The sequence below is a fragment of the Heptranchias perlo genome, chromosome 34 (assembly GCF_035084215.1).
Source record: "Heptranchias perlo isolate sHepPer1 chromosome 34, sHepPer1.hap1, whole genome shotgun sequence".
NCBI classification, from domain to species: Eukaryota; Metazoa; Chordata; class Chondrichthyes; order Hexanchiformes; family Hexanchidae; genus Heptranchias; species Heptranchias perlo.
The window spans coordinates 4,865,475-4,987,370 of NC_090358.1; the positions used below are offsets into that span (position 1 = coordinate 4,865,475).

Below are 121,896 nucleotides of genomic sequence, written 5' to 3' on the forward strand. Positions count from 1 at the left end.
ATAAACTAAAGGGCACAATTCTAAAAAGGGTAAAGGAACAGAGAGATCTGGGGGTTTATGTACACAAATCGTTGAAGGTGGCAGGGCAGGTTGAGAAATAGGTTAAAAAAGCATATGGGCTTTATTAATAGAGGCATAAAGTACAAAAGTAAGGAAGTCATGATGAGCCTTTATAAAATACTGATTCGGCCACAGCTGGAGTATTGTGTCCAGTTCTGGTTACCCCACTTTAGGAAAGAAGTGAAGGCCTTTGAGAGGGTGCAGAAAAGATTTATTAGAATGATTCCAGGGATGAGGGACGTTAGTTACATGGATTGATAGGAGAAGCTGGGGTTGTTCTCCTTGGAACAGAGAAGGTTGCGAGGGGATTTGATAGAGGTATTCAAAATCACGAAGGGTCCAGACAGAGTAGATAGAGAGAAACTGTTCCCGTTGGCAGGAGGGTCGAGAACCAGAGGACATAGATTTAAGGTGATTGTCAAAAGAACCAAAGGTGACATGAGGAAAAGCTTTTTTACACAGTGAGTGGTTAGGATCTGGAATGCACTGCCCGAGGGGGTGGTGGAGGCAGATTCAATCATGGCTTTCGAATGGGAACTGGATAAGTACTTGAAAGGAAAAAATTTGCAGGGCTACGGGGATAGGGCGGGGGAGTGGGACTAGCTGGGTTGCTCTTGCATCGAGCCGGCATGGACTCGATGGGCCGAATGGCCTCCTTCCGTGCTGTAACCTTTCTATGATGGTTCCTCCCCGATCTTATACCGAAGTTACGGCAGTAGATTGGAAGAACCCTTGCGTAAATTCCAGGTCTCTCTCCTCCTCTCTCTCTCTCTCCCTCCCTCTCTCTCTCTCTGTTTGTTTTCTCTCTCTTTATCCCAGTTGTTGCAAGCCTTCTCCATAATATTATTGTAAAACTGTAGGAAATCAAGAAAGGAACAACAGAGGTCAGGAGATTGTTTGCCACACAGATGATCCAGAAAGTATTAATTGCATCACTGCACCACTTCCACAAGCAATGGGCCTCCATTATAAAACCAGGAAAAAATAGTGAGCCCTATCCTGCCCTTTGTGAGACAAACAACATTACTCTTACACGCGATACGATTTTAAATTTACACAATGTTTCCTGTCAGCAGTCTAACTTTTCTGATCTGTTTATATTTCTTTATTATTGTTTTCACCCCACTTTGTCCCTCTCCTGAGGGTGCTGATCATAGAGGGCATCACAGGCCAGGCTAATCCTGTCCTCGTCTGACATAAACTCTCCGGTGGGGTCCACGGGATAGCGGATCTGAATCGGGACTCTGCTGGGTTTTTTTGTCCCCCTCCGTAGACCAGGGGCACTAAGAAGGCATTTGTACCTCTCCAGGGTCAGATGAGTTGGAATCGGCTAACCCAGTGATTGAACCTTGGGATCTCGCTCGTCTGTATGACTCAATTTCATACCAAGCGGAACAGTCCAATTCAAACTGAGCCCTCCAGGGAGCCCAGAAGACCATTTTATTTGTTTCCAGTGGTAGAGAATAGACAAACACCCAATCAGAAACCTTGCAACGTCAACAACTTGCATTTAACATGGCAAAACGTCCCAAGGCGCTTCAAAGGAGCAATTATCAAACAAAATTTGACATTGGGCGACATAGAGATATTAGGCCAGGTGGGCAAAGGCTTGGTCAAAGAGGTAGGTTTTTAGGAGCGTCTTAAAGGCGGAGAGAGAGGTAGAGAGGCGGAGAGGTTCAGGGAGGGAATTCCAGAGCTTAGGGCCGAGGCAGCTGAAGGCACGGCCGCCAATGGTGGAGCGATGAAAATCGGGGACGCGGAAGAGACCAGAATTGGAGGAGCGCAGAGATCTCGGAGGGTTGTGGGGCTGGAGGAGGTTACAGAGATAGGGAGGGGCGAGGGCCATGGAGGGATTTGAAAACAAGGATGAGAATTTTAAAATCAAGGCGTTGCTGGACCGGAAGCCAATGTAGGTCAGCGAGCACAGGGGGTGAGGGGTCAACGGGGCTCGATGCGAGTTAGGATACAGGGGCAGCAGGTCGCTAACTGTGACCTTAGCCCTACAAGATCCCCGGATATTTCGGGATGAGTGTTTAAAATTATATATCGCTCCACTCGAGCCTGTTTTGTCATCTTTTGGAAAACGCCCACCCAGCTGAAAGTTAAAAAATCTGCAAAGAATGACTTTTGGTTTAAACTGGGTCAAAGAGTGAGAATAAACAGACTTGAAACATGATTCAGGCTTGTTTAGAACATAGCGCTCCGCTGAATTCTTTTTAGTACAAGGACAGGAAATATGTAGCTGTTGGGCCAATTCACTGGCGTCTGTGTTTTTTGGTGGAAGGAGAGAGCATTCGAGGGAATTTACACTCGCAGAGAGGTTTCTTATGTTGGTTTAAAGCGCGCTTTTGTGTCTGTTCATTTTTTATGTGCTTCAATTTTTCACATAACATAGTCTTTCAGTTTCCAAAGGAATCCCATAGCAGGGTAGAAACGCATAATTTGTGACAGAATTGCCTTTGTAGTTGGAACGTGTTGCTAGCAGGGTCCAGTTAAAGACATTTAGAGAGCAGGGGCTTACACATGTAACTCTCCCAGTGAGTCGTTCGCTACAGCTAACCCCAGTTCTGTGCTGAGTTGGTTCCTTTCATCAGGGGACATGATAAAAGATGCTACAATGTGCTTCATTGCCCCTTTTCCAAACCTTCAGAGCCACAGAATTCAAACAGGACAAACCAGCGAATAGCAAGTAAAAGCAAAAGTAGTGCTTGAGAGAAAGAAAGGAATTTATATCGTGCCTCTCACGACATCCCAAAGCGCTTTACAGCCAATGAAGTATTTTTGAAGTGTAGTCACTGTTATAATGTATGAAACATGGCAGCCAATATGCGCACAGCAAGATCCCACAAACAGCATTGTGATAATGACCAGATAATCTGTATTTAGTTGTGTTGACTGAGGGATAAACGTTGGCCAGGACACCTCTGCTCTTCTTCAAAATAGTGCCATGGGACCTTTTATGTCCACCTGAGAGGGCAGACGGGGCCTCAGCATAACGTCTCACGTGAAAGACGGCACCTCCGACAGTGCAGCTCCCCCTGAGTACTGCACTGGAGTGTCAGCCTAGATTTTGTGCTCAAGTCTCTGGAGTGGGATTGGACCCTCGACCTTCTGACTCAGAGGTGCGAGTGCTACTGACTGAGTCACGCCCGTAGACCACAGTTTGGAGACCCCTAGATAGACTATTGAGAATCAGATTGTGATTTTTTTTGGGGGGGGGGTCATCTTAATTCTAACCCAAGGTTGGATTCTGTCATTGCTCAAGTCCAGTCGAAATTCATATTCAAATATGTGTCAACCAGAATCAGACACAAGCACTCTCACCTTTGTGGCAGAAGGTTGTGAGTTGGAGTTCCATACAAGATCATAATCTCGGCTGACACTCCAGTGCTGTACTGAGGGAGTATTGCATTGTCTGAGGTGCTGTCTTTTTGGATGAGACGTTAAAGTGAGATCCTGTCAGAGAAGAAGAACAAGGAGTTCTCCCTGGTGTCCTGTTCAACATTCCATCCCTCAACTAACATTACCAAAACAGATTAACCGGTCAATGACCTCATTGTTAATTATGGGCTCTAACTGTGTGCAAAATGGCTGCATTTTTTGGCTGCATGGCAATAGTCACTGTATTTGAAATTAGTTCACTGCATGTGAAGCACTTTGAGATGTTTCTGAGAGATGTGAGAAAACACTATATAAATTCACATCTTCCTTTTTATACGTTCAGCATCATTTTCAGAACTTTAGAGATGGTCCCTTAGCTTGTTTTCCGCTTGCTCTTGAAGAGCTTGTTTTTGTTCGATGGTCTCCATCTACTGTTGACTTTTCTCCGGCAAAAAAAAAAGCACTTGTTCCTGCAAATATTCCCCACGGACGTATTGTCCTCTAAAAACATCATGAAATTGCCCATGCAAATGAAATTGAGGTTGCTAATGGCAACTGCCAAGCCTTTGATTTAAAACTTCGGTAAAAGCTCAATGTGTTTGTGTGAATCGAACTCCAAATTAATTTCTGTGTTTGCAAACTTTTGCAGACGGTACATGATATCGGACTGTGACTTCACCCGTGTTTTAAATAATTCTGCCCTAACCATTGTGTCAAAAGGTTTACATTTTACAACAGTGACCGCACTTCGAAATTACTTCATAGGCTGTAAAGCACTCTGGGGTGTCCTGAGGTTGTGAAAGGCGCTATATAAATGCAAGTCTTTCTTTCTTTAGGTATTGCCCTTTAGGTTTAAATAGTACAGAATTTCTTGTTGTGCGTAATATGCTGAGGTGAAGAATGATGCATGAGAAAAATATAATCCTATAAAACTATACTTTCAAGCTTGTTAACAGTTTTGTGATGGGCATGGTGAAAAAAAAGCTATTGAAAAAACCATTGGGCAGGTCTAGTGACATCGCACTGAGAATTCCCTCGGGGCTTCCCCTGCTCCGCCGCTGTAGTTCCGGTGCAAGTTTGGCGGGAGCCCCGTTTAGGCGAGTAAGCGGGGTTTGTGCTGAAGTTACAGCTGCGGAACGGGAGAAGCCCCGAGGAAATTCCCGCCGATGATGTCCTGCCCAACATTCCTTCCTGAAACAAAACTATCAGAAACGGAGTAACTGATCATTCATCTTATTGCTGTTTGTGGGATCTTGCTGTGTGCAAAATGGCCGTCACATTTGCTTACATAAAAGTTGCTGGACTTCAAAGTCATTCATTGTATGTGAAGCACTTTAAGATGTTTCTGAGAGATGTGTTAAGATGTTTGTAAGCATGTGTCTTTCTTTTTGTGACAGCAGATGTTACTTGCTGAACAAGGGCTCAAATTTCAAAGTTTAACTTGCATTTATATAGCACCTTTAACCTAGTAAAACATCCCAAAGCGCTTCACAGGAGCGATTAACAAACAAAATTTGATATCGAGCCACTTAAGGTGATATTAGGACAGGTGACCGAAAGCTTGGTCAAAGAGGTCGGTTTTAAGGAGCATCTTAAAGGAGGAGAGAGAGAGGTGGAGGGGTTTCGGGAGGGAATTCCAGAGCTTAGGGCCTAGGCAGCTGAAGGCACGGCCGCCAATGGTGGAGCGAAGGATATTGGGGATGCTCAAGAGGCCAGAATTGGAGGAGTGCAGAGATCTTGGAGGCTTGTGGGGCTGGAGGAGGTTACAGAGATAGGGAGGGGCGAGGCCATGGTGGAATTTGAAAACAAGGATGAGAATTATAAAATCGAGGCGTTGCCAGACCGGGAGCCAATGTAAGTCAGCGAGCACAAGAGTGATGGGTGAATGGGCAGCAGAGTTTTGGATGAGGTCAAGTTTACAGACGGTGCAAGGTGGGAGGCCGGCCAGGAGAACATTGGAATTGTTGAATCTAGAGGTAACAAAGGCATGGATGAGGGTTTCAGCAGCAGATGAGCTGAGGCAGGGGCAGAGACGGGCAACGTTACAGAGGTGGAAGTAGGCGGTCTTGGTGATGGATTGGATATGGGGTCGAAAGCTCAGCTCAAGGTCAACAAGGACACCAAATATGAATGATGTTAAAATAAGCCTAGTGCTCTCCTCCATTGTCTCAGTGGGCAAATGCTCTGCCAAAGGGTTAGCACCATGTCACACAGAGCGGGCAGGTCTCAGGTTCGATTTCTGGTCTTTGCTGAATTAGCTGACCTCAGCAAAAGGGGCAATCATAATTATCATCATCATCCCTAGGCTAATGAAGGGAAAGTTTCACCAGGGTTCCTGCTCCTGATCGCTGTCCAGCAACTTCTACTGGAATGTGCTTGTATATGGGTACCTGGCGAGGAGAGGGTTGGGCTCAGTAAGTGATGGACTTCATGGTTGAACTGCCTGCCCGCGCTCGCTGTCTCGGTTCACCTGTTAAAAATGGCCACTTGGGTGAGGTACTGTAGGTCAGGTGGCTGCCTCGGAAGTGTACCCCAGCAAGAGTCAGCACCTTCTGGAGAGGATGGGAGAAAATTTGAAGTATATAAAAAAGAATCAGTGTTTTTAATAACGTGATCTTACATAGAATTTCATAGAATGTACAGCAGAAACAGGCCATTCGGCCCAACTGGTCTATGCCGGTGTTTATGCTCCACACAAGCCTCCTCCCACCTCTCTTCATCTAACCCTATCAGCATACCCTTCAAATCCTTTCTCCCGCATGTGTTTATCTAGCTTCCCCTTAAAGCCATCTATGCTATTCGCCTCAACTATTCCTTGTGGTAGCACATTCTAACCACTCTCTGGGTAAAGAAGGTTTTCCTGAATTCCCTCTTGGATTTATTAGTAACTATCTTATATTTATGGCTCCTAGTTTTGGTCTCCCCCGCAAGTGGAAATATCTTCTCTACGTCTACCCCATCGAACCCTTTAAAGGGACCTCTGTGAGTAATGTAGCCTCGGTGCTGCCTTTTCAGTAGCAGAGCTTATTGGTGAAGTGTATGACATCAATGCGTCCCTGGCAGCATTGGCCTGGGTGCGGCTGTATGAGAAACAGCTGGAGTGGCAGTTCCAGTCCCACTTGGCTCCATATCTCCCCAACCCCACATCATGAGCCTCTTTCATAATCAGCTCCAGACGCTCCTGCCATTGAGTTTCCGTGCTCTCTTTTTTTTATTTTCACAATCCAGTGTACGTAACACTCTCGTCGACCTCCCCACAGCCTGTGATCAATGGCCCCATTACACCAAAACCGATGTTTGCATCAACTGGAATGTTGACTCAATAAATTGTCCTGAGTCAGTTGGGAATAAAACCGTACACAAAACATACCATGGGATGAACTCGCTTCTGCAAAGACACTTAAACAATTTTGAATCAAGGCAGTATTAAATTCATCTCACAATACGTTAGTTTAGTATGTCTGCTGAGTTTGCACATTCATCCATGGTTTAATGACACACAGCCCTGTATAGCTAGCCCAAATTCACCTCTATCTTGGCAATGAGAGGAGCGTGAATTAATGTGGGTTTAAGACACATATAGGTCTTGGTCCCTTCACCCAGATTTCTCAATAAAAATTCCTTCTTTTTCTCTGGCATTAGCGGACTGCAATCCATTGATTTACAAATTATTTTTTGTGGCGGCTGATGGAAATATTGACACACTCTTGGAGTAGGGTTGCCAACCTACCAGGATTGTTCGGGAGTCTCCAGGAATTGAAGATTAATCTCCTGGACACTGCTGCGGTCAAAACCCCGAGAGAAAAATCATAGGGGCAATAAAATAAATGTTTTTTTTTCATTTTCTTTGGAAGTTTTCATTTATTAGTTGTAAAAATATTGATGCTGGGGGAAAAGGGCTGTTTGACTAACGGTCAAGATGGATCCAACTGGGGAACAAAGAGTCTGCTCGCTTTCCAATTGGCCATGGGAAGGCAGCACGCCCGGAGGATGGACCAATGGCAGGAGCGTGGAGGTGGGAAGGTTCGAGGTGGGAGGTAATGTGATGAAACCTCCAGGAATATATCCATCCAAAGTTGGCAACCCTATCCTGGGGATCCCTGTCCTAATTTCCAAAACACAATGTTAGCTACCAAAAGGAGAGTGCTGTCACCATTGCAGGCTACAGAAATAATATCCGGGTAAGTCAACATACGCAGAGAAATACAGAAACCGAGTGACCTCACAGAAACTTTGGGATCCCTTTGCAAACTCCCTAGGCTCCAGGGACAAAGTTTGAAAGCCTATACCAGCATCAGTAAAACGATTATCTGGTCATCAATTTCATTGCTGTTTGCAAATTAGTTCCACGTTTCCTACATTACAACAGTGACTTCACCTCAAAAGTACTTCATTGGCTGTGAAGCACTTTGGGACGTCCCATGGATGTGAAAGGTGCTATATAAATGCAAGTTGTTTCTTTCTCCTTTCTTTCTCTTTTCAGATGCTGACAGCCCTACATTTCCAGCATTTCCTGTTTTTATTTGACCTGCATCTGTTTTCTGTGTGTTTCATTCACAAAATGCCATACAGCTGTGTAGTTTGTCGATTGCCAAACAACGTAAACAGCAGTACAGTGTGAGCCTCACTGGACATAACATTCTAAGAACAAGGTCTTCCACCCAGGCTCTGTTTTATACGATGACATCAACACATGATCCAGCCGAACATTCCCAAACTGCGGATTCCTTTCAAGATTCAACATGAAAGAAAGACAGACTTGCATTTATATAGCACCTTTCGCGACCTCAGGACGTTCCAAAGTGCTTTACAGCCAATGAAGTACTTTTAAGTTATAGTCACTGTTGGAAAGGCGGCAGCCAATTTGCGCACAGCAAGATCCCACAATCAGTAATGTGATGCCAACCATATAATCTGTTTTAATTATGTTGATTGAGGGATAACTATTGGCCAGGACACCAGGGAGAACTCCTCTGTTCTTCTTTGAAATTGTGCCATGGGATCTTTTACATCCACCCGAGAGGGCAGAGGGGGCCTTGGTTTAACGTCTCATCCGAAAGACGGCCATTCTCCATGGGCGAGTCTACGGGAGGCCAAGTCATTAAATATATTCAAGAAGGAGATATATGTATTTCTTAATGCTAAAGGGATCAAGGGATATGGGGAAAAAGCGGGAACAGGGTACTGAGTTAGACGATCAGCCATGATCATTTTGAATGGCGGACCAGGCCCGAAGGGCCGAATGGCCTACTCTTGCTCCTATTTTCTATGATTCTATACACAATGAGTGTTAACAGGCTGCCAGAGCATGGGGGGCACCATTGCCAAGTCTGATCCCATCCTCATCTGAAATTCACACACGGTGGGAGGGTGGAGGGGGGTTGGGTCATTTCGACTTTAGGCAACTTTTGACTTCAATAGAAATGAAAATGGGGAGAGATGTGTAACGGGCGGCTGATCCGATATCGCCTGTTACACGCTATCACCCAAATTCAAAACTACCCTCTCGCTCTTTCCAGCAAGGGGTTAACTGGATAGTGACAAAGGGTGGGAACTCTGGCAGATTTTTCCCTTCCCTAGTTCAAGGAAGATTAAGATTAAGTTTAGCTAACTCAGCGCAGACCTGGAAGCAATCTTGTCACCTTCTATCCAGCAGTGCCGAGCTACACACTGCCTTTACCAACTTAACCAACCTTTAATGCGATTTTTGGCCAGACATTTAGCTCAAACCTATAGGGTAATAGCTGGTGAAAGGGTTAAGGTTCTCATATGCTTTTAATGAGGGCAAATTCAGCTCTTTGCAACCATCTGATTGTCATTAAGTTCAGTGGCACAGACATGTCATTAGAACCTAAACCCAGTAAACATTCCTTCCAGTAATACACAGCCTAACTTTCACCAAGAAAGATATTATATTTTAAAGGAGGAAGCACAGTACGTTACTCTTAAAGAGATGACGATTTTCCACCATTTTGGATAAATAGCCCTACTTTGAGTAGATGCTAAGGAAGGGGGTCTCCAGCACTTTTCAATTGCCACTCGTTTAGTTTGGATGATGGGAGAGGGGATTGAGAGCACCGTCTTCTCAAGTTTGCTGGAACCAGCTTCTTTATCACAACAGCAGAATGGTAGATCAGCATCTCCGAGGGGCTGGGACCCCTCTGCTGCAATAAGGGGGCTACTTTTTGGGAACATAAACACCAGTGCCCTGTCGCAGCAATCCTGCATTCCAAACAAACTGAGCGTCAATGAATACGCGCTTTATACAAAGCTTGATATAGTGCACAAACTAATTTATTTTGAAACCTGCTGTTTTATATTCACAGTAATAGGATAGTGTGGAGCAGCTAGGAGAACATTTACACCCCTCGTGACTCGAGCAGCTAGTAAGTAATGAGGTGTTCAACTGACCTATTTAGACAACCAATTAGCAGATTAGCATTTGCAAAGCAGCCATTAATCAGATGGGTGCCTGCTCTGCACAGCCACAATCTGAGATAAAATGTATAATTGGCCACAGCGTCCTTGAGCTCGGGAGGTGAAACATTGGTCAATGTTCTGACTGTTGATCAATAACCAGTGACTCCTGCTGGAAGTGTATGTGGGTGGGTGGGTGAGTGGGGTGTGTGGGTGGGAACGTATGTGGGAGTGTGTGTGGGTGGGTGGGTGTGTGTATGGGTGGGTGGGTATGGATGTGTGTGTGTGTGTGTGTGTGTGTGGTGTATGGGTGTGTGTGTGTGGATGTGTGAGTGCGTGGGTGGGTGTGTGTGTGAGTGTGTGTGTGAGTATGGGTGGGTGGGTGTGAGTGGGTGGGTGTGTGTGTGAGTGGGAGTGTGTGTATGGGTGGGTGTGGGAGTGTGTGTGTGTGAGTGGGAGTGTGTGTGAGAGGGTGGGTGTGAGTGTGAGTGTGAGTGGGAGTGTGTGTGAGTGGGAGTGTGTGTGAGAGGGTGGGTGTGGGAGTGTGTGTGTGAGTGGGTGTGAGTGGGTGTGAGTGGGTGTGAGTGTGTGTGAGTGTGTGTGTGTGTGAGTGGGTGTGAGTGTGAGTGTGAGTGGGAGTGTGTGTGAGAGGGTGGGTGTGGGAGTGTGTGTGTGAGTGTGTGTGAGTGGGTGTGTGTGAGTGTGTGTGTGTGTGAGTGGGTGTGAGTGGGTGTGAGTGTGTGTGAGTGGGTGTGTGGGTGGGTGGGTGTGTGGGTGGGTGGGTGTGTGTGTGAGTGTGTGTGTGTGTGAGTGGGTGTGTGTGTGAGTGGGTGTGTGTATGGGTGGGAGTGTGTGTGAGCAGGAGTGTGTGTGCGCGGGTGTCTGTGTGTATGGGTGGGTGGGTGGGTGGGAACATATGTGGGAGTGTGTGTGAGTGTGAGTGTGTGTGAGTGGGAGTGTGTGTGAGTGGGAGTGTGTGTGAGTGGGAGTGTGTGTGAGTGGGAGTGTGTGTGTGTGGGAGTGTGTGTGAGTGGGAGTGTGTGTGAGTGGGAGTGTGTGTGAGTGGGAGTGTGTGTGAGTGGGAGTGTGTGTGTGTATGGGTGGGTGGGTGGGCGGGGAGGAGATAGTCAGTTGAGGACAGGCCAGCCTCGCCCGTGATGCCATTCTATGGTCGAGTTGTCTGCCCACACTCACTTTCAAAGCTGATAGATGAAGGAAGGTCACTTGGAAGTGCCAGGGTGGGGGGTGAAAGTGTCAGTGGGACTATACTCCATCGAGGAGTCATCAACTTCAAAAAGGGAAGGAGAAAACTGATGAAGACTGCAAGAAAGGGGGGAAAAAACCCACAAAGCTACGCCTACCAAGACATAACAACTATCATTATCACCACAGGTAGCTTCATATAAACACATACCTGCACTAAACAGGATTGTCAGATTGCCAGAGTGTGCTCCACATGTCCACTTGAAATTGTTGTGTGTCTCAGATCTCAATTGGACTAGGAAACAATGACAACAACACTTGCATTTATAGAATGCCTTTAATGTAGTAAAACATCCCTTTCACATCAGCATTATCAGACAAAATTTGACATATAAGGAGATATTAGGATAGGTGACTGAAAGCTTGATCAAAGAGGTAGATTTTAAGGGGCATCTTAAAGGAGGAGAGAGAGGTGAGGCGGAGAGATTTAGGGAAGGAATTCCAGAGCTTAGGGCCTAGGCAGCTGAAGGCACGGCCACCAATAGTGCAGCGAAGAAAATCAGGGATGCGCAAGAGGCAAGAATTGGAGGAGTGCAGAGATCTTGGAGGGATGTAGGGCTGGAGGAGGTTACACAAATAAGGAGGGGCTTTAATGCAGGCAGCCATTTGAATAGGCGTTGGAAGTCATATTCTTAGCTTGCACTGGGTTCTCCACCAGGTGCATGCAAGGTTGCCAACTCTGGTTGGACATATTCCTGGAGGTTTCATCACATGACCTTCCTCCTCCAACTGTCTTGCTTGGTCACACAGCCTTTTTTACCCATCTCCAATATTGTCATAACTAACGAATGAAAGCGCTCAAAGAAAATGAAAAAAAACACACATTGCTCCTATGTTTTTTCTCCCGGGTTGCTCGCAGCAGTTTCCTTCGAGATTAATCTTTAATTCCTGGAGACTCCAGGACAGTCCTAGAGGGTTGGCAACCCTACTAGCGTGTAGTTGGAAAATTGCCTCCAGTGTTTTTCCTCAGGCCATGTTTAGTTGTTGCAGAGGGTCTCTTATTATAAAATCTGTTCATGTGTTTATTGGGGGGGGGGGGGTGGGTATGGAAGAGGAAGCATGGAGTCACACGTTAGGCTCATGGAGGGTGCTGAATCTCACTGGGGTAAACTCCCAAATTAGGATAAATGGATTGAGTCAACTTCAAAGGGAAGACCAAGGAAACTGGGGCTCTTTATCCTTGAATAGGAGGGGACCTTGTGGGCATCCTCCCCATCACAAAAAAAACCCTACTTCCATCTCTGTAGCATCACCCGTTTCCACACCTATCTCAGCCCATCTGCTGCTGAAACCATCAACCATGCCTTTGTCACCTACAGACTCGACTATTCCAACGCTCTCCTGGCCCGGCTCTCATTTTCCACCCTCCATAAACTTCAACTCAAACAAAACACTGGTGCCCGTATCCTATCACACACAAAGTCCCACTCACTCATCACCCCTGTCCTCACATTGGCTCCCGGCCTTCCAAAGCATATAATTTAAAATTTTCATCCACATGTTTAAGTTCTGTCATGGCCTCGATCCCCCCTATCTCTGAAACCTCCTCCAGCCCTACAACCCCCTTTTACAAACTCTGCATTGCTCCAATTCTGACCTCTTGTGCGTCCCCCTCTTCTCTTCACTCCACCATTGGCAGCCGTGCCTTCAGCTGCCTAGGCCCCATGCTCTGGAATCCCCTCCCTAAACCCCTCAACCTCTCCATCTCTCTCTCCTCCTTAAGACCTTCCTTAAAACCCACCTCTTTGACCATGTTTTTGTTCACCCCTGCTATTATCTCCTTCTTTGACTCATAGAATCATACAGCACAGAAGGCTATTCAGACCATCCTGTCTGTGCTGGCTCTTTGAAAGAGCTATCCAATTAGTCCCACTCCCCTGCTCTTTCCCCATAGCCCTGCAAATTTCTCCTTTTCAAATATTTATCCAATTCCCTTTTGAAAGTTACGATTGAATCTGCTTCCACCACCCTTTCAGGCAGCGCATTCCAGATCATAACAACTCGCTGCATGAAAAAAATTCTCTTCGTTTCCCCTGGATTTTTTGCCAATCATCTTAAATCTGTATCCTCTGGTTACCCACCCACCTGCCAGTGGAAACAGTTTAGGAACATAGGAACATAGGAACAGGAGTAGGCCATTCGGCCCCTCAAGCCGGCTCCGCCATTTGATAAGATCATGGCTGATCTGTGATCTAACTCCATATACCTGCCTTTGGCCCATATCCCTTAATACCTTAATACCTCCATGCTTCTTCTTCCACAAAAAGCTATCTATCTCAGATTTAAATTTATAAATTGAGCTAGTATCAATTGCGGAAGAGAGTTCCAAACTTCTACCACCCTTTGTGTGTAGAAATGTTTTCTAATCTCACTCCTGAAAGGTCTGGCTCTAATTTTTAGACTGTGCCCCCTACTCCTAGAATCCCCAACCAGCATAAATAGTTTCTCTCTATCCACCCTATCCGTTCCACTTAATATCTGATAAACTTTGATCAGATCACCCCTTAACTTTCTAAACTCTAGAGAATACAACCCCAATTTGGTAATCTCTCCTCATAACTTAACCCTTGAAGTCCGAGTATCATTCTAGTAAACCTACGCTGCACTCCCTCCAAGGCCAATGTTTTCTTCCGAAGGCGCGGTGCCCAGAACTGCTCACAGTACTCCAGGTGCGGTCTAACCAGGGTTTTGTATAGCTGCAGCATAACTTCTGCCCCCTTGTACTCTAGTCCTCTAGATATAAAGCCAGTTTCTCCCTATCTACCCTATCAAAACCCCTCATCATTTTAAACGCCTCTGTTAAATTGCCCCTTAACCGTCTCTGCTCTAAGCAGAACAATCCCAGCTACTCCAGTCTCTCCGCATAACTGGCCCATCGTCCATTTTTCTGCTTACACCTCTAAAGCACGTTAGGATGTTTTTCTATGTTAAAGGTGCTATATAAATTTAACTTGTTGGACTTTCAATCTGAATGTGTCTTAACTTGCCACTGACAAATAAGTTATGGCATCCAGTATGAAGTTATCAATACATTTCTTGGAGTCTTCAGCAACATTAGAAAATTGCTTAACGTTTTTTGGCCTTTCGATGGCCTTCTGTTGCAGGCAATAATATTTTGATGCCAAAAAAAGAAGCATATTTGAATTTGATGTACTTCTCCACTTATACAAATAATTCTGTTTCTCTGCTATCTGCCGTGTATTTGTTGCTATTTTGATTCCTTCACTGCCAGTTCCTTCTAGAAAGAAAGGATTTGACTTTAGATAACATCTTATCCTGTCTCTCAGAAACATCCCAAAGAGTTTGACATGCAGCAATTGGCACTGTGCGGTTCCGAGTGTTCTGTGGGTGGGTGTAGGACATGCATCGAATCTACTGCCTTGTTTGTTTGTTAGACTAACAAGTTTAAACAATTCCAACGAATATAATATTGGATATCAGACCTTACCTTCAGTGGTAAGCTGAGATCAGTGGGTTGAAAATTCAATGTTAATGGTTTGGAAATACACATAACCACAAGCACCACTTGTATTTCTATAGCTCATATCAAACAACACCTTAAAGTGCTTAATAAGGAAGAAAAGGCTCAAAACCGAGCAGAAAGGGAGGAAAGTTTAGGGGCTAAAGGGGGGGACAGTGTGAGACTGAAGGCTCAGTCAGACATTTACGAAAAGAAAGAAAGACTTGCATTTATATAGCGCCATTCACAACCTCAGAACGTTCCAAAGTGCTTTACAGCCAATGAAGTACTTTTGCAGTGTTGTTATGTAGGAAACGCGACAGCCAATTTGCGCACAGCAAGGTCCCACGAACAGCAATGTGATAATGACCAGATAATCAGTTTCAATGGTGTTGGTTGAGGGATAAATATTGGCCAGGACACTGGAGATGGCGGAGGGGGTCTTGGTTTAATGAGACAGTGCTGCGCTCCCTCAGTACTGCCCTGGGAGTGTCGACCTAGATTTTGTGCTCAAGTCTCTGGAGTGGGTGGCGTTGGTGAGATTAATTTTTTTGAGGGAGAGAATTCAAAAGTGCATTGATTGAATGATTGGTCTCGGTTGGTGCAAGGGAGCCTCTGGGGAATGAGCAGTAATCCGGTGTCAGAGGGGTGGAGGATGTAAACAGGGACATGCAGACGCGCGTAGTTAATGCCACAAAATGGCTACAGTGGCCCTGGTGCCTAACACAACAAATATCTACCCTTTGATTCTTTGACTTTCTTCCCAACACATGCTTCCCTGGCCTCTACATATGTTATAGATTCTCAAGCCAATTTGACTGGATCTGGAGATCGTCTACAGTCATAGTTTGTGAAGAATTCATTTAACACATCTGCCATTTCCTGACTCTCCCGTACTACGAAGATCGGAGTTATCCCTCAAAGAGCCTATGGGGGCTTTAAGACAATACTTACTTCATTGGATGGTGGAAGGTATCTGGCTCCCTCTTGCTCCGACATGCAGTCACCATTCCACTGCCCTCTTACCTCTTCTAACTTTCTTCTCTGTCATCCTCAATTGACTTCTTGTACGATATCCAACCTTCCCTGCTGCTTGCCCCATGTGCAGTGGGAACTCTGTTATCTGTACTTTCGGTTATCTCCATTAGTTCTTATGGCAGTTGATTTATTTTTGCATAAGCCAGTTAAATATTATTGAGTGTTTTTAATGTGTGTTTTTCTTCACAGACTCTGGGTTCTTGACGCAGCAGGATAAGTAGTTATCTGGGTGTCCAGTACCTGTAGAATTTACTGTGCGTGCAGCTCTGATAATTAGCTTCAATTCTTGAAGGCCAATGAGAGTTAGGGCACTGGGTCGGGGGGACCAGCAGGAGTCAGGCGTCAGACCCAGGAGATCAGTGGTACTCAGGGAATCAGATGTGGGAGACCAGCGGAAGTCAGGGCATTACGTCTGGGATACCAGCAACACTCAGGGCTGTTGCCCCAGTTGCATCCCGAGTGGCACAGGTGCCCACCATTGCCATGACAACAAGGAGACCTCCCCCGACCCCATGAACCTTGATATGATCAGCAGCAAAGATTCCAGGAAGCACATCTTGGCACTGGGATGCCCAACCCTACAAATTTCTGGCCCCACTGTGCCAGGGCAAGCACTGGGGTATCTCCGTTATCTGCTCATTTCCAGTCATCCCCTCCATTTTAAAATATTTTTGACAGACCTACAGGATGTTTCTGATTTCCTTATTCAGCCTCCATATTCTTTGTTTTTCTCCGACTTTCCTTCAACCTTCCTGAAGTACATTTTTTTTTAACGTTTTTTTTTTGTGATTTTGCCTTCCACTGAATCTGTCCTGAAGCTCCTCTCGTGTCTCCAGAACTGACCCTCTTAAGTTGTGCATCTGCGCGTTGTTGGTTCTGAGCTCAGTTGCGATGTTGAATCTAACTATTCAACTGTCATTGAAGAGTTCACCCATCATCCAGCTGAAGCGCCTTGCTGCAATGTAAATCAGGCAATGTCAGTGGGTTAGGTGACACGGACACCATCTTCGGTTTCTCCTGGGAGACATAAGCCTCGATTTTAACTCGAGATGCATTCGGGGCGGGCTAGGTGCAGGGTAGTGGGTCGGTGGGGGGGATATCCCCAAGGACTCCTGAGCACGAGGCCCACGCCATTTTAACTCACGGGCCACATTTTCATTTCTCTGCACTGTCTCGACCCAGGCGAACGGTCCCCGGCAAGGTAAGTGAGAAGGGAGGTGCCCGGGCTGATCACAGCCAGGGAAGTGGGGGAGGGAAAGCCAGGGGGGAGAGTAACGTTCCACAGTCAGAAACGTCAAGTCGCAGCAGCAACTTGGAATCAAGGGGCACGATGTCGAATTGCTTTAAAGTTGAAACTGTGCATGTACAATCTTGGGGGGGAGTTGTGGGGGGTGGTGCTTGGTGGGATGCGCATTTGCTGCAGCATTGGTCTGTATTGCGCCCTGCGGAGTCGCTGGGGTGGATTTAGGACAGCGGCAGATTAAACACATCGGAGACTAACCACGCAACACAAACCCAGTGCTGTGTTAAGAAGTGGTCACTGATTTCGTCTATGAAATTGTCTAAACTTTCTCCCCTCCCTTCCAGTTGCCCCTGCTCTATCCATTTGATGTCTGGGATAGTCAAACCCCTGTGATTATCACATCTGGGGTGTGTCAGTTGATATGTGATATATATTCCACCATAAGGTGTAGGAAAAGGATACAGTCTCCATAATTAGTAGGTGGGAATGGAATTTAAATATCGGTCCCATTGCTTAGAGGCAAATGTTACCTAACATGCTGGTGTTTTCCTTCATGGGAATAATGATGGAAGGAGGTGCAATTATGGCATCAACTTCTGACATTTAGCTCTCAGGCAATGATCTAAGCATTGCAAAATAAGGAAGAAAAGTCACAAGTGTCGTCTTAAGCAGACTGTCTTTCAATTTCTGGCTCCGTTGAAAATGCAACTTCTTTTATTAATCAAATTGCTTCGAGTCGGGGTTTAGTCTAATTGAGGAACAATTAACTCGAAATAGCCAGTGTCTGCGGATCTCAGTGTTCTGTCTCCCTTGCACTAAATTAAGATTCCAGGGCTGTCCCAGTGTCTCGCTGGGTGAGGGCTCCACCCAGAGCAGCACTTACTCACAGCGAACAGAAGACTTCTGCTTTGATTGCCGGTCTGTACTGAACGAACTCATCTCAGACTGAGTTAGTAATTAGAGCCCTGCAATTGGTGTCGGCACATCTGGAGTAGGGTTGCCAACCCTCAAGGAATGCCCTGGAGTCCCCAGGAATTGAAGAATAATCTCCTGGACACTGCGAGCAAAAACCTGGGAGAAATTTGATCGGGGTGTTAAAAAAAAGATTTTTGTCCCCGTTTTTTTAAAAACACTTTTGTTTATTAGATATAAAAATATTGGAGATGGAGGGGGGAAAAAGGCTGTTTGACCAGGGTGGGGGGTGCAGGGGTTGGAGATGGGAGGTCATGTGTTGAAAGCTCCAGGAGCACGCCCAGCCAGAGTTGGCAACCCTACTCTGGACTAGGATAGAGGAGGAAAAAACTCAGCTCCTGATTGTTACCTGGTGGCCCCTGTTGGAAAAGACGCACGTGGACATCGGGTGAGAAAAGAGTGGGGCTCGGCTGTGAAGCCCTCCGCAGTGGAATGGCCTGCTCACGCGCAAAGAAAGAATGGTCACTTGAGCAAGGTGCCGTAGGACGGCCTGTGAAACTGTGTCCAAGCAGCATTAGCGTTTCACGAGAAGGGGAGGGAAACGTGGAATGAAAGGACATTAATTAAATGAATGAATTAATGTTTTGAAGAGGGCCTCGAGTTAGGCAGATGCTTTTGGGCGCTGTTGCTAATGTCTTGTTGAGGAATATGACATTGAGAGGACAGTAAGTCAGACTTTGAACTTTATTCTTAGCTCCACTCTGTCTGCCCGCTGGAGACCTCGGCTGGCTGTTCAGATCCAAAGTCAATGATGTTACCAAAGTGCAGCCACCCTGAATAAGCAGACAGCTGGAGACAAAGAGGATGAAATGCGGGGAAGAAGGGTAAAAATAGGAGCGTCAGATGGAGAATGGAGAGAAAGAGGATTGAAGGGATTACCAGAAATACAAGAGGAAGGGAGGGATGCACGTTTATAGCAGGGAGTGCCTGGAGCCAGCTCGGTGCGAATGCAATAAATGCAGATGAAATTCATCAGGTTTTCTTACCCTGAGATTTTCTGCCCTTCTCTCTCAGTGGTGCTGACTCAAACCTTGGGTTCACTTCCACCCAACCCAGCAGCCCTCGAGTATCTTGTCAATGTGTCAGCTGTGGCTCGCGCTCTCACCTCTAGGTTAGACAGTTGTGGGTTTAAGTCCCACTCCAGGGACTTGACCACGTAATCTAGGCTAACATTTCGGTGCCAGTACTGAGGGAGTGCTGCGCTGTCTTTTTCGGATGAGACATTAAGCTGAGGCCCTCTGAGGTGGATGTAAAAGATCCCACAGCAATATTTCGAAGAAGAGCAGGGGAGTTCTCCCTGGTGTCCTGGCCAGTATTTATCCCTCAACTAAAAACAGATTGTCTGGTCATTGTCACATTGCTGTTTGTGGGATCTTGCTATGCGCAAATTGGCTACTGTGTTTCCTACATTATAACAGTGACTACACTTCAAAAAAGTACTTCATTGGCTGTAAAGCGCTTTGGAACGTGCTGAGGTTGTGAAAGGCGCTATATAAATGCAAGTTCTTTGTTTTATCAGAAATAAACCAGATTCTGTTGTGCAGGTCTGTACACCTCCCAGCCTTCCAAGGTTAAGAGGATCAGGCAGAGTTCATGAATGTGTTGCTGCTTGGGGGGGGGGGGGGGGGGGGGAGGAAGCTTTTGCCGCCGGGAGCACATATCGGTAAATTTAGGCGCACTCCCCATGGACAATGGATGGAAAATCGTGTGAACGAGCCAGCAGTGTCCCAGGGTGCAGTTCCAGTGGAACGCACAGTGACAAATCCGCCTTTATGTGTCAATAAAAAAAAAGAAATGGACGCCATGAATAATGAGAAATGATGCTTTGGACTCTGGACACTTGGCACCACAGGAAACTTGGATACACACTCGTGGGTCCCCCACAGAGTTCTTGGTGTCAGTTGTGTTGACTCTGAGAGGCACAGAGTAAAGGAAAAAGACTTCTCCTCAGTAAAGGCAAACGAGAATGTGAATTATCTCCGGGGCCTCGCCCATCTAAGTCCTAGGAGGTGGGTCAAAGCAGCACTGGCCGAGGTGAATGGAAGCAGTACGGAGGAGAGCAAAGAGGGACGAGCTATATTGAACAAAGTGGCAAGTTAGAGCTCTTATATCTCAAGAAGAGATGCTTCAGAGGGAGCCCATAGAGGTACATGATACATAACAGGATAAAGGAAATAAACAAGGCTGCAGGACAAGAAGACACAGCATTGTGATGGGCAAACTTAGTACAGATGCCAGGAACTCTACCTTTACACAGAGGTTGATAAACTGGTTGGCAGGATGGGTGATTGAGACCAGGACACTGGACTTATTTAATACACAGCTAGATACTGTAACGGGAAGAAAGTGGGGTTCATATTCTGGAAGAATGAGTTCAAATGAGCCAAACCTATCCCCGGATCATGAACTCTATTAGCTGATAAATGCCAATTGTATTGGGGGGAGAAGGGAAGGAGAGAACATTTAAAAACAAAAATAATGAAAGAACACGTAGAGCAAGAAAGGGCCATCTAATCCATCAGGCCCACTCCTTACATTGATCTGTGTACAAATTGCAGAATCATGGACTCTTCCCAGTTCATTTAATCTCCTCAGGCAAGTAAGTAACCACAGGTAGAACCTATGAGGTGTTAGGGATTATGTAGTACAATATGAAGTGGGTGACTGTGGTTAGTTAGTTGTTGTAGATGTCAAATCAAGGGCTTTATGTCACACAGAAAACGATGTGAGTAAAAAGGGGTAGAATGTAGGCAACTGCTTTCAGTGTCTGGACAATTACACAAGCTCCCTGTATCTCAGAGAGGACTGAAAATACTGGTTCGAATTTCAAATTACGTTTTGATTGTATATGGCCTCGTGGGGAAGAAAATAACCCAACTAATATTATCTCTCGTGAGTGTTAGCTCCAAGTGCTTGAAGCTGGGTCAGAGCAGCATTGACTGAGGTCAACCAGACCCTGTGATCAGAGTCAGAGCTGGCAACTTGTGCACGGCCCAACCTTGGATTTCCAGTGAACCCTGGCAACGTGAGAATGATCGCCCATGACCGTCCAATCACTCCAGTCCATGTGCTTCTACTGGGAGGTGGCAACTGCACACAAGGTGCTGACCACAAGGAACAAAGAGGGACAGTCATTCTAGAGGAACAGTAGCATGGGGTCTAACCCGCCCTCTTAGCTATGAATGGTGTGTGGCACAGGGAAAGCCCGAGCAAAGATAAAGGGGAGGGGGGATTCCTTAAAAGTCGAGAAAACTTGCTGTAAAAAAATATCCTTATCAATTCCATTCAATTATATGGAATTCCAATGGGCTACAGCATTCCCCATTCACTTCAGTTGTGTGGAATTCTTCATCCTGGGGACATAGCATTTAAATAATCATGATGTAGGAATAAAATGTTCCCCAATTATTCATGATTTTGTTGCTTGGCAACGCTGATTATTTCCAACCCAACACAGCCCACATTTGATTCCCTGTCTCTGAAACTGGTAAAGGCCGGGACAGACAGTAAAAGAACAAACTTGAGTCACATGGTTCAGACTTCATAATGACCCTGACCTTTTTTAATTTTTATTCCATATGGATGAGGAGAAGTCACAAACAATTAAAACACACTCATGGTTGGGACATTGTGTAGATGACATCATGGCACCAGTCTAGATTACCTTTACTTGTACTTGTGTTCTAACTTTTATTTTTGGTGAATTTTCGACACAACAACAACAACAACAACTCACATTTATATAGCACCTTTGACATAGTAAAACGACCCAAGGTGCTTCACAGGAATGTAATCAAACAAAATTTGACACCGAGCCATACAAGGAGACAGGTGACCAAAAGCTTGGTCAAAGAGGTAGGTTTTAAGGAGGGTCTTCAAGGAGGAGAGAGAGGTAGAGAGGTGGAGGAGATTTAGGGAGGGAATTCCAGAGCTTTGGGCCGAGGCAGCCGAAGGCACGGCCGCCAATGATGGAGTGATGAAAATCGGGGATGCGCAAGAGGCCAGAATTGGAGGAGCGCAGAGATCTCGGAGGGTTGCAGGGCTGGGGGAGGTTACAGAGATAGGGAGGGGTGAGGCCACGGAGAGATTTGAAAACAAGGATGAGAATTTTAAAATTGAGGCGTTGCCGGACCGGGAGCCAATGTAGGTCAGTGAGCCCAGGGGGTGATGGGTGAAGGGGACCTGGTGCGAGTTAGGATACGGGCAGCAGAGCTTTGGATGAGCTCAAGATTACGGAGTGTGCAAGGTGGGAGGCCAGCATTGGAATAGTTGATTCTAGAGGTAACAAAGACAACAAGACAAGTGATGCAGAATTGAACACTCACCTGTTCTTTTACACATAGCGTGAGTACCATTAATTTGTTTCAGTAGGTTGAATGCTGACACTCCAGTGCAGTACTGAGGGAGTTCTGTTTTGTCGAAAGTGCTGGCCTTTAGATGAGATATTAAACTGTAGTCCCATCTTTTTTTTTATTCGTTCACGGGATGTGGGCGTCGCTGGCGAGGCCAGCATTTATTGCCCATCCCTAATTGCCCTCGAGAAGGTGGTGGTGAGTCGCCTTCTTGAACCGCTGCAGTCCGTGTGGTGACGGTTCTCCCACAGTGCTGTTAGGAAGGGAGTTCCAGGATTTTGACCCAGCGACAATGAAGGAACGGCGATATATTTCCAAGTCGGGATGGTAAATATCCCCATTTAGATAGATATCAAGGATTCTGTAGCACTATTTGAAGAAGAGCAGAGAGTTTTCTTGGTGTCCTGGCTACTAATTCTTCCCTTAATCAACACCATCAAAAATACTGATTAGTTGGTCATTCACCTTGATTCTGTTTGTGAGATCTTGCTGTGCGTGAAATGGCTGCTGCATTTGCTGACGTAATAAGAGTCATTACCCTTTACTGTGTGTGAAGTGTTTTGAGCTGATTCTGAGAGATGCAATAAGACACTGCAAAATGTAAGTCTATCTTATACTTCCAAAATTCCTCTCTGAACAAATACCCATGAAAAGAAAAACCCAGGTTAAGCTCAAGTGTTGCCAATTTAAGGGAGAGAGAAAGAAATCTGAACGTGCCACAGGCTAGAGAGAAGAGTTGAGAAAGTAACTGTGGCTTAATTCACCATCCCAACAGGAGGAAATGAAAGCCGTGTAAGGGAAGCTCTCCCACCGCCCCCCCCTCCCCCCCATAGAGAAGCAGATGGCTTCCTAGGCCCAACCTTTACTTCCTAGGCAGCTCGGTGCCAGTCATTATGTTGACTTCCTCATTAACCACTTTGACTGGGAATCTTCTCACGTTGGCCTTTAAATTACCTATGTGGACATTACTGAGCACATTGATCTCCTCAATACCACTGCCCCAAAGGGATAGTCATTGTACAAATGTAGCATTTGAAATCTTATTTTTGAATATTACAACTTGAGTTTTCTCCAAACACAGTTTACTCACAGTTTGTTCAAAGCAAAAGACAGCTACCATAAATAAACCTGCGTCTGCTATGAATTGAAATCTGAAACTTTGTGTATAACGTGAACTGGATAGCATGCCACAGGACTAACAATGAACCTTTCACCCTGGTATAACGCCCCAGAAATTATGTGGGCTGCCCACAACATTCTCCTCTTAACTTCGAAAGGCAGCAAATATCACGCTGTCAGCATTCATTGTTCTGGCTAAAACTAATAGTGGAGTTTATGTCCTAATGAGATAATTACAGGGAAGCGCACAGCACACAGCAAGTAACTAAAGAAAGAAATAACTTGTATTCATATTGCGCCTTTCATGACCACATGACGTCCCAAAGCACTTTATAGTCATTGAAGTACTTTTGAAGTGTAGTCACTGCTGTCTCCACCCCTGCCTCAGCTCGCCTACTGCTGAAACCCTCATCCATGCCTTTGTTAACTCCAGGCTTGACTATTCCAATGTTCTCCTCCACCTTCCACCAGATGTAAACTTCAGCTCATCCAAAATTCTGCTGCCCATATCCTAACTCGCACCAAGTCCCATTCACCCATCACCCCTGTGCTCACTGACCTACATCAGCTCCTAGTCCCGCAATGCCTTGGTTTTAAAATTCTCATCCTCATCCTCCATGGCCTCACCCCTCCCTATCTCTGAAACTTCCTCCGGCCCTCCAAGATCTCTGCGTTCCTCCAATTCCGGCCTCTTGCGCATCCCCGATTTTCATCGCTCCACCATTGGTGGCCGTGCCTTCAGCTGTCTTGGCCCTAAGCTCTGGAATTCCCTCCGTAAATCTCTCCACCTCTCCGCCTCTCTCTCCTCCTTTTAGACCCTCCTTAAAACCTACCTCTTTGACCAAGCTTTTGGTCACCTGTCCTAATATCTCCTTCCATGGCTCGGTGTCAATTTTTGTCTGATTACTCCTCTGTGAAGTGCCTTGGGACATTTACTTTGTTAAATGTGCTTTATAAAGATACTATTCTTACACACGGTTTGACATACATCATTTTTGTATGCGGTAATGTTTAATGCTGTATTCTGAATCATTTGGGAAGGAATGATTAATCGCCTTGCTGTAACATGTTAGGATGATGGTAATGCTGATATTATAGAATACATTTGATCAGGGAGTTGTTTGGTCCACATTCCTCGTTCAACCACCACCCGAAACAAAACAGGTGCACTGCTCGTTCATTTTGTTGCTGTTTGTGGGATCTTGCTGTGTGCATTATGGCTGTTGCATCTTCCTACATAACAACAGGCAACATACTTGAAAGTAACTTGTTCTACATAAAGAGCTCGGAGACATCTCTGAGGGATGTGATAAGGCGCGATATGGACGCAGTTTTTTTATTGCGAATGTTACAGCTTTCAGAAATATTTGGAAAAAGTTTGGAGATGGCCAGAGTAGGGGCAAAGCCCCTGCATATCTCCCGGGATAGTGTGACCTTTCTATATCTCTTTAAAAATGTCTGGAGGAGGAAAATACATCCTTACGAGGAAGAGTGAGGCGAGGCTGATGAGCAAGCAAAGAATATGTAGCGAGCAAGGAGCTATTGAAGGGGAGTCTGGATTTTTCAGAATCCAGAGATAATGGTATCAGTTTTCAAGACACCAGCAATTTTGAACAGTTTTGGACAAAATGGGATAATATGAAAAATCACATTGCTGTTTGTGGGATCTTGCTGTGCGTAAATTGGCTGCTGTGTTTCTCACACTACAACAGTGACTACACTTCAAAAGTACTTAAATGGCTGCAAAGCGCTTTGAGACCATCCTGAGATCGTGAAAGGCATTATATAAATACAAGTCTTTCTTTCTTTCTATATACCTGACCTGGGAGTGCTTGTTGCTGGAAAAGAGAAGATTTCTATTCCCCTTGATGTGCACTAAAACGTTTTAAGAAAGAATCATTTTAAGAAAAAAATATTGTGTTTTTGAGCTGGACAATCTCAGCCATGCTAAAGACGATGGTTCTCCTCCCAGCTTTTTCTTCCCCCTCTGTGGCCAAATTGTGTGTGGGAAAGGAGGAAGGAAGAGACAGTGACTTGTCCATGTCTGTGAGAAGGAATTTGTGTGTAATTTATGTGGGAAAGGGTAATACAGAGTTGCTAGCCGGCCCTGTAAAGAGAAAAATGATATGAGTCTAAAGACATCATAGAGTTAAGATAAAAACAGAGAGATGGAAGAGTAGGTTGTGGTGGAGAGATATTAGAATAGGCTGAAAAGAGAAAGACGAGGGCAAAGAAATAAAGAAAGAATTAGATGCTCAGTTGGAGAAACAGTTGATGCCAAGTTGGTATTTGAGCAGTCTGCAGATTGTAGGCGAAAGGGAAAACTGAGGGAGGTATAAGAGTTCGACAGTTTTAAGATACTGCGTAAGAATACTGGGGAGAGGGATAAACCTGGCAACTACAGGCCAGTCAGCCTAACATCGGGAGTGAGGAAACTTTTAGAGACAATAATGCAGGACAAAATTAATTGTCACTTGGAAAAATATGGGTTAATAAATGAAAGCCAGCGTGGATTTGTTAAAGGCAAATCGTGTTTAACGAATTTGATTGAGTTCTTTGATGAAGTAACGGAAAAGGTTGATGAGGGTAGTGCGGTTGATGTGTATATGGACTTTCAAAAGGTGTTTGATAAAGTACCACATAATAGACCTGTTAGCAAAATTGAAGCCCATGGAATTAAAAGGGCAGTGGCTGCGTGGATACGTAATTGGCTAAGGGACAGAAAGCAGAGAGTAGTGGTGAACGATTGTTTTTCAGACTGGAGGGAAGTATACATTGGTGTCCCCTAGGGGTCGGTGTTGGGACCTATATTAATGACCTGGACTTGAGTATACAGGGCATAATTTCAAAGTTTGCAGAAGACACGAAACTCAGAAATGTAGTAAACAGTGAGGAGGATAGTAACAGACTTCAGGAGGACATGGACAGAATGGTGAAATGGGCAGATACACAGCAGATGAAATTTAACCCAGAGAAGTGTGAAGTGATTCATTTTGGTAGGAAGAATGGGGAGAGGCAATATAAACTAATGGTACAATTTTAAGGGGGGCGGGGGAACAGAGAGACTTTGAAGGTGGCAGGACAAGTTGAGAAGGCTGTTAAAAAGGCATACGGGATCCCTGGCTTTATAAATAGAGGTATAGAGTACAAAAGCAAGGAAGTTATGCTAAACCTTTATAAAACACTGGTTAGGTCCCAGCTGGAGTACTGTGGCCAATTATGGGCACCACACTTTAGGAAGGATGTCAAGTCCTTAGGGAGGGTGCAGAGGAGATTTACGAGAATGATACCAGGGATGAAAGACCTCAGTTAAGTGAAGAGACTGGAGAAACTGGGGTTGTTCTCCTTAGAGCAGAGAAGATTAAGGGGAGATTTGATAGAGGTGTTCAAAATCAGGAAGGGTTTCATGATAAGGAGAAACTGTTTCCAGTGGCAGAAGGGTCGGTAACCAGAGGACACAGATTTAAGGTAATTGGCAAAAGAACTAGAGGGGGAGATGAGGAGAAATTGTTTTACGCAGCGAGCTGTTATGATCTGGAATGCGCTGCCTGAGGGGGCGGTGGCAGCAGATTCAATAGTAACTTTCAAAAGGGAACTGGATAAATACTTAAAGGGGAAAAATTCGCAGGGCTATGGGGAAAGAGCAGGGGAGTGGAACTAATTGGATAGCTCTTTCAAAGAGCCGGCACAGGCACGATGGGCCGAATGGCCTCCTTCTGTGCTGTATCATTCCATGATTCTATGATTCTATGAATGAGGTAGAGCAGGAGGCAACGTGGTGAAGATTGCAACACAGTGAGGCTTAAGTGAGCAGGATAATGTAAGAAAACAAATTTGGAGCTTAGAAGGAACAAGGAAGAGAGATTCAGAGAAGCATTAACCTCAGTGGTGTCGATAAAATGAGAAAGCTTGTGATGAAGAAAGAGAAAACGAGTTTGGTTGGAGGCCAGAAGGGAGGATTACCTATCAGATGAGAAACTTATTCTTATATCCTGCCCAGAGTCTTCAGAGCATGTCTGTGTGACATGTGTTCATTGAATGCATTGAAGATTAGATCCTTGGTATATTTCTGGAAAATGTGCAAAGATTTTACCACAGAACTTAAATAGCTGAAACGGCAATATCCTATCTGGTTGACTTCAGCGAGCTGCTTTTCCAGTTCACAGAGCAACTTAATTACAGCTTCCCTTCTATTTTCTCTTCTTTCTCACTAAATCCTATTTGGGTATTTTGCCAATGATAATGTTTGAAGATGGCACAAATAACACTAATCTCTGGTTTCTTGACATCCCACGTGGAATTACTGTGTTTAAGCTTTTCACAAAAATTAAAAGTTACATTTCCCAAGAGTATGCAAGTACATCATATTTATAGGATAATGCAAAGCATGTTAAATAACATGCTACAATGACAAAGTGTGTCATCCATGGAGACAGTTTAGTTGGTGCAGACACAGTTTGGGAATTACTAGGAATGTCTCGCATTGAAATGTTCATTATATCTTCCCCAATCGCTTGGGTGGGTCATGTGGTAAAGAAGGAAAGAACTTGCATTTATATAGCGCCTTTCACAACCTCAGGACATTTCAAAGTGCTTTACAGCCAATGAAGTACTTTTTTAAAGCATAGTCACTGTTGTAATGTAGGAAACGGGGCCGCCAATTTGCACACAGCAAGATCCCACAAACAGCAATGAGATAATGACCAGGTAATCTGTTTAGGTGATGTTGGTTGAGGGAGAAATATTTTGAAATAGTATCATTGGATCTTTTACATCCACCTGAGAGGGCAGATGGGGCCTTGGTTTAATGTCTCATCTGACAGACGGTACCTCTGTCAGTGCAGCTCTGCACTGGGAACGTCAGCCTAGATTATGTGCTCATGTCTATGGAGTGGGGCTCTTCTGACTCATAGGCAAGATTACTACCCACTGAGCCACGGCTAACATGTGCAACATGCCTTGCAGTTCAGGAGGGCCCTAGTTTCTATCTCCAGTCTGTGTGGGTCAAGAGTTCTACAGTTGGTCTCAGTTCTCCTGGTGAAATTCATGTTAAAAAATCCCCAAGTGCTACAGCAAATAAGCAGATTCCTTGGTCCCCATTCCCACTGCCCCCCTTTCCCTCCCCACAGCATCCAGAAAACTAAGCTTATGCATGGCCGTCAAGCAGTTAACGCTGAATTTTAAAAACATCTTCAATCTTCTACAAACCCAGTATCCGTTGGATAAAAGTCAATGTATCCTGTAATAATATAGCTTAGGTCATGTTCCTGGTTCTCACGTGCCATTTGGAGAAATTCCAAGTATCAATATTTGAAATTCAAGGGATTTTAAGAGCCATGAGATCTTGCTGGGAGTCCTGGTGTGGGAATTCCAGATACTAACAAACTCGCTCAGATTTTACTAGCTGGACTGGATAACCCAGGGTTACTCTGGGACCTTTAGGTGTGATATTAAGACTATTATCAGCAAATATATATCTGGAAATTTAAACCAGGTTGTGCTGTGGAGCCCGTATACATCTGTGCGTAAACTAAACGGACAGTTTAATATGCAGATACACTGAAGCAGTTTGAAGGAGTCTTCACAGGTTTAGCCAATAAAAAAATCCAACGCTTAACCTCCAGGAGTTATTTTATCCCGCTTATTTAGGATTTGAAATTTAACCGTTTGCTTCATTGCAACAATCAGCTTGGCTGAATTGGTAACATCCCGGCTGCTGAATCCGAAGGATGTCGCTTCGAACATTGTATCAGGAGCGTTAGCACTTAATCTCAGCCGTGGCTCGGTGAGTAGCACGCTTGCCTCTTACTCAGATAGTCTTGGGTTCATAATCCCACTCCATGTTACTTAAGCACATAATCTCCTGATACACCAGTGTAGTACTGAGGGAGTTCTGCACTGTTGGTAGGTGCCATCTTTCAGATGAGAGGACTTTAAACTGAGGCCCCTGTCAGCAAGATCCCATGGCACTATTTTGAAGAAGAGCAAGGGAGTTTTCCCTGGTGTCCTGGGCCAATATTTAGCCCACAACCAACATCACTACTACAGATTGGTCATTATCACATTGCTGTTTGTGGGATCTTGCTGTGCGCAAATTAGCTGCCACGTTTCTTACATTACAACAGTGACTACACTTCAAAAGTACTTCATTGGCTGTAAAGTACTTTAGGACGTCTATGAAGTCATGAGAGGCGCTATATAAATGCAAGTTCTTTCTTTCTTAAGCTGGCACACCAATACTATACCAAGAGAGTGCTATCTTTTCAGAGGTGCTATCCTTTGGATGAGATGTTAACCAGAAGCTCTGTCTGCCCCTTTCAGTGGCTCATTTGAACGAGAGCAGAGGGTTCTCCTGGTATCCTGACCAACACTCCTTCCTTAACCAATATCACCAAAAGAAGATTAACTGTTCATTCTTTTCATTGATTTTTGTGGGTTGCTATCTATGGGATCTTGCTGTGTGCAAAATGGCTGCTGTGTTTCCTATATAACAACAGTCACTGCATTTCAAAGTAATTGGTTGCATGTGAAGCTCCAAGAGATGTAATCAAGCATATAAATGCAAGTCTTTCTTTCAAGTAAACTGAGATTATTGATTCGTCGAGCTTGCGTATGTATGAAATTGCTGATTTGTTTGTTTAAGATGCAGGATCCCTTTTCTATAACGCACGTTCTTGTTAGTTTCACAGATATAAAATAACACAGCTTAATTTTTTGAACTAGTTCATCAAAATATTGATAGGTTAGCTATTTAGTCTCTATATTGTTCATTGGTTAATCGGTAGGTCGGTTATTTGGTTTGAACATGTATTGATCTTTTCTGGTCTTAACGTGGTTAGTTAAACTATCTGGTTAGTAGATTTGTTTGTTGCTTAGTTATAATTTGTTGGTTGCTAGGTAAGTTAAATGGTTGATTGGTTACTAGGTTAATTCACTGGTTTGTTAGTTGTTAGGTTGGTTGGCTGTTTGTTTAGAAGGTTAACTGATTGAGTTGGCTGGTTGTTAGGTTGCTTCGTTGGTTGCTAGGTAAATTAGATGATTGGCTGGCTGGTTAGTTAATTGGTTACTAAGTAGATTACCTAATCCAATTGCTGATTAGTCAGTTATTAGGCTAGTTGATTGCTAGATGGGTTGGTTGGTTAAGTACTAGGTGGGTTAATTGGTTGTTTGGTTGGTTACTAGATTATTTGGGTGGTTAGTTGCCTGATAGGTTAGTTGATTTCTGGATAGTTTGGTTGGTGGATAATTACTAGGTAGGTTAGTTCATTGCTTAGTAAGTTGATTCGTTAATAAGTTGACTCTATTCCCTTGATATTACTAAGACATGGTGAGCCGAGCGTACTTCAAAATGACATTTGTTGAAAGGCGCTATAGAAATGCAAGTCTCTCTTTCTTTCTGACTCAGCGGCACTAATGTTACTTGTCTGTTGCTCTCATTCCATGACATTCACCTCACAATATAAACCAGGCAGATATCACAGTACCCAGGAGCATGGGCGTTGCAGAACTTCGTGAAGGGATTCTGTAATATAAGAATGAACAAACACATTTAAATAGTGCTTTTCACCACCTCAGGACATCCCAAAATGCTTCACAGCCAATGACGTACTTTTTAAAATGTCGCCACTGTTGCTATGTAGAGAAACACAGCAAGGTCCCACAAACAGCAACAAGATTAATGACCAATTAATAATAGTTCTGTTGGTTAAGGAATAAATATTGGCCACAACACCATCAAAACTCCCCTGCTCTTCTTCAAATAGTGCCATGGGATCTTTTATGTCCACCTGAGTGGGTGGATAGGGTCTCGGTTTAATGTCTCATCTGAAAGACAGCACAAGGAATAGTGCAACACTCCTTCAGTACTCCATTGAAGTATTAGCCTAGGTTATGTGTTCTGAAGTGGGGCTTAAACCCATAACTTTCCACCATTGGAGGTAAGAGTGCTACCACTGAGCCAAACCTGACACATCATTTCAGAGATGACACTTTCTATATTGGGAAAACGCCACTGCGCAATAGTCCATATATGAAATTATAAATGAATATTTTAAATGAACGGACGCATCAGCTAAACCTTAGATTACTAATAGATTCTGAAGTTTTTGTAGTAAGGATTATGAGTTGTTAATGGCTGACTGATCAAACGGACTACAAAAACAGAAGGATACAAAACTCATTCAGATTATAAAGTTGCAGCTGAAGACCCTTTTACAATAGAGGAGAGTAGCTAAGGGCTCACGTACGGTTCTCCTTCCTCCGCTGCACTCCTTAAGCTGCTCTTATACTGTGCTGGTCCTAACGTCACCAGTTCCCAATAAGGGAGTCTCTCACAGTCGGTGACAACATCAAAGATAAGCTTACCAGATCCGCTAAGGTCAGTAGGGGGAAAGGCCATCTTAGTGGGGCGTCCAGCTCCCGGCCTTAGTGAATCTGGCATGTTTAATTTTCATGTTACCACTGGCTGTAAGAGCCAGAGTCAGATAGCCAGTGACACTCGCATCATATTAAAGCAGCTTTAATGCAAATGGCCCAACTTCAGGGAACCTCGAAACTGCAAGTCTGCGAACACGCCCTCCGATTCAGGCCTCCTGTTTCAGTAATGTAAACAACCGCGAGCCAATGAGCACTCTGGGGTCTCTGGGTTACACAAAGAAGCTCAGCACATCCAGCGAGACCAGCTCCTGATGCTAAGCATAACAGCGGAGACTAATGTATGGGGGTCACTCCCCTGGAACAAGACTTCTTAAACTGATATCAAAGAACCAGAACAGGTATCTTGGTTCATAAATGGAACAGCTTGCTCTGGTCAGAAACGTATTGCCATTGCAAAGATTTAGAGTGGAGACTGGGTGAGGAAATGGGTGTGAACCCTGGTCTTTCACCTTAGGGACCTGGATATCGACGCAGTTACCCGTAAACTTGAGCTCATCCAAAACTCTGCTGCCTGTATCCTCACTCGTATCAAGTCTTGTTCACTCATCACCCCATACGCTCGCTGACCTACATTGGCTCCCAGTCTGGAAACGCCTCAATTTTAAAATTCTCATCCTTGTGTTCGAATCCCTCCATGACCTCGCCCCTCCCTAGCACTGTAACCTCCTCCAGCCCTACAACCCTCCGAGATCTCTGCGTTCCTCGAATTCTGGCCTCCTGCGCAGCCCCGATTTTAATCGCTCCACCGTTGGCGGCCGTGCCTTCAGCTGCCTCGGCCCTAAGCTCTGTAATTCCCTCCATAAACCTTTCAGTCTCTCTCTTCTCCTCTAAAATGCTCCATAAAACCTAGCTCTTTCCTGTCCTACTGTCTCCTTATGTGGCTTATATCAAATTTTGTCTGCTAATGCTCCTGTGAAGCTACTTGGGACGTTTTTACTACGTTAATGGTGCTATATAAATGCAAGTTGTTGTTGTTGTCGTTGTTGGAGACTCATTGGACACAAGTCCAGAGGAAACATGAGGAAACATTTTTTTATGCAGCAAGTTGTAATGATCTGGAATGCACTGCCTGACAGGGTGATGGCAGCAGATTCAATAGTGGCTTTCACAAAAGGGAATTGGATAAATACTTGAAGGGAAAATTTTACAGGGCTATGGGTAAAGAGCAGGGGAGTGGGACTAGTTTTTCCAAAGAGCCGGCACAGGCACAATGGGACGAATGGCCTCCTCCTGTGCTGTACCTACTATGATAAGTCTCTGTGTTGTGTTGTGTTGTTCTCAAAACCAAAACTGACCTGGAACTTCTCGATGGAAGAACATAGAGATTTAAAACAAAACAGGAATGCTGGAAATCCGGAATAAAAACAGTAAATGTTGCAAATACACAGCAGGCCTGAAAACGACAGGTTAACATTTTGAGTGTAGACATTCATCACATATCAAACTCTCTTTTCTGTGTATTTCCAGCATTTTCTGTCGATGAAGACCGTGCCCCTTTAACAGTTCTGCATCGGTTCACAGCAATGCTCCTCTGTTAAATTTCATGAGTGCAGTACCAGATCAGGGAACCAATGGGTGCACTGGGAGGCAGAGCAGGTCCCGCCCAGGACTTAGGAGGCGGGGCCTATTAACTCTGAACCAATCATTGAATAGGTAGGCGGGACAAGAAAAGTTACATTCTGGTAGCCAATTAACACAAGTAAGGGGCGGGACCTTGCAAAGCCCCACCTCCCAAGCCTGTGGAATCTTTAACCCCCTAAATACCAAATTACTTCAAATATTTCAACAAAACATGACAGAGTGGTGGTGGTTATGCTAACAAATAGATTAAGTACAGCAGCATTTAACTTGTCTCCAGTAAAATTATTAAATTCTCTTTTCTACAACCATCTTAAATCTGTATTATTTCTTTCAGCCACCCAAAGTGTTAATTACAGCCCAGTCTCGTACATGAAGTTATTGTCCACCGAGGGAGTGCTGCATTATTCATTGCCCTTCAAAACCTGTCTGCCCGTTCCAGTGTTCAGGTGAGCGTTACAATCCCATGGATTCAAAGAATAGGAGAGAGTTCGCCCAATGTCCTGGAAACATTCCTCTCTCGAACAATAACACCAAAAAAAAGAACAGATCAATTGGTCATTGCTGTTCGTGCAATGTTACTGACACAGAGCAGTGCTTGCCTATATAATAACTGTCACTGCGTTCCAAAAGTAATTCATTGTATGAAGTGCTTTGATGTGATAAGACATTATATGAATGCAGCTGCTATTGTTAAGTTTGAATCACAAGAACAACATTAGGTATTGACCTGTTTGAAGTCAAATTTTGAAAGAGCAGTGTCTCTACTGGCTGGAAAATAATGCAGCCAATTCTGTATGATGTGGAATAAAAACAGAAAAGGCTGAAGAAGTCAGGCAGCATCTGTGGAGAAAGAAACAGAGTTAACATTTCGGGTCGAAGAGGGTCTGCCTCCTGAATGGATGGTGATACTTGGGCAGGAAAACAAAGGAAAAGAAGTGAGTTAAGCCTTCAAACTTTAAAAAGAAAAAGGCCTGAGTTTGAATATAATGCATTAGTTGGAAATAAAGTAACATTAAGGAGAGAATGGGAAGTAACAACAATAGTGCCGTAAGCATAGCAAATACCATAAGAGGCTTCACAGAGGAAAAGCAAACACCAATCAGTGGTAGAGAGTGAGGAGAGGTGACTGAAAATATGATCGAAGACAAGGTCATGAAGAGCTTTTAAAGGGCAGCAGGTGCATGGGGACACCATCACCTCCAGGTTCCCCTCCAAGTCACACACCATCCCGACTTGGACATATATCGCCGTTCCTTCATTGTCACTGGGTCAAAATCCTGGAACTCCCTACCCAACAGCACTGTGCGAGTACCTTCATCACACGGACTGCAGCGGTTCAAGAAGGCGGCTCACCACTGCCTTCTGAAGGGGCAACTAGGGATGGGCAATAAATGCCAGCCTTGCCAGCATCGCCCACATCCCCAAGAATGAATTTTTTGAAAAGGCAGGGAGAGAAGTAACAAGACAGAAGGATTTAGGGAGGGCGTTCCAGAGAATATGGCCAAGAAAACTGAAGGCTCCATCACTGATGCTGGAGTAGGCGGATGAAGGATGTATCGGGAGGGGGTCAGAGGGAGATGACTGAGGGGAGAATGAAGGGAAAAGATTGAGAGAAAAGTCAGAAATTAATTATTTAGAACTTTTAAATTATATTTATTGATGCTTATTATATACTGTGGAGTTAATATTACAATTATAAATTACTGCTGATATCTGAATCACTTTAATCCTGTAAATTAGGGCTAGTTTACTGTTGTGTGCAAGCTGAAAATAAACTATTTGGCTCAAGGAGGCTGAAGTTCCTTGGAGCTGTCAAGGAACATAGGCACAGGAGGCCATTCAGCCCCTCGTGTCTGTTCCGCCGTTCAATTAGATCATGGCTGATCTGTATCTTAACTCCATCTTCCCATCTTGATTCTGTAACCCTTAATACCTTTTCCCAGCAAAAATCCATCAATTTCAGTTTTGACATTTTCAATTGACCCTCAGCCTCGACAGCTATTTGGGGGAGAGAGTTCCAGATTTCCACTCCCCTTTGTGTGAAGAAGTGCTTCCTGACATCACCCCTGAACGGCCTGGCTCTAATTTTAAGGTTATGCCCCCTTGTTCTGGACTCTCCCACCGGAGGAAATCGTTTCTCTCTATCTACCCCATCAAATCCTTTAATCATCTTAAACACCTCGATTAGATCACCCCTTAATCATCTATACTCAGGGGAATACAAGCCTGGTCTATGCAACCTATCCTCATAATTTAACTCTTTAAGCCCCGGTATTGGGCAGTGCAATGACTAATGTTACCTTCTTAAGATACAAATTTCCCATTATAATTTTCTTTTTGTTTTATCTTGAACTTTTCTTATGGTTTTTTATGATCCATGTTTATTAATTATACAGATATTTCTAGTTAGTGATCAATTATACCACTCTTTGATAGCGCAGGCAAACGATATTACATTGAAAAAAGAGGCTATTGTGAGAAAAATATACTGCCATCACATCTTCTGAACCAGTCCACAATTCACACATCCATTTAGTTTCCATTTAAAACAAAAGTATGTGTCTAACTTTTAGCTTTTTAATTATTTACCAGATGTGTGGGAACTGGGTGGTGCAGTGGGTTAGACACTGGCCTTTCACCTTTGGCACCTGGGTTCCAATCTAACCCAATTGATGGGATTAAAGTCTCCTCTGTCTGCTGTTTGTAAGGGCTCTATGTAAAATGAGTTCAGGCAGATTCAACTCACCCCAGCTCCTAGTGGGAAAGAAACTGCTGCTAGTTTAGCACTAGTATGTAATATAGTGGTAATCTCACTCAAAGAAACCATAGGGTGACTGGTGTGGGAAATGGAAAAATGTCACACTGGTGCAGTAGGGTTTGCTCTTCTGAGTTTGGGATTGAGGCAGAGGGAACTTTATTCTGCATCTATCCAATGCTGTACTGACCTAGGAGTGCTTTATGTTGACGCTGGATACCTGAAATGGAAAGTGTTTCATTCCCCAACACTGACATCCCTCATCTTGAGCAGAAAACCAACTTTCATTTATACAGCACCTTTAAAGTAGTAAATACCCCAAGGTGCTTCACAGAGGAAAAACAGACCATATGCAGCAGTGGAAGAGTGAGAGCAAGATATCTGAAAACACAGTCAGAGATATGTTATGAGGAAGTTCTTAAATGATGAGAGAGAATTAGTAAGTCAGATGGATTTAGGAAGGACGCTCCAGAGAGTAGAGGGGAGGCAGAATTGGAGGACCAAAGGGCACAGCACCGTTGGAACATAAGGCTTGAAGGAGGTTGCAGTGGTCGGGTGTGGCAAGGCCTTGGAAGGATTTGTAGATGAGGATTTTGAATGTAAAGCACTGTGAAATGGGGTATCAGTGGAGGTTGCCGAGGACGGGGTGGTTGGGAGAGTGACACTTAGTGAGGGAACAAATGTGGGTGACGAGGTTTTAAATGAGTTTGGAGTTTGTGTGGAGTGAAGCTCAGAAGCCCAGCAAGGAGGACATTAGAGGAGTCAAGTCTGGAATAAGTAAAATGTGGAGAATGGTTTCAGCTGCAGTGGGAGTGAGGTAAAGTTAGAGCCAGGCAACGTGGAAGTGGAACTGGCTTTTGGTGATGGATGAGATATGGGACACTGAAGTTGTGTGTCTTTGGGCTTGAATATGTGCAATTTGAGCAAGATCCGATTCATCTATGACTCAATGTTGGAGAAGCAATCTGACAATGCAGTGTGGCCATGGAATCAAGGGTGGTGGCAGAGAGGTAGAGTTGGGCATCACCAGCAAACGTGGAAGCTGATCCCGTGCCTATGATTAATATAGCTGATGGGCAACATGTAAACGAGGAAAAGGAAATTGTCAACTGTGACTGGAGAAGCCATTGCTTGAAATACACTGGCTGCATTAGGAAGAGAGGGAATGGAGTTAAGTGAGAGTAGTCCTGGAGAGGTGCACCACAGTCTGCATATGAGGGGGGGCTAAATTCAAAACTAATCTGCGGAAACAATATATCAGTGAGCAAGTGGTCAATCTATGGAACAGGCTCCCGAGGGAGAAGCAGATAGTATTGATTCATTCAAATGCAAATTAGATACATTTGTTTCAGAAAATAACATTTTGGGATACAGCGTATGAGTAATTTGAGACATTACGTGTGGTGAGTGTAACAGGCTTGGGAACAACAGGTGACTTTGGACCTATGGTTGCCAAAGCTCTCCACCACTGGGGGATTTCCTTGCCTCATGTCTGGGTCTGTTGGAGACTCATTGATAGAGATTGATTGCTATGGTTAGTCAACAACTCCATTATCACATCATGTGACTACCAGGATGGTAGAAGGTGAACTAAATGGACCTTGGTCTTTTCTCGTCTAGTAATTCCTACGTTCCTATGTTCCATAGAGCAGTGCAAGACAATAGAGTTGTTGATTGCATCGAACGTCACAGAGAGGTTGAGGACGTGAAAGGATAACATACCACAGTGGTATTCGCAACGGATGTAGTCGGTAACTTTGATCATGGTGAGCTTGGTGCTGTAGGCAGGACGGAAACTGGACTAATGGGAATAAAATAGGAAATGGTGGGAGACATGAACAGAGCGGGATGGCTACAATGAATTCACGGATCTTAGAGAGGAAGGGAACATTGAATATGGGGCAGTAGCTGGAGACAAAAGGCTTTTTGAGCGGAGGGTGATGATAGCAGTTTTGAAGAGGAGGGGGGCAGTGATTGTGCAAAGGGAATGATTAACAATATCGGGGAGCATTGGTGCATGAAATGGGAACTAATTGGTCAGATGTTGGGATGGGAGGAGAACAAGGAAGCAGGAAGTTGGTCTTGTGGAGGAGATGGGCCTGTTGAGAGCTCATAAGTTAAAAATGAGACATGGACCTGGGGGAAATTCTTTACACCCTACCCATGGTTATCAGGTCAGCCCACTCGTAGGATATAAAATTGGAGGAAAATGTATCCACTAACCATTGGCACTTTGTTACTTTAAAGCTTTACCATCCAATTCCTTGCTTTATTTCATTGTTGCAACTTTAATTCCTTTCTGATTCTCCTCCGTTAAGACACTTCTCAAAACCTACCTCTTCCAAGCTTTAAGTCTCCTGTCCTAAAGTCTCCTTCTGTGGGTCGTTGGCAATTTTTTTATCTGATTATGCTCCCGTGAAGCCCTGTGGGACGTTTTACTACATTAGAGGCGCTATATAAATGCAAATTGTTGTTGTTGCTGATGATTACTCTTCCACCTCGTCCTGTTACAATGTAATTAACTGCTTTATTAGAAAGGGATTTAAATTGTTGATTTTAATGCAAACAAAAGGGGGATGTGGTATATTTGCCTGAAATGTAGTACTGTGTCAATGTCACAATTACTTGGAATGAGTAAAACCAACCAGTTATTAAAGTGGATTTTGTCAGGAAATTACTTTGTTATTTTTTTAAAGGCTCCCCCTGTGGCTCACTTGATAAATGCACTGCCTATTATAGAACTGAGACATACAGGTGAGGAATTCCCCAGGTTTGCTTCCCTGGAAATGCTGCAATTAGCATCATCACCTCTGGAGTGGGAGGGGGAGGTAGGGTTGCCAACTCTGGTTGGATGTATTCCTGGAGGTTTCATCAAATGATCGCTCGTCTCCAACTGCCCAGCCCCTACGGTCCCGCCATTGGTCGCCCAACACATCCATCCTCGAGACACTCCGCCGTCCCATACCAAGTGTAAATCGGACTCTTTGTTACTCGATTGGATGATAATTGACTATCAAACTGCCAATTTTCCCATCTCCGATATTTTTACAATTAATAAATGAACGTGCTCCAACAAAATGAAAACAACATAGGATTTTTTTTAATGGCCCTATAATTTTTGGGGGCTGCTCACAGCAGAATCTTGGAAATTAATCCTTAATTCCGGGAGACTCCAGGCCAATACAGGAGAGTTGGAGATCCTAATACCTGGGGGGGGGGGGTAGCTGAAATCAGCCAACATTCCTCATCTCTAATCAGTAACCCCCACCCCCATGGGAAAGTTTGTGCATGTAGATATCAGATGAGAGCGGGAAGCTAGGTTGGGCTATCTCCCCACTCTCACAGACTGTTTCTATCATTGCCCGACACTCACTATCCAGCTCCCCACATTGCATTGGTTTTTTTTTTACCCTCTCCTTCAGCGCTCGCCAGCCCACGATTTTCCTCCCATTAAACTGCATGGGCGGGACCAGCGCTGGAGCAGAGAGCCCCGGCTGGAGACTGGGCACTTGAGGGCAGTCAGTACGTTGGTGAAACTGTAACCAGTCAGCAAAAATCTGCAGGGAGGGGGAGGTTGAACTGAAGCTATATTTAATATGCAGATTTCAGCTTTTTGATTTTGTTTTTTGCGTATTCATTTCTGCAGCACAAGGACAAAAAAAAATGTGTCGATTTTAAAACACCATTAAGAATGAATACAATAAAAAACCCTCTGGTCCTCCAAGAGTTAAGAAACTCGAAACCTTGTTTGCGCAACAATCAGTGCAGATCAGAGCCGCGCCAAAATGTCTAGACTACCACATGATCGTAGACAGCCAATGGTTAAGAGGTGCCCTCGGAGGCCCAGAGTGTTGTAAAGAGAGAGGAGAGATAGTGTGTGAGAGCGGTAGAGGCAGAGCGCAGAAAACCCACACAGTGCAGTTTAACTGTTCATGCAGGACACACCGATCGGACCCACTGAGCGTTCTGTCCAACTCACTTCTGCCTGTGTGTGTGGCGTGTGTGTGTAATTTTTGTTGTTTTGTTTTTTTTTTACAAAAAAAGCTTGGAATTATTTTTTTATATATGTATAAAGCCCAGGGCACGTTGCATTGGTGAAGTCTACAGTGTGTTTTTGCTGAGAAGAGGCGAAATTACCCAAGATCTGGCTTGCAGTTATTTTATTTGGATCTATTACAGAGGGGGGGTGTGTGTGTGGGGGGGGAAGAGGGCATTTCATTCAATGTGAAGACGTCGGCTTTTAAAAGGAAGAAAACCCCAAGAAAAGTCAAGAGGTGTTTTGTTATTTTTTAGGGGGGCGGGTGGGAGGGTGTGTGTGTGTGTGTGTGTGTTGGGGAAGTTGGAGGGGGTATTACTGACCCCCACTTGCACAGAGCGAAACCCTGTTCCTTTTAATATTTTTTTTTGTAATCTCTCTCTGCTCGTTGCTTTTGTGGATGTGACTCGCTTGTTGCAAATTGCTCTTTTTTTTTTGCATTGGTTACTGGTGCATTCTCTCCCCCCTCCCTCTCCCTCCCCTCCTGCTGCACAGTATCCTTTCTCAGCCGAATGTTGCAGATTTGTGTGCACTGTAGCTGTGATCTGATCCCGGAGCTGACCGGCTGTGCTGATGCACGGCTCTCCCCCCGGCTTGATGCGGTGTGATCTCCCTTTTTAATCCCTTCCCCTTCTTTCCCCCCCCCCCCCTCCCCTCCCCTCTCCTCTCCTCCTTCTCCTCCTCCTCCCCCCCCCCCAGAAAAAAAAAGACGAGGGGAAAAAAAAAACAAGATTGCATTATAAAGCTGCAGATTTATATCTTGCCCTCCCCCCGAGTATCGTGTTTATAACCGTCGCATGTTCAGGTCCAAACGCTCAGGCCTTGTACGGCGACTTTGGCGAAGCCGGGTAACGGGAGGAAATGGGCAGGAGGCGGACGATTGGAGCGACCCGGCCGGATCGTTAAACGAGCTCAAGTCGGTAACGCACTCGTTGCTCAAGAGGCTGAAGGAGAAACCTTTGGAACTGCTGGCCCAGGCGGTGGAGAGCAGAGGGGGGCTGCACACCGCCTGCGTCTCCATGGCCAAGAACGAGCTGAGGGTCGGCAAGCAGACACTGGCCCCTCAGGTTTTATTCTGCAGACTGTTCAGATGGCCTGATCTCAAGCATCTCTTTGAACTCAAGCGGCTCTACTCCTGCGAGGGATTCGCCAGGAACGCGGACAATGCCAGCGTTTGCTGCAACCCCTATCATTTCAGCAGGCTTTGTGGACCAGGTGAGATCTCTTTTCCCCCCCCCCCCTCCTCACAGACACCCACCCACCCATTACACACATGTACTGTTTTAATAGTAAAACCTCTTGAGGTGTGCACCACCGCTCTGCTATCTGAGAAGTTGCAGAGTTCCATTCGAGCTTGTTCTCTTTTTTTTTGAGGGGGAGGGAGGAGATTGCGGTGGTAACCTGGGTGCCTCGCTTGCACGGGGGGGATTTTTTTAAAGATTTACATTTGTTTTTCTTTCAGCCAGCGTCGCACTTTAAATTAACCAGACATTTACTTGGAGTTACAAGTAAAAGATTTCATCTGTACCCCGTTGATCTCACACAGGAACACGCTCTGCAAGTACTGTGAATGAAATTGTATTTATTTCAGCGGGTGCACATGGACCTGGCCCTAGCTAGCCCCAGGTGTCACATTTTGAAAACTATTCTGAATTTAAGATTATTATATATGGCCAAATAAGTTTAGACCAAAAAAAATGAACTTTAACTTTGTGAAATCCAGGAAAACTCTTATTATATCATAAATTCAATCTCGGGAACATGCGATTCTATGATTTGCTAGTGTCACTTTGTGAAGCCTAACTTCACAATGTACATGAGTTTGGAAACGTGTGCGTGTGATTATAAGTAGATTCGATTTCAATCATATAAATAGCAGAAATAAATGGAAATTCCTGTCGTTTAAAAGCCCCATGAGAGTTGCATATTTCAGTCATTCATATAAAGTAGATGTGCATTTCAAGTCATTTGTAAGTTGGATGTCTGTTTCAGTCATTCACAAGGTACCTCCTGTTTCAACAACTGCAGCACAGACAGGTAATGGCAGGGCTTTTAGAACAGGTGAAACTTGACGTCCTTAGCCTAGATCACAGTTTTTTTGGGCGAGGAATGAAAGACACTATACACACGCGGGACAAAATCCAAAATCTAATCACTCTTAGTGATTAAGTGAAACGAGGGTGGTGGTCCCAATAACCTTTGTGATTTTTTTTTGTTTGAGCAAGCGACACTGGTACAACTCGAGATCTGAAACCATGAAACTGTCAACATCATGTCTTAATAAATAAATGTAAAAAAAAATGTCCCAACAGACTGGATCTGGTGGGCTACCTAATTTAATGTGTGTCAACACCACGAAAGGACGAGGCGTTCGGTTTGTAGTAGTTTGACGTGGCTTGGTTAGTGGTCACCAGAGGTTTTGGTTAATATCGAGTTTTAAACCTTTTTTTATGTAACGTTTGTTAAATATATCAAAAGCCAATTTTGTTCTAGTTGCGGTTACTTCTATTGGCCTTTGTATCTAATTACTTGGATGAAACTTAATCTCAGTAGAAAATGATGGGTTTAGATTTGCCAAAAATCGAGTTTAGAATTTAATTCACTGGTCGTTTTATTGTTTAGGTAAACGTTTTACAGAGGGAATTCTGGATTTCCCTCCCTTTTGTAATCATCGGTTCATTTGCACACACCACACACACATCAATAATTGGGATTAACACTCAGGTGCTGTCAGTGAATTTGCAAATCTCGAGGACACATGCGAAGGGTCTGAGAAATTGATTCACACGTACTAGCTAACCTGAGTATTGCTCTTTTAAAACTGCACCTTCACTTAATCGCCAGCGGTGAGACTCCAAACTTGACAGAAACCCGTGCTTTTTTTTTTGGGGGGGGGGGGGGTGGGGGCTGAAGAGAGAGAACACCCATTCATGCATTAATAAATAACATAAGCGTCACTCATATTGCTACAGAGCAACTTAAACTTTGGAAGACTTGTTGACTTGGGTAGGAATATAATAATGCATACTGGGGCAGCTCAAATACACTTAGTGGGAATTATTCATTCATTTTTAAAAAATGAATGCTGTATTAATAAACGTTGTTGGAGGCCTGATAAAAAGGGGCCACTGTCTCTTTAAAAAAAAAACCCAGCCTTGTCTCAAGTCCTGTTGCATTTTGCAAATAGTTGAGGATCACTGATGCGTGACGTGATAAGGTTTTTTTTGATGCCACTGATGCAGACTGTGTGGCTTTAGCCTGGATTGTGTTTTGTTTGTTAAAACTAATGTTTAAAATGTTGCCACTTTATAGCTGCATTCCCCCCATCTCCTCCCCAAGTGTTTTTTTGGATAGAAAGCGGCTTTAATTTGACCATTTGGACCGCAGCTGCCTGCATGTTTGAAATGTTTCACCAGAGATATACTGAAACGTCTTGTTGATTTCCTTCAGTCTCGGAAGAGTTGGCGAGTTAATTTCACCCCCTCGCGCCCTTTTCTAATTTCCATCGTGCAGCAGCGAGAAACTCTCTCCTTTTATCAGCAACTCCGGGCTGTTGCAATACGGCAGCAATCTCTCGGTTTTTTTTTCTTAACAAAAAATTAAAAAGTCCTCTTAATTCTACTGGACCAGAACCCAGCGAATGTGATTTAAATCTAAAGTTTTTTTTCTCTCTTCCCTCTCCCCTCTGGTGGGTGGGGGCAGAGGTCTGGCATTATCCCTTTGAAATGAGATCGATTTCAACTCGTGTTTTTTTCCTCCTTTTTCCTAAGAAGTTCCAAAGCTATTTAGGTGAAGGAGTGGCAATAATATGCAGTTTGCATATGCCTGGCGCCAGCCTGGCTCCCCGTTCATCTGACGACTGAATATCCAGGCAATTACTGCAAGCTCATTCTCCCTACACTTAAACCTTTACCAAGACAGAGAAAGGATTTTTTTTCTCTCTCTCTCTTTCCTTCTCCACTTTTTCTTTCTGTTAACTCCCATGTCCTCATTTTCAGATTCTCCGCCACCTCCTTACTCCAGGTTCTCTCCAAATGATGAGGAAAAGCCACTGGGTGAGTTTTTTTTTCTTTAAAAAAAATATAGCTATAAAATTACAACTTTTTAAAAAGTTGCTATTAGTTTGGGGGGAAAGTGCCTAGTTTAACAATAAACACACACACCACAGCAGTAATGTGCCAGTAATTCAGTGAAAGCTCCTTTTTGTGCTAGACACAAAGTATTCTCTGACTAAACATTTTTAAGTGTCTTATTTAAAGTTAGGAATTTGTCATTACATGTTACCACAGGGCACCTGGCATCTGTGGAACTGTACCCCCCGGCAAGAGCCAGTGCCTTCGGGGTGGGGAAAACAGTTCCAAAGAATTTTTTTTTTGGAACTAACTGTGTTAAAACAAGCGTTTTGTTGTTGCAGCAATAAACTGGCTTGGAAGAATTTTAATTGTAATTAAATACAGCAACTGCACATTGCCCAGTTCAGCTGGGCATTACCCCACCGAAAGGAAACCTGTAGCTTTGAGGAGAGCTTGTGAATTCTGCTGATATTTTACATGGTGGCATGCCAAGCACTGTGAAGCTTCAGTGAGTCGGGCTGTGGTTGGGAGTGTGTGGTGCTGGGGTTGCAAAGGATCAGTCAGCAAGCTGTAGTTTGGCCTGGGTTAAACCCATCCACTGTTTCATAATGTAATCATTACACAATTTATATGGCATTTTAAAAACTCAATTGTGCAAAAACTTTTGATTAAAATTTACTAAAAAAATAACTGCACTTGGAGGAGAGCAATGTGCTGAGTGTGGGTCATGATGTGGAGTGTGGGGGCATTTCCCCCCCAATATATTCTGCATCCAATCAGATTGCATTGAGGAAGACCAAGAATTTGCTTGTTGAGAGCTGGATCTCTCTGCCAGTGTAGCTTTTGATAGCCTGAATAATGGGAGTTTTGTGGATTTTCCTGCAGTTCCTCATTTTTAACTTCTCTCTAAAACTTGCAAACCTTACTTGTGGGCTTGTGCCAAACGTGTACGTATAGTACACGTTTGGCACAACGCCTCGCTTCCCTGTGTAACCGTAGCATGCTTGAGGAATAGAGTGATGTGGGGGAGTTCTGGTTTCCATTGTAGTAGAGCTGCCCTATAGAATGGTGTGTGGGATTCACCCTGTACAGTGATCTCGATAATTCAGTTCCCAATTCCCATTACCTTAAAATCTAATATGTTCTTTTCTACCATCCATCAGAATGCACAGTGTCCTACACTGAAACGGAAGCCACCAATTCCCCAAACATCACACCTGGAGACTTCTCAGGTAAGCTTGTTGAATTTCTTTCAAATGCCAATGTGTTGTGGAGAGAGTGAGATTGTTAAACTGGGTGCGTATTGAGAGGCCCGCATTGTTTCGGAATAACAGGCACAACAGTAATCATGGTGGACTTTAGATATTTCCAACTTTTTTAAGTGCTTATTGATAATAAAGTGTTCTGAAAATATTCAAGGAGATTTCATATGACGGCAGGTACATTATGGGATGATGTGCTGTGAACTGCCTCGTGTTATCCTGTGCTGATGTTACGTGGAATCACTTTGGATCGTTTTGAAATTGTGTTGTTGTGTACTTGGTGCGTTTCCCACTTGGTCTTTTTGTTTTAAAAGCTGGCATTATCAGGGCTGCTTGTAAATTTTGTGGAATGGCAAGTCTGGCCATGCATCGATCCAACATGTTGGAGGTGCTGCCATAGCTCAGGTTTCCTGTGACAGCAGCTGGCATTTTTTTTTCTGGATAAAGTTTGACTTTTTGAGGGGAGAGGGGGTGACAGAGAGAGAGAGAGAAAAAGCATGTGATGCCCTCTGGGGGAAAAATGACAGTGGAAATGGCGGGCAGAGTGGCTGACTTGCTGTAAAGAAGTCTCAATTTTGTCAAGTTGCTACTAAGGGAACGAAAGTCTTTCTTGGAATATAATTCAAGTAAGGAAGGGGATTCTTCCTGTCACAAGTCCTGTGCGAGGACAGAGAAGGTTTCTGTTTTACGTTCACCACCCTTTCACTAAAATAATCGCTGGAGGAGGGGGTCGAATCAGATGCGTTTATGCTGTGACCCTCTCTCTAATCTCCCAGAAGGCTATGGGAGAGACCAAATCTGACCACACGCCCCCAGACTGCAATAGCAGGCGGGAGAGGTCGGCATAAATGGTCTCTCCAGGACCAGCGGTTTCGGAGGGACAAGGTATGACAATGATCAGATGGATAGGAGGAAGTTCACTCCTTGAGTGAATAAATTAGGTGTCAAATATGAATAGAAAATCATATTAAAATCGTCATTAGTGAGATGGCAAGTGCTAACTGTGATATTTAGTTACGCTGAATTTGCTAATAATATTTAGAAATAATATTTTTTTTGTGGGGGAGGGCGGGAGGGGCTATGAAGTATTTCTTTATAAATGTAATTACCTGGTCCCCATTGGTTGAGTTGGTAAAAGGTGGTGTGGCATTGAATCATAAAGACTAAGGTCCCAGGTTCAATCCCCAGTCTGTGCTGAGTTTGCTGATCAGAGCGAGAGGAGCAGTGCCCCTGGGCTAAGTTTGGCGGGATTAAAAATACAACCAGGGCTCCTGCCCCCGATCGCTGTTTAGTGACTGCTGCTGGAAAGTGTGTGCGCACGTGGCTGGGTGTCGGGTCAGCGCTGCGCTTGGCTGTGATGCTACTCCGTGCTTGAATAGCCTCCTGATAAGCTCCGTACCTGAAGAACGGCCACTTGGCGGAGCTACTAAAAGACGACCAATGCCATCGGACCCGTATGAGTTGGCACCGTGAGAAAGGTTGGCACGGTTACCTGTGGTGCTACAGGGTAGCGTAAATGTAGTCGGGTTGAATGGGTGCTTCGCTTAGTTTCACCATTACAACAACTTTAATTTAGGTAGCACCTTTAACGTAGTAAAACGTCCCTAGGCTCTTCACAGGAGCGTAATTTGACACTGAGCTATTGGGACAGGTGACCAAAAGCTTGCCCAAAGAGGTAACTTTTAAGTAGGGTCTTAAAGGAGGTGAGAGAGGCCGAGTGGTGGAAAGGTTTAGGGAGGGAATTCCAGCGCTTGGGGGCATAGGCAGCTGAAAGCACAGCCACCAGTGGCGGGGCGAAGGAAATTGTAGATGCCCAGGGAGGTCTTGCCATGGTAATGGCGCTGCCATCCCTGGTTGTGTGTTTGTAGACCAGAGTCAGCTCTGTGAGAAACATCCATCTTGCTAGGTTGTATTTTCCTATTTTTGGCACTCGATATGTGGTTAATCTGGAGACTTTGGCTCCTTGATAAATGAACTGTGCATCTTAACTGTGGTTGACGAATTCTTTATAATGCCTTGAAATGTAAATGAGGGGATTATCGGGAGTTCTTGCAAAGCCCAGCAGAGGTGCGAGGCTCTCTGTTACGACAGGAATGTGTGGAGAGGAAAACGACATTTAAAATTCACTCTGCACAACTGTATGAAGACATCCTCCTCCCAGCCCCTATCGAAGCCAGTCACTCTCAGGATGTGTGCCTCCAGCCTGGCACAGGGGGCTGTGAGTGATCCGGAAAGATGGCACTCTTTTTCCCATATAAATTAATTATTAATAGCTGGCTATGTGCCAGACAATCTTGCTTCAGCAAAATAGCACCACATTTGCAAAACATTTCCCCACTTAACTACTCGTGCTGCGGTATAGGAGCAAGTGGACTGCAATACTTTGACCAGATGTCCACACTCAACACATGGGCCTGGAACAGGCAGCGTTGGCAGGCAATTTGACTATGAGAGCTTCACTGCCAAATCCAATCCTGTCCTCATTCAGGCAGGGAGTAATCAGGAGCGGTAACTCTGGCTGATTTCCCTCCTTCCCTCTCCCTGCTTTCTACTTCAGAACCCTGAGGCCAATCCTAAAACCCTAACTACTGGCCTTACTGAGATCAACCGGGGATCATATCTGGCACCCTAACCTTGTGTTAAATGGAATGGTGCCGTTATTCCTGAGCCCAGTCAGTGGGGGGCGGGGGTTTGTGTTTACTATATTGACACTAAACAGAACATTCTGATCGGCTCCTCCCCCATAGATCATTGGGAACTGCATCACCTGGCATGGTACTGAGCCACACGAACAGGAGGCTTCCAGGCTCTGTACCGACATAGACGTTGGCTGCTGCAGTTGTCCTCGGCACCCCTGGGCTTGGAGGAAGGAAGTGGTTCCAATTTCAAGTGGTGTCACCTCCAGCCCCACAACCTTCCGAGATCTCCGCGCTCCTCCAATTCTGCCTCCTGTCTGTCCCTGACTTCCTTCGCCCCACCATTGGCCTTCAGCTGCCTAGGCCCCAAGCTCTGGAATTCCCCCCCTAAACCTCTCCGCCTCTCTACCTCTCTCTCCTCCTTTTAAGACGCTCCTTAAAACCTACCCCTTTTGACCAAGCTTTTGGTCACCTGTCCTAATATCTCCTTATGTGGCTCGGTGTCAAGTTTTGTCTGCTAATCGCTCCAGTGAAAGACCTTGGGATGTTTTTACGATGATAAAAGCACTATACAGATGCCAGTTGTTGTTGCTGGAAAGTGTGCGCGCGCATCTGGTGAAGCCGGGAACAGGGTTCTGTTGTGATACCTTATGTGGGCAAATACCCTGCCCACACTCTGTGTCTAGATTCGCACGTGGGCGAGAGGGTCGTTGAGGCCCTTCGAACCCTACCCCAACCTGGGTCAACACCCTCGGGAGAGGAGGTGGAGGTGGAGGGAGGGGGGAAATCGACATTTTGTGAAAGACTGATCAGAAGCTAAGATTCCCAAACCCAAAGAGCATTTTTATTTCATTAACTATATACAGATGTAACCACGCTTTTTAAAAAAAAAATAGTAAAGGACCATGGCAGTGAATTTCAATATTGGGTTAGGAGTCAGCCAATTCAACAAATACTAATAAAATATCTGTTTGGCTAACACTTTCCTTGATCTTTTAGCCAAGTTTAGTAATGAATGTTTGCAGAGAGAGAGAGAGAGAGCGCGCGACGCACAGAAAGAAAGTTAAAATGCTGTCAGTGCTGGTTGTAACTTTAATCACTTTCTATTTGCAATTATATTACAGCTGAACAGCATTTAATTTGTTTTCTTTTGGTCCTTTGAGCTCAAGTCAAGTTTTTTCTGTTTTTAGTCTGTCCAGGTCATGAAGAATTTATTACATTTTTCAGTCCGGGAAATAGTATGTGACTGTTATATGTTATGATCTTAAAGGAGAAAATTGGTGAGGTTTTCCGTAATGGAAATGAGTTTAACTAGAACAATATAAAGATAAAATGGAGTACGGTCTCCATGAAATTGGATACTTTGTCTCCCAACTGTGCAAGTTCAGATACTGAGACACCTAATAGCAGACTGTCGCACTGGGTGATTAATGCACTCTCAATGGACAAACTTCTAGTTAAGAGGCTGGGGAGTTTTTTTCAGTTTTCAAACTGACCCATACTGTGCATTAACCCGGGGGGCTCATATTAACCCTTTGTGTGAGGCTGGTAATAGCTTGTGCACTCTTGTAAAACACAAGCTGGAGCGATGAGTAATAAAGGCGCCCCCCCTCTTTTTCTCCCCTCTGCTCTCAAGACTTGAGCTGATTAGTGTGTTTCTTTGCCTTTTCTGAAGCGCACTAAATTAGCAGAGGCGAGGTTATCTCCTGACATCTGCGTACATGCAGACTTTTTGTTTTAGGACCATTGTTAATTTGGAATCCTCTGGTTCTTCAAGTAGTTGGGATTGTGTGTGGGGGGGTGATGTTTGCGAGCTATAGTCAAGATTTTAGAAACAGAGTTTTTTTTATATCACTCGAGTATGAGAGGGGAATAAAACTCTCGCTGTTGGGTTTGTTTCTGCAACGTCCAAAAACAAAGAGAACTTTTTACAATATTGAACTTCCACAGAAAGGAAAGTCTAGAGTGGGTATCTCTTGATCCAAGTATTTCTCCATTAAATATAGAAATATATTGATATTTGTTCACATGTTTCACTGTTTTTAAAAGAAACCCAGCCAAGTTTCTTGCCCCCCCCCTCACCGTGGAGACTCTCCCATCCCAGCTGCCCTCATTGCCGGGTCGCTCAGTGATGTCGCCTGAGACCTGACACAGCATCGATTGCAGTGGGGCAGGGAGGAGCAAGAGACTGTGGTTCGTTTGGAAACTGCAATTTCGGAGATGCCTGAAACTCAGTAAGTTTCTCTCATTCCCCTCCCCTGATGCAATTGTACATCAGCCAGAGTTAGCATGAGTGCTGGCATCTCCTGGTACCTCACCCTAGTGGCCACTCTTGCAAGTTTGGACAGTGAGTGTTACATAGGATCTACAGCACATACAAAGGCCATTCAGTCCAACTGGTCTGTGCCAGTGTTGATATTCCACCCAAGTCTCCTCAAACTCTAATTACCTCTTCCCCCCCCCCTCCCCTGGATCCCTCCATTCCCTTTCCTCTCTTAAGCATCAAACCTTCACTTAAATACATCAATGCTTCAGCCACTCTATATGGCAGTGAGTTCCATATACTCACCACTCTCTGGCTGTTAGTGACTATCTTATATTTATGCCTCCTTGTTCTGGACTCAACCACAAGTGGAAACAGTTTCTCCAGATCCACCCTACCAAACTCCCACCTCATTTTAAAGACCTGTCAGGTTTCTTCTCCGTCTTCTCTTTCCCGGTAAGGAGCTCAGCCTTTGCTGGTAATTTAAATGGGCTTTCGCTGCCTTTGGGCCGGCTGAGGGCGGGAGGTTCACAATTTGCCACGGGATGTGTGACTGTCCAGCTGAAGAACTGAACGGCTTTCTGGGTCGTGGGTAACAGAAGAAAGACTTTTTTCCCTCCTGGTGCAATCCCTCATCGTTTTCTTCACTGCTTTCTTCTTGCACCCGATCTGTATCCTGTTCGCAGCCCTCCCCCGCCCTTCTCACAGCTCCTTCTAAGTCCAAATAGATGCATTTATAGATTTCTATTTTTTTCCCCCTAAGAGTTTATTTCCTCAATTTAAAGGTTACGTTCGTGTTTCTGGTAAGTGATAGAATTGGGACAAGTTTAGGACCATTTCTACTCGCCAAATGACCAGCGAATTGCGTCCAAATCCCTCCTCAATCTTCCCCCCCGCCCCCCCCCCCCCCCTTTCTTGAAGGTTCTGACTCCACTTGGAGGTACTATTCAAGCAGAACGTCCCAAATGCACTCCGTTCTTGGCCTGTATAGTTCAGCCCTGCCCGCCTTATTCACGTGGCCATTCTCCATGCGTGAGGCTTGATGGTCAAGTGTCATTCAGCTATTCAACCACTGCAGGTATCACAGCTGAGTTTGATCCTGACTGGGCAATGGAACAGTGCAGTGGAGTTGAGGTACAGATCAGCCATGATCTAACTGAATGGCTGAGCGGGCTCGAGGGGCTGAATGGCCTCCTCCTGTACCTGTGTTCCCTACACCCAGGTGCACTTTCTAGCAGGAGTCATTGAATAGTGAACCCTGGCTATATCACCAAGTCTACAGCACAGAAATAGGCTATTTGGCCCAATGCTGGTGTTTATGCTCCACACCAGCCTCCTCCCTCCCTACTTCATTTAACCCCATCAGTATATCCTTCTATTCCTTTCTCCCTCTTGTGTTTATCCAGCTTCCTCTTTAATGCATCCATGTTATTCGCCTCAACTACTCCTTGTGGTAGCGAGTTCCACATTCTAACCACTCTTTGGGTAAAGAAGTTTCTGCTGAATTCCCTATTGGATTTATTAGTGACTATCTTATATATTTATATATATATATATATATGACCTCTAGTTTTAGACTCCCCCACAAGTGGAAACACCTTCTCTACATCTACGCTATCAAACCCATTCATTATCTTAAAGACCTCTATCAGGTCACCCCTTAGCATTCTCATTTCCAGAGAAAAGAGTCCCAACCTGTTCAACTTTTCCTGATAAGTATATCCTCTCAGTTCTGGTATCATCCTTGTGAATCTTTTTTGCACCTTCCCAAATGCCTCTATATCCTTTTTATAATATGGGGACCAGAACTATGCACAGTCCTCCAAGTGTGGTCTAACCAAGGTTCTGTACAAGTTTAAGATAACTTCTCTGGTTGATTTTTATTCTTCTTTGCTATCCATGGGATGCTGGGGCCAGCCTTTATCTTACAAGTTTCACAATCTAACCAGGAAAATCCCAAATCATTTGTGTGGACTCCTGATGCTGTCCGTTGCCCGATCTGAAGCTACGTGGTTGGGAGGTTTACGTATAACATCAGGAATCAGAAATGGCACCGATTAATTTGGGATCGTCCCAGAAGACCTGAGGTACACGAATGTACTACCACCCAGGCAGAGATCAATGGCAGAGATCAATTGCCCCAGCCTGAAAGCTCCCTTCTGTACTGTTCAATCTCACACACATTTACCAACTGAGCCCCCAGGGGGCCCAAACATGTGACTTCGAAAACCTTTTCCCAGCACAGACTGCTGTGGCTGAATGACCTCGTCACCCTTGACATTTAGAATCTGATTAGGGATAGGGCAGGCTGGGCCTTGGGGTTAGGCTTTTCATTGGGCAAGGCCTCAATACGATTAAACACAATGACATTAACTTAATTTTGAAAGATATTTTTGCTGTATTTTTTTTCTCCCAAAAGTAATTATTACTTTTTTAATAATTGTTTACAATTTCAGGCAAAAACTGTTGCAAATTCGTTTTTTTTCTGAAACCAAAATTAACGTCCAATTGCAGAAGCATTAGAGGGAGCAGTAAAGGTATGTCCCGTGGAGTCTGTGCATATGAAGAGGCTTTTTCACCTCTTGTCTATTGTAGGTGTTTTGTGTTTTGTGTTGTGCACCCCATAAACAGAAAACAACACTGGCTTACACCTCCCTGTACCTTTACATCTCCCCGTCACCCCATCCCCATGCACTTATACTGCAGCCCCATCCTCATATACCTCACCCTGTCCCCTTGTACCACTGCACTATCCCCATACTCTATCTCTTGTCCCCTTAAACCATGCCTTATACCACTGCCCTCTCACCACGCTCTGCCTCTCACCCCCTTATACCACTGCTTTATCACCACAATGCCCTCACCTCCTTAGACCACAGCCCTATCACCGCTCTGCCCCTTGCCGCTTATTCCTCTGCCCTATCACCACACTCAACCCCTCACCCCTTATACCACTGCCCTGTCACCACACTCAGTCTCTTGCCCCTTATACCACTGTCCTGACACCATTCTGCCCCTTGCCCTCTTATACCACTGCCCTATCACCTCACTCAACCCCTCACCCCTTATGCCACCTTCCATCCCCTTCTCCACGGTGTCGTTCCCTAAGGCCTTGTGCTGGTTGACGACCGAGTCGCACTGGTAAGAGGCCAGCCCATGGCCTGTTTGTCTCTCTCCTTCCCCGCTTGTATCTCTGCGTACCTCTCCCAGTCCTTGCCCGTTTATCTCCGTGCGAGGGCGTAATCTCTTTAGCTGTGTTTTTTAAAGTGATTTTCTCTCTCTCTCTCTCTCTCTCTCTCTCTCTCATGCACAATTGGGATTGATAAGATCAGGACTGAGCACGCAGTGCAGACTGGGAACTTGGGCGCATGAGTTATTGTGTGATATTATCAGCACAGAGGCTTTTTGACTTTCTGCCCATGGCATGCTTCAAAGGAGAAGCTTGAGTTCCTGCAATGATTTATGCTAACCACTAGAGCTAATCCATCATAGTAACCTCCATGAGACGCACAAGTAAACTGGAGCCAGTTAGGATAATGGTTATTGAATTCATTCATGAAAACCATTTTTACGAAGATTAGATCTCAACATGGATTTTTTTTTTTTCGAACTCCAGTTCATGAAGTGGAATGTTGCAAGCCTTTCTTTTTAATCAATAGATTCCATAACTTGTCCTCAAACTAAAATGCTTTCCATGGAGTGAACAGCTCATCCCCCACTCCCGGTGGTGAATGTACTTACACACTGAAGAGCGAGCATGTGGAAACGATTAGGTGCCAATACTATATTAGTACATTGTTACTTTGGTCAACTCTACTTTTCCAAGATCTGCTAAAAATAAACTAATCCTTACTCTAGAATCTTTTTTTCCCTTCCCTCCCCACCCCCAATTTTCTCTCCTTCTGGTGAAGGCACTGACTCTTCCTGGACTGCACTTACACACTCAGCACCTCTGGGATCTCCCCCAAGTTCTTCATGTGTCAGCTTAGCATTCTCATCCTTGTTTTCAAATCACTCCATGGCCTCGCCCCTCCCTTTCTCTGTGACCTCCTCCAGCCCTCCTCGATCTCTGCGCTCCTCCATTTCTTGCCTCTTGTGCACCCCCGATTTTAATCGCTCCTCCATAGGCGGCCTGCCTAGGCCCTAAGCTCTTGAATTCCCTCCCTAAACCTCTCCGCCTCTCTCTCTCCTCCTTTTAAGATGCTCCTTAAAACCTACCTCTTTAACCAAGCTTTTGGTCACCTGTCCTAATATCTCCTTTTGTGGTTCGGTGTCAAATTTTGTTTAATAATCGCTCCTGTGAAGCGCCTTGGGACGTTTTACTACGTTAAAGGCGCTATATAAATGCAAGTTGTTGTTGTATCAGTAGGATATTAGACCACAGTGGGCATCGACACTCCTGTTTTCACCCGACGCAGTCACACACTTCCACTGTGGGGGGGGTCAATGGATTGCCATTAGGAGCCAAGACATTTCTTTTGGCACATTAGCCCAGGGACACACATCAACTGTAGTTCCCTGAATGCCAGCCACGTTCCGAGATTGGCTAGCTCAGCACCAGCCGGGGATAAACCAGGCACCTTCTGCTCTGTGGCTCTGTTACAGCTACCTGTACCAAGATATTTTTCCCAGTCAATGGCTTTCTTACCTTGTCCTCAAATAAAAGGGTAGTGATTAAAATCGGGGATGCGCAAGAGGCCAGAATTGGAGGAGCGCAGAGGTCTTGGAGAGTTCTGGACTAGGTGTGTAAATGGATGGGTTCTGGTGCGATGTCACACTTACACATCTGCAGAGCACGAGTCACAACTGGGTTATTTAACGTAGAAAAATGCGAGGTGATGCGTTTTGGTAGGAAAAATGAGGAGAGCCAATATAAACTAAAGGGCACAATTCTAAAAAGGGTAAAGGAACAGAGAGATCTGGGGGTTTATGTACACAAATCGTTGAAGGTGGCAGGGCAGGTTGAGAAATGGGTTAAAAAAGCATATGGGCTTTATTAATAGAGGCATAAAGTACAAAAGTAAGGAAGTCATGATGAGCCTTTATAAAATACTGATTCGGCCACAGCTGGAGTATTGTGTCCAGTTCTGGTTACCCCACTTTAGGAAAGAAGTGAAGGCCTTTGAGAGGGTGCAGAAAAGATTTATTAGAATGATTCCAGGGATGAGGGACGTTAGTTACATGGATTGATAGGAGAAGCTGGGGTTGTTCTCCTTGGAACAGAGAAGGTTGCGAGGAGATTTGATAGAGGTATTCAAAATCACGAAGGGTCCAGACAGAGTAGATAGAGAGAAACTGTTCCCATTGGCGGGAGGGTCAAGAACCAGAGGGCATAGATTTAAGGTGATTGTCAAAAGAACCAAAGGTGACATGAGGAAAAACTTTTTTACACAGTGAGTGGTTAGGATCTGGAATGCACTGCCCGAGGGGGTGGTGGAGGCAGATTCAATCATGGCTTTCGAAAGGGAACTGGATAAGTACTTGAAAGGAAAAAATTTGCAGGGCTACGGGGATAGGGCGGGGGAGTGGGACTAGCTGGATTGCTCTTGCATAGAGCCGGCGCGGACTCGATGGGCCAAATGGCCTCCTTCCGTGCTGTCACCTTTCTACGGTGACTCATGCTGTAGACGGCCATCTTAGCAGTTGAAGCATTTAATTTTAAAAAGGACAGCTTCCTGATTCATCTGAGAGGTGGAGGGTGTTCGATGGACAAGGGCTTGACTTCGGCGAGGGGTGAGAAATGAACAACTGTATTGAAAGATGGGGAGCGGGGACAATGTTTGAGTCTCCTGCTCCAACTCATCCTTGGCCAGGATCCCTCAACTGTGGAACTCCTCACGTCCCTCAGTCTTGGCTTTCTCCTACAATAGTATAGGCTTTTGAAACCTGATCTATCAGTCACTAATTCGTGATTTGCCTCCTCTTCCCTCCTACTCTTTTCAGTCTTCATAGTGGCCTTCACTGTGGGTCTTGGCTCTTCACCCAGGTTCTCAACCATGATCTACTTGAATGGCGGAACAAGCTCGAGGGGCTGAATGGCCTTCTCCCATTCTTATATTCCTTCCTAAAACTGTGAGGAAAAATCAGCACACTCCATGTACTTTGGCTGCATGTCTTAGAGTGTGGCCAAAAAGTACTGAGTGGGTGCATTTTACAGCCTGTTAATTCAAAGTTACTCAACTCTCGTTATCTAATAATTCACGTTTATTAGCACTTAGTTCCCAGTTTGTTGTGATACTTACATTGCTTAATTCAAAAACATTTTTAGTGCAAAAAAAGCACTTGCTGAGTTTTTCCAGCATTTTCTGTTTTTATTTCAGATTTCCAGCACCCGCAGTATTTTGCTTTTGGATTATCGACGGTAGACAACACAACGTTGGAAAGTTTAGTGCAGGATTTATGTTTCCTAAAGAGACGCAGCAATAGGACATGGGGGAGGGGGGAGGTGGGCTCATCCAGTGTTGTCACTATAGCTCAATGGTTGCTAAGAACTTTGGCGCCCCACCCCCGCCCCTCCAATTCCTAAGAGACGTAGTAATATATATAGTGAGTTCCTTTCCATGTGTTCCTATATGCAAGTCATTGTTTGGCCACATGTACTCGTGAAGGTTGCCCAGGTTCCTGGGCGGAGTTAGTGTCGGAACTTTATCAAAAAACGTTCAGCGTAAACAGAAGCAGCCTCTTAGCAGCAGTTAAGATGGGTCAAAAGGTGTGTTATCGAAATCATTTAATTCGCTCAGGAACAAAAAAAAATATAAGCGAGTATCGGAGAAGATGCTGATCCCGAGCGAGCTGTGAGGAAACATTACAAAAGAAGATGAGGAGAACCTTAACAAGGTATAAATAAAATATTAAATGCTGTTAGCGAGCCCAGTTCCTCCACTCCTCCATTGGCAGCTGTGCCTTCAGTCGTCTAGGCCTTAAGCACTGGAATTCCCTCCCTAAAACCTCTCTCCCTCTCTCTCCTCCTTTTAAGACGCTCCTTAAAACTTACTTCTTTGGCCACTTGTCCAATACCCTCTTATGTGACTCAGTGTCAAATTTTGTTTGATAACGCTCCTGTGAAGCGCCTTGGGACGTTTTACTATGTTAAAGATGCTATATAAATGCAAGTTGTTGCAAATGACATTGGTCACAGATCAGAAGATATGGGAGATGTTGATGCGATAAAGTGATTAAATGGATTGTGATGAAGTGCTTTTAGATTGGCTCAAATTTGAGCCAAATCAGAAAAGCATGACCGATCGTTTAATGCTACAGTGAAGTGGTAGCACATCTTATATACCAGAGATTATTTTCTGCGTCTGTATATACCTGTCTGGTTAAAGTAAACCCAAAATATTAATTCAAAGTTAACCAGGAAAGTGGGAGCAAGAAACATAAATTTAATGAGGAATAAATTTAAAACTATTATCAGAAAGAATGAGAATTGTTTGGAATAATCTACCAATGCAGATTAGGAACACTCAAAATGCTGCCGGTTGCTACAATGGGAGAGATGGAGAAATTTGGGCTTTTTAGCTTGGGGAGGTCTCTTGAGAAGTAGATATAAGAGTATAGAAAAAGTTAACCCAGAATATTCTATAAGGGCAGGGGAATGGGACTAGCTGGATTGCTCTTGCAGAGAGCCGACACAGGCTAGACGGGACTAATGGCCTCCTTCTGTGCTGTAACCATTCTACGATTCCATGGGGTACTCGGGGGCAGAGCTTCGATGGGCTGAATGGACCCGTCTCATCAATGATGTTTCTTCTGCCTCATTGTTCTAGCTGCTTCTCAGATTGCTCTTCCATGTGTTATGTTAAGGAGGGAGAGAGTAAAGTCGATCCCAGCTGCTCAGAATTAATGTTGTGGTCTCCTCCCCGTCTGCAGGCATCTCCCCCCACACAATTATACATTGCAATGGAGCGTATATTTTTAAAAAGAAATAGAAAATCATTAAACTGAGCCCCCCAGGCACAATTAAACACAGCTGCTTACAGTCCTTCACTCAGTTAGTTTCCCAGTGACACCGAACACAAACTACCACAGACACGAACTGTGTAAAACAAAACTTTTGTGTGCTCATCAAGGTGAAGGGTGTCAGTGCTGCAACAATGGAACACTTTCCTGTTCCAGACACTCAGTGTCAGCATCAAGTCAGGTACAGCGCAGGTTATTTGCACCTCTCTACTCTGCTCTAAAAGCGTGCCTTAGCTCCCAGTGTGACCATATCCCACTTCTTTCGCCAACCATCCAGTGGCCTCTTAGAGGCAAGAGGCCAAGGTGATTGTATCGTGGAGAATTCCTCTTGATAATCCAACATCCCAACGCTCTCAAGTAACCCTCTTTTTTTAAGGTGTCGGTAGACTGGAGAGTAGTAACACCACCGATGCCTGGGACTCAAAATCTATGGTTTAATGGTTGGGAGGCAGTCATTCCGATGTTTACTGTTGGGTTTTATCTACTTTCTTTGCCCCCTCCACCCCCTCATAAACTTTTGCCCTGTACTTGCTCTTGGTGATAACACTTAACCAATGTTGGATTAAGATAAAGAGGCAATTTGTGTCAAGTTTCAGGCGATGAACACGGACTGAAAGGTTTAATCTGGTCATGAAGGCAATCGCTCTGGAACTCTGTTTGAAATCCAGGCGACCAGGGATCCAACTGGAAAGTGTTGACGTGTGCACGTCGAATGAGGGCGGGATCGGGCTCGGCAGTGATTTCACCCCACGGTCAAAACGTCTGCCAACACTCGCTATCTAGGCTCGCGTGAAAAATGGCCTTATGGGTGAGGTAGCGGAGGGTGTTCAGCCCCTGTGGAACCGTAACCCAAAAAGAGATCACCACGAGGAAAGGCGATAAGACAATTCACACTTCTTGCAGGACTGTAATTAGTTAAAATGAATGTGGCATTTTATTAAAATTTTATGAATCTGAACATGTTTGAAGGTTCTTGGTGGGTGAGGGGGTTTAGCGGCTGAGATGAGATGAATTAGACAGGCCTGGTACGGTCACAGTCTGGCCGAGTTTGACACTCCCTGGGTCTTGGTATCGTGGCAGTTTGCAATTGGTCGTCACGTTCAGTACAGAACTTCACACTTCCAACAATTCCGCACTCCCAAATTTTCATGGATTGTGAGAACAAGGCATGGGTCTCCATCCCTATTCGACTCTCCATGGGTTTGTGTTAGAGCCACGAACACACTGCAGGGAGAAAGAAGAGAGAGAGATGCCCACAGTTGGCCAGCCTCCATTCTCCTCCAGCCTGAAAGACAACATAAAAACACCTGAATGTTGCACTAATTTATACTGAATTGGCAACCTTAGGCAGGTCACAGGGTGGGAGGTGATGGAAATGTCACACTGGTGCAGAGGGAGATGTTATTCTAAGGTTGGGGCTGATGCACATTGTTGTGGCAGTGTAAAAGAGAGAGCTTTTAGTCTTCATCGAACCATGCTATACCTGACTGAACAAAGCCAATAGCATGTTGCACTGCGAAGCCAGAACAGGAGAATGTAAGTCAGAGTAGGTAATCAAACTTTATGGGGCTCTGTTCAGACCGTACCTTGAATACAGCATCCAACTCTGATTGCCAAGAAACAGGAGGGACATTCAAGTACTGGAGACAGTGCAGAGAAGAGGCACGAGGCTGATTCCCCAGGGTCAGGGTCTGAGTTATGAGGAAAGACTGGAGAAATTTGGGCTTTTTAGCTTGGGGAGATCTCTGGAGAGGTGATATTCTCGAGGTGTATATGTAAGGGTATAGAAAAAGTTAACCCAGAATATTCTATAAGGACGGGGGAGTGGGACTAGCTGGATTCTCTTGCAGAGAGCCGACGCGGGCTGGACAGATCGAATGGCCTCCTTCTGTGCTGTAACCCATTCTATGATTAGTTTAAAATAAACTGTGGGAATAGAACTAGGGTTCATAGGTTCAGATTAGTGAAAAATATAATTTTAGGGCTGCTATAAGGACATGGAGAGAAACTTCTTCTGCTGGTGGGGGAGTCTAGGACAAGGGGACATAATCTTAAAATCAGAGCCAGGCCATACAGGAGAGAAATTAGAAAACACTTCTTCATGCAAAGGGTGGTAGACGTGTGGAACTCTCTCCCACAAAAAGCAGTAGACACTAGCTCAATTAATAATTTTAAATCTGAGATCGATAGATTTTTTTTGGTAGCCAAGGGTATTAACGGATATGAAGCCAAGGCGGGTAAATGGTGTTAGGATACAGATCAGCCATGATCTCATTGAATGGCGGAACAGGCTCGAGGGGCTGAATGGCCTACTTCTGTTCCTCTGTTCCTGTTCTTCACACAAATAGTGACCAACATGTGGGATAAACTTCCAGATAAAGCAGCGGAGGCAAAAACCCAGCATCATTTAAGAAACAATTGGATGCTACGGGGGAGGATGCTTTACTGTCTGAACTCCTCCTGATACTCTCGCTGGCTCCCTGATAAGGAAGCATTTTCAATTCCCCAGCTCTAACTTCCCTCCGCTCAATAGCATGAAATGAAAATCTTTAAATATAAGCAGCACAAATGCAGCTGATTGTATAGAAACCCAAAAGGAACCGGCCTGTTAATTGGCTGCAATCGTGTGTCGTTGCATGTCCTGCTCTAATAACTTGTCACCGTGGCGATTTTTATTTTCAAGCATCTCACGAGTCTCCCCTCTTCCTTCCTGCTCATATATAGTGACTGCTGTTGGTGGGGAGGTTGGTTGCTGTGTTATTTTAACTCTCTGAACCCCAGGGCCATTAAATAAAGGAGACAAGAAGTAAAAGACAATTGCTAACAGCTGGCCCTTAAAACGAGTGTTTCCCTGCAAGGCGAGTCAAGCTGTGCCGTGGAAGGGAGGCCTGGGAGGGGTTTTCAACCTGCGATGTCTGCTGTTGTGCCAATCTCTCGCCCAATGTGCCAAGTGCTGTTTTGGCTTCCAGCTCTGCTTTTCAAAGCTCCTTCTGGTAGACTTAACAGCGCCTCCCGGGGGAGCTGGATCCATCAAGGTAAGGGATATGGAAAAATAATGGCTTGAGTACTTCCACTCTGGTGCCTCGCACTCTCTGAATTGGTTGTGAATTGTTTACTTGGGGGAAACGCGGGCCTCAATCAGACTTCCTGCTTTATTGCTGCTATTGTTTCAGCGATGGAATAGCTCGAGTTACTGTAGTTCATTTTTTAAAGAAGCTCGAGGCTTTCTTCTTCGCCTTTTTCTCATGGCCAGTTGTCTCTGCTCCTCCCCCGAAGGCCCTGACTCTTGCTGGCGGACTGTAGCACCGGAAGCGTCAGGGCTTTGGTATCCAGCGTGTGCCCAAACACCGCGTTGACGGGCTGTTTAACTGCGAAGGCATCGCCATCCAGTCCAATCCTAACTTTATGCCCGTGTGCCCCCTCGAGCAGGTTCACTTCCTGCCTAGGCTGACCTCTGCTATAGCAGGGGTGGGGGGCACGATACAGTTGGCTGAAAATTCAGCCGGGGTTCCCGCTCCTGATAGTCATTGGACTGCTCCTCCCGGAGAGCGTGGGCTCTGAAGATGTCGGGCTCTCGAGAAATTGAAGCGGCTGAAGATAGTTGGGCCGAGGTTGTTCCACTGCAGCGATGCCCTGATTGGCCATCTCCCTTTGGGCCTGCTATAAACTCCTGCCATTGGAATGTTTCCTCCTCCCTGATCCCCATTGACTTGAGTTTTACTAGGGCTCCTTGATGCCACACTCGGTAAAATGCTGCCTTGACGTCAGAGGCCGTCACTCTCACCTCACCTCTGGAATTCAGCTCTTGCGTCCAAATTGCAGGTGGGGGGAGAATGAGGATTTAAAAACAAAAGTTGCCACCATGGCGAGCCAATAACTTTTCAACTTTCTGATTGCCTGGGAATATCATTGCAGAATGGTAATCAGTGTGTTAAAGTCTCTGAAAATACTAACACTCGAGTACATAGTCACATCATTATTTCTCTTCCCCCCCCCCTCTCCCCGCTATTATAATTAATGGGATTGCCCCCTGTGAGCAGCAGAAACACTAAATGTTGCCACCCTTATGGTGAGACAGTGCAATGTTGGGTTTCCCCCACTATTTTGATTTGTATATCACCTGTATAATACTCCAGTGCAGTACTGGGGGAGTGCTGCACTGTTGGAGGTGCTGTCTATCGGATAAGACGTTAAACCGAGGACCCGTCTGCCCCCCTCAGGTGGACATAAAAGATCCCATGGCACTATTTCGAAGAAGAGCAGGGGAGTTCTCCCTGGTGTCCTGGCCAATATTTATCCGTCAACCAGCATCACCAAAAAGCAGATTATCTGGTTATTATCACATTGCTGTTTGTGGGATCTTGCTGTGTGCAAATTGGCTGCCACATTCCGACATTACAACAGTGATTATGCTTGAAAAAGTACTTCATTGGCTGTGAAGTGCTTCGGGACATCCTGAGGTCGTGAAAGGCACTATATAAATGCAATTTTTTTTATTTACTCATTCAATTTTACATTGGACATTACGGTTCGAACTACAACATGTAGCATAACAGCCAAGTGTAGGTTCTTCCCCCACTATCCTCCCCTCAGCTTCCACACGTTGCAAGTACTGATTAGAACTGCAGGGCTTTCCACTGGGAGGTCTATGCACCCCCATGAAAGGGTCATTCTGACCCCAGACCAGTGTGGGGCACTTCCCCAGTGTCCGGTCCAGATCTGGAGCTACTTTGTTGAGGAACCTGCGAATGGGCCATCTGTCTGTCTTTACCCCCCACCACCGCCCCATCCCCCGGTAATTGAAGAATGAAATTTCGTCATTACAGTCTCCGAATGAACATCAGCACGCTGTTCTAAATGTGGTCCATCGCCAGGGTTAGAACAGAATATGCACAAAGGGAATGGCAGAAGACAGTATCTCTCGATCCAATTGCTATCAAAAGGTTGTTTGTAATGAAGGGCCTGGGATCGACTGAAGTCTTTTTGGAAGAGTTGAGACAAAGTAAATATTCAATCTAACTGCGTGGAGAGGGCCTTAAAACTGGATTTCCACTTGCAGTTCTGACTTTTCTTCACATCTTCAGATGTTTCAGTGGTTTGATTATAGTTTTGAGTCTCCTCAGTGCCGTATCTGGTTGCCCTGAATGTCATGCTGACTGTTGGAGCCACTTCTCCGATACAGATAACACTCTGGCTGTGCCTCTGGAGGCACTAAGACCCTTGCGACCTGGAGAGTGCGTCGTTTAGATGATCTTCTACACTAACTCAGCTTTTTGGATGTTTTAAAATGGATTGTTTCATTTTAACTAGTTTGGAGCATAGCATTGAAACTATTGTGACAGATTTGCTGGGGTATTGGTGAATTTTGGAGGTGTCATTTTGAATAACTCCGGAGTACAAATGAACCAGGAATATTCTCAAATGTCACCCTTCTCTTTCCAATCCCCCTTTCCCTGTCCATCCTCTTTCCCCTCCATCTTTCCTTTTTCCCCCTCTCCTCTCTCTTCTCTCCCCGCCTCTCTCCTCTTCGCCCACTCCCCCCCCCCGACCCCATTTTCTTTCCTTCCCCATCCCTTTCCCCACAGAGAAATGTCGAGCCCTGCCAGACGCACTTACTTTGCGCAGGATTGTAAACAATTTTACAACACCAAGTTATAGTCCAGCAATTTTATTTGAAATTCACAAGCTTTCGGAGGCTTCCTCCTTCCTCAGGTGAATGTGCAGGATGTAATCATTGGTCTAAGTTTTGCAAAATAGCTATGAGAAGGTTAATAATTGTCTATTCATGGGACCACCAAGCCTCGTGCCCATTCAATAGTTTCTGCTCAAAACATAACTAATCAGATGGTATAGTAACGATGACTCCAGAGATTATGGTTTAAAGTATATTACTGGGTCTATTTTTCCTCGTCCCTTTTCTCTTTTGACCCAGGGACACGCAGTTGACTCTTGGTTCTCTGCATAGAGATCTAGTGACCTGTGGTGCTATATCGGAGTTATTAGCATAGGTAGTCCTAATGAGTCACATTTTTATTTATTGTGAGTTATTAAGGTCAGGGTATTTGGCACCAGGACAACTGAATAACACAGAGTAAATAAAAGGAAAAAAGACTTTCATTTATATTGTGCTTTGAAGTGTGAAGTGTTTTAGGATGTTTCTCAAAGTTATTCATGCAATGTTATGCAGGCAGACATGGCAGCCATTTTTCAGTCAGGAGGATCCCATAGAGGACAATGACCAGTTAATCTATTTTTAGTGGTATTAGCTGAGGGAAGGTATGTTGGCCAAGATACCAGGAGAAACCCCTGACCTTTTAATAGTGCCGTGATATCTTTGCCATCCAGCTGACCGGAACGGATGGATGGGATCTCATCCAAAGGATATTACCTCTAACAATGTACCACTCCCTCAGTACTGCACGGGAGCGCTGGCCTAGATTATGAGCTCCTAAGTGGGGCTTGAAGATTAGATTTTATTTTTACTTGCCCATTTCTGCAGGATAGTAAAAATGTTCTTTATAAAGACTTCCCATATTTGCTCAAACTGCTTAAAACCAACTGCTTCGTGCTTTGTAGTGTTCAAGGAAAATCACATAGTTTACAGCACCGAAACAGGCCTTTCGGCCCAACTAGTCCAGGCCGGTGTTTATGCTTCACACGAACCTCCTCCCACCTTACTTCATCTAACCCTATCAGCATAACCTTCTATTCCTTTCTCCCTCATGTGTTTATCCAGCTTCCCCTTAAATGTATCTACATTATTCGCCTCAACTACTCCTTGTGGGAGCGAGTTCCACATTCTCACCACTCTCTGTGTAAAGAAGTTTCTCCTGAGTTCCTTATTGGATTTATTAGTGACTATCTTATATATATGGCCCCTATATATTGTTTAAAGAAAAAGTTTCAAATCCAAAAGGCCAAAAAAGTGCAAGCTCTCTGTGGCATCGTGTTCGGGACAAGCAAATGTGCAGGGCGGTGGGATAGGGGCTTGGGTCCCCTCGCTCCTGATCGAACACCGCTGCGAGGGAGCCACAGTGGGGTGTGGGGTACGTCTCGACTTGAGGACCCACCCTCCGCCACCGTTGAGCCACTCGATGGGAGGCACATCACCTGAAGCCAGCGCGCACTGGTGGCAGGGGTTGGGGAGAGGACAAACGGGACAATTAAGGTGCAGGGGAAAACTGGTGAGAGACGCGTAAAGGTTCTGCGAGAGGTCAGTAACGCAGCTTCAAACATCCGGAGCCGATTCTTATCTGGCACTGAAGCACAGATCGACTTGCCGAGGTAATCTCCTCATCCGTAAGCTTCGAAATGCGGCAGTCAGGCCTGCCAAACGGCCCAGCGGCTCTCAAAGTTTAGCTGAAATAAAACCCGATGCGCCTTAGTAGCTAAGGGCATGGAGACGGCCCATTGATACCACCGCTTTCATTAAGACCACCACTGTTGGGGCCCCCGGCCCTCGGTTGCTGGGGTAACAGCCAGGTGTGTTACTACCATAAGGGATGGTTGTGGCGAATAGCTTAGATGCATTTAAAGGGAAACTAGATAAGTACATGAGGGAGAAAGGAATAGAAGGATATGGTGATAGGGCGAGATGAAGTCAGGTGAGAGGAGGCTCGTGTGGAGCATAAACACTAGCATGGACCAGTTGGGCCGAATGGCCTGTTTCAGTGCAGTGAATTATATATGTAATCTAGAAGCCAGATGATGCCAAATGGGTTCATGTTCCATCAGGAAAATGCTGTACTTGAAGGGTTAACTTAATGGAAAATGGGCCATTGCCCAGGTTTGTGAAATTACAGAACCTGGGCTGGGGAAGAACTTCATAATGATTAACTGGTCCATTTTTAGTTGTGTGCTGGCACCAGTGAGCTCCCGCAGTAATAACCATGAAGTGGTTTCAGTTGAATAGTGGAGTGTCTGGCTCCATTTCAGCTGCTACTGAAGGTACTTTAAGTCTGCACTCCCGGGTCGCTCGGCAGCTGAAGGATGCTGTTGCCTGTCTCGAGAGGCCACTGCACGGACTCCCTCCTCTTCGGTGTAAATGCTGGTTTGAGTCAGTAACACAACTTCAGGAACAGAAGCCGGGCAGTATTGCAAACACTGACTTGGGGACTTGTAGCAACTTAGCAGGAAGGGACTCAGTGGAGAGATGGTTCTTCTTGGAAGTAAATTGTCAGCAAGACTTCTGCCTGTGTTGTAACTTCACGCTCTGAAAATATTTTCTCTTTTATTTTAAAATTCCCTCCTTTATGATGACACTGATTCGTGTTGGGATCCAATTCCACTGGTTTTGTCTGTTCTTTAGTACTTCATCCAAGTACCCATTCTCCCAGCAAGGAGCGGGGCTCACTGGAGTGCAGGATCGTGAAATCACGCCATGGTGCTCTGTTGCCATGCAGGAGTCAGCGGGCTCTGTATTTCAGGTCCGTAGTAACGGTGCACCTGAGACACAAGTCCACAGGCGCCCATCAATCCGACTTTTAGAACCTTTGCCCCCAAATGGTCGGTCCTCACTTGTGAGCAGAGACAGCGAGTGTCGGCCAGGCTATTTGTTCACGTGGGGCATGGCAGCCAAGCCAACATGTTGTTTCCCTCGGTTGGGGGGGTGGGGGGCTGGAGGAGGGTCATTGGGTAGCAGTTAGGAGCAGGAACAGTAGCTGATTTTCCCCGTCCCACCCCTTTAGGAGGAACGACTTGCATTTATAGGGGGCCTTGTCATTCAGAACCTTCTCGCACGCACTGAATTCTTCGACAGCACCTCCCAAACCCACGACCTCTACCACCTAGAAGGACAAGGGCAGCAGGCACATGGGAACAACACCACCTGTACGTTCCCCTCCAAGTCACACACCATCCCGACTTGGAAATATATCGCCGTTCCTTCATCGTCGCTGGGTCAAAATCCTGGAACTCCCTTCCTAACAGCACTGTGGGAGAACCGTCACCACACGGACTGCAGCGGTTCAAGAAGGCGGCTCACCGCCACCTTCTCAAGGGCAATAGGGGATGGGCAATAAATGCCGGCCTCGCCAGCGACGCCCACATCCCATGAACAAATTTTTTAAAAAAAAGAATTACTTTGCGTGCAGTGATTGTTACGTGGACTGATCTCACCCAGGGTGGCTGTTGGAAGGCACTGAGGCCAATTGGAGTGCCCGTACCTGGACCCTGACTCCGATCACCCAGCTCCACACGGACCACACACTGAGCCCGTGACCCTCCTGGTCTGTAAGAGAGAGAAAGGCTTGCATTTGTATAGCGCCTTTCACAACCCTGGGATGTCCCAAAGCGCTTTACAGCCAATGGAGTACTTTTGAAGTGTGATCATTGTTGTAATGTAGGAAACGCAGCAGCCAATTTGCGCACAGCAAGATCCCACAAACAGCAATCTGATAATAACCAGATAATCTGTTTAGTGATGATGTGAGGGATAAATATCGGCCAGGACACAGTCTCACTGTGCCCTCGTACATCCAAACATAGACAGGAATTGATGTCCCGACTTGTGCAATAATTCTAAGTACCATGCAAGTGCTGCCATGCTAGGATGGGTGAAATGCATAGATCTTCCCATGATTGGCAGGGGATACAATGTGGGCACACAGTGGGTATGCAGGGCTCTGTTGTCAACAGATTACCAAACAGCACCCATGCACACTGGTGAAGCAACTCATGGGCAAATGGGGTACAGGGGGCATTTGTGAAGTATGTGGGTAGAATGATACGGTGCAGTGGCTCAGTGGGTCGCACTTTCGCCTTCTGAGTCAGAAAGTTGTGGGTCCAAGTCCTACTCCAGAGACTTAAACATATAATCTAGGCTGACACTCCCGGTGCCAGTACTGAGGGAGTGCTGCACGGTCAGAGGTGCCGTCTTTCGGATGAGATGTTAAACCGAGGCTGTGTCTGCCCTCTCTGGAGGCCGTAAAGGATCCGATACCACTATTTCGAAGAAGAGCAGGGGAGTTCTCCTCAGTGACCTGGCCAATATTTATCCCTCAACTTAAAAACAGATGATCTGGTCATGTATCTCATTGCTGTTTGTGGGATCTTGCTGTGCGCAAATTGGCTGCTGCGTTTCCGACATGACAACAGTGACTACACTTCAAAAGTACTTCATTGGCTATAAAGTGCTTTGGAATGTCCTGAGGTTGTGAAAGGTGCTATATAAATGCAAATTCTTTTTTTTTAATAGTCAGGCCTGGGTACCGTGCAGATCAGCATGTTTGACTCTTGTTACCTGCTTGCAACATTCCTTCAAACGCAGCCAGTGACTTTCAGTTTAGAAACCTTTCTCTGAACTCTTGCTGATCAAAAGTCATACAGTTCTGTGGCGCCTGCGAGACTCCAGGGCTGGAGTACAGCGGTCAGCTCCCTGCTAACTGCTCGCATTGCGCTGCGGCTACAAACTTTTGTGTTACGCTGCCCGGAAGGCTCCATTAGCCCTCTGCCCAGCTGTGCTCTGCCAACCAGGAAGGTCTGTAGTTTGATTGCCTCCCCCCCCCACATCTGTATTGAGCAGCCGAATTAGGAATGGGGTGCGATTGAGCTAACGAAGGGATGGGAATCGGCCGGGAATCCCCACACTGATCACCATCCCTGTTGCAGAGTGCGTGCGTGTGGAGTGAAGACAGTATCAGGTTTGGCTGTAACGCTCCCTCATGTTGAGTAAGAAAGAACTTGCATTTATATAGCGCCTTTCACAACCTCAGGACATCCCAAAACGCTTTACAGCCAATGAAGTAATTTTGAAGTGTAGTCACTGTTGTAATGTAGGAAATGAGGTAGTCAATTTGCGCACAGCAAGATCCCAGTGTGATAACGACCAGATAATCTGTTTTAGTGATGACGTGAGGCATCAATATTGGCCAGGACACCGGGGAGAACTCCCCTGCTTTTTTTCAAAACAGTGTCATGGGATCTTTTACGTTCACCTGAGAGGGCAGACTGGGCCTCGGTTTAACATCTCATCCAAAAGACGGCACCTCTGGCAGTGCAGCACTCCCCTCAGTACTGCACTGGGAGTGTCAGCCTGGATTTTGTGCTCAAGTCTCTGGAGTGGGACTTGAACCCACGACCTTCTAGACCCTGAGGCGAGAGTGCGACCCACTGAGCCACGGCTGACAATATAGCCAGTTGCCAGTTTCACTTGCTCACACATGAAGAATGATCACTTGGGGTGAGGTACCAGCGACAGCTGGATGCCTGTGGACATGAGTCGGGAGGGGAAAAAAGGAACAAATAGTAGCAGGAAACTGTCACGATATATTGGTGTGTTACAGCGAGGTTTGAGTGGAAAGATGATCTTTATATAGTTGTGCTGTGGGGGGCACTGGAAGGAGTTCACAGTATCTCAACGACAATATAGCACCTTTAATATAGTAAAACGTCCTAAGACGCTTCACATGAGTGTTATCAAACAAAATTTGACACTGAACCACATGCGATATTAAGACAGGTAAGAGCTTGGTCAAAGACTTAGGTTTTAAGCAGGGTCTTAAAGGAGGAGAGAGAAGCAGAGAGGTTTAGGGAGGGAATTCCAGAGCTTAGGACCAAGGCAGTTGACAGCACGGCCACCAATGGTGGAGCGAAGAAAATCGGGGCTGTGGAAGAGGCCAGAATTGGAGGAGCGCTGAGATCTTGCAGGGTTGTAGGGAGTGGTGGAGGTTACAGATAAGGAGGGGCGAGACAATGGAGGGATTTGAAAACAAGGATGAGAATTTTAAAAGGGACACATTGAACCGCGACTAGACTTTGTACTGCATGTGCCTAACAGGCTTCAAGACGAGCTAATGGGGTTGACTATATCTTATAGTCACTGCAGTCCATTGAATCAGATCTTGAGAAACTTCCTATAGTTTCCAGGGAAATGCGAACCTCCCTCCATTTTACATTCAGGGAATATTTCCTCAGCTCCAGCATTTCAAATTGGCAGCAGCAATTAAGAAACCCAAGCCCGTTTATATAAAAATGCTCGCACAGTAAAGATCGTGTGACGGAAAGAAGATCAGAGCAGATTGCAACCTATTAAAAATACAGAGGAGCAAACTATCTTTGTCAGTTCACGAGCGGAGTTTCTAATTGATTGACATGGCGGCTCTCCCGTCGCATCGCTCACAGTGAGTCTGCGACCACGACGCTGTGTAACTTGGGCCTGCTAAACCCCGACAGTGACCGTCCCATTCGCACCAGTCCCAGAGATGCCTCCCCTACCCTACCATTCCCCCACAGCAGGATTTCACTCCTGTTTCTTGCGAGCCCCTCCCATGCTTAGTAATGCATCTCGGTCCCTCACCCCTGCCTCAACAGTGTCTTCCATTCCCCTTCTACAGGTTGTCTCCCTCTATCCCTAAAACAGGATATCTGCCCCCCCTTTCCCCAATTCAAAAGGCTTTCCTTATCTTTTCTCCAACCCCACCCCTCCCCTTCTCCAACCCCCCACTTCTCCCCTTCTCTCTCTTTCTTGTGCTCTCTCATACACTCACTCTGTCTCTCGCTTCCCTTCTCCACCCCAGTAACAACTTCTGTCTTTCCGTCTCTCTTCTGTTCCCTGGGCAACAGCACCATTGAATTAAGTAGCCGGGAGCTTGTTTATTGAGACCAGTCCATGCCCATGTCACTTTTCCTCACCCTCCCTGTTCTCTTTTCACTTTCCCCTTTTGTTACATTAAATCTGTGTTACCTCTCCCCTGTTTGTTTCTGCTGCACTTTCAGTACCCCCTCCATTTCTTGCAGTGTTTGAATTACTGCAAGGGGACACTGTGATTGGGATGGGGGTGGTTGGAGTAAGGAGAAAATACAGAGCATTCTGATTGGGGATGGTGCTGGGAATCGGGCTGTGGAGGCAGCCATGTGCCTATGCATGCCAGGTGCCCACTTGGTGACATCTTGGAATTGTAGTCCTGGGAATGCCCAATTGTTTGCAAGGAGGAAATAAACCTGGAGTCCAAGACATTCAGAGACTCGGCTGGGTGTGTTGGCTGTTTGTGGAAAGGCGCATGGGCCAGGTTTATGGGAACGTTTGTAATTTATTTTGGTGAATATATTTCATGTTATCCGATCAGTTTTATTTTAATGGCAATGCAATGAGGGACTGTGATAGGAGCTGTATCACTACTTCTCTTTGGTGGAATGTGATTGGGTAGAATTTTTCCATTGGGGAATGTGATTGGGTAGAAATTTTTCCATTGGGGAATGTGATTGGGTAGAAATTTTTCCATTGGGGAATGTGATTGGGTAGAGATTTTTCCATTGGGGAATGTGATTGGGTAGAGATTTTTCCATTGGGGAATGTGATTGGGAACACAAAGTTTTTGCGTAATGTGATTGGCAGATAACAAAAATAGAGAGAAAAATAATTAGAAAGACTCCCTGCATCGTGAACAGTTAACCAAAGAGGAAGAAGAAGAAAGTTTAACTAATGGATAACGAACTAGATAGGCACAAGGGAGAAAGGAATAGAAGGATATGCTGATAGGGTGAGATGAAAAGGGATGGGAGGAGGTTCATGTGGAGCATAAACACTGGCACAAACCAGTTGGGCTGAATGGCCTGTTTCTGTGCACAAACCCGCGTAGGGATAAGCCCCCCACCCAGGAGCATGCCGTCCTTCGATACCTCATCCGGATGCCTGTTCTTTGTAATAGGCTTGGTCACAGTGCAAAGCATTTAAGTACAAGTTTCCCCCAACAATGGGGATCATTCTGTTATTGGCCAAGTAGAGTTCAGGTTTATAATTTTGTCATTTGGTTCTTTTTATTTATGATGGAAATGGTGATGAGTTGGTCTGAACATAGTCAGAGTCTACAGCACGGAAACAGACCATTCGTCCCATCTGGTCAATGCTGGCGTTTATGCTCCACACGAGCCTCTTCCCACCCCCCCCCCCCTCTTCATCTCACCCAATCAGCAGATCCGCTGTACCGTTCAGTTACTCACTGGATTAACTCACTGAGCCGCGGTGGGGAGGGGAGTGATGGCGACTCATTTTCTGTGGCGGTGTTGGGAGAAACCGCCACTCGAGCTGGTTCCCCGTGTTGCCATAGGCACTGGCACTGCGTCATTTAATATCGCGGCCCCCAGGGAAAAAGGGGAGCCAGCTCCAGAATGGCACTGTGATGTTGGCGTATCGTTGGGCGTCTCTGTCACGAAAGCCGCACAGCCTGTTTTATTGGGGCATTTTTACATCAGCAGTGAAAAGCTCTCAACTCTCCAAGCCACAGTACAAATCTAATCCCTTTTCTATTTTCCAAATTGAAGGGAGGTGGTTACCGCTGCGATTTGCCAGGGCGATTGATTATTTTCTCTTCCCTCTTTTCCCCCGCCATCCCCAGTTTTCTCTCTTCAAGGCACAAACCCGCGTAGGGATAAGGCCCCCACCCAGGAGCATGCCTGCCGTCCTGCGATACCTCATCCGGATGCCTGTTCTTTGTGCGCAAGCCTGGACAGCGAGTGGTGGTGGAGCTATTCGACTACAGGAGCATCACAGCCGAGCTCAATGACGCCCTCACCCGAAATCCACACAGGAGGAGAAATTTTGGGGCTGATTTCTCTTTTTTTTCCCCCTCCCCCACAAGCCATATGCTGCACCCCCACCATTGCATAAATATCAGGGCAAATGTTACGATTGTTAACAGTCATAAAATAATTTTAATGGCCGGTAAATCGTGCTGGCCCTCCAATTTGGATTGCATCCAAATTCCCAATGTACAAAGTTATATACTGGCAGTGCCAAATTGTAAAATTCATTCCATCTTTCCCTTAAAATATGTTTTTGTTTTGTTGTAATTATTGTATAATGTCCCTTCAGCCAGACTCCTGCTCCTCTGAGGGAGACGATTCATTGCTCCCCGCTGATGGGCACAGTCACGCAGTGTCTCAGTGTGCAGGTTGGAAAAGCTGTTTGTCAGAGATTTCCCTCACACTGTCTGCCGGCACCCTCCACATGACCATAAACAAAAAGTAGTCAGAAAGTCTGGCTGAAATTGCTCGATGGTAGGCTTGCTGGTGCCTGATGGGTTTTCCCACCGCTGCTATTTAAAGAGCATGGGGACAGCGTAGACGACAGTTGCTGTGCAGGCATCTTGCTGCAGGGCATTGCATAGACAGTTGCTCGCTGGATAGGATCCAGTAAACACAGGACTCTTGGCTAATAATTTAAAAGCAAAGCGTACGAGGCCTTGGGTTCGACCCCTGGCTTCTCCACGTAGTTCTGATTTTGTACTTTTTGGCACAGGCACGATGGGCCAAGTGGCCTCCTGTCCTCAAATTCTATGGATTGACCACCTATTGGGGCTGAAATGAGTTGGGAATCAATGACATCAATGTTCACACAAAACTAAGTTTTTTTTTTGGCCTTTCTTTTATGGCCTTGTGACCTTTCACCTTTTTTTGTTGCCCCAAACTGCCTCCTCCCCAGTTTTCTTGTTTCTCCTCCTGAAGGTGCTGAGTCCCGTTAGGATATGGGTTCCATGGACACTGGCAGCTCTCCAGTACCTCATGCTAATGACTACTCATGCTTAAGCCTCAACAGTGAGTGTTGGTAGGATAATCGATGGCCGAGCCCAATCATGGTCCACACCCATTGTCCACGCGAGACTGCGGGGTGCCGGGGGAGAGACTGGGGGGTGCCGGGGGAGAGACTGCGGGGTGCCGGGGGAGAGACTGCGGGGTGCCGGGGGAGAGACTGCGGGGTGCCGGGGGAGAGACTGCGGGGTGCCGGGGGAGAGACTGCGGGGTGCCGGGGGAGAGACTGCGGGGTGCCGGGGGAGAGACTGCGGGGTGCCGGGGGAGAGACTGCGGGGTGCCGGGGGAGAGACTGAGGGGTGCCGGGGGAGAGACTGAGGGGTGCCGGGGGAGAGACTGAGGGGTGCCGGGGGAGAGACTGAGGGGTGCCGGGGGAGAGACTGAGGGGTGCCGGGGGAGAGACTGAGGGGTGCCGGGGGAGAGACTGAGGGGTGCCGGGGGAGAGACTGAGGGGTGCCGGGGGAGAGACTGAGGGGTGCCGGGGGAGAGACTGAGGGGTGCCGGGGGAGAGACTGAGGGGTGCCGGGGGAGAGACTGAGGGGTGCCGGGGGAGAGACTGAGGGGTGCCGGGGGAGAGACTGAGGGGTGCCGGGGGAGAGACTGAGGGGTGCCGGGGGAGAGACTGAGGGGTGCCGGGGGAGAGACTGAGGGGTGCCGGGGGAGAGACTGAGGGGTGCCGGGGGAGAGACTGAGGGGTGCCGGGGGAGAGACTGAGGGGTGCCGGGGGAGAGACTGAGGGGTGCCGGGGGAGAGACTGAGGGGTGCCGGGGGAGAGACTGAGGGGTGCCGGGGGAGAGACTGAGGGGTGCCGGGGGAGAGACTGAGGGGTGCCGGGGGAGAGACTGAGGGGTGCCGGGGGAGAGACTGAGGGGTGCCGGGGGAGAGACTGAGGGGTGCCGGGGGAGAGACTGAGGGGTGCCGGGGGAGAGACTGAGGGGTGCCGGGGGAGAGACTGAGGGGTGCCGGGGGAGAGACTGAGGGGTGCCGGGGGAGAGACTGAGGGGTGCCGGGGGAGAGACTGAGGGGTGCCGGGGGAGAGACTGCGGGGTGATGGGGGAGAGACTGCGGGGTGATGGGGGAGAGACTGCGGGGTGATGGGGGAGAGACTGCGGGGTGATGGGGGAGAGACTGCGGGGTGATGGGGGAGAGACTGAGGGGTGCCGGGGGAGAGACTGAGGGGTGCCGGGGGAGAGACTGAGGGGTGCCGGGGGAGAGACTGAGGGGTGCCGGGGGAGAGACTGAGGGGTGCCGGGGGAGAGACTGAGGGGTGCCGGGGGAGAGACTGAGGGGTGCCGGGGGAGAGACTGAGGGGTGCCGGGGGAGAGACTGAGGGGTGCCGGGGGAGAGACTGAGGGGTGCCGGGGGAGAGACTGAGGGGTGCCGGGGGAGAGACTGAGGGGTGCCGGGGGAGAGACTGAGGGGTGCCGGGGGAGAGACTGAGGGGTGCCGGGGGAGAGACTGAGGGGTGCCGGGGGAGAGACTGAGGGGTGCCGGGGGAGAGACTGAGGGGTGCCGGGGGAGAGACTGAGGGGTGCCGGGGGAGAGACTGAGGGGTGCCGGGGGAGAGACTGAGGGGTGCCGGGGGAGAGACTGAGGGGTAACAATCAAGAGCGGGGACCTTGGTTGATGGAATTTGTTCTTCCTGTTCAGCCGGCCCTCAATCCGAGAGCCGCTGTGGCTAATCGTAGCACCAGACGAGATCAGCTAACTCGTTTCAGACCAGGTCGATCAACCTTATCTCCATGGATCAGCACAACACCAGGCATTGCATTAACCCAGTGAGCCATCGGGAGAGATGGCCTTCTCTACTGTTTCGACATTTAGCTGACTCCACATTCACTCAGAACTGAGAAAGATTTCACTCTGCTCAGGAAATGTTTAGCTGCCAGATACCTTACACTGAATGTTTCATCATTATTTGGGATTGTCTTTGCAGAATTTATTTCCATTTGTGTCATCTGTCTGCTGCCCCACCCCTTTTTAAGCCCCCCCCCCCAAAAAAAAAAGGCAGACTCCCAATAAGGGGGACTGTGGATGAGTTGCAGGTTCGATCCTGTGCTTGAGTTCCTCAAATTCAAGTGACAAAGAAATTCAAAGTACAGCCCAGGTGCTTCCTATTGGTGGGGAGGGGGAGGACTTTGTCACTTCGTAGACACTTCTTTATTGGTTGGGTTAAGCAGGGCTTTGCCTGAGGTCTAGGAGTGGCTGACCTCTGACCTCCAATGGGAGGTGCCTGGCCAGAAGACCCCACAAGATGGAGGAAGGAAAATGTGGAGGGGCAATTACCGTAGTGACTTACCCATTGGCTGCTGCATTTCCTAGATTACAACAGTAACTACACTTCGAAAGTACTTCATTGGCTGTAAAGCGCTTTGGGATGTCCTGAGGTCATGAAAGGGGCTGTGTAAATGCAGGTTCTTTCTAATAGAGACTGAACATTACAATGCGCCAACTCTTACTCTGCATTAACCAAGCAATGTTGCTGCGGCCGGCCGAGCTTTAGTGACCCACGGTGTAAGGGAGACGGAATGGTGACACTGCTTCGAAAGGCTCCAGGACCTGCCTGAAGCAGAAGCCGCCATTTTTATCTGGTTCCCGTCCATCTGCACAGACCAACGAGGCCATTTGCCCCTACTCGCCAATGTGTACATCCTTCCCCGGCAACTGGAGGAGCCGGAAAAAAAATTGCGAACGGTGACGGGATAAACAACTGCATGCGTGTTGTTGTTTTTCCACTTTGGTCCGATGGGGAAAACACAGGGAGCCCTGGGCACCACTGCAGAGTCACCTTTCGTTACATAACAAAAGCACAGACATTAAAGCCAGTGAGCTGTGGTTACACAGAGCCAATATTTCTGCGACAGAAAGTATAGAATCTCTTTGGGAACCTGGCCGACTGCCACCTGAGACACTTCACCATCCAACTGCATCTCACTTTCGAGAAGACTTTTTTTAGTCACCCGTTTCATGGTACTGGATGGTTTTTAAACTGGCGATCTTTATCCCCGAGAAATCTGGCATTTAAAAAAGATTGCAATCCATTGAACTTTGGACACACCTGGAGTCAGCAAACAATAGCCTATTTTTTCTTCCCTTGATGACGTTCAAATTCATGGAAGGGATGGATTGGCCGATCTGCGCTTTGTCAGATGGACCCAACTTCATACCCAAACTACTGTTACTGAGGATGCAGCAATGCTGCAGGATCTGGGAACCTTTGGTTCTCAACAGTGACCACTTCAAGGAACAGCTATGGTGGGAGTTTTGATTTGGTCACTGTGTAGGATAAAATTGTAAACCTGTTTTAGAAAGAAATAGGTTGGAAGATCTTTGCTACCTGTAGCACAGGGAGGGGATCTTCTGCTTGTAAGTGGGCTGAAAAGGGACAACTTTAAAAGGGCTCGTCTTTCTATTCCCTTCCTTCAACTGGACAGCGCAGTCAAACAACAACAGAAAAAAGGCTTACCATAGTCTTAATGAACTCCCTTTGCTTTGGGAGTAGTACTGATTATGCTGTGGTGACCCTTGGGTTCAGCTTGCTTTGTATAAACCGCTCCAGGCCTCAGTTAGTGGCTGTTTCCTTTCAGTCGGAGGCCCTCTCTGTCAGGGTCATGGCACACGGCCTTTTGGAGAAAGCTATGTCACCTGGTTTGAAATATGGGGAGCATTCTCCTGGCTCTCTGTCTCTCTCTGTCTCTCACTCTCTCTCTCTTTTACCTTTTCAAACAGGACTTCATTCCAGAGGTTTCGTTAACCCCCTGCTGTCAGCCCCTAGCAAACAGTTGCTCTATTTTCATTCCAGAAGATTGCAAATGGGTAGCTGTTTCTTTGCAAGCATACACTCTCATGGCAGTAGGTCAAAACTTCCCAATGATTGGGACTTTTATGTAACGGTGACTAATCAGAACAGCCCATTGTAAACTCCCATTTCCAAATTAACTGGGTGTAGAGGAATGTGGGCCTGTTGTTGCTATGGTGGCCATTTTGGATCGACTCCCACAGTTCCAAGCATCTCTTAATTGAAGATGACAACAGCAACTTTGTGAAATACAGACTTTATCTTTTGGTTTCCTGTGTTTTTCAGCCTTGGGAACATCCTTGCTCACTGTATAATTTAGACGTTGTGGTCTTTTAAAAGGGCGTATGAGTTGTAATTTTCATTGTTGTCAAAGCCTGGCCCACATTTAGGCTACTGGACAGGATACTCGAACATCAAATTCGGGCCCGGCTTACAAGGCTTGGCTTTGCCTTTTCATCTTTATATATTTTTATTGACCAATTCCTCTCACCTCGCCTGAAAGTATTAATTAACTCCTGTTGGAGGTAAGGCTCGTAGGGGCCTGTAGATCGCCACTCCCTCACCCAGCTGCCCATTCTTCATCTGCCAACTCGGACAACAGGGCAGATCTTGCCACTTTTGCGATGGTGTAAAGCGGATGATAGCGAATCGGCAGCCCGTTTTACATCTCTCCCCATTTTTATTTCCATTTCCGTCTACCCCAATGAGTTTCTTCGTGTTTTCGGGGGTGGTGGGGGGGGAGCGGGAGTTTGTGTGACCGCTGAACCCAAACCTGTCCTTACCCACTCTTCTCACAAGGACTTCAGTCAGGGGTCATGCGTACGGACATACAAAATTGTCGGGCAGGAAAATTCCAGCTGGTCCATCAAGCCTGCCCCGCAGTAGATAGTGATCAGGAGTGGGAATCCTGGTTGATGTTTTGTATTTCCTCGTGTCTAGACCCCTGGGGAGCTGCTGGTCTGGCTGAGATCAGCTGACTCTGAGTCAGCACGGCACAGGGATTGCACCTTGAACCTTTAGGCCCTCACTGCTTGATAGAAACATGGAAAATTTACCGCACAGAAGGAGGCCATTCGGCCCATCGTGTCTGTGCCGGTTGAAAAAGAGCCACCCAGCCTAATCCCACTTTCCAGCACTTGATCCGTATCCCTGTACGTTACGGCACTTCAAGTGCACGTCCAAGTACTTTTAAAATGAGTTGAGGGTTTCTGCCTCTACCATCCTTCCAGGCAGTGAGTTCCAGACCCCCACCACACTCTGGGTGAAAAAAATTTTCCTCCGCTCCCCTCTAATCCTTCTACCAATCACTTTGAATCTATGCCTCCTGGTTATTGACCTCACTGCTAAGGGAAGTAGGTCCTTCCTATCCACTCTATCTAGGGCCCTCATAATTTTATACACCTCAATTAAATCACCCCTCAGCCTCCTCTGTTCCAAAGAAAACAACCCCAGCCTATCCAATCTTTCCTCATAGCTAAAATTCTTCAGTCCTGGCAACATCCTCATAAATCTTCTTTGTACCATCTCAAGTGCAATCACATCTTTCCTGTAATGTGGTGACCAGAACTGTACGCAGTACTCAAACTGTGGCCTAAATAGTGTTTTATACAATTCCAGCATAACCTCCCTGCTCTTATATTCTATGCCTCAGCTAATAAAGGAAGTATATCTCATCTACCTGTCCAGCTACCTTCAGGGATCTGTGAACATGCACTCCAAGGTCCCTCTCTTCCTCTACACCTCTCAGTATCCTCCCATTTATTGTGTATTCCCTTGCCTTGTTTACCTCCCCAAATGTATTACCTCACACTTCTCTGGATTGAATTCCATTTGCCACTTTTCTGCCCACCTGACCAGTCCATTGATAACTTCCTGCAGTCTACAACTTTCCTCCTCACTATCAACCACACGGCCAATTTTTGTATCATATGCAAACTTCTTAATCATGCCCCTACATTTAAGTCCAAATCATTAATATATACCACAAAAAGCAAGGGACCTCGTACTGAGCCCTGCAGAACCCCACTGGAAACAGCCTTCCAGTCATAAAAACACCCGTCGACCATTACCCTTTGCTTCCTGCCACTGAGCCAATTTTAGATCCAATTTGCTACTTTGTCTTGGATCCCATGGCATTTTACTTTTTTGACCAGTCTGCCATGTGGGACCTTGTCAAAAGCCTTGCTAAAATCCATGTAGACTACATCAAACGCACTAACCTCATCGACCTTCCTTGTTACCTCCTGAAAAAATACAATCAAGTTAGTCAGACATGACCTTCCAGTAACAAATCCACGTTGACTGTCCTTGATTAATCTGTGCCTTTCTAAATGACGGTTTATCCTGTCTCTCAGAATTGATTCCAATAATTTGCCCACCACTGAGGTTAGACTAACTGGCCTGTAATTACTATGTCGATCCTTTTCTCCCTTTTTAAACAACAGTACAACGTTAGCAGTCCTCCAATCCTCCGGCACCCTGCCTGTAGCCAAGGAGGATTGGAAAATGATAGCCAGAGCCTCCGCTATTTCCTCCCTTACTTCTTTTAACAGCCTGGGATACATTTCATCCGGGCCTGGTGATTTATCTACTTTCAAAGATGCTAAACCTCTTAATACTTCCTCTCTCACTATGTTTGTCCCATCCAGTATTTCACACTCCTGCTCCTTAAATATAATCTCTGCATCGTCCCCCTCTTTTATGAAGACAGGCACGAAGTATTAATTAAGAACCATACCAACATCTTCTGCCTCCACACATAGGTTACCTTTTTGGTCTCTAATAGGCCTGATCGGGTGGATGCGGTAAGGATGTTCCCAAGGATGGGTGAAACTAGAACTAGAACTAGGGGGCATAATCTTAGAATAAGGGGCTGCTCTTTCAAAACTGAGATGAGGAGAAACTTCTTCACTCAGAGGGTAGTAGGTCTGTGGAATTTGCTGCCCCAGGAAGCTGTGGAAGCTACATCATTAAATAAATTTAAAACAGAAATAGACAGTTTCCTAGAAGTAAAGGGAATTAGGGGTTACGGGGAGCGGGCAGGAAATTGGACATGAATTTAGATTTGAGGTTAGGATCAGATCAGCCATGATCTTATTGAATGGCGGAGCAGGCTCGAGGGGCCGACTGGCCTACTCCTGCTCCTATTTCTTATGTTCTTATGTACTCTTTCCTCTTATCCTCTTGCTCTTCATGTATTTATAAAACATTTTTGGGTTTTCCTTAATTTTACTTGCCAGTATTTTTTCATGCCCTCTTTTTGCTTTCCTAATTTCCTTTTTAATTTCACCCCTGCACTTTCTATACTCCTCTAGGCTTTCTGCAGTATTGAGCTCTCGGTGTCTGACATAAGCTTCCCTTTTCTGCCTTATCGTACCTTGTATGCTCCTTGTCATCCAGGGAGCTCTAGATTTGGCAGCCCCACCCTTTTTCTTTGTGGGAAAATGTTTACTCTGAACCCCTTGAATCTCCCCCTTGAATGCCTCCCACTGCTCTGACACTGATTTACCTTCAAGTAGCTGTTTCCAGTCCATTTTTGCTAAATCACTTCTCAGCTTAGTAAAATTGGCCTTGCCCCAATTTGGAACTTTTACTCCTGGTCTGTCTTTGTCCTTTTCCATAACTATACTAAATCGAACTGAATTATGATCACTACCACCAAAATGCTCTCGCACTGATACTCCTTCTACCTGCCCAGCTTCATTCCCTAAATCTAAGTCCAGGACTGGCCCCCCCACTCTTGTTGGGATTGCAGATTCTTTGCCAGCTGACCCATTAAGGACCCCTGCCATTGTTTTTCATGCAGAGTACTAAATGCCCACTAAAGAGGTAAATAACACAGCCAGCCGGGCATGTATAACTGAACTATTAGCAGCACATAGAGAGAAACAAAATCAGATTTATATGAACGATGCTGGATAGGAAAGAACGCTCTGGTCCTGCACAATTTGTGATCCCTTGTGAATCACAATATATACACCCCTCACCCCACCCGAAACCATATGGTTTCGGGTGGGGTGAGGGGTGTATATATTGTTCCTGGGAGTGCAGAAAGACCAGATTAACAACCCAGGCCAGTTTGGGAAAAATCTGGGAAATTTCTCTCCCGCCCCCTTAGCCAATCGAAACTGGCCCAGGAGACCACTTCAGCGCTGTCCGCGACCTTTTGTACGAGGTGATCTCCGCGCCCGGCCAGAAACGAGTCCAGCTCTCACTTGGAGGGATTCGGTGAATCGGCGGCCTGTGCCACATTGAGTGCCGCTGTCTGAATCGGAATTGCCGGTTCACACCCATGTGCCGTAGTGAAAATTTAAATCTGCATCAGTTGCGGAGTGGTGAGGAGCAGGGTTTATTTAAAAAAAAAAGCTATATAATAAATGATGACTGACGTAGAATTACAGATTGGAGGGGTGTTGGGATATAGATCATAATCTGAGTGACACAGGAAGGTATGACCAACAAGGTCATGTAATTCATCGACTGTGAAGTGATTTGGGTCCTGGTTGAGTTAGAGGGAAGACCTCCACTGTTTTTGATGAAAACATGAACACAATTTTAATATGCCGGTGGGAAGAGTCCGGGGCAGGGGTGGGGTGGGTGATTTGCGGGCGCCAAACCCGAAAGGGAAGTAGGCGGGTCGCGATCAGCGATAGCAAACCCTAATGAGGCCAATCAAAGCCTCTTCCGGGTTTCGCGCCCGGCAGCCAGCCTGATTGACAGGCTTGCTGCCGACAGGAGCTGCACATCTGGGGGGGTGGGGCGGGGAGATGAGAGCGAGATTTAGGATAGAGATGGGGTGGGGGAGAGAAACAAAGATTAGAGTGGAGACATCGGGATCAGAGTCAGGTTGGGGGGGGGAGGTCCAGGCAACATCGTTTTTAAGGTATGATTGTTTAATTTGTTTACAATGGGAAATGTAATTGTATTTAATTTATTTAGTTTTTCACTGATCACCAGGCATGAATGGGAAGCCGTCCAGGTAACGTTTAAATCTTTTCAACTATCCAATACACACAAAATAAACTAGCTTAAGTACCTCACTGAGGTACATTTTGCTCCTTTAATTATCAGCCCGCCAGTTTTAAGTGGGGGCGGAACTTCCTGGTAACTGCTGTACGCACGCACACAGATTTGCCTGACTCTCATTCAAAAAAATGTGCGGGTTCCAGCCGGGATGCCTGCCCGCTCCCAAAAACAGCGATGGGGTTTTATCAATAAAGGGTGATGGTAGGTGACACAGGAAATAAGTGTGACATCGGATGTGTGTGCTGTACACAAGACCTTTTTAATATATTAATAGATTTACAATTCACTGCAAACAGAAAATCTTCCCCTGAGATAATTCCACACAAAAATTGGGTTGAGTTTTATTTCGTTTTTCCCCCCGGTGTAAATTTGTTAGAGGCATGCAGTCCCCGTTGAAAGTCCCTAGTTTGGTCCTAGTACTGAGTTAGCTGGTCTCGAACAATAGAACTGTTTACACTTGGGCCTCAGTGGGCACTGGGTTGTGGAGGGATAAACACAGCCAGAGTTCGCCATCTGATTGCTATCTCTGGTCCCTTGCTGGAGAGTTGAGAGTTTGTGGGCATTGAATTTGCAGGCCAGATCAGACCTAGCTCTGATGCCCCACCCTTAACGCTTGGCTCACACTTGAAGAATGGGCATTTGGGGTGAGGCAGCACAGCAGCAGCTGGTATTTGTGAAGTATGAGTCAGCGCTTTTGGGGATGGGAGAAGATTGGGAGGGAGGAAGAGAACTGTCCAACGAGAAACAAGTTGGTTTGTAAATAATGAAGACTTGGGGCAATAAATAACCAAAACCTTCAGGACTAATGTGTGACGGTGATGTCACTGAGTGCAGTGTTTTATTGAGAAATATCACCCATCATCAAAAGACTTTGCCCAAGGTGTTTCTCTATGATTAGTACTGGTATCATGCATCTCTGGTATGTCTGTAGGAGCGTGGATATCCCTGCATCATTCAGTTAAATAAGCCCCAGTGTTACTCTGTCAATAATCCATTGGCTTCAATCTCCCTTTCTGAGATAATCAGCGGAAGTCCAGGCAAATTAGGTTTAAAAGGAAAGAGATTCTACAAGTGTGACAACGAATTGTAGACCATGAATGGATGTTGGGGACATTTCAAAAAGAAGTTGCAGTGCTCGTTGAGTTAGAAGGACCCATTGCATGGGTTTTTCTGTAAGCCAGCACATCTTGCTAAGTATCTAACACGTCAGGAATAACGAGCAAGAGTTGCCAGCAAAGCTGTGTGGCCCATGTTTCATGGATTTATTGGATGTCTGCTTCATAGAAACATAGAATGATATAGCACAGAAGGAGGCCATTCAGTCCTTCGTGCCTATGCCGGCTCTTTGAAACAGCTATCCAATTAGTCCCACTCTCCCTTCTCTTTATAGAAACAAAAAATGATACAGCCCAAAAGGAGGCCATTCGGTCCTTCATGCCTGATATTGGCTCTTGGACAGATTGACTGTTGTCATGACACTGTGATCCTTTGAAGTTTGGCTCTGTAGTTGGGAGGCGGAGCAGAGAACCTTTCAAGTGGAGATCATGTAACTGGAATGAAGCTTCTTGGCACCCTCCTATACCAGTTTTGGGGGTGATGGGGGGTAGGGGTAGTTTTAAATGCTGACTTGTGCCAATTTTGGGTGTGTGGTGCCCATCTGTGGTCAGCTACTTGGTGAATTGAGTTTCAGGCGCACGGTTGTGATGAGGCATTGAGCAGAGGCATTTCTAGTGGATGGGGTATGGACGTTGGAGGGGGAGTGGGCAGTAGCAGAGCCCAGTGGGCAAGTCAGCATTTGGTCTTTCAGTCAGAGATGGAGTGGGTGCATCAAATTTATAGCACAGAAACAGGCCATTCAGCCCAACTAGTCCATGCTCTAGTTTATGCTCTACACAAGCTTCCTCCCATCCAGACTGCCACTCCCAGTGCTGCACTGTTGGAGGTGCTGTCTTTCGGATGAAATGTTAAACTGAGGCCCCGTCTCCCCTCTCCGGCGGATGTAAAAGATCCCATGGCACTATTTCGAAGAAGAGCAGGAGAGTTCTCCCTGGTGTCCTGGCCAATATTTATCCCTCAACCAACATCACCTAAACACAGATTATCTGGTCATTATCACATTGCTGTTCGTGGGATCTTGCTGTGCGCAAATTGGCTGTAAAGTGCCTTGGGACGTCCTGAGGTCGTGCAAGCCGCTGTATAAATGCAAACTCTTTCTTTCTTTACTTCATCTAACCCTATCTGCATATCTGGTACGGTGAGTAGCAAACAGGGAGAAGAGGTAGATCGATGCAGAGCTGCCACAAGGTTTAGTCAAACTCATGTTTCAACTTTAGTGTGCAGTGTTGCATTTCTTGCATGATCCTCTTGATTCATCCCCTCAAATTGCACCCCCCAACCCACCCACCCACCGCAGGCACCACCGGTAACTGGCTTGTACCCATCAGTACTTCACCCGAGTGTTATAAAATCTTCCCTCCAGACACAACCCAGGTTTGGCAAGAAAATGACCGATAATTGTATGTTTTTCACAGTTCAATTGAAGATCATACAAAAATTTCTCACACCCACCATTGCACTTTATTGAAATTCCCGTGCCAGCATTAATATGTTTTTTTTTAAAAATTGCTAATTTACAAATTGGCAGAAACTTTAAAGTAGAACTTTCTTTCCCCCTCAGGAAGTCATAAATGACTAAGATACTAATAAACCGAGGGAAACTCAAATTGTGTGGATCAAGAGAGATTTAATTAGAGGCCTTAACTGCAAAGCTAACCCTAAGTCCAAAAGTAGCACAACCTTCACCCTTTTACACTGAGGAATTTCAGGAATTTTCATTATTTTCAGTGGGAATTTGACGGGCCAGAGTTGTAAAGAATGAGTTAATGCTGGGCTAACGCAGTGAAGGGGGCGCTGGTATATGTGGGAACAGGACTGCCATAGCATTCAGTTAATCAGCATGTAGGGTGCTGGGTGTGTGGTTGAGAACAGGTGTGTGTGTGTGTGTGTCGCTGTCTGTCGTACATGCTCTGTCACTCTCTGTCACCATTTGTCGCTCTTGTATACTCTCTTTTCCCTCCCAAACACGCTCATGTGGTCACACTAATCCTACCCCCCGTGCGAGCATGCTCGTCAAAGCCGCTTGGAGCCCCACCTCTTGCTGACCCCAAAAACCATACTGTGTGGAGTGGGATCATAGCTTTAATCCTGAAATCTGCTTTAAGTGTTGATAAGTTCATTGAGAAACTGAACGACGCCATCGCATTACGAGGCACAGAACTAGGTAGAAAAGAGAGCACTTCTCTTTTTTAAAAAAATGTTTAAAAACATTTGGGGCCCAGTTTCATTTTCTTGATGGTCCACTCCACACTCAGACCTCCCAGTCCGAAGGGAATAAACATGGTCATTTCTTACTCTCTCGCATGTCCACAAATCAGGAAAGTCAGCAAATGGAGTCCACCTCACATGAGATTGCTTGATTCTAGTCAGAACGCAAGGTAACGCAATAAATTGACTGGGCACCCTTGCCAACAGTCACGATGGTAACTCAGGCCTTGAGGTGAGACAGGAGTCACGGTCCCTGGAACGGGGGCGGGGGGCGGTGGGTGGAGAGGCTTTGCAGGACTAGCAACCTGTCAGGTTTTATTATATTTAATATATTTATTTAATCATCACCTCTGTGCTCGCTGACCTACATTGGCTCCCGGTCCAGCAATGCCTTGATTTTAAAATTCTCATCCTCGTTTTCAAATCCCTTCATGGCCTCGCCCCCTCCCTATCTCTGTGACCTCTTCCAGCCCTACAATCCTCCGAGATCTCTGCACTCCTCCAGTTCTTGCCTCTTGCACATCCCTAGTTTCTATCGCTCCACCATTGGCAGCTGTGCCTTCAGCTGCCTGGGCCCTAAGCTCTGGAATTCCCTCCCTAAACCTCTCCGCCTCTCTACCTCTCACTCCTCCTTTTTAAGTTGCTCCTTAAAACCTACCTCTGTCCTAATATCTCCTTATGCGGCTCGGTGTCAAATTTTGTTTGATAATCGCTCCTGTGAAGCGCCTTGGGATGTTTCACTACATTAAAGGCGCTATATAAATGCAAGTTGTTGCGTTGGGTAAATTATTTCTTCCTTTTGGTGATCAGAGAGGCACAAAGACTGCGAGGCCATGTACTCGATGAACTGACTGTCTTTCCCACTGAGTCGATGGGTGGGAGATAGCCAAAGGAAGTGGTTTTTGATGGCTTGGAATGCACTGTGTCTTTGAGATTAAGTCGTAATGAGATCTGGACGAAGGCCATCACAAGGCTATGAAGAGATAAAGTAAAGGGAGGGACAGTGAGTGTCGGGAAGGAAGAGTTGGAATCTGCTGAGGCTGGGCTGGGGGGGGGAGGGCGGGGAGTGAATGATTTATTGAGCTGAATTATCCTGTTGTAGAAGATGTCCAACTTGAATGTTCTTGGCATCCTTTAAGAGTCTTACCAGAGAAGTGCTGGCAAATGGAATTGGAAAAAGTACACAAGAATTATAGCTTCTAAGATTTAAAAAAAAAACTATTCTAGCCAAAAATACAGCTTCTTTTAAAAAAATGTTTGCGCGTTTTGAATTGGCTACTTGGGCATAATTGAAAAAATCTGGATTGAGACAAGTTGGTTTCTCTCCTGCGTTTAGCCCTCTCTGAATTTGGTCCAGGGTGAGATGTGTTTGCGACTCCAAATTAAGAATGTTCTTGAGGTGGCATCATAACAGTGTTATTTTCCCCCTCCCCGTCAGGGAGCTTTATTTGGGAAGCACCTGGGGCGAAGTTATTTCTCAATATCATTCTTTTTTTAAAAAAATGCAGCGTGGACCCCCGTCTGATCTCGTGATTTGTTATTACTTGGCACATTGGGCCTGACTCGCTTTAATCAACGTTGCACATGAACCAATGATTTTCAGGTTAACTGCCCACCTCTTCACAGCCTGTAGTGTATTGGTGTGTGTAGGAGAGGGAGGAGAGTCCACTCCGTGCCAATGGCTGGGGATTTGACCCATGCTCCTTAGCGAGAGTGACTATGCTCTATAATCACTAATTATAGAAGGGGATTCACATTCACTGAGCAGTAATGAATAAGCTCTGTCTCCATTAGTACAAACTGCACTCTTTTTCCCACCCTCTAGGGATATCAGGAAAGAGACTGGCAGTAGAACAAAGTAAACTCTTCACTGGCATATCCCTGGTCTTTATCAAACTTCTCATGACGTACCTGAGTTTAAGTCAACCTTCAAAAGCTCTAAAATCAGGAAGAATATCCTGCCTGCACAGGCTCTGGATTGTAATGTGTGCACACACTACATAGGCGCTCTGTCCTGGACCAATAGTTATCCCTCAACCAATGTCACTAAAACGGTTGATCTGGTCATTATCACATTGCTCTGTGTGGGATCTTGCTGTGCGCAGATTGGCTGCCGCGTTTCCTACATTACAACAGCGACTACACTTCAAAAAGTACTCCATTGGCTGTAACGCACTTTGGGACGTCCTGAGGTCGAGAAAGGCACTATATAAATGCCATTTCTTCCATGTTCTCGCGCTCGCTCGCTCTCTCTCTGCTCTCATCCGCTCTCGCGCACAATTCGTTTCTTTCTCTCCTCGTCTCTACCTTTCTGTTTCTCTGCTTCTTTCTCCTCTTTCTCTTCTCTCTCTTTTTGTTTCTTTGCTTTTTATTTTGGACCATCCTTGTTCCCTTTTAAGTGCTCAAGACGTAAATATTTTTTTTCTCTTTCTCTCTTGTTCAGACTGTTCCAGGAACTCCCTCGCCCAACTCCCCAGGAATGTACCTTGTGCTCGATGACTTGTGCTCCATGCGGGCTGTAGGGAGCAGCTTGGAATGAATGCGACCTTGCTGCAGTGAGGTTTGCACGCGTCAGAAGAGGTTAGCAGTAGAGCGCATCTCGGGCTTTGCTTAATGAAGACCTTTAGCTGAAGTGAGGCGAGCTGGGAGGGGACTCCTGGTCTCTGACGCAGGGGGCTGCAGAATGTTTAAAAAAAGTTACCGCACCAGTTGTCAGCAATTAAACCTGAAGCCTTTTTTCCCCCAAAAGTTTGCGATAGTTAAAACCAGAGCTTTGTAGAACCATCTGCCCCCGCCCCCTCTCCCTCCCACCCACCCTAAAACGCTAAAGCCGCTGAGAAAGGAAACTTAAACTTGATACAATGATTTTCTGTATTTTGGGCGGTTGAAAGAAGTGCTAAGAGTGTAGCTTGACGGAACACAAAAAATGAAAAGGAGGGCAGAGAGGGAGAAAAGACGCAAAGCCATTTGGCTCTCCATTGCAGGCCTGCTATTTGCTGTCCGCTCCAGAGATGTAATCTGACCCCATTGTTTGTCTACAGTGGGGGTGGGGGTTGGGGTGAGTGGAGGTCTGCAACTGGACTTTAGAAAAGAACTGTTCAGACCGGGCCCGGCCTCAAAGGGAAGTTTATTCATCAAGAATTTGTCCCTGCAAAACGCACATTCCTGTTTAGAAACAGGGGCGAGCTGATTTGGATTATCCAAGATGGCGGAATGCTTTTAGATAAAGGGCGCAATTTCCAAAAAGAACGTTCTTGCCCCGCACGTTATTTTTCGGAGGGGAGCAAATTCCTGTTCCTAAGGATTGCCTGGGCTTTTGTTTTTGCCAGATTTCTCCCCATTCTGCTCTCCTCAGCATGCCAACTCGTGCTGGGGTACAGTTCCATGAATCCCAGCTGCCATCCTGTTACTAGACTGCCAATCGTGTGCAACGGCATAGTTATTCGACTGTGGAGGGCTTTGCAGCCAAGCCTGATGTTCTCCTTGCCCTTGACTTCCACCCAAAGAGGTCAGTGGATGATCTCCGGAGTAGGACATCCTTAGCTCACAGGACACTGAAGCCAACTACCGCACTCCCAGTCACCACCAACTTGGCACAGAAGAGGTTTGGATCATGGCGTCTTCTGGTCTCTGTGTGGCTCAGTACCACGCCGTGCCATGCATTTACCCACTGAGGCATTATTCTCTTTATTAAAAGTTTTGTTGACTTCCTCACTTGATGCACAGTTACAAGGACAATGTCCGCCCTCCATTTGCCCCCATCGTTCGCATGTGAGCGTGATTAGTGGTTATCACCTTCCACCCTCCGTAAACGTGAGCTCATCCAAAATTCTGCTGCCCGTATCCTAACTCGCACCAAGCCCCCGTTCACCCATCACCCCTGTGCTCGCTGACCTACATTGGCTTCAGGTCTGGCAACGCCTCGAATTTAAAATTCTCATCGTTGTGTTCAAGTCCCTCCAAGGCCTCACCCCTCCCTATCTCTGTAACCTCCTCCAGCCCCCTACAATCCTCTGCGATCTCTCCGCTTCTCCAATTCTGGTCTCTTGCACGTCCCCGGTTTTTCATCGCCCCATCGCTGGCGGCCGTACCTTCAGCTGCCTAGGCCCTAAGCTCTGGAATTCCCTCCCTAAACACCTCCGCCTCCATCTCTGTCTCCTCCTTTAAGACGCTCATTAAAACCTACCTCTTTGGCCAAGCTTTTGGTCACCTGTCCTAATACCTCTTGTGTGGCACAGGGTCAAATTTTGTTTGATAATCGCTCCTGTGAAGCGCCTTGGGACATTTTACAATGGTAAGGACACTATATAAATGCAAGTTGTTGTCAGTTGGCAGATAACTGGTAGAAGTACATTTGTTTGATTCTATGGGATCCTGCTACTTAAACGCAAACATCAAGGAGGGAGGGGTGGGAATGAAAGATAGGATACATTATACAGGTTTCCTCGGCTGGCTGCAGCTCCCTGATTTTTGTACCTCTTCGTGCATCAATTCAAGTTGCCACCTCTTGTGGATGAAAGCGGGATGGGGCAGGGCCTTTTGGAAACATGTGTACATGTGGCAAACAGCACCGATTGCCCGCATGCAGAACGGCCCCTTCACACGGACACAGGTGGTTGAGAAGTGGGTCTCCGGGCGTGTGTACCCAACCTTTTTTAATTTGGAAATCGCCAAACACAAGCCTACTGGTCCTTGGTCAAAGTCAGCGGGCGGCCAGTCCCTGAAAGCAGACAGCGCCATCCCTCGCCCCCCCCCTCCACTGCCCATTCTTCACCCCCACCAACCAACAGGGAAAAAAGGAGTGCTCATTTGAACGAGGGATAGCTGGGACGGGCTTTAGTCACAGTTAGATGTCAACTGTGGCTCGGTGGGTAACGCACTTGCCTCGGAGTCAGAAGGTCGTGGGTTCAAGTCCCACTCCAAAGACTTGAACACATAATCCAGGCTGTCGCTCTGTGCAGTACTGAGGGAGTGCTGCACTGTCGTAGGTGCCATCTTTCGGATGAGATGTTAAACCAAGGCTGTTTGCCCTCTGGATTGGACGTAAAAGATCCCATGGTACTATTTTGAAGAAGAGCAGGGGAGTTCTCCCTGGTGTCCTGGGCCAATATTTATCCCTCAATCAACATCACTGGGAAAAAAAAACAACCAGATTATCTGGTCATTATCTCATTGCTTTTGTGGGATCTTGCTGTGTGCAAATGAACTGTCGCGTTTCCTACATTACAACGGTGACTACACTTCAAAAGTGCTACTTTGGCTGTAAAGCGCTTTGGGACATCCTAAGGTCGTGAAAGGTGCTATATAAATGAAAGTTCCTTCTTTAGAGACAACAAGGAGGTAAAACAGGATTAAAAAATAAGACCCCTGCTTTTTGTTTGTTTTTTTTTGACCTAGCCAACTTTTTTGTTCCCTCTTTCTTCTCTCTGCCCTTTTTATATATTGTTTTTTAATATTTTTTTAAAAAAGTGTTGTGTTTTAAGTTTCCTCAGTCATGTTGGTCTGTCTGGCAACAGGCATGGTTGTCGCAAAGGGAAATGGTGACTGCTTCGAAACAGCCCCATATATAAACAAGAGCAGGGTTTCAGTGTATATGTCTGGCTGATAAGCTCGGCTTTGATGGGATAGATAGCCGTGTCGCCAGGCTGAGTGTTGCTGTTATAAGTTCTAGTTGTCCCTGTAATAATAGTTGTTTAAAGCGTTTGGACTTGTACCATTTCATTCAAGGGGAGAGCGAGAGCCATTAAATCAAATCCTTTTCTCTCCAATTGCCAATACCCTTTCCGTCAAAAATAAAAATCGGCCTTATTGGCACAGCGCTGGATTTTGTGTTCAAATATCGCACAAAGCGTTGTTCTCTATTCAAAGTTTTTGGGACCCTTTTTCCCCCCCCTCCTCTGCTCCGTCTCCATAATGGCTGCGGGCAAAAACTAATTGTTGGCTCGGGATGAGACAGTATAGACCCTTTGTATGGGGGGGTGGGGGAGAGAGAGCCTGCATCTTGTCGGGGGGTGGGGGAGAGAGAGCCTGCATCTTGTCGGGGGGTGGGGGAGAGAGAGCCTGCATCTTGTCGGGGGGTGGGGGGAAGAGGTTCTGCTGGTTGAGTCCATCTTTTCAAGATTTTGTTTGAATATATGTTTGGAGATTTAAGAAAAAAGAATTAAAATGAATCCATTTCGACAAAAGCATTGTTGAGAAGGCACGAGATGCGTTCAGTGTGGGCACAGCACACAACACAGCCCCTGTTTGTTAAATAGTTTCCTTAAGGCACGCTCCTTTTATTGCCATTCTCTCTCTCTCCCTCCCTCTCTCTCCCTCTCTCCCTCCCTCTCTCTCTCTCTCTCTCTCCTCATCTGTCTGCCATCCCCCCCCATTCTCTCCTATTTCTTTTCTCTTCCCCCCACCCCCCCCACCAACTCATCTATCTCTCGTTCTTTTTCTCCCAATCTTTTCTCTTTCATTTCCTCTTTCTTTATCCTTCCTCTCTGTCTCTCTTTTTTCCACTCTCTTACACTCTGGTTTAACCCCCCCCTCCCCCAATGCCCTCCCCCCAACCCGTAATGTTTCTGCACTGTACTTTCACGCCTCTCAGCATTTGCTGCTAGATTAACCCTTTCAATTCCCTTTTCTCCTGACGTGCAATCACCGACACAGCGACCAGATCACGACACCGGGTTTAAGTCCATAGCTGACACATTTTAACCCTTTCAGTGCTGTAACAGTCCTAGGAACAGGAGGAGGCCATTCAGCCCCTCGAGATCACGGCTGATCTGTATCTTAACTCCATTTACCCGCCTTGGTTCCATATCCCTTAATACCCTCGTCTAACAAAAATCGATCAATCTCAGTTTTGAAATTTTCAATTGACCCCCAGCCTCAACAGCTTTTTGGGGGAGAGAGTTCCAGATTTCCACAACACTTTGTGTAAAGTGCTGCCTGGCACCGTCCCTGAACGGCCTGGCTCCAATTTTAAGGTTATGCCCCCTTGTTCTGGACTCTCCCACCAGAGGAAATAGTTTCTCTCTATCTACCCTATCAACTCCTTTAATCATCTTAAACACCTCAATTAGATCACCCCTTAATCTTCTATACTGGAGGGAATACAAACCTAGTCTGTACAACCTGTCCTCGTAATTTAACCCTGCATTAAAAATCCCTACGTGCACTTGTGACTGGCTTGTGATCAGAGCACCGTAGACTGATATCCAATGGTGTTCCCAACTGTTCCCTTCATGGATGGCTTCTAGTCAATCCAGTCCCTGCAATCGAGGGGCAAACTTTGACTGAAGACATGGAGCCTCCTCCCAAGGGGGTCCTTCCCCACCCAAAATTGCTGTTGCTCACAGCTAAGCATCTGGTTGGTGATTTACTTACGTTGGGCTGAAAGTGAGTCGTTTGCCCTCCAGAGCTGGGAAGGATCGAGGAAGACATGAAGAAAGGAGCAAAATACAAATCCCCGCTCAAGAAAGTTTGGCACTTCCTAAATTCACAAGTGCACGGAATGTCCCAACACAGGATCCCTCTCTCCACACGAGCCTCCTCCCACCTTACTTCATCTCGCCTTATCAGCCTCCCTCATGTACTTATCTAGCTTCCCCTTCGATGCATCGAGTGTAGCAGTGGGTGCATGAAATGATCTTCTCCATTTGAAACGGTGTAAAACATCCCCCTGTACAGATACAGACTTTGAACAGCTGGAGTTGCATCTGCAGAGTTGTCGAAGTGCTGGAGGTGGGACTGATTTAATGGCAATGTGATTAAAAATGTTTTTTCTATTGGGTTCGATGGTGTCACTGGCTCTCTCGTGGGAAACACAAAATAAACTTGCCAGGCTCGTCGAGCCCAGCGTCCGGGGAGACCAGACATCGGTTTGCCGGTCCAGTCAGATCCAGTCCATGTTTTAGTCTTCACCTTCTGGTGACAATTTTTGATGAAGTACAGGGACAATGGGAGAAAGATAGGTCAGTATGTCAGTCCGTGTGTACTGAACAAGGGGCATAAGTGACAGGATGATTTAGATGGACTTTCTTGGTCCTGTGTTTATATGCCAGTAGGGTGCATTTCCCATGGTGTTAAGTGTAATACCTGGAATGGACTCTCAGTAAGGTAGAGGGAAGTTCTTCTATTAAAACACTCTTGGCTGCTTCGATGGGAAAGTTAATATACCAGAGGGATGGACTTCAGTGGGCAGAACGTCCCTTTTCATTCCTGACATTCATTCCTAAATCTCGCCGAGCGTTATAACACGTTCGTACACCATTCCCCTCTCCGTTATGTTGGCGGTAGCAAGCCATTTAAAATGGCAGGCAGAGAACTTTCTTACAAACATCTCAAATCTTCATCCACTAAAACCGCAATGGTAGTTTCCAGGCTGTAAGAACATGAAGTCAGGAATGATAAAGGCCCTTCGCTCCATTGAAGGTCATCCCTCACTCATCCATCAAGGCAATCAAGAGTAGCATCCTCACTGAGAACATCGCATCATCTCAACTTCTATAAGTTCGCGGATTTTAAAGGGCACTGCCTGACATCTCAGTGACGTACTGAACCGTGCAGTCCAGGGGGAGTAACTGGAGGGTGAAGGGCTTCGGTGGTGCAGTAACACAGGAAAGGAGGGGAAAAAATTGGGAACCATGTTTTTAAAAGCCAGAAAGAAAAGTTCACATTGCAGTAGGCAGACCAGGGCTACAGCAACCAACGTGAATTAAGACACCGGTTTTATCTGTGGGCCAGTTTTTGGCAGGTGAATTCAGCTGCCTAGGCCCTAAACTCTGGAATTCCATCCCTTAAGCCTCTCTGTCTCTCTCTCCTCCGTTAAGACACCCCATAAAAACTGATATCTCCTACGTGGCCTGGTGTCAAATTTTGTTTGATTACGCTCCTGTGAAGCGTCTTGGGACGTTTCTACTACATTAAAGGCGCTATATAAATGCAAGTTGTTGTTGCCAGTTCCAGAATCACCGGATGCAGCAAAAAAAAAGAGGCCCAGGGTATTTTTTTTTATCTTCCGGGCCTCATTTAGATGCCAGAAATTCCGGGCGGGAAGTTGTCGGGAAGCGGTGCAAATTAGCACAGAAATGGTGGCCTCCAGCGGACGGGTACATGCACGGCATTGGTTACCGCGTGTGTCCTGGCAATCGGGAGGGGAGAGCGAGATCGCGGCTGGCGGGGGGGGCCTGGATGGTTTCCGTGTGGGGCCCAAAGGACCAATCCTGCTCCTCCCACAAGGAAGTTTTTAAAAAAAATGACAAAAGTTTTCAGGCCTCTTCCAACCTCGACCCACCCTCGCTCTGGGCTGGGCCTCGTGGGAAGGTCGCTGCCATTTCCCGCTCAGGCCTCCCAACAAACGTTACAGTCGGGTCCCGATGACGTCCATGTATTTAAAAAGAATCCCAGCCAGCGTTGGACGGGAGTCCTTGACGCCCGTTCGGGAACGCAGGTTAAAATACAAGAACCTCTCTGCTCTCGGTGGCTCCGCAATGGCTGAGTAGCCTGGATAATTTTAACAGTTTCTGCCAGGCAGGTAAGGTTAAAATGGCGCCCCCATCCTGAGTTTCTGCAGCAGGCGGTTTGAGGACTAACTATTCCTGGCTCTTTTGAAATGTTTCTCCTTTTTTTAAAAACTATATTTTAATACTAGTATTACATAGGATTTACAGCACAGAAACAGGCCATTCAGCCCAACTGGTCCATGCCAGTGTTTATGCTACACATGAGCCTCCTCCTTACCCTCTTCATCTCACCCTATCAGCATAACCTTCTATTCCTTTCTCCCTCATGTGTTTATCTCGCTTCCCCTTAAATGCATCTACGTTATTCACCTCAACTACTCCTTGTGGGAGCGAGTTCCACATTCTCACCACTCTCTGAGTAAAGAAGTTTCTCCTGAATTCCTTATTGGATTTATTAGTGACTATCTTATATTTATGGCCTCTAGTTTTGGATTCCCCACAAGTGGAAACATCTTCTCTATATCTAACCCATCAAACCCCTTCATAATTTTAAAGACAGTATTTTCTCGGGTTTGTTGGTTTTCCTGCTTATTTTCTATTCCCAGTTGAGGCCTGTGATTTCTGTGATTTCTCCTGTTCTGTAAGCATAGTTTTACTTGGGTACCTGCTCTGGTGTTGCAGTTAGCGCTGTGTTAGTGATGGCCTTGCAGCCGTTAACAGGGCTGTAACTCAGTCAGTAGGTTCTGTCACATCTCATTTTAAAATGTTCAAAATTTTTATAACACCCGACATTCCCCTAACTCCACTGGCAAAATAGATGCTTCGCCAGGCATGGCGAAATCAGCAAGTCAGGCCTCAATACTGTCATAAAGGATTGTTAACTATGTGTAGACAGCCACCTGTTTCCTCGCATAACGGTCATTAAAAGAATATTTTAGCTCATGGATTCAGATACGCCAACCTAGACAAAGAGCAAAAGGTGACTTAACAGCTTCAAAAGAAAGACTTGCATTTATATAGCGCCTTTCACGACCTTAGGACGTCCCAAAGTGCTTCGCAGACATTGAAGTATTTTTTCAAGTGTAGTCACTGTTTTAATGTAGGAAACAAAGCAAGGTCGCACAAAACAACAATGAGATAATGACCAGAAAAGCTGTTTTAAAGATGTTGGTTGAGGGATAAATGTTGGCCAGGGCACTGGGGGAGATCTCCCCTGCCCTTCTCCGAAATAGTGCCATGGGATCTTTTACATCCACCTGAGACCTCGGTTTAATGTCTCATCCGAAAGACAGCACCTCCGACAGTGCAGCACTTCCCTCAGAGGGTGTCGGCCTAGATTTTGTGCACAAGTCTCTGGAGCTGAGTCTTTGAACCCACATCCTTCTGACTCAGAGAGGCCAGAGTGCTACCAGCTGAGCTACAGCTGACACCAGAGGGATGTGGGCTTGTCATAACCCAAGCTTTAGTAGACCCCACTTTTACTGTAGTACTGTACTCAAAACTGGACCTTGTAGCAATGGTGGTTTAGGAAGAGGATCTGAGCACTGAATGCATAAGAATTATTTTCCGGGGAAGGAATGGGAATGTTTCCAAACAGGGAATGTTGGTTTTTGACACCTGACTCGATGCATTTTGAACCTGACCGTGATTCAGGGTGTAAATCCCGGTGTAATATTCTCAATTAAATGAAACATGTCAGCACTCCAACCATCCTCCCTTTTTTTATTTCTGAATTTTTGACAAATCTGCAAATGTAGTAACAATTGATGGATTCTCACCCTCCATGGGTCAAAAGGCAGCTGCAACTGGTCTTGAAGGAAAGAAACCTTCACACAAGATAAGTTCCTTTTGATGATTCCCTCCCTAAATCTTTCTGCCTCTCTCTCCTTTTAAGACACTCCTTAAAACCCAACTCTTTGACCACACTTGTTGGTCACCTGTCCTAATATCTCTTATGTGGCTCGGTGTCAAAATTTTGGACACCGCGCAACAATCGCCAGACGGGAGGGTTCCCTCCCAGTCGGGGAACACTTCAGCAGTCAAGGACATTCAGCCACCGATCTTCGGGTAAGCGTACTCCAAGGCGGCCTTCGAGACACACGACAACGCAAAATCGTCGAGCAGAAATTGATAGCCAAGTTCCGCACCCATGAGGACGGCCTCAACCGGGATCTTGGGTTCATGTCACGCTACACGTAACCCCACCAGCGAATAAAAGTTATCTGTTTTTAATTCAACGGGTCATTTTCTGTCTTTCTCTTTCGGATGTTTCTCCCTCTCACTCTCTGTTTTGTGTTCTGGCCGTTTGTATATTCGGTGGTCCTGTAGGTAACACCTCTCTGTCTGAACACTTTGATTGCCTTGACAACGGGCAGTTGGAATGATTATCTGTAATCACCAGGTATTGTTCTCTGAATATAAATGCGAAAGGTTCAAGGATTTCCTGACATTCACCTGACGAAGGAGGAAGCCTCCGAAAGCTTGTGATTTTCAAATAAAATTGTTGGACTATAACTTGGTGTTGTAAGATTGTTAAAATTTTGTTTGATTACGTTCCTGTGAAGCACCTTGGGACGTTTTACTACGTTAAAGGCGCTGTATAAATGCAAGTTGTCAAAGAAAATGAAAAGCTTTTAAACGGTTGCACGTTAGTAGCTTTTATGATACAAATAACTTTGGGAGCGATCAATAAATAAGCAGAGCTGTGACTGTCAGAAGCCAACAACCAACAGTGGGAGAAAAGTACAGTCTGATTCGTTCCAACAGCTTCTAGTCCCGTCCTCCGTCCGATTTGATTGGTTTTGACAGCCTTCAGTCCTGCCCTCCAACCAGTCTGATTGGTCATTACTCTCCGTCTCCAATCCCTGTGGAAAAATGTTGGATTTTCCTCGTGAAACACTGACCAGTGGGCGGGTGGGGCGAAACGCTGATGTCGGCGTAAAATGTTGATTAGGGAGGGGGTTGTTGTTTGGCTGCGGTGGCTTAATCGGATTGAGCTCAGGCTCCCGAGTGATGCTTGGACACTCTTGGTATCTGTTGATAAAAGTATTTGAGCAAGAAGCATCAAAACCCCCCATCAGTCAGCGGTAACATAGCTATTGGGGAACCCAGCCGGAGATCAGAGGTGGGGGAGGGAGGAACGCAGCCATACAGACCAGAGGTCCTCAAATTCAACCTCTAGTCAGTAAGGTAGCTGCAAAACATAAGAAATAGGAGGAGAAAGCCTTTGGGCTCCCTCGGATAAGGGAGGGGGGACGAATCAATCACCCAGGCGTCCTCACTCCTGATTACCATCCAGAGACCCATGTTGGAAAGCGTATGTAGAATCATAGAATGATACAGCACGGAAGGAGGCCATTCGGCCCATCGTGCCTGTGCCAGCTCTTTGAAAGAGTTATCCAATTGGTCCCACTTCCCTGCTCTTTCCCCATAGCCCAGCAAATTTTTCCCCTTCAAGTATATATCCAGTTCCCTTTTGAAAGTTACTATTGAATCTGCTTCCACCGCCCTTTTGAGGAAGCACATTCCAGATCATAACAACTCGCTGCATAAAAAAAAAAATCTCCTCATCTCACCTCTGGTTCTTTTGCCAGTTATCTTCAATCTTGTGCCCTCTGGTTACCGACCCTCCTGCCGCTGTGTCAGTGTTGGGTGAGGACAGGATTACGCTCAGCTAGAATAGTCCGTTCCCACAGTAAAATAACCCGCCAATACTTGCTGTTTAGACACACATGTGAAGAACAACTGAGAAACTGGAGAGCATCCAGCTCCCGTAGAAAGTACCCCTGTAAGAGTTAGCAACTTCAAGAATGGGGAGCCGGGTGCGAGATTTATTCAGTCAAATATTTCTCTCAAGTTCAGAGCATATAATTCAGAAGGAGAAAGTGCAGAGTAAACACCAGAAAATGTGTTAAGCTTCCACTGAGTACTGTTAATGGGTTACCAGGTGCAGGAAGCCCTAGTTAAATGGTTAACAGTGCTGGCTACAACACACGATAGTAGAACATGTACTACTTAGGCTCATTCCTTGATTAAACTTGGAAGCAATTTTAAAGAGAGAACAAAAGAAAGGCCTGCCTTTTGAGTAAGTTATCAATAAAAAATCTCTAGAGCTCACCCACTCCCACCCCGCAAAATGCCGCAGAGCCCCCAAGCAGCGCAGATAGACCATAAGAGAGGCCGGCTAATTGTACAGAGCTGGTGGCATGTATCTTCTAACAGAGTGAGTTATTCAGGGAGGGTGGGGGTCCTGGGCCGGCGGAGGGAGTGAGTTACAATTTGCATTTAATAAATCAGCGCCTAGTGTGTTTTACTAGAGGATTGTGTTATTTTGTGGCGGGGGTGGGGGGGTTGGAGAGAAAGTTTGATGGGGGTGGGTTGGATAGACGGTTTGATGGGAGGGGGTGGGTTGGAGTGGAGGTTTGGTGGGAGGGGGTGGGTTGGAGTGGAGGTTTGATGGGGGTGGGTTGGAGAGGAGGTTTGATGGGAGGGGGTGGGTTGGAGAGGAGGTTTGATGGGAGGGGGTGGGTTGGAGAGGAGGTTTGATGGGAGGGGGTGGGTTGGAGAGGAGGTTTGATGGGAGGGGGTGGGTTGGAGTGGAGGTTTGGTGGGAGGGGGTGGGTTGGAGAGGAGATTTGATGGGAGGGGGTGGGTTGGAGAGGAGGTTTGATGGGAGGGGGTGGGTTGGAGAGGAGATTTGATGGGAGGGGGTGGGTTGGAGTGGAGGTTTGGTGGGAGGGGGTGGGTTGGAGAGGAGGTTTGATGGGAGGGGGTGGGTTGGAGAGGAGGTTTGATGGGAGGGGGTGGGTTGGAGTGGAGGTTTGGTGGGAGGGGGTGGGTTGGAGAGGAGATTTGATGGGAGGGGGTGGGTTGGAGTGGAGGTTTGGTGGGAGGGGGTGGGTTGGAGTGGAGGTTTGGTGGGAGGGGGTGGGTTGGAGTGGAGGTTTGATGGGAGGGGGTGGGTTGGAGAGGAGATTTGATGGGAGGGGGTGGGTTGGAGTGGAGGTTTGGTGGGAGGGGGTGGGTTGGAGAGGAGGTTTGATGGGAGGGGGTGGGTTGGAGAGGAGGTTTGATGGGAGGGGGTGGGTTGGAGAGGAGATTTGGTGGGAGGGGGTGGGTTGGAGAGGAGATTTGATGGGAGGGGGTGGGTTGGAGAGGAGATTTGGTGGGAGGGGGTGGGTTGGAGAGGAGATTTGGTGGGAGGGGGTGGGTTGGAGTGGAGGTTTGGTGGGAGGGGGTGGGTTGGAGTGGAGGTTTGGTGGGAGGGGGTGGGTTGGAGTGGAGGTTTGGTGGGAGGGGGTGGGTTGGAGTGGAGGTTTGGTGGGAGGGGGTGGGTTGGAGAGGAGATTTGATGGGAGGAGGGGCCCACAGCTCACTTTTGAGCATATGAGGCAGACTTTAAAATCTGTCATAAGCAGTGGGCTTCTTGAAGGGAAATAATGGCATCACCCTGCATATGAGTTAATCAGAGCTGATGGCATGAAGGGGAGGAGGTCGAGAGGGCACTGTCTGCTGATAAGTTGTCAGAGAGCTGAACGCAGTCTTCGAGACGAGCTGGCTCAGAACACTAGCTCTCCTGCTTGGCTTGCGATCCTGGGACCGATGCCCAGATAGAGGCTGTGGGGCATATTTTTTTTTAATTGTGTGTGTTTGTGCTGGGTTGAGAAAGGAGTGCATAGTGTGACCAATAGGAACTTTAAAAAGGAAAGGTTAAAGCAAGCGGATATGTTCTTCCTTAGTGTACTTAGTCTGCTTTTTAATGACTTGGTGGGTGTGTCGTATGGGGAAAAAAATGCATGCAACTGTTTGATTCTCATTAATTACATGTTTGTACTGTGCTTAATGGGCCTGGCACACAGACAGCTTCTCCAGAACCTTGGTTTAGTTGAAGCATTGCAATCCTGCCCTTAAAATCTTACCCCGTGATGTCCTGTAGCATTTTTTGCAAGTACCATAAAATCAGGTCTATGAGTTGCACTTTTCCTTTGTGTGTGATGTTATGCCCTTAAATAGAAGCGGGTGGCTTGCCTATATCTGTAAGAGTTTTAATGGTTGCCGTGGCACTCCCACCTCTTGACACAGGAGGCTGAGTCCTGATCTCATACACAGGATCAGGAGTAGGCCATTCAGCCCCTCGAGCCTATGAGCACATAATCTAGGCTAACACTCCAGTGTCATACTGGGAGTGAGTGCTGCACTGTCAGAGGTGCCGTCCTTCAGATGAGATGTTAAACCAACGCCTATTCCAGTGGTTCAGGTGGATGTCAAACGATGCCGTAGCACTATTCAAAAGCTGGGAGTTATTCCCTGGTCAATATTCCTCATCTGACCGACACCACCAATCATCTCTTGGCTATTTTTGGAATTTTGTTGTGCGTAAAATGACTGCTGTGTTTGCCTACATCATAACTCACTGCACTCCAAAGTAATTTGTTGTATGTGAAATGTGTTGTGATGTTTCTGAGAGACGGGTTACGGTGCTGTTGAAACGTACATTAACCTTGTGAAGCAGACTGAAAAGCTCAGTTGGTTTAAGTGAATCCCTTTTTCACCTCTGGGACTCTGGCCCAGAATAGGGTTGACATCTGTCTGTTTTTTGATTGGTTGTATCTTCTAATTTATAAAATGGATGCACAAAATCTCCTCATCTTCAAATTCCGAGTAATTTTTTTTCTATTTCTTTTCTGTCCTTTGAGAAGGAAACCACAATAATTGATTATTTTAATTTTCATCAACGGCCTCAGAATCAAAGTCCTGATCCCACAGCTCCGTGCTGCTGCCTGTTCAGTTCTTGACTTTGCACAAGGTGACATCCTAACCCAGTTTGAAGGGATGAAAGTCTTCTCTTTCTGTTAGCCTTAAGGATCCTGTGAAATGAGTCTCAACTTGGGCACTAACCAACTGGCACAGATTAGCCATTGTAGCATCAGTTAGCTGCTGCGGGAGATGGAAAATATCAGACTGGGACAGCAGAGGGCACACTTCTTGGGTTTGGAGCAAAAGCACCTTGTTGGAGCATTGTAGAGGAAGCACTACTCTGTATCTAACCCATCCAGTGCCTGACCTGGGAGAGTTTGATGGGACAGTGTAGAGGGAGCACTACTCTGTATCTAACCCATCCAGTGCCTGACCTGGGAGTATTTGACGGGACAGTGTAGAGGGAGCACTACTCTGTATCTAACCCATCCAGTGCCTGACCTGGGGAGTGGGTGATGGGACAGTGTAGAGGGAGCACTACTCTGTATCTAACCCATCCAGTGCCTGACCTGGGGAGTGGGTGATGGGACAGTGTAGAGGGAGCACTACTCTGTATCTAACCCATCCAGTGCCTGACCTGGGAGTGTTTGATGGGACAGTGTAGAGGGAGCACTACTCTGTATCTAACCCATCCAGTGCCTGACCTGGGAGAGTTTGATGCGACAGTGTAGAGGGAGCACTACTCTGTATCTAACCCATCCAGTGCCTGACCTGGGGAGTGGGTGATGGGACAGTGTAGAGGGAGCACTACTCTGTATCTGACCTGGGCAGTGTTTACTGGGACAAAGCAGAGGGAGCTTTACTGTGCGTGTAACTCATGCTGTACCTGCCCTGGGAGTGCTTGACTGTGATACTGGGTGACAAAATGGAAAATAATGTAATCCCAGCACTGCGTTCCCTCTCCTTGACGAGCACAAAATGATCTAAATGGTAAAGAAGATTGTGAATAGAACATGTTGCAGTTGGAAAGTTTGCAGTCATTTATAATAAATGTTATTAATTGCTGTGCAGTGCAGTAATACTATTTTATACAACACTTGGTCAGAAGTGGAAGGTTCTAGACTAACTAGCAATTGAGCTTTAATCATCGAGAATATTAATGTCAAAGTCACTCCAATGTTGTCATAAGGCCTGTTTAGTCGATTGGTATCAATACAATACAGGAAAGACCATATTTAAGCCAATACACCTTAATGAGATACATTTCTTATACAGTATTGTTAACATATCAGCCCCCACTGCTCCCACCACCAGTGACCCCTGCCCCAACACTGCACTGGGAAAGCGTGTGAAATACCTTATGTCCTTTCAGCGAGATACGGGACGCCATAAATATGCAGGTATTTCTGCAGAAAAATGATGCGACCGATTGGGGCTGCAGAGGAAATGTGAGGTGTGATTTAACGAGTTTGCATTTCCATAGCAAAGCTCGGTGCAATGGGGGGAGACTCAGCAGGGATTCACCGCTTGAAATGTAGTCATCCATTCGTTTCAATGATTGGAGAATCACTCAGGCTACAGATTGGGAGCGTAGATCTCTGTGACCTAATTCTCGATGTGCGCACCAGATGTGTGAAGCTCCGCAGTGGGAGCTCAAACCCGTAATGAGTCCCGTTCATTCAGATGCAAAAGTCTTTCTGATTAGCTGTTAAATAGCCACTGCGCCCACCCCCATCCCCCCAACATAATATTGAGTGGTGAGTAACAGTAATGTGAGGCGTGGGGTTAAAGAAGGAGACAAAATAGCATTTATAAAGGATGTTCCAAAATGCTGCACAGCCAATCAATTATTATTGCAGTATAGTTACCGATACCTTGTAGGCAAATAAAGCGGCCAATTTGTACACAGCAAGGTCCCACAAACAGCAAATAAGACAAATGACCAGTTAATCGGTATGTTTTGATGTTGGTTGAGGGATACGTTTGACAATTCATTGGAAGATATTAATAAATTGTCCAAGTCAGTTGATGAATATAAGTTTTATTTATTTATAAATACAAACATACAAAGATGGTGGTGTTGGAATTGGGAGACTTCAGAATCTCACTCCATAGCACCACCTCCTGGCCCCAACCTGCAACTACACGTTACAGGCAAGTGTTTACATACAGGATTTTCATTCTAAATGTTTACATAGGCAGTTTCAATGTTGACATAAAAGTGTGGCCAAAAATCTCGACTTCACATGGACGTCCTGTTGTCGAGATTTCTATTATAATAGAGTTGGTGACTATAACGTAAATGATGACGTCGCTGCCTTAGAGACTATAGTATTTAAAATGGAATTAGTAGATATTTGGAAAAGAATAATATAAAAGGATACAGGAAAATGGAGCACACAGCTCCTATTGAAGAGCTAGCACAAATACGATGAGCTGAATGGCCCCCTTGTTAAATTCTATAATTCTCTATTCATGATTTTTTGAAAGCCATTGTTAATATAAAGGAGACCTTAGTGTTGTCACCAAGTTTGTTGACCATGTGGGCACCAATGGCCTGTAAGGAAACTCATCTTAAATACACTTCAATGTCGTACGATGCACTTCTTCTGTGATGCTCTTAATCCATCTTCTCCAACCGCTCCCACCACCTTTCACGGACCCATACCCAACAGTACCTCACTCTGGTGTTATACAGCTCAATGAACTCTCTCCACACACAAACCAAGGTTTGGTTGGACAGAATCTTTAATCGAGCTACTGGGCTTTTCTCATCGTTGAAGTGAAATGGTGCAGACATCCAGAGCACTGGTATTAATCAGTATATGAAAGGGAGAGCTGGTACTTTAAGGAGGGAATGTTTTGGTTGCCACGTTGATGTTGAGCCCGTAATGTTATCTGTAAGTGTTGGTGATGTGAGCTTCATTTGTCCTGATATTTGGTTTCTCTTCTCCCTTCCAGATGCCAGTCTTTCGCCTGACACAATGAAACAGAGCCACTGGTGTATCGTGGCGTACTGGGAGCACCGGACCAGGGTTGGGCGCCTGTACACCGTTTATGAACAGTCTGTCAGTATATTCTACGACCTACCTCACGGGAATGGCTTCTGCCTCGGACAGTTGGCCCTGGACAACAGGAGCGAGACCGTCAAAAGGACTCGAAGCAAAATCGGCTACGGGATCTTACTGAGCAAAGAGCCGGACGGGGTCTGGGCCTACAACAGGAGTGAGCACCCAATCTTTGTCAATTCGCCCACGCTGGACATTCCCAATTCTCGGACTTTGATCGTTCGGAAGGTGATGCCAGGATATTCGATTAAGGTTTTCGATTATGAAAAATCTTGCCTTCTGCAGCAGGCCACGGATACAGATTACACAGATGGGCCATACGACCCTAACAGTGTTCGAATCAGCTTTGCAAAAGGCTGGGGTCCTTGCTATTCAAGACAGTTCATAACTTCTTGCCCCTGTTGGCTGGAAATAATGCTCAACAATAACAGATAACAGTCAACCTCCAGGAATGAAATCCTATATTAAAAAAAACAAGACTATTCCAAATATCATCTACCTAGATTTAATATAAAGTTTTATATATTATATGAAATATATATTATACTTGTAAATATGGAGTCATTTTTACATTGTAATTATTTATGTATGGTGCAATGTGTATGAATACAGAACACAACAGGAAAATGCACTTTGGTTTATATATACTCATTCAACACCAGATTAAATTATACAACAAAAATAGGAAGAAGACCTAGTTTTGGTGTATAGTTCTGCCGTACTATTAGTACCCAGACAAAAAGCTAATCTACCAGTAAAACAACAAAATGAGTCACTCATTGATAATAAAGTATTCGCATTATAAATCTGTTGTATCTAGTCTTTGTTCCACGCCATAGTGTACAAGCCCGCCACTGAAGAGGCTAGTCAGATTGACTTCAGTCCATAGGAGCGTAGGAACAGGAGGAGGCCATTCAGCCCATTGAGCCTGTTCCGCCAGGGTCGACGGCTGGCGGTTTGCCGTAGGTCCATACTTCCCACCAGCTCGGGGGCTGCTCTCCGGGGCAGTGCACCATGGAATAATGGGCCATGGGTCTGGCCACCACCCACCCCCTCCCACACCCCTGCAATTGCTCACACAAGTGAGCTCTGGATTTCTTGTACACTGCGGGGAGTTGCCAAATGAAGACAAAGCACTTTTCCATAAGAAGAGAGAGAGAAACAAAATATTTCCACTCGTTGGGGGAGTCTGTAACTAGGGGCAATAAATATAAGATCGTCTCCAATAAATCCAGTAGGGAATTCAGGAGAAACTTCTTTACCCAGAGAGTGGTTAGAATGTGGAACTTGCTACCACAAGGAGTAATTGAGGCAAATAACATAGATGCATTTAAGGGGAAGCTCGATAACACATGAGGGAGAAAGGAATAGAAGGATATGCTGATAGGGTGAGATGAAGTAGGGTGGGAGGAGGCTCTTGTGGAGCATAAACACCAGCATAGACCAGTTGGGCCGAATGGCCTGTTTCTGTGCTGTAAATACTATGTAACATGGCCAATGGTTCTATTAAAGAGTTGTATTTTAATGGGGCCCTTTCACTTGCTATATGGAAGCTGCCTTAGACCTGCCTCCTATTAGAATCATCTAGCCTTGTTTTGTTACAGTATAAAAAGAGGTAAAGGAGCAGAGCTGAGCCCAGCCCAGTTAACATCCCACAGTCAGGCTGGCCATGTATGGAGACCCAGAGTCCCATCAAGCAGCGGGTGAGGGGAAGGCTGGGCTGTCCTGTGAGTACCACTGGCCTACACTCTCATGGACCTTGCATTTGGCATGTTGTCTGCCTCGTGTTGTAAGAAGTTCTATTCTTAAAACTAGTTGCAAAACGATTGGCCCACTGTGGAATTGAGCAACACAGGCGGAACGATTCCTGGCTTCCATTCCCCAGTCTTTGTTGATTTGAGCCAGGCTGGTTGATGGGGCACTAGAAATTGGGCAACCAAAGGGGAAAGTAATCGTGAGTGATCCCTGCTGGAAAGTGCCTGTGGTTGGATGTCAGGTGTGGACCGGGTCATGCTCTGATGATGATTCCCATGGTAAAATAACCGACCGTCGCTCGCTATCTAATCTCGCACGTGAACATTGGTGAGGTATCAGAGGGCTTGTGACACCTGTACCCTCGCAAGAGTCGGGGTCATCAGGAAAGGAAATGGGGGAGGAAAACAGCAGAAAAAAAATCAAAAAGGCTAAAGTGCAAATGCAAAGAAAAGATTCCAATAATATTGAGGATACTTCTTATCAATTGCCAAAGTTATGATTTTAGTAATCTAGAGATTAGGGGGGTGATTTTAGGAGGCAAATGCGGGTGTGTTGGGGGCGGGGGGCTCTGAAAATCGCGCAATTCCTGTTCGGGTTCGGAAGCCGGCTCCAACTCGCTGGTTTCCATGTTTCCCAGGGACCCACCTGTGTGCGCACGGGCGACCCGAAAACGGAAGTCCCTCCAGCAATTAAAGCCGGCGGGATGACCGTTAAAGAGCCAAATTAAGTACTTAAGGCATTTTACCTGTGACAGATGAAGGGATTAGAAAGATTTTTAACTTACCTGGGCGGCTTGCCCACTGCTTCAGATTCACGTCTGGTGAGGCGTGAAGGGCCGGATCAGGAAAAAAGAAACAAAATAAATTAAATAAAAGATCATGCAATAAAATGAAAACACTAAATGCACCTACCTTTGAAACCTGCTCTGATGTCCGAGGTCTCCCGCTCCGATGTCCCCCTCTTCACCCTCCTGATCTTCCCCCGATGTCCCTCTCTTCACCCTCCCAATGTCCCCCTGATCTCACCTTCCCTATCTTCTCCCTGGTCTTCCAGTCCAGCACCAGATCTTCCATCCCCCACCCCCCCCCCCCCCCAGTCTTCCGTTCCACACCGGATAACGCCTGGCTGTCTCTTTTTCCCGCCCCTTCCCCAGCCCTCGTGTTGTAGCTCCTGATGGCAGCCGACCTGTCAATCAGGCTAGCTGTTGGGCGTGAAACCCTGAGAGGACGTTAACCACTGTCAATTAACGTGCGATTGCGTCGGAAACAGTCAGTTTGGTGCAGCGGGTCTGCCACACCCTCGCCCCTCCCCACCATGCCGCCTCCCCGCTAATATAAGAACGTAAGAAATAAGAAATAGGAGCAGGAGTAGGCCAATCGGCCCTTCGAGCCTGCTCCGCCATTTAATAAGATCATGGCTGATCTGATCCTCACCTCAAATCTAAATTCATGTCCAATTTCCAATATCAGGGCCTAGGACTCAGATCTTGGTCCCCGAGTGTTCGAGTTGTAGCAAAACTGCTCCTTTTCTGTCTACAGGTCATCCTTGTTTCACTCTCACCGTAATACAAGGTGACCTAACCAATATCCCAGCCTTCTCCCCTTCCAATGAGAGATTATTGCCCTTGAGAAGGTAGAAAAGGGAACAATAAAAATGATTCCAAGTTTCCGAAATTTAAAGTTACAAGGAAAGATTGAAGAAATTGGACTTTTATTTGGGAAAACCTGAATGCCAGCTCCCTGGCTTAATTTTGAAAACTTCAAAGTTGGCGAGAAGATGGGTAGGTGGGAGGTTTGATGTAGGAGCAAGCGGCTTGTTCACTAAAAGTCTTTTGCTGTTCCTAAAAAGTTCTTGTGTTCGAAGCTCAGGTGTTTTACCAAATCATTCATTGCTGTTTTTGCTGGTCACCTATAGCAATGCTTAGCTTATGTTTTTAAAAAAAAAACAAATCACTGAACATACAGGTGTTGCATCAAAGGTCCACATATCCAGTTTCTAGCAAGCGTCACTGGACCGTGACCAGGAGTGGGAATCGTGACTGAGTTTTGTTTTATCCGCTCCCTAACCCATGGACACTGAGGCCAATTATAGCACACCACAGCTGAATTTCACACCAGTGTGAACCTATAACAATACAAATAATAGTCAAATATGTTAAGACCAATATATATACAAGTATCAATGAATCACCCGTGGCGTTGCTCACGGATGGTTGGAGGAAATGGTAAGTCTCTCACTTTTTTCATTGTAACCGGCCAAAATGGTGGTGGTGGACGAGGGCGACTTAGACCATGGATTGAACAGCAGGTGTTAGTGTTACCTATTAAAAAAAACAATAGAAGCTGTTATGTTACCTCTAGGTGTTGCCCCTGTTAAACTGGACGTGTGGACTTAGTAAAACTTGACAATAGGTGTGACAAAAAGGAAATCTCAAGAATATTTATACATATATTTATGTATGTGATATTTGTCTAAATACCGTTATCCCAGGTTTGATTCTGTGCCGAGTTAGCTGCTTTCAACCAAGCCAGCGGTTGGGTCATTAAACACGGGCTATGGAGGGGTAAATGAGCCAGGATTTCCGCTCCGAATCATTATCAATTCCTGAAAAGTGCATCTGTGGGCACTGAGTGATGACGAGATCTAGCTCAGCTGTGATGGGCCCCCTCCGCTGTCAGATAATCTGCTGATACTGTCCAGGCTTACATGGAGAATGGCCACCTGGCTGTCAGTGCCCATCGAACTGTACCAGAAGAGTCGAAGCCTTCAGGTGAGGAGGAAAGAAAATTGGGGCAAAACACCAAATGCAGCTTCAGAGAGAGGCTCAGGGTTGAGCCCTGGAGGTCAGGCCAGTAACGTAACTCCAAATATCCATATGGTACCTGCTATTTCATTTCGAAATTAATTGCATATAACTCCAGATGTTTGGAAAAAAGAAATTACAAATTGAAGACAATATGGTGACTTTCATCTTTTGGTTTATCTTTGTTGAAAGGTCTGAAAGAGTGGGTCCCACCGTCAGTGCTCCCTTTAAAACAGTTTTTAAAAAATTACACCACATAATGGCTACCCCAGGCATGAGCCGCAGGCTGGAATCTAATCAAGGGCTTCAGATTATTTTATATCTAGAATAACATACACCCAGGAATGAGTTACAAACTTGAACCTAATTAAAGGATTCATATGGTTTAGGCATAGAATAATGGATACTTGGGAGTGAGTTACAGACTGGAATCTAATAGAGGGGGCCAAATGCTTACAGACAGAAGAAAGAACTTGCATTTATATGGCACCTTTCACATCCTTGGAATGTTCCAAAGCACTTCACAACCAATGAAGTACTTTTGAAGCATAATCACTGTTATGTAAGCACAACCAGCAAAAAAAATTACGCTCAGCAAGGTCCCACAATGAGATGAATGATCAAATAATCTGTTTTAATCTGTATTGATTGAGGGATAAATGTTTGGCCAAGTTTATTTATTGAATAACAGCTACCTGGGAGTGAGTAACAGGCTGGAATCTAATTGAAGGGTTCAGATGGTTTGTGTATATAAAATAATGGATTTCCAGGAGTGAGTTATAGAATGGAATCTAATTCAGGTGTTCAGATGGTTTATGTATAGACAATCGGATACCCCGGTGTGAGTTAAAGGTCAGATATCCAGAAACTTGAACATATCTGCAATTGGTGTCTGAATACTACAATGAAATTACAGCCTTGAGGTCACTCCTTGTGTGTGTGTGTGTGTGTGTGTGCATTTTTTTTATTTTCCTGGGTACATTGACTGCATCATTACAATCAGCCTCACTAAAGAATTAATATTTGAATTTCTGATTTCAAAAAAAAGACCCTGGTCTCTGCTGTTAGTTTCTTTATGCAGACAAAACCTGCTTCCTCACAACTCTTTTACAGTGAAATTCCCTTCACATCATCAGAACAGCCCATAGGATCCAGCTTTGTAGACCAGTGGTACCCCCAGTGCAGGTTATATCAGTGGCTGGTTTTCTGTGACTAATGGGGGAATCCTTGTGAGCATGGGAATATCTTTGCTTTTTTTTTGTACTCATTGAGATGAGGGACGTTACTTTTTTGAAAGGGAACACTTTCCATTTCGGTCTCCTAGTGTTCCCAGGTCAGTTACAGCATGGTCCGATACAGAGTAAAGCTGCCTCTACCCTAACCCAACATTCAGGAGCGAAATCAGGAAGCACTTTTTCACACAAAGGCTAGTAGGAATCTGGAACTCTCTCCCCCCAAAAGGCTGTGGATACTGGAGTTTTCAAGACCTGAGATAGAGGGATTTTTGTTGGGTGAGGGTATCGAGGGATATGGAGCAAAGGCGGGTAAATGGAGTTGAGGTACAGATCAGCCCTGATCTAATTGAATGGCGGAGCAGGCGCGAGGGGTTAAATGGCCGACTCCTCTTCCTAACAGTGTGCCTCAGCCCCAGCCCCTGTGCTCCACAGTGTTCCATTTCCCATACTAGTCATCTTGTGGCCCCTGTAAGTGGAGTTTGTCAATTTAGTGCCAAATTGGAGGTGATTCTGCTCTGTGAATACTTGCCCATTAGGATCAGGATTGAAAATGCCCAGCCACATTTCATGTCTGATTCTGAAGGGAACAGACAGAGGGGACTTCCATCCCATCGCTGGATTCAACCCCACAGCCCAGAGATGAAATACCAGTGGTCAATTTCCAACCCATCGTACAACCCAGTCCCTCCAGTGCAAAGATGATTTAACACCTACCCTGGACCGAGGTGTTGCGTGATCCCCAGCACTCAGACCCAGTCAATAACTGTTGAGAAAGACTAGCTCGGAGGTTGACCATTTGCACCTATTCCGTTGGGAACAAAACTCTCCTTCATTACAAACGTTCATCGTCTCGTGTTAATAATCACAGTCAAAGTGCCCTCGGGCAAAGAAGTGGCAAAGATGACTAGGTTATAGTCCAACAGCTTTATTTGAAATCACAAGCTTTCGGAGCTTTGCTCCTTCGTCATGTCCTGACGAAGGAGCAAAGCTCCGAAAGCTTGTGATTTCAAATAAAGCTGTTGGACTATAATCTGGTGGTGTGCGACTCCTTACATTTGTCCACCCCAGTCCATCACCGGCTTCTCCACATCAAAGATGACTAGGAAGAGGTGATAGAAGAGTTAGAATCCTCAAGAAAGCTCAGTGTTCCACAACCCCTTTATCTCAACATTACAAGGCACGTACCGATGAGGAAAACTATTCCTCATAAATAGGGAATTCAGGAGAAACTTCTTTACCCAGAAAGTGGTTAGAAGTGGCACTCGCTACCACAAGGAGTGGTTGAGGCGAATATATAGATGCCTTTAAGGGGAAGTTAGATAAACACCTGAGGGAGAGAGGTAATGCTGACAGGGTTAGATGAAGTAGGGTCAGTGGAGGCTCGTGTGGAGCATAAACACTGTCATAGGCCAGATGGGCCGAATGGCCTACTTCTGTGCTGTAAATTCTTTGTAATTCTAGTCAGGCCATTGTAGCTCAACAGAAAGAGCCTATAGTCCCCACATCACAGCGTCCAGCTGCCTCTTTAAGTGACTCCAGGGTTTTTGTTTTCACTATGTACCAGGAAGTCCACTGCGTGTGTTGATCACTCTTTCTGTTAAGAACTTCCTGACATCAGTCCTAAATGTGCCGGTCGCTAGTTTGAACCTATGCCCCTTGTCCTGATATCGCAGTTTAATTTGAAGTAGTGCTCCAGATTTACTATCTGCCCAGCAATGGAATATTGTCGCTCTATTTAGCCAGACTAAAAGAAAAAAAATGTTTCCTTCTTGCTCTTGGACTTGGCCATGCAGACCCAACGGACTTGAAATAAGGGGAAAAGGGGGCAAAGTCTAGTTAAAGAGAAACTCGGACATTTTGTGGCTGCTGCATATTTGCAAACAATTGGTGATCATATTATAAATGAATAGATGCTCAACTGCATTCTGAAACAGGAGTTTTAATTTACTTTTTAATTTATTATTATAACAGCAGACTAGTTTGCTTTTAATGATGCACTTATCATTTACAGAAATATACTGCTGTTTTTTTTTAATTGCAGTGTTAATGGAGTAATAAAGACCAGTTTATAACAGGTAGTTGCTGGGGTACAATTCCACTGATGCCCATAGCCCCTTCAAATGGTCATTCCTCATGTGTAGATCTAAACAGTGAGGGGCCGATTGCATCTCCATTTTAGGCGGGTATCCATTTTGCCCAATCGTTTTCTACTTTTGCCCTGCTCTGGTATGGGTTGGGCATTGGGAGCTCCTATCAGAAGCAAGCAGGAATTATATTACGATATATAAAAAGGTGCGGACCGTCCTGGCCAATTTCCTGATGACGCCAAAAGAAAGAACTTGCATTTATATAGCGCCTTTTACGACCTCAGGACGTCCCAAAGAGCTTTACAGCCAATGAAGTACTTTTTGAAGTGTTGTAATGTAGGAAATGCCAATTTGCCCACAGCAAGGACCCACAAGCAGTAATGTGATAATGAGCAGATAATCTGTTTTAATGATATTGGTCGAGAGATAAATATTGACCAGGACAATGGGGAGAACTCCCCTGCTCTTCTTCTCAATAATGCCATGAGATCTTTTACATCCACCTAAGAGGGCAGATGGGGCCTTGGTTTAATGTCTCATCCGAAAGACGGCGCCTCCGACAGTGCAGCACTCCCTCAGGTTGTTCTCCTTAGAGCAGAGAAGGTTAAGAGAAGATTCGATAGAAGTGTTCAAAAAAATCATGAAGGGTTTAGATAAAGTAAATAAAGAGAGACTGTTTCTCCCAGCGGACGGGTCGAAAACCAGAGGACGTAGATTTAAGGTGATTGGCAAAAGAACCAAGGGCGACATGAGGAAAAACTTCTTTACGCAGCTGGTAGTTATGATCTTGAAATCGCTGCGTGAAAGGGTGGTGGAGGCAGATTCAATCGTGGCTTTCAAAGGGCATTGGATAAATACATGAAGGGAAAAAATTTGCAGGGCCACGGGGAAAGAGCGGGGCAATGGGACTAACTGGGTTGCTCGATGGGTGAAATAGCCTCCTTCTGCGCTGTAACCATTCTATGACTCTAAGTCTCAAGTCCAACCTACACCCTAAGAAACCTGGCACCCAGAGTTTGAGGGACAGACCTTTCAGGCGGGAGCTCACTTAAAGAAAATGTTTTTCGGCCGGTTTTGTTATTTCTTTTAATATATTGTCCTTTTTTCCAGTTGTTCTTGGTTCTTATTTTTTTTTGCCCCCTCAGCTCCATTGCCGACACCAATGGGATTCCCGACCCTTGGAGCTGACGTGTGCAGAAGAAAAGGACGACTAACAGAGGGACACCAGACAGGTCAGGCTGCCCACGAGGTGCCCGTGCTCTCTCGCCCACGCCTGCAGGGAGAGGTGAAGTTACCTCACTTTGGCAGAGATGATGCCGGTCGAGGCACAGCTTCCCAAAGGAATCTGTGCCAACACAGCCCGTGATGGTGTCACTACTCTACGATTGACTGTTATGCTGGATGGTTCTTTAGAAGCACCCTCCTCGCACCAGACCATGCTTTACGTGGCACAGCCTGAAACGAGGTGATCGAGAACCAACATTGCGTGATTGGCTGCACCTGCCAAATTGCCACCAAGTGTCTCTGCAGAGCCGGGCGCTCCCACTAGGCAAAGACCGGGGTTTGGGGGGGGGGGAGTAGGGTGCAAGTCAGCAGGGATTGAGAGCTGTGCAATGACACCCGCAGCTAACTTACAGCATAGGGCTGGGAAAAACCAAGGTGGAGGATTAGTGCAGAGCACCACCAGTGCCAGGAAGTGCATGAGTGTGGACATCCGGTCAAATCTAAAGAATGCTCACTTCAGAGGTGCCACAGGGCTACCGAGACATAAAGGATCATCCCCCAGACGTAAGGAATCCTACCCCAGACATAACAACTCATCCCCCAGACATAAGGAATCATCCCCCAGACATAAGGAATCCTATCCCAGACATAAGGGATCATCCCCCAGACATAAGGAATCCTACCCCAGACATAAGGGATCATCCCCCAGACATAAGGAATCCTACCCCGGACATAAGGAATCCTATCCCAGACATAAGGGATCATCCCCCAGACATAAGGGATCATCCCCCAGACATAAGGAATCCTACCCCAGACATAAGGGATCATCCCCCAGACATAAGGGGAGATTTGATAGAGGTGTTCAAAATCATGAAGGGTTTTGATAGAGTAAATAAGGAGAAACTGTTTCCAGTGGCAGAAGGGTGGGTAACCAGAGGACACAGATTTAAGGTGATCTTCAAAAGAGCCAGAGGCGACATGAGGAGTCATGTTTTTTTACTCAGCGAGTTATTATGATCTGGAATGCGCTGACTGAAAGGGCGGTGGAAGCAGATTCAATAGTAACTTTCAAAAGGGAATTGGATAAATACTTGAAGGGGAAAAATTGCAGGGTTATGGGGAAAGAGCAGAGGAATGGAACTAAATGGATAGCTCTTTGTAAGAGCTGGCACAGGCACGATGGGCCGAATGGCCTCCTCCTGTGCTGTACCTACTTTAAGGAAACCTACCCCAGATATAAGGAATCATCCCCCAGACATAAGGAACCAACTCCCAGTCAGTACCTTGAGGAGAGAGACTGCGGGATAAAAACGCACTCCCATTTAAAATCATGCTGAGATAAAGGTCAATCAAAGGTCAGCCTCTAAAAGAGCTTTGGTATTTTGTTTAAACTCAGGAAAACTAGATTGCTTCCTGTTTACAGAGTAGTTAGCTTGTCATAAGAGCAAATAGGATTCTCTCACAGCAACAAAATAAATCTGGTCTCGAGTAAAATTCCCTGGTTTGGGGAAAACACTTTTCCACTGTTGATCCTGGGTTATCTGTGGGGCACATTTCTCTTAAGTTGCAGTAACCTGTGCTCCCCACTCCCACCCCACCCTCCCTCATTATCGCCCTGGTCATCTTAAATAATAATCCTGCGTTCATTATTCATACTTACTGTCCAGTGAGTTCACAGGCACTGACTGCCCAGTCTGCCTCACTGGGTATTTTTACAAACCATTGAACTGTACCGTGCACTGTCCTTGAACTGGAAAGACGGCAGCCTAGAAAGAAGTTAATAAAGGCAGGGCTATTGCACCTTGGGGAAAACAGGAGCTCCACAGACAGCTGGCATATCAGAAGAACACGAGCCCAGAATATCACGTCCGAACCTTGTAAAAAAATGTCCGTTATAATTAAAACCGTTGCCTGCTTGTCGTTTGATACCTTTTAAAGGGGTGCTCTCTTTGCGGGGGAAGAAAAAAGCACCGGGGGATTATTTTTACGCGGTGACGGAGAGGCGGGTGTCGTGAGTGAGCGTTCCGCCATGTTGTGTGTTTCCTTTGCTGTCCGACTTTCTCGCCCTTCCCCCTTACAGGCGCTGACTCTCACTGGGGTAGGGCTCCGTGGATGGAGACTGCCTTCCGCTAACTCGCCCGATTGGCCGCTCTACGTGTGTGAGCCCGGACGGCGGATGTTAGCTAGCTATTCGACCACAGAGGGCATCACAGCCAAGCCTAACCCTGTCCTCCATCAGAGGGCCACACCCACAAAAACTTCCGAGCTGGAGTCATCTGATAATGACCCCTTCCTCTTTCGTTCAAGTACACTTTGCTCCCTAAACCTCTCCGCCTCACCACCTCACTCTCTCCTCTTTTAAAACGCTCCTTAAAACCTACCTCTTTGGCCAAGCCTGTCCTAATATCTCCTTCTTTGGCCGGATGTCAATTTTTGTCTGATATCGCTCCTGTGAAACGCCTTGGGACGTTAAAGGCGCTATTTCAATACGAATTGTTGTTATATTAATGCCATGCAGGCTGAGATCAGCTGACTGCACAGACCAGAGCCCAGGTTGATTCCGGGTATGGAAGGGTTGTCTTATGAGGAAAGATTGAACAGGTTGGGTCTATACTCGTTGGAGTTTAGAAGAATGAGAGGAGACCTTATTGAAACATACAAGATTCTGAGGGGACTCGATAGGGTAGATGCTGAGAGGATGTTACCCCTCATGGGGGAATCTAAAACTAGGGGGCATAGTCTCAGAATAAGGGGTCGCCCGTTTAAGACGGAAATGAGGAGGAATTTCTTCTCCCAGAGGGTCGTGAAACTTTGGAATTCTTTACCCCAAAAAGCTGTGGAGGCTGAGTCATTGAATACATTCAAGGCTGAGTTAGACAAATTTTTGATCAGCGAGGGAGTCAAAGGGTATGGGGAAAAGGCGGGAAAGCGGAGTTGAGGTAAAAATCAGATCAGCCACGATCTCATTGAGTGGCGGAGCAGGCTGGAGGGGCCGAATGGCCTACTCCTGCTCCTATCTCTTATGGTCTTATGTCCTGGGTCCTTCCCTTTCTGTGGCAAGAGCACAAATAAAACATTCTTCCAATCTGCAAAAAGCTGGAAATCTGAAATAAAAACAGAAAATGCTGGAAATGCTCAGCAAGTCAGGCGGCGTCCGTGGAGAAAGCAACAGAGTTAACGTTTCAGAATATCTTTAACATCTTCCAGTTCCGATGAAACGTCAACTCTGTTCCTTCCTCCACAGATGCCGCCTGACTTGCTGAGTATTTCCAAATAATACTGAAAGCACACAACAGAGAAAAGACAGGTTGGCATTACGGGCACAGAACCTTTGGCAGAACCCAGCAGCATCAGGAGACCCAGTGGCTCATTCACATCAGTGCATCATAAACAAATTTTTTTTCTGCCAGATACTTTTTTCATGAAGGCAGTGCCCCTTTAAGAAAGCCATAACTCACTTCTCCTCTGCACACTTGACTCCTCGTATTTATTTAGGTATCACTTTGAGTTCCATGTTTAATGTGATTAATTAAAATAGACTCAACCTCTTCATTATATTTAAAACATAAGCCATCTATTCTGGGCTCTTACACTCATACCAGATAACTACAAAGAGCATTCTTATGCAAATATACAAGATCAATCAAGCCGTACCAAACTGGGGTATACTTTGTCTTTTGTGCAGGAGGACTAGTGATTATGTGATTCGTTGCAGGTCTGTGGATCTCCGATTGTTTGTTTGTTATTCACTTGGAAGTAATTTTGATGACATCACATGACCTTGAATTCCACATATAACCGCACACAAGGTGAAGGACAGAAGATGGTATGAGATTAAATCTCGACAGCAGGAGGTGGTAGATGAAGGAGGTGAGGAAGCTTGGCATCGTCCAATCATGACATAGAAACATAGGAACAGGAGAAGGCCATTCAGCCCCTCGAGCCTGTTCCGCCATTCAATTAAATCACGGCTGATCTGTAGCTTAACTCCATCTGCCCCGCCTTGGTTCCGTAATCCTTAATACCCTCGCCTAATAAAAATCTATTGATCTCAGTTTTGACATTTTCAATTGACCCCCAGCCTCAACAGCTTTTCGGGGGGAGAGAGTTCCAGATTTCCACTCCCCTTTGTGTGAAGAAGTGCTTCCTGACATCACCCCTAAATGGCCTGGCTCTAATTGTAAGGTTATGCCCCCTTATTCTGGACTTCCCCCACCAGAGGAAATAATTTCTTTCTATCTGCCCCATCAAATCCTTTGATCATCTTAAACACCTCAATTAGATCACCCCCCAATCTTCTAAATTCAAGGGAATACAAAGAAAGAAAGACTTACATTTCTACAGCACCTTTCACAACCTCAGGATGCCCCAAAGTGATTTACAGCCAATGAAGTACTTTTGACGTGCAGTCACTCTCGTAATGTCGGAAACGCGGCAGCTAAATTGTGCACATCAAGGTCCCACAAACAGTGTCCTCAAGTCCTGCCCTAACAGATGAACTTTCCTCATTTCAATTTTTCCATATCTATGAAAATCCAAAAGACGTCCATCCAGTCGTAGCCCCCTCCTCCTCTTCTCCAAGCGGTAAAGTCCCAAGGCAGACAATATTTCCTCATAACCCAGCTCTCTGAGTTCTCAGAGCCTTCCTCTGGACTCCCTCCAGTAATTCTACGTTCTTTCTGTAATACAGAGATCAAAACTGTACCTAATGCTCCGGATGCAGCCTCACCAAGGCCAAATACCACCCCAACATCACCATCTTAAAATTATAGATCACCCCCTTAGCTACACATTCCAATGGTTTATTTGCTTGTTTTTTTACCACCTGCAAACACTGAACCAATGGTTTTACTGACAACCCAATTACCTAGGTTTAGCCTATCTAGAGCAGTGCCCTTAGGGGCTATATAAATGCAAGTTCTTGTTGTTGTTAGCAACTAAACATCATGGAGTAAATTTTAACAGGGAACTGGGATGAGGGCGGGAATTCCTGCCAGGAAACCCAGAAGTACGGGTTTCCTGGACGTCCTTACGATTTTGATGATTGACAGGCTGGCTGTCAGTCAGACGGGCGAACAGCCAGGGAGCGGATGCCAGCGGGTAAATCTTTGCGGGGGGGGGGGTCATCGGGGAGGGTCGGTGGTCATTGGAGGGTTGGGGTTCATGGGGGATGGACAGACATGGGGGGGAGGGAGGGAGGGAGGGAGGGAGGGGTCGGTCAATCACGTGTATGGGATCGCGGCAGGTAAGTTTGTTAGGCCTGGAGGAAACACCCCTGCTCCTCCTGGCCCACAAGCAATGCAATAAAGGCACTCCCCTGTTGGTCCTGGCCTTCCTGCCTCCTCTTACATGGAGTGAAGCAGAAGGCCCTGGAATCCTGACTCCCAAGAGTTAAAAATAAAAAACCTGTCAACATGGAGGCCCACAGCCTCCTTAAAAGCTTTCACTGACCGACCCGCCTCCTGAGAGCAGACTGGTCGCCCGCCCCTCGACCCGCCTCCGTTAAAACCGGAAGTGCGGTCGGGTTCTACTTTTTTACAATTTTTACTGCCACCTCGCCCCCAACCCACTCGTTCGTGGGGTTAAAATTTACCCCGATAACTCTGTTCCCAGGCTGCCAGTGAGCAATGCCATGGGAGATCCGTTAGTAAATTTAAATAAATTTCAGTAATCTACCCAAGATTGTGCTGCTTTATTCCCACTTGTTATGTGGACTGGTGACTGGGATTGTGTGTGCATGTGGAGTTTACATTGCAGTCCAAGCTGAATTAATTAATTAATTCATTCATTCGTTCATTGATAGATTTCACATTCAATTTTTCTGTATGTTTCTACCACATAGGAATAACAGTAAAAAGGATTATAACACGAATTGATGTTTTCTCTGAACCTTTGTGAATTGTTGCTCAGAATCTTTTGCGTGCAATTTCTAAGGTAGGAGACCTTTGAACTTTTGAATTCAAAATAGGTTTATATACCACAATTGCTGAATGTTCTCATTTTCTGCCCATCTCGCACCAAGTCCCGCTCACCCATCACCCCTGTGCTCGCTGACCTACGTTGGCTCCCGGTACAGCAACACCTCGATTTAAAAATTCTCATCCTTGTGTTCAAATCCCTCCCTGGCCTCGCCCCCTCCTCCAGCTCTACAACCCTCCAACAACTCTGCGTTCCTCCAGTACTGGCCTCTTGTGCATCCCCCATTTTCCTTCGCCCCTCCGTTGGCGGCAATGCCTTCAGCTGCCTAGGCCCCAGACTCTGGAATTCTCTCCCTGAACCTCGCCACCTCTCCTCGTTTCAGATGCTCCTTAAAACTTACCTCTTTGACTAAGCCCTTTTTTGTCACCTTTTCTAATACCTTCTCCTGTGGCTCGATGTCACGATTTTGTTTGATAACTCTCCTGTAAAATGCTTGGGACGTTTTACTGTGCTAAAGGTGCTATATAGATGCAAGTTGTTGGTGTTATCTCTCCTGAAGGAGCTGATTTTTATTGGGGCTCGTGCCCTCTTGTAATTCACCCCAGGTGCCCATTCTTCATGTGTTCGCCCAGATAATGAGTGCCAACAGGTTATTCGACCTCGAGGTAGTGGGGACAGGGGATCAGAGCTGAATCCAACCCTGTCCTTCACCAGATAGCTACACACATGCATTTTAGCAGCCGGAGTTACTGCATTGTAATCAAAAGCAGGAACCGTGGCTGATTTACCCCTTTGCTGCGAGGCCGAGAGGGATTGCAGCACCCTCGTTGAGCCAGGGCCGGTAAAAGAAGCTGAAATCTTCCTGGTCAGCGGTACAACGCACTCACACAGTGCATTTTCCCACTGAACCATTGGGAACTTTCATAGATTTAAACACACAGTAGAATCCTTAAGCCAATGTGCTGTGTCACCAAGGGAGAGGTCATCCAGAGAGCACTATAAAAAGTTATAATATAATCCTGTCCATGCTTGATATCTCAGTATTTGTTCTACAGGCCACTTGGCTTGAAGACCTTTGCACAATTAGGTGGGCCCTCATGTAGCAATCTCCCGTCTCTCTTTGTTTACCCTAGTAATGCTGTGTAAACTGCAGGATAAAGGGGCTGGATTTCGTACCGTTTTATTGACAACAAAAGCCCAGGCATTTTTGTTTTCTTTTCTACCTACTGAAGTCCCACACCAGCTCAGGTATGTGCAAGTCTAAACTCAACTGGCAGCCTCTCGTTAAAAATTACTCTGTCTCTGGCTAATATTCAACAGCAGCCCGCATTGGCTCTGATGATGTCACCTACGAAACTGGTCCGACCTTTCACTTTAGTGACATCACTACTTTCTCAGCACTGACTCCACATCGCTCGTCCACTTCTATACTTCACAACTTCATAGACTCTTACAGCACAGAAGGAGGCCACTCGGCCCATCGTGCCTGTGCTGGCCTTTTGAAACTTCTTTGAATACATATTATACGGCGCCTTTCATGACCTCAAGACGTCCCAAAGCGCTTTACAGCCAATAAATTACTTTTGAAGTGTAGTCACTGTTGCAATGTGGGAAACACGGCAGCCAATTTACGCACAGCAAGATCCCACAAAGGGAAATGACCAGATAATCTATT

At 46.0% G+C, this 121,896-nt stretch overlaps 1 protein-coding gene across 1 annotated transcript; it reads left to right on the plus strand.

The window, feature by feature from the left end:
• Positions 1-40,388: 40,388 nt before the first annotated feature.
• Positions 40,389-106,004, plus strand: smad6b (SMAD family member 6b). The gene is made up of 4 exons (XM_067971332.1): positions 40,389-41,328; positions 44,112-44,168; positions 45,350-45,418; positions 105,092-106,004. Exons 1-4 carry the CDS (start codon positions 40,911-40,913, stop codon positions 105,631-105,633), a joined length of 1,086 nt encoding a protein of 361 aa, XP_067827433.1. The 5' UTR covers positions 40,389-40,910; the 3' UTR covers positions 105,634-106,004.
• Positions 106,005-121,896: the final 15,892 nt, after the last annotated feature.

Bases quoted from the DNA above. Each gene is read 5' to 3' on its own strand.
- smad6b (XM_067971332.1), top strand. From the start codon at position 40,911: ATGTTCAGGTCCAAACGCTCAGGCCTTGTACGGCGACTTTGGCGAAGC. The intron at 44,169-45,349 runs GTGAGTTTTTTT...ACCATCCATCAG, and splicing joins TGATGAGGAAAAGCCACTGG to AATGCACAGTGTCCTACACT. The intron at 45,419-105,091 runs GTAAGCTTGTTG...TCTCCCTTCCAG, and splicing joins CACACCTGGAGACTTCTCAG to ATGCCAGTCTTTCGCCTGAC.